Consider the following 144,179-nt stretch of genomic DNA (forward strand, 5'->3'; position numbering starts at 1 on the left):
AAAAAAAAAGAAATTAGGTCCAGAGAAAGCAAACTATTATTTTGTAGCATCTCTGCTTTCAAAATTTTGGAACACGATTCCAAACTCAAAATACTTCTTTTTTTTAAGGGTAATTCCTATTATTTGATCTCAACACCCCTGAGGTAAGTACAGGTATTTCCCCATTTTGATGCAGAAAAAGAGACAGGGGGCAGTGAAATGGCCTGTCACAGTTACACAGCTAATTTATGGTAGAGCTGAATCTAATACCCAGTAGCTTTTTCATCACTCACATTAGTTCACACTTCTCCATTTCCTGAAACTATTTCTTTGTGGCTCCATTTCAACCAGTATGAAATGCCAAATCGATCTCCTGGCAATCTCATAAATTTCACTGTATGATGTGCCAAGTTAAGTGTTTGTTTTGGCCTTGGCAGCAGATGTCCTGATTATGTCCACTAATGCAAACAGCTCACCAGTCTATCACTCTTCCTAATTGATTCAGCTCCTTTACACCGTTGGCTATCATTCTCTTTCATATGGCTCACTTTCGCTAGGTAAGAACTTTTGCAAGATCTAAGCTGCTTGATCGACCAAACAATATTGTAAACCTACCTTTGATTTCAGCAGACTTCATAATCAGTCTTGAGGCTTTCAGATTCCCAAAAGGCAAATGTATATACTTTTTAAGAAAGGCTATGCAAATAGTTTTCATGTTTTATTTAAAATTTTACTTAATTCATAGAAGATGGCCCTTGAAAAGTCGTATTTGTTTATAGATTGGATAGTCTTCAAAATTTATTAGTCTTGCATAGTCATGTTATTCTACGGTAATTGAAATACAATTAACTCACGTATTCTTAACATTCTATTCACTGTTTTGTATTGTTTTGTTCTTAAACTGGAGGGAAAATTCAGATCCATCACAGCACCCACCACTTAAGAGTCGTATTGGCTTCAGATATTCTGGAACCTCTGTGTTCTTGATCAAACTAGGAAGCACACATTCCTCTAAGCTTAAAACTTTTTCGTTATTGTTCCTCAACAGAATCATTTTATTCCTGGCTTTAATTAGCCTTACATTGGTTGCAAACATCTCTGGTATTGGGTCAAATAGAAAAAATCAGTTTAAAGCAGTGAAGACACTTTGGGCCATCTTTTTTTTTTGAGACGGAGTCTCGCTCTGTCGCCCAGGCTGGAGTACAGTGGCACCATCTCAGCTCACTGCAAGCTCCCCCTCCCGGGTTCACGCCATTCTCCTGCCTCAGCCTCCTGAGTAGCTGGGACTACAGGCGCCCACCACCACGCCCAGCTAATTTTTTGTATTTTTAGTAGAGATGGGGTTTCACCGTGTTAGCCAGGATGGTCTCGATCTCCTGACCTCATGAACCGCCCGCCTTGGCCTCCCAAAGTGCTGGGATTACAGGTGTGGGCCACCACCCTGGCCCACTTTGGGCTATCTTTGGATAGTTCTGTATAAACAGAAAAATAACCATGACTCTTAAAACATAATGGATCAACACCATAGGAAAGGTTAAAAAAAAAGTAATGGAAAACCATGTAGACTGGAATTGAAATAGTGCTCTGCAAGCTGTAGATAATAAATGTTGAAAGTAACATTTTATTCATGCATTACCCAAGAAGTTAGAGGGAGGGAAAAAAGTAAAAGCTAGTAGCAGCAGCTGCAATTACAATCAGACTTTGGATATCAAGGCTATTTAAACTTGGTCTTCTAATAGGATTACTCCTAGTCAGTCATGCTCATGTGGATTTTGAAGCACAGGGTGCCCTCAAAGGCACTCTCTTCTGAACAGTTAGGCTGCTATGGCGTTTTACACATCTGTTACCATGTTCAATGAATTTTCAGTTGTGAATGAATTTGGAAAGTTAAAGCTTTTCAGAACGTTTTTAAAAAAGGCACAGGTTTCCAAATGTACAGATAGAAGTGACACAATTTTTGAAAATATTATTGATCTCAACTTTTCCTCCATTTTATCCCTTAGCCCAATGATTCACTTCCATTCAGGAAGCCTTTCCCAACTTCTAACTCAAGTTAGGATAGATACCCTTTGCAGATGCTTCCTTGGCATACATTCCGCTTCTGTTAGAATGTAAAAGGGGATCCCTTTACTCTTCTCTGTATTGAGATTGCCTAGCACAGAACTCAAATGGATTCTGAAATGAAAAAAATGCCTGATTCTCTTCATGAGGCTTCTGAAAAACATGTTGTGGGGTCCCTCTTGTGAAGGTCACCAAATGAGAAGTGGAGACAAACTCTATATCCATTTTGCCATCTGTGGAAGACAGAGGCAAGTTTCCATTATCTACCTCAAAGATGTCAGAAAAAATTGAAAAATCTTTTCACATTTATCATAATCTAAATCAAGTAGTACTGAAAAAGTAGTGAGGAAGGTTATGTGAATGATGGTGGAAGATGGGAATGAGGACAGGACGGAACAGCACGTAGAAAGATGGAACACCTGTAGAAAGGGAGCATTCTGGTGGCATATGGAATAAACCCCTCTATCCCCCAAAAAGATGAAAGAAAGAAAAAGCTCTTTTTCAGCTTGACTCTAACACCTGCATTAAGAAGCATCACAGCTTGGAAAGATACAGTCCTAATTTTGAACAAAAAAGAAACAATATTAGAAATGTTCATCAGAAGCTTGCCTTTCTTGACCAGCTCTTGTTCAAAATGTTCTGTATAATAATTACTGCTAATATGCACTAAACGGCAATGATACACCTGCAGGCATAATCCTCAAACCTGAAAGGTCACTAAAATTGTATTTCCCCATTCTTCCCTCACATTAATGTTAACATAGACATGAAAGCAGACTTGAGGAAATTAGGACTTATCTGTGAACACATGACAGCTTTAACCAAGAATATTGGCCCTGCTTTGTATTCTAGCCACATGTTCCTACTTTTTCAACAACCTTGAAAAATAAATATTTGAACTACAATCTTCAATAAAGTCCCTCTACATTTGTTGTCAGTCTTAATCACTTTTTTCTTGTCTGCTTAGTGCCTTTAGCTCTTAGATGTTGCACCTGGAGATTCTTGCTTACTTTATGATGTAGGTTTATACACCCTTTAATTGAAAGCAAACCGCCTTAGATAATCGAGTGAAAAACAATGTTACAAGGTCCACTTTCCGTTAAAAGGCAAATAGAAATATTAGGCTGTTCTCTAAAATGAACAAAAACACATAAAAATACATCATCATCTACCACTCCATTTCCTTTATCAGAGATAAAATCTCACAGCCTAAAAAGGCCTCTTTTGTGTTCATGTTTTGTCCCCCAGCAGGGGTGGCGGATACAAGGGACTGCAGTTCTCAATGACTAGTCTTTTCTCTGTCCAAAAGAAAGACTTTAGTCACACAGTATGTGAAATCTTTTTATATTCATGTTTCTACAATAACCATAAAAACTTTAACCCAAATTTGTTTAATACTTTAATTATCATGTACTGAAAGCACTTCATTAAAAAAAAAAAGTAAAACTGATAATGGAAGGATGACAGGAACATATACCTCACCCTTAAGCAGTGTGTGTGATTTTTTTTTAACGTGAAGGTTAAAGTTGAGTTTATAAACTGACAGGAAAAGATATGAGAATTTATCTTTAAGGCAATATCATTTGTATAAGATACCTTTAAATAGCAATATGACAACGGATCAAAGAGGAAACAGGGCCTATTCCTACATGACTGTGCGGAACATGTGAATGGCCATCCCTAGAGTTGTTAGTGTACAGCCTCCATGGATGGACCCTGTGACTGCATGCACTGAGTGGAGTTCTACATACACCAATGCAAAGAACTCATTAAAAAAGAGACAGAGACAAAATAGTTACTGCTGATGAAAATGTTAATGCAACAAAAGTTCAAGCTTAGCACTGTCTCCTAAAAACTACTGAGACATTTCAGTTAACATAAAAACTGTTACACTATGTATGGAGGCACACACTGGAAATATTTTACTAAGTACCTAACAACTGTTTTCAAAAAATCAGAGGAGGAAAAGCTTTCAAAGTTATATAAAGTTAAATGCATACAGTGAGTAGATATCTATTCCTCTAGGGTTACTATTTTCCACCCACATTTTTCTGGTTTTAGGGAAAAACCAGTAAGCCTCCAGCTTTCTTTTTGATTAAATGAAAGACACTAGACAAATGGATTCCATTCTTGACCCCATCAAACAGCACTTACTAGCCAAATCACCCTGTCTGGTAGGCACAGAATAGGGACTCAAAATATGGTTCTATTTTTAGTGAGCATTATACAAATGTAAACACGTACAAGTTTCCTAGTATTTCATGGGGTTGCTGCTCTGCCTCTAACAGTTCAAGCACATGTAGCTGTAAGATCAGATTTGTGGCCGTGTGTGTGTGTCATTAACATTTTTCCTGCCAAGGTTAAAACCACCAAATATAAACTGAAAACAAAATAAAAAGCAAGGTCTCCTTTGCATTCAATCACACTGATATTCGACATAAGATGGCATGTCACTAGGCAAATCATTCAAACTACAGTTGGGAGGCACTTTCTAAACACTGAGAATTTGAGAACAAGGAATTTAATGGTAGTGCAAACCTCTCTGTTCCCTGTCCTCACAACAGTATCCATCTTCTCATGAATTAAAAAGTCATTAAATTTTTTTTTTAATGGGAAAGCAGTTTCAAGATAAAAAAGTATTGCTATAAGTTATGGTGAATATCCGTATCTCTGACTTCAACCCTTTCCCACCAGTGTGAAAAGTGAATAAAGACAGCAAGAGTTTTTAGAAAGTTAACTTATATTAAAAAAGTATATAAACAATTTTAATACTACAAAGTAGTATTTCAATACAAAGCAGTTCAAATATTAACTGTTCTTTAAACTGTTAAACTTTATTATAAATTAAAATTTCTTTACAAAAAAATTGCACATAATATTTGACCACTCTTAGGTTCTGATGCACTGGCATTTGCAATAGTTTCTTTAATCTTCAAGTTAAACAGTCTCGGCAAGGAGTCCAGAACGTAGAAAGGGTAATAAACAACCCTGATAGAGCATTCAAGTGCAACTAGCAGACTTGTGGCCATGGCAGTTACACTTTCCTTAAGATGGACTGCTATAGTTTTAAATCCTGAAATGAAGAATCTCAAAAAAATTTAAAAAGGAAAAACTAAAAGGGACTGCCTGCTTTTTTACTGTAAACACAGCCCTGGATATTAAATCCCAAACAGGAATCTCTCAGGCATCAGAGAGTGTCAAGTGAATCAGGAATAACACAAAATAAAGGAATGGGGGAGAAAATAAAAAAAAACAAAAAACAAAATTAAAATAAATGTCAGTCACTTTGAGGAACTATACTTACGTATATGATGTTATGAGAATCTGGCAGGGCCTAGAAGCAGGCCAAACAGGAAGTTCATTTATCCAACCGAAGAGGATCATGTTCATTGCTTCCGGTTTTGAGGACAGGATATTGTAGGGAACTTGATATGATCAATAACGCTTGTCTGCCTTACACAGACCTTAGCCAGGGATCAGCCTAATCTTGAAGAATCATTCAAATAATTTTGGCAATTATTATAAGGACTTAGAACTGACTGCACCCAGTGTTCAGTGATTCTTGCTTTCTGTTTTGTTACTGTTTAAATTTAAGAGCTCATTTAGGCTGACTCCAATCTCTTGGCACTTGGAAACTAGTTTTCTCAGGTTATCAGTTTTACCTCCTTCTGATGCTTCAAACAAGAGTTGCTGTAAAAGACAGGGAAGCATAGAAGTAAGACTTAGCTAGAGTTTGAGCATTACCACATCAATGGATATGGCACATGCAGAAAATTTACAGGAAAACATCGAGATAAAATAAAAGATAAAAAGCATTACATCTTTCCACAGTGATGCACAAAGAGGTAACTTCTGTAAGGCTCTCTGATATAAACGGTGGACCTGTAAGATAGATATAGACACAATTCCATCAGAAAATATAATGAAAAACACCTTCATAATTCCATCTGTTTAAAGAATGGTAATTCACAGTAACATCTGAGACAAAATGGTTATGCTGAGTTTTGGAGTTTCTGAATATTTGGTGCTCTTAAAATGTTAACTACTTTTGTTTCCCCACCTGGTTCTTAGTGTGCATGAAATGTTAACTTCTGCGCTTTAATTCTTTTAAATTGAGAAGTCAACAAAAGGGGCAGAAAAACTTTTTAAAAGTGACCCATCTGAGATTCAACCATGGCTTACCTCTCTTTGTCCCTTTAGAACAATCTCAGCAGCAATGGCTCTAAGAGAAAAAAAAAAGAAAAAAAGAAATATAGAAAAAGGAAAAGAAAAATTTATATATCTTTGAACAAAATGAAAGACCACCACTGGCAGAATACTGACTGTGGGAATCTGAGTACAAAACTTCCTGAAAGTTAACAGGCTAAACTTCCAAGGAGGAAAACCTATAGTGAAAAGAAAAATTCAACAATTTTTATCAACTTTACAAGAAAAAAGCAGACCAGTGTTTTGAACATAAATAACGTTCACGGGAGGAAAAAAAAATAACAACAACAACAAAAAAAAACACCTCATAATTACTAGTCAAAAATACCTAACACTAACACCTTTAAAAGAAAGAAGAAATCAGACTACAACAGGGTAGACACACCACCATTTCAAAAGAGGTGGTCTTAAAATGTCTGTGGCAGATTTGTTTGATAACAGTACTGTTACCTAAATGTTCTCCTTCAAAGAAATTTAAAAATCTATGCTTTTTGCTTTTAGAGGCAATTCTTAATGAGTACTCACTCTCATTAAACCTCAGTAAATGCTAAAAACAAATCTAAATTAAGAGTAGCAATCTGTCCGGGAAAAAAATAAAAATATATATATATATATATATATAGACGTCATTTCAGATTTACCTGTCTGGAGCAAACCTTATAAATAAAAGCAATAGCTATAAAAACATGTACATGATTGTTGCATTACATTTTCCAGGTGGCCAGGCATGTTGGGATATTATATGTAAACATCTTGGCTTGAAGTTTCAGAATCTGAACATTGCTTTCTTCCCATTCATGTTGAAGTAACCTGTAAAGTACATTCAAGGAAAATGAACAAAGCATTGCAAGTATAGCGAACCCCAAATGTGCTCTATGAGCACAATGACGAAGTATAAATTTTTGATTAGTTAAATTCCATCAAGACTACCCAGCAAATATTTTAGAATGCCTCTTACAAAAATTACCCTGGGACAGGAATATGCAAACTACGAAGAGGTCAAGTCAAGATCTATGCTCATCTTACCAAACTACACTAAGGTCCATGTATTTCTATAGGACATGAAAGCATTCCCTCCAAATAAGTCCCTGTTTCCCACCCCAATTTTTTTTTAAAGTAATGGCTTTTTAGTAACGCAATTTCCTGGTATTTTTCTTTCTTAGAGTATGATCAATCTTGAATGTTTCTTGAACTAAAATGCATGTATAGTAACTATTAAAGTTCTTTATTCTCCTGGAAAAAAAGAACAGGGATGACCAGAGGAAATAAGTATCAAAACACAGAGGTAGGGATTTACCAACAAAATAAACAAGTAAACTACCTATATTCTAAAATGCCTATCACAATAGAAAATAATCTCAAAATATGACCACATTTTCTATTTCACGTTTTATCAAAGGTGTTTCATAATTAACATTTCTGTAATGAGCTTCTACAGATTGGCAGGCTTGCTAAGAAAACTGTAAAATACTACCATTATGTTTGTCTCAACTTCAGTTTTTAAACTTTTATACGATTTTCCCCACAAACATGCTAAATGAAATGTAAATCCTTTAAAACATAAGGGAACATTTCATAAATATTTTAGGCATCTTATGATCCATAAAACGTTAAGATACAACTGATGCAGTGGGAATGACTGCACAAGTGGAAGCCAATGCATTAGCATGCAGGGTACCTTTTTGAATTAAAAAGCATAATTCTTGTGGATGAAAGTGGGTTTGCTGTATCAGAGCAGAGAAACTACAAAGAAAGGCTGAGAAATCTCGTTCTGATTGAATATATGAAATCCCTAATCAGTGCTTCAAAAATGTGGTGTGAGGGCTCAAGGTCAGGAATCTACATTTTAAATGAGCATCCCAGGAGATTCTAATGTTTGCCAATATTTGAGAGCAACTGACCTAGGTGAAAATATGAAAACCTCTTAAATAATATTCCCTTGCCATGGAAAACAAGCTTACTGCTTATAATGCACATGCTGAGGACAGATGGTGTGTGTTTAGGGAACACAGATGAACTTTACTTGAATGGAATTATTTGCCCCTTTGTAACCTAAAGTTTTCTGAAGCGACCAGAATTTTTACACTGACTTTTGAATGAATAGCTAAATATTAGCTTAACAACTCTGAAATTAAGTAGTATATATTCATGAGGACATAGTGGAACAACAGACTATTTTTATCAAGTTTTCAAGAATAATCTTATATAAAGAGCCTATTCCATTAGGCAGAGGACCAAAAGAATGTTACTTTTTCTTACCTCAATGCAAGTCCAGAATTAGCTGGCATAACTGAACAAAACCGTTCCAAGGTTTTGGAATGCTGGGTCTTTGGAACACAGCTCAAATAAAAGAAAATAACCTGTAAAGGTTGAGGGGGGCGAAAAATGAATGCAACCAAAATGTGAAATCCAATTACCTATGTGTTTTAACACGAAAACCAAAATGGTCTTTAAGATATGAATTATAAATTATAATAATGTATGATGTTGTGAGTTACAGTTCCTACCATTAATTTTATTAGTGACTTTCCAAATATGAATTAGGAAATATGGTCTAGCGATGAGAGCCATGGGCAGAACACTGACAAGAAGCCAGGAGCCTGGGTTTTCATTCCTGAGTCTACCTTTACTTGCTGTATAGCTCGGCAAGTCATAGGGCTAATAATACCTGCCACATCTTGCTCATGGAATGCCCGTGTGTAAATGACTTAATGTCCATAAAGTGGTTTGAGATCCTGGGATAAAGAATGGCATAGAAGTACAAAGCATAATAATTGGTTATCCTGATTAGCAACAAAACCACCCCACCAAAAATAAATAAATAAAACATACATATGTTTTAGTCTACAATGAGCTTTAGCAAGGAGCTTTTTAGCCTATAATGCACTGAATAAAAGTGGTGTCTGAAAAAAAATTTTTTAAAAAGATAATCACAAAACTATATCATTAATTAGATTCTACTTTTAGAATTATAAGCAGCACCTAATTTTAAACTTTCTTATGCCTTGTGTATAGCTATATTTGCTTGACAAAATACTAACAAAAAGAGCAGCTACAATGTATAAGTCCATTCTTATTTATTTTGAAGTTACTAAATTTTTCATTCAGTAGAATTTTCAACTACTCAAGCAAAACATTACAGGTATTACAATAGAATCTTTTATTTGACATGTTTTTTCATTAATATGTATTACACCTTAATATCCCTTCAATTTTGCTTCAAATGTTAAATTTTCATAACCATAACATAATAATTGATGCACATTTTAATTGAGCCTTAAAGGGCTCTATTGCTAGACTCTGAATAGATAAATAAGAAACACAGTCAAGAATAATAGTGAATGTTAAGAAAGTAGTCCTAGGAAAAGCTCTCTTGATATAAAACAGGAGTTTTGCTATCATTTTTAAAGTCTCTTTGTTTTACACAAACATCTAAAGAAAAAAGTTTTGAGTTCTTACCCTATTATGAAATTCATAGTTGGACCAGTAATCAGCACTGCTAAAAGGAATGGGGTATCGGGCAGGGACTGTAACCAAACATCTATTCACTAAATCAGTAAAAAATTTGAATTCTTGAACTTTGTTTCTGGATCCAGCAGCTCTATTATTCGCAAAGACAAGATAACTGCCAAAAGAAAAATATTATAATTTAGAATAACTAAGACAGTAGTTCTCTCACCAAGAAAGCTGATCACCCCTTTCCCAATCATACCCCTTTATCCCCAAATCCCATTCTTATCAAGAAAAACTAAACTTACTCCATCCATATCTTCTGTACTATATCACATCTCATAGCCACCCCTAATGCTGCCTCATATGCCTCCACTGTCTCTTTAATACTTGATTGAAGAGGATGACAAAGGCTGTTTAATAAATGAAGGAAAAACATATGTCTATCATTCATTTCCATCAGGTGAAGGAATGACAAAGTATTTTAAACATTACAGATGTTATTAAAATAGAATCCTCTTTTGACCTTTCTTCTCTAGTATATATTAAACCTCAGCATCTCTTCAATTGTGCTTCAATGACTTTAACATCAAGTTAATTATAACAAACACAGTGTAATTCAGTAATAAATAGCAAATGCAGGCCTAGTATGCAATATCTCTCCACAGTGGATGTCTCACCAGTAAATCAGCCACAAATAAGGAACTTGGTGGTTAAACATATCATCATCAAAATTCCCTTTACATAAACGAGATGGAATGTCAATTGGTCCTGGAATATTTAAGAGATACCTGAAAAAAAAAATCCAAATATTGTTTTAAATTACACCTACACACACATGAATTACACACATATTTTTTAAAATCATTAGTTTCACTTAAATTTCATTGAAATATTTTTTAGAAAGCAATGAGACTTTCTTTTCATATGCATACCATACTTCTTTGGTCACATCTCTAGGATTACACATTACTCAAAATGCTTTTGTTTGTTTGTTTGTTTTTGAGACAGAGTCTTGCTCTGTCACCGAGGCTGGAGTGCAGTGGCGTGATTCTCATGTCTCAGCTTCCCAAGTAGCTGGGACTACAGGCATGCACCACCACACCCAGCTAATTTTTGTATTTGTAATAGAGATGGGTGTTTCACCATGTTGGCTAGGTTGGTCTTGAACTCCTGGACTCAAGTAATTCTCCTGCCTCAACCTCCCAAAGTGCTGGGATTACAGGCATGAGCCGCTGCGCCTGGCCACAGTTTTATTATTTTATACCTATATGAAAAACTCTCCTCCTAAAATGAATTTTTTATTCTATCCCCAAGATTAAACAAAACACCATAATCCTCTAATTAAACTTAGTTTAAAAAGAACAAATGAGTCTACCAAGTATCTGAAATTTTCCAATGAAATCTGTACTTTCTTGTTAAAAAAAAGATTTACAAGGCCTGGGGCTGTGGCTCACACCTGTAATCCCAGCATTTTGGGAGGCTGAGGCGGGTGGTTCACTTAAGGTCAGGAGTTCAAGATCAGCCTGGCTAACAACTTGGGTGAAACCCCAAGATCTCTACAAAAAAATACAAAAATTAGTCAGGTGTGGTGATGCACACCTGTAGTCCCAGCTACTCCCGGGCTGAGGTGGGAGAATAGCTTGAACTCAGGAGGCAGAGGTTGCAGTGAGCTGAGATCACACCACTGTGCTCCAGCCCATGTTATAAAGTGAGACCCTTTCTTAAAAAAAAGATTTACTAAACCTTATATCTGAAAGTAATCTCTCTCACATATAGCCATACACACATACAACCCATTTAAGTTTAATTTTAGACATGATATCAAAGTGTATTCTATAACACATTAGCCTGTAAGGTACCTGTCAAAAGATCTATGATCAAATAAGGTTGGGAAATAATTACAAATTATAGCCCCTTCTTGAAAAGCCACAATACTTACTGGGATTCTAAGTCAATCCCAGTGACTCTTAAGAAGTCAATCAGTATAGAATTCTACTTGACTAAGTCCATTTTCCTTCCAATGTATTTTAATCTGTGTGTATGATACTTACCACCATCTTTAAGAACAATGTTTTTAAAGGAAATACATTGATCGCAAAAATGACAATCTAGTATAACTATTGGTCTTAAATTTTTAAATAATTGCAAGGGAACAAGTCTTAATGAATTAGATGGGCTGTATGGGGGGCAAACACAAGAAAGAGAAGAAACAGAACATCTAGAAGTTAGGTTATCATCCTGACTTTGCCAAGACAAGCTACATTACCGTGAGTTAATCCCTTAACTTCCTCACTGAAAACTGAGATGGTCAGAAGAGATGACTTCAAATCTAATCTACTTAAGACTATAATTCCTAGTTTAACTTTACTAAAGTAAATGAAATCCCCAAATTAATTTTTCTGCCTATCTACTTAATCTTCAAATTGACTTGAAACACATGCAAATTACCCTATCTAGTTCTTTCTGCCTGCCATCTTTATACTAAATGTCACATAGAGAGTTGACAGAATTCAACTCCAGGTAAAAATTATAGTGCTAAGTATTTTGTTTAACAATTTCTACTCACGAAATTTTAAAAGTATTTTGAACCAATTAAGAGCAGATGTCTCCTATTAATAAACATTGACAATTTATGAATTAAAAAAACTTGTATCAATATACAACAAGTATGGCAATGCCAAAAATTGTCTCATCTATTGTCATTCTCTTAATATCTGATGAAAAAGACTTTCTAAATTAACAGAAATGCACAATCTCTGTATAACCAACAGTTTCACTATTGTCTAAATAAGCTATAAACAGGATACCTTTTTCTCTTAAGTCTCAGTGAATTATGACTATTTCCACAAAAGAATTTAATAAAGATGACTTAGTAATGAGAATATATTTGGAGACAACTCATTTTCAAATTTTTATTGATGCTTATTTATTCTGCCTAATTAAGCTGGCATCAAGAAGATCTGAAGATCTTTGATTAGTTACCAAGGCAGAAATTGGTGGCATTTTCTTTTAAACTAAACCAATTATCTCTGTGCCCAAGACCAGAACCAGCAAGTCTCTAAACAGTTTGGTTCAGCCTTGAATTAGTCCTTTGCCTGAGCTTGAGATGTTAAAGCAAACTAATTTAAACGAGGAAGAAACTGAGTATGGAGAAGCTGAAAAATCTCTAAATCTCTTATGGAAGTTTAATTATTTTATATTAATTTGCATTTAAAATTATTTCATTTCTAATTATTTGTAAATATTAATCTGGATGTAACAGAGCAGAAAGAAGGGCCCTTTGGGAAGGGCACTAAAATCGCTATGGCAATAAACTGGCTACCATAAGAGGACATATATAAAGACTCAAGTCTGGGAGGGAATAGTGTCCCCAAATCTTAAATAAAACTGCCATGTTCACAACAAGTTCTAGGGTGGGCCGGGCGCAGTGGCTCACACCTGTATCCTAGCACTTTGGGAGGCCAAGGCAGGCGGATTGCCTGAGCTCAGGAGTTCGAGACCATCCTGGGTAACACGGTGAAACCTGTCTCTACTAAAATTAAAAAAAATGAGCTGGGCGTGGGGTGTGCACCTGTAATCCCAGCTACTCGGGAAGCTGAGGCAGAATTGCTTGAACCTGGGAGACGGAGCTTGCAATGAGGCAAGATCGCACCACTGCACTCCAGCCTGGGAGACAGAGCGAGATTCCGTCTCTTAAAATAAAATTAAAACAAAACAAAACAAAACACAAGTTCTAGGTTGGATAGATCACTTACTTAACAAAATTTGGGCTTTAAGATTCTATTTTCACTCATCTGTATTTTCTACAAGAAATTTTTTGGGGAGATATTCAGCTTAGGTCTTTCTTCTCTTGTTCTTCCTAATACAAAATAATAGAGTATGTCATGATAAAATATTTTCCTTTTGATGCTGCTTTACTTAGGATCGGCAAACCATGCCTATTTTTGTAAACAGTTGTACTGGAACACAGTCATAACCATTCATTTACATTTCATCTATGGCTGGTTTCTCAATAAAGCAACATAGTAGAGTAGTGGTAATAGACCACATGGCCTGCTAACCTAAAATATTTACTTTCTGGCTCTTAAGAAAAAAGTTTGCTAACCCCATAAAGAGATGAGGAGGACAAAGGAAAGATAATTTTAAGAGCCTCCCCCCAAAAAATCATTATTCAAAATCTGCCATGACCTCTTATTGTTGGAATAGGAACTCTCAGGAAAGACAGTAAGCACAGCTCTATATGAGCTATTAAGAAATTAATGGTTGAGAAAAGAATCCTCTGAAGCTTCTTACTCCGTAACATTTCAGAGGCTACAGCAGTTCTCTTCAGAATTAAAAAAAGAAAAAGGCATATTATTTATATTCACTTTGATGACCTATCAAATAAATGAAAATATATTTTGTAAAAAATCACTGAGATTGCCTTGGGATAATTAAGTGCTATAATATTAAGTACTAAAATTAACAACAATAACGATAAAGTAAAAGAATGAGTTACTATGGTGTTAATATATGCCTTACTTTGTACAGTGTGTTTAATCCAAAGAATGTTAAAGAATTTTCCATCTTGCCTCCATTTTTATTGTTCTATTTATTCTGTTTCGAGTATTCTGTTAAGTGGGTACTCAAGTACTAAAAAGTCAGTCTAAAATGTCATCATATAAGAAAAAAACTGTAATCTTTCCACTGAACTGTGCTATTGCTCATTCCTCTACAAACTAAGAATTCTACAACTTACCGAAACAGATCCAAGTTATTATACTTCTCAAACCCCGGTTTAAAGAAGGATGCAATAAATTTCCGCAAAAATGGAAGAAGATTATCGCCTCGATTCTATTTTAAAAAGAGGGAGGGGGATATATATCAGGCTTACAATGTTTAATTAAAATGTCACAAGGGAGAAAAAAGGCCTTAAAAAAGTACTAATTAGATTAAGTTTCTTGGGTGGGTAAGGGGCACAGGGGATAAGTTTGAGACATACTCAGAAAACTTTTATTATATTTTACTCTCTGAATTAAGTTCAACTAACAATTAAACAGCTTAACCTCTAGTATTACCACAAGCTCACATTTCATCCACCAATTATGTATTAGCCATCCAGCACTGTGGTAGGCGTTGGGCTGCAAATATGAGTAAACATGTTCCTTGCCTTCAAGAAGTTTAGTAAAGTATATATTAAAGCAGCTAGGAATAAAATTACAAAGCACTGTAGTAAGTGCTATGGCAGAGAGAGAAGGAACACCTAACACAGCTTGCAAAGGGTAAAAGGACCAGGAAACACTTTCTGGTGAGGCCAATAGCAAAATCTGAAACATAAAAGCATCATATTTAAGAATTATGCATCATTTTTTACCTGTAAGATGAAGAATTTGCACATATGATAAAAAACCTCTGCATTCTGAGGATTTTTTTCAAATGCAGTAAGCCACACTGCTCTGGCTTTGTCATGCTGATTTGTTTGCAAATATAATGCAACAAGGGCTTCCAGCAACTGGCAGTTAATGGGACATGATTCCAATAAAGATTTACAAAGCTCCATTGCAGCCTCATACCTTAACAAAAGAGAAAAAAAAAAGGCTAAAGACATGAAAAGATCACTTTTTAATATACGGTTAGCTGCTTGGCAATTAAGTTGTACCTCTCCAGGAGTTGGTGCAGAGCAATCATGTTTGTGTAAAGTGGAAGGCAGGCCTCTATTCTTTCCTCAACAGTAAGGCTCTCATCTGTGCAAGCTTTCACTGCATCTACCCAAAAACATCACAACAACATGAATCATGTCAATCATAAAAATGAAATATTTGACTGTGTTACTTCAACTCTGAGAGACCAATGAGAAAAGATGACCCCTCCCTTTGATTACCCATCCATCATCTTATTCACCTTTACTGAGCTTCTGGCTTTTACTCAAAGGAAGTAATTCAAGTAACCTCCAAAATCCTAAAATTCAATTCCTTACCCTCAACTTTCCTGGTAAGAATAAAGCCATCCCATATGAGCTTTTGCATCTATCAGTGTTTTCATTTAAACAAGTATCTCTGCAATTATCCTAAATTCTTTAAAACCCATCTCAAAAAAAAAATTACAGAATAAATTATCTTTTCATCTTTCCCTGACCACTGCAAAGGAGGTCGTGCTCTGCCGCCCCACAGCCATTTGAATGTCTCTCCAAACTAGATCCTTTCCTTACTCCATCAAAACACACTTTTCCCCTTGTAAAGAGTTCTTTCTTGATCTTGTTGCTACTTACTAAACGGTACAATGTTTTACTTTGCCCAGCTGTGACCATTTCCTCCTTACCCAATGGTACCACAACTTCCCAGATCTGTGGAGTTTAAAAGTGAATGCAATCACTTTGAAACTGTGCTCTTGAAGTGCATTCATAAGGACTCATATCTAACCAAACATAAAAGCTCACCTCTACCTTCATTTTATTTAACATTTGACAGTGTTCTTTCCCTTCTTTTTAATTTCTTCTTGCCTCTGCTTCCAATAGATTGTTTAAATTTCCTCTTAGTCCCATTTTAATGACTCTACTCTCCCTTTTACTCCTTACTGTTATGCTTTTAAATCTCATTTCCTTAGAAAAAATATCTCATAGCCTCAACTACTGCATAATTTACTTCAAAAGCACATTATAAAAACTGTAAAGCACCCTGTAACACAGTAACTTCTATGTGAATAACACTCAAATCCACTTATGTATTGATAATTGTCCAATTAAGGTCCACTTCCCTTTTTTTTTTTTTTGAAACGGAGTCTTGCTCTGTTGCCCAGGCTGGAGTGCAGTGGCACGATCTCGGCTCACTGCAACCCCTGCCTCCCGGGTTCAGGCAATTATCCTGCCTCAGTCTCCCGAGTAGTTGGGATTACAGGCACACACCACCATGCCCAACTAGTTTTTGTATTTTTAGTAGAGACAGGGTTTCACCATGTTGACCAAGCTGGTCTCAAACTCCTGACCTTAAGTGATCCACCTGTCTCAGCAGATTATCAAGTGCTGGGATTACAGATGTGAGGCACGACGCACGGCCAAGGTCCACTTCCTTATTTCCTACCACCAACAATCATTTCCACTTGAATGACCAATTACAATCACAAATACTACTCCTACCATCAAAATCAGTCTTCCCAACTTACCAGTTTTCTATTAATGACACTTTCCTTTTCCCAGTCTCAAAACCCTGAAATCTTTGTTTACTCCTTCTCCTCTTCCCTGACATTTAATCTGCAACGCCCCCGCCTCACTCCCACGTATTTCCATGTGATAACTTAAAATATCTCTAATATCCTCCTTCCCAGAATACTTTTCTTGTACTTCAGTTACTGCCATCAGCTTCTGGTTGGTTTTCCTACCATTGGTATAATTTCTCTTCAAGCACATTCTCTTTCTTAAAGAACCTCTACTGCCGTCAAGTCTATCACATTTTCAAGATTCTTGAAAATCAAGTATCATTCTACTTATCAAGCTTAATCACTACTATTGTCCAGCACAGAATTCTCAGTCTGATAAGACCTATCCCTTTTCCCAATCACACTTCAAATCCATTGCATAAATTCCCTTCTACCTGTTGCTTTTTGTTTATTTAACTCCCCTAACAATAATGTCCTTTCTTTTATTTCCTTCCTTCACTGGGTATTTAATAAGCACTTAATAATTTGCCAGACATCCTTACAGGCCCTTAGGAGTAAAATGATAAATAAGACAAGGGTCCACCCCCATCTCTGACGAGACCCACTTTGTCATATTGATAGCCATGCTTCAACATCTAGTTCCAGGTCCCCATTCTTCTATGAAGACTTCCTTGATGATGCCAATCTATAATAATCTCTTCCCTTTGGGTTCATGGCCTGTATCAAATAATTCTATAAATCACAGATCCTAGTCTCTTTTTTTTTTTTTTTGAGACTGAGTCTCACTTTTTTTTTTTTTTGAGACTGAGTCTCACTCTGTTATCCAGGCTGGAGTACAATGGCGTGATCTCAGCTCACTGCAACCTTCGCCTCCCGGGTTCAAGCGATTCTCATGCCTCAGCCTCCCGAGTAGCTGGGAATACAGGCGTGAATCACCACACCCGGCTATATTTTGTATTTTTAGTAGAGAAGGGGAGTCATCATGTTGGCCAGACTGGTCTCGAACTCCTGACCTCAGGTGATCCGCGCACCTCGGCCTCCTTGGCTGGGATTACAGGCGTGAGCCACTGTGCCTGGCCCTAGTCTCTTTTACGTAGCATACAATTTAGACTATATACTAACACACAGTTATATGGCCTTGTATGTTTAATAATTATGACAAATGTATAGATTTTATCTTCTGACTAGGCTATATACTTCTTTTAGGAAGAGGCTTTATATCTTCTAATGTGTTCCACAATAGTCGTATCATTTAATATAGAGAAGCAACCAAACTCACTGACTGATGAAGAAAATATTAATTGGCTGAAAAGATATAAATCTTTAAACTTCCACCTTAATGGACTGCTAAAAAAAAAAAAAGTACCTAGTTCTCTGATTTAATCAATTCATCAAACTTTCATAATTTATTTTCTCTATGCATTTAACAGATATCCTTTGCCACAATCAGAAAGATAAACAATGTAATATCACGCAGTTACTGGTTTTCAAAGATGCCAGTGTCCATCTTCTCTGATTCAATACTTAATCTGCCTAATAAATTGTGAAACTAAAACTTGCAATATAGAGATATAAATTTGTTCCACTTAATTACGGAGAATCACAATAATGGGTAGTTAATGTTCTAAACACTGATGTTATAACAGTTGATATTACAATTTATAAACTTTATACTTACCTTCAAAAACTGCTAACAACATGTCAGGATTGGTCTTTACATCTTGAACTGCTTGCCATGGCATTACAAATGATTCAGTGTTAACAATTCTTGAAGGATTATCATTAGATGGATCATAAAATTTTGAAGGGAGAATGTCGAATTCAATAAGATGTATGTAGGCCAACCATGCCAAACATCGATCACTGGTTTTAAGGTATTCAGCTACTATTCCATCATTAGCAGATTTCAATGCATTCTAGGTAAAATTTAAAATTTTTTGATAAAAAAATTATCTAGAGATGTCAATATCAGATTAACATAATTTTTACTATGCTAAAGTTTATGAAATAATAAAAAGGTCACATTTATTTGTACATTTTAAGTGTCCTGATACTTAAAATCTAATAAGACAAAGACAAAACAGTAAAAACAAAAAAAAATTTTTAAACCACACCCATATAGATTATTTTCATCAGACTGATTTTTTTCCCTTATGGCTTGAATCTTGAAGTTTATCTGTGGATACTTAACATAAAATATTTTCATTGAAAACTTACAAAAACTCTAAAGATATTATACCCATCAGGCAAATGAGGAAATAAAGTCATAAACTTACCCAATGTCACATGACTTACTAGTAAGTGGAAAAACAAGGATTCAAATCCAAATCTTGTGCTTTCAACCATTAAATAATGCTATGGATAACGGTGTAGACCTTTTAAAGTTTTTCTACAAAATGCAATTAAATGCTGTAGCAAGTGCTTACCTGTAAAATTGCCAGTGCACTTTGGCATCTTCCAGTAAATATGTGCAGCTGAACTCTAAACAAAAGAGCCTCTAAAAGCTGAAAGGACAAAATATTGGATGTTTCCTGCTTGGCTGCTCCCATCAGAAACTCCAACATTCTCTCACATACGTAATCCTTTTCTTCAAAGGTGCTTTCTAGGTGTAGAAACTGCCCAAAGGGCCTTTATATTATTAATCTTGCCTTTCGGGAATAAACCAAAACTATAGACTTTTCACATTTCGTTAAGAAACCATCTCATAGTAAATCTTCAACTTCTGCAAAAAGGATAATTGTAAAAATGTATAAATCCATCTTCTAGTACTACAACCTAGACTCCCTCTTCTATCACATATCGAAAAGTGGAATCAGATGAAAACTAAAACAATACAGATATACTCTTAGAGACATCACTGAAGCAATTTCATTTCTCTTTTCCCCGATTTAAAAGGTAAATCGCAGCAAGATCATGATGAATATCCAAAAGTACACATTTATTATCACGTACAATTTGTGTTGCTTAGGTGTGTGACTGTATAAAAGTTTTGAGAATAGATTTATGTTAGAAATGTGCTGGATGTGGTGGCTCATGCCTGTAATCCCAGCACTTAGGGAGGCCAAGGTGGGTGGATCACATGAGTTTGAGACCAGCCTGGCCAATATGGTGAAACCCCATCTGTACTAAAAATACAAAACTTAGCCAGTCATGGTGGTGCATGCCTGTAGTCCCAGCTACTTGGGAGGCTGAGGCAGGAGGACTGCTTCAACCCGGGAGACGGAGGCTGCAGTGAGCCAACATCACACCATTGCACTCCAGCCTGGGTGACAGAGCGAGACTCCGTCTCAAAAAAGATTAAAAAAAAAAAGAAAGGAAATGCATTACAAAACACATTAAAGACCAAACAACTTCAAAGAAAAATATTACATCTTTTGAATATTCCACACCCTATAAAATCCTGTAGTGATAACAGCATTCACTTTGGTACAATGCTCTAGGTTAAAAAAAAAAAAATCAAGCATCCTTTACTATCCAAATCTGTTCACTACCTGAGTCCAAAGAGTAAGAAATAGAGTAGCAAGTTTATTAAGGGGTATCATGTTATCCAAATCTATCTGGTTCACAACTTCAGTTGGTAAGTAAGTGACAGATCTGACAGCAATAGATTTATTTAAAAATTTATCTGAAACTAATGGCTCCCAAGTTCAGGTGATAAAAGTTCAGGTGAATATTTATTTTATTTCTCAAGTGGATCAATTATAATTTTAAGTCTGGGTAAAAAACATCCCATTCTTGGCTGGGCATGGTGGCTCACATCTAAAGTCCCAGCACTTCTGGAGGCCCAGGCAGGAGGACTGCATGAGCCCAAGAGTTCAAGACCAGCCTGGGCAACAGAGCAAAAACCCATCTCTACAAAAAATCTAAAAACTATCCAGGCATGGTAGCACGCATGTGTGGCCCCAGCTATTCAAGAGGCTGAGTCCAGGAGGACTTGGGTCCAGGAGGTAGAGGCTGCAGTGAGTCACGATTGCACTACTGCACTCCAGCCTGGGTGACATTGTGAGACCCTGTCTCAAAAACTGACAGCCAAAAAAACCATCTCATTCTCTTGGAGAAAGAGGAAGAGGCCATTTTTTCTCAATCAAATGTTTTTAGCTTGGCAAGTTTAGATATTAGTGTGAATTACAGATTGGGATTATTTCTATAAGCAATGGAAACAAATAATAAAAAGACAAAAATGTTTCCTGGCAGTCATTATAATTTCATAGAGGCAATTTAAGATAAATTTAAAAGAAACAATTTTTTCAGGTGTTTTGCAAAAGCTACACTTAACTTTGCCCAAACTAAAACTGTGTAAAAATAGGTAAGTGTGAAATTTTTAATAATTTTACATTTTTTCTTTACCAATAAAGTTAACAACAACAAAAAAAAAATCACCTCTTCACTAAATATTGTCTTCTTGCTTAGTCTAAATTCTGATCCAGAAGTGACTTTGCGGTTACTAGAAACTGAAAGTAAGGTTATTATGTCTATATTCAGATAAGGCATATGCTCTGTTAAGCTACTTATCAATATTTAAGATGATCCAAATGATTATACACACACACACACATACACGTACGTTATCTTTTCTACTCACAGTCCAAAAGCTTTGATAATCTGGAGCATATTCAACAGCTGTTTCACACATTTCCTGCACCTCATCCTTGGTTCCTCTTTTTGAGAACAATCTGAGGTAATGGCACCAAATTTCTGGATTGTCTTTGTTATTTTCCAATGCTCGCGCCAGAACATTTAAAGCAGAATCCAAGGATTCTGAGCACTCCCTGTATATATAAAAGAAAAGGCAGAAGTGCTTTTTAGAACCTGCTTGAAAATTTAAATAGGGCTAATCCAATGAGTCAATTTTAAAATTCCATTTTCTACTAGAATTTACCAAGAAGTCAGGATCACTTATGAAAAGGGGTACTAGATTAAGATTAAATCACATGCCTAAAAGTTTCTGATTTTCCACAGACCCAACAATTTTTTTAAGCGACTGTTCAGTAAGCATTTACCACAGATAAAAGTACAATGTTATAAAACCACTAAGATTATCAACTTCAAATGTGCTTTATGTCCATATTCAGCAATACCTTTTATGATTTACACTGTTCGGGAATGCGAAAAGTTAAACAACTCTCTCTCAAGGCCAGCTACTGAAAGTACAAAATATCAAAGCTTTCAGTATAATAGTTCTTTTCAACGGTCAAGGGCTTGCTATCTCTTGGAGAAGATAATTCTTTCTCATGATCCTATTCATAAAATAATGTACGGTTCTTTTGGCCTTCACTCAGTAAATGAGTCAGAAAAGAAAACACTGTAACTTATCCCATTAACATGGAAATGACACACAGGAAAGTTAAATAAGCAACACATCCAGGCATGTGTGGGTTTATTAGCACTCTGCAGCACTGCCTTATTTAAAAGCTTTTAAGATAGTCAAATATTTCAAAGAAATGTGTAAAAAAAAAAACAACCCTTGAATTATTGTAACTATAAAGTTATAATTACGAAAAGATTATTCTTGGCTTATTTCTACTACCAAGAAGTTAGAAGATGCCATTTGCAATATAAACTATTGGTTGTATAAGTTAATTACTATTTACCTTATTTAAATACATATAATTTAATATGACACAGAGACAAAAAGAAAATTCGCCATAATTTGGAGGTTCTCAGATAAGCTTTAAATATCCATTACAAATTAACAAAATTTAACCTGCTCCACCATTATTTTATCATAATTTTATTAACAAACTATGACTACTATGATTTTTTAACAAAACAATAATCAATCATTCCACTAGTCAGAATTTACTGTTTTAACTAATCCTACTTTGAAATAAGAGCCTACTGGAGTAAAAAACTTTAGTATAATTTATTACCCATACACTGAGCCATGCACACAAACTCAAGATCTAATCTTAAACTTGTCTAATAGCTTTTAAACAATAAAATGCTTTTGGCTTTGTCAAAAAACAAAGACTCCATTGATACTAGGAAAGAAACCTGACTGATTACCATAGGTAAAAAAACCTCAAACATAAAAATATAAATGTGCAACTATTTACACAAAGATTTGAAGCTGACCTACCCCTCATTCTGATTCAAGTACTTGTACGCAAGCTTGAGCCAAAGTTGTACATGAGAAGGATTTTCAAGCACACTTGCTTCTAAATTAGTGATGTCATCAGTCTCATTTGTAAAGTATCTGACATCATCTGGAGTGACAACTGTATCCAGAGCTGGAACATTTATTTGGTTCTCTGGCTGGAAAGCTATTTAAAAAAAAAAGTATTATTAGCTTCACATTTTCTTTAGTCCACAGATGCAAGAAAAAGAAAACAATTGGTCTCATCTTTAAAATAACTTAAAAACCTAAAGATTCTAATGATATGTACTAGCTCATAGCTTTAAGGTAGAGCTATGACATAATTTATCACCCAAACCAGGACCCTTCTGAGTGGAAAGAGGTGCTACTAAAAATTACACCAGAATAAAAGGAGTAATTAGGACTCTGCTATTTTAAGGCTACCTTTTCAGTCCACTTATCAGTAACTATGATTCAACTGCTTTTTCATTATTATCAAATGAATTCACATTTGTTAAACTGCAAATTATAATTAAGAAATTAAAAGTCATAATTTATAAAGATTATTCTACTATATCTAAACTAGAAAAACAGTGTTACATTAGTGTAAATAAGTACATAATAGCATACATCTCTTGGATACTTGCTAATTCACAAATAATGCAAACTTGAAATTAGAAAGTAAAATGTGCCTAACATATAGGCACTCATTCATACATTATTTTGTTCATTAGTTCATTCATCATTTGTTCATTCTCATTTTTTGAGCCTTCTGCATGTCAGAAAACATATTCAAAGATGAAGTAAAATAGAACACCTGCCCTTAAGGAGGACACAGGCTAGGCAGTGGTTCTCAAACGGGAGCTACCTTCCCCACCAACTAGTGTATGTTTGGAAATATCTGAAGCAGTCATAATTATTAACTAAGCAGTGCTCCTTGCATTTACTGGAGAGGAGCCATGAACACAAATATCCCGCAATTTCAGAGGCAATCCTGCACAGTGAATTAACTGTATTGTCTAAAAACCCAATGGCATCGTTTAAAAAAAATTTTTTTTAACCAGGCAGGCTGATACACCAAAGGATTAGCAAAGTGTTAAATAAAGATGGAATACCACAATTTAATAATGCTGGATCTTAAATTACATAACTTCTTACCATACTTAATTGGTCCTGTAGACTGTTCCTCATCACTACTGAAGCTATTATCTGAAACAGGTTTTCTCCAAAACTTTGGCTTCCACTTTCTTTTATCTTTGTAGGTTGTAAATGGAGGAGCTAAAGTAGATAGGAGAAGATTGTTAATTGATATAACTAGTTCTTTTTTTGTTTTAACATTTTGAAGGATACTCAAATAATATTTGAAAAGAACTACATTCACTCCATCTTAGAAATGATATGTATTTTTTTTTTTTTTTTTGAGATGGAAGTCTCACTCTGTCACCCAGGCTGGAGTGCAGTGAAGTGCAGTGGCGCGATCTCAGCTCACTGCAACCTCCGCCCCTCGGGTTCAAGTGATTCTCCTGCCTCAGCCTCCCGAGTAGCTGAGGCTGCAGGCACACGCCACCACCACCTGGCTAATTTTTCTATTTTTAGTAGAGACGGGGTTTCGCCATGTTGGCCAGGCTGGTCTCGAACTCCTAACCTCAAGTGATCAACCCACTTCAGCCTCCCAAAGTGCTGGGATTACAGGCGTGAGCCACCGCACCCAGCCTGAAATGATATGTATTTTATATTAAGAACATAATACCAACAAAATTTCTGTCATACAGAAACTAAAAAGTCCTTTTCAGAAAGAAATACAGTACACACACACACACACATACACACTTATATATGTACTTACTATGACCTTTACTTTCATTGATATTGCTAACAAGGAGAACAGCCATCTGGTCCATTGACATTCGATCTTTGTTTACTCCAAAAAGTTTCTCAACATATTTTTCTGAAATAAGAGCAATGCAATCTTCATGATAAATATCAATTACAGAGACTAGGATAATTAAAATGTATGACGTGAATTAGTTTAAGAATTAAAGGCGATTATATGGTACTAGTCAATAACTCCTATGGCATTTGAAAGGGCAAAGCCTGTATTATCTTAACTACTATGGCAAATCCTACCACATCATATACCCCATTTGGGATTAAAAAAAAAAAAAAAGTAGTTCCTAAAATGAACTAAGTAATTAAGTTAAAGTCCCAAATTGGGAGCGATAAAATATTCAGTGACATTACAATCACTCTGGGCTGTGATAACACCAAATTTAGTAATTATTATTTCCTTTACTTCCAAAAGATTTGTAGCTTGAGGTTTATTACTTGGCACCAAATCTGAGAAAAAGCTTAATAATATTTGCTCACAAGTGTATGAAGTCTTATTTCATTATAGAATTGGAAACAACAGCCATCGTAATTTCCAGCCTTCCTCTATTTTTTGAAAACAATAAGTAAAAATAGGGTCCTATGTTAAAATCAATAGTAAAGTTTCTATACAAATAGCTTAATATTTTCTTTTAAATAAATGGAACTAAATATTTAAATGAGCTCTGTCCAAAGAACTTTCTGAAATGTTGGAAATGTCTTAAATCTGTGCTGTCCTACTGGCATGCATTTGCCACATGTGGCCATTGGGTACTTGAAATGTGGCTAGTATAACAGAGGAAGTAAATTTTTACCTTAATTATACCGGATACAGCAAATCTAGATAAAGTATTATGGGTAAATATACTGAATTATAGTAAGTATTTTACAATGTCAACAACTAATATAGAATTTTTAAGTTGCCTAAATTCAATTTTCATTTGGGAGAGAATAAGAAGTCTTTAAAAACCTGCTGAAGCAGTAATTTCTTCATTAGTACTTGTCTCTGCACAACCAATCAAAGACAGATTATATGACAGAATGTCCTGGAATAACTGTTTTCGGCTAAGTGTATAGTCTTGTATATGCTGCCTAAGATAAAAAAAACACAGAAAAGATAATCATGTACATATCAAAGTTAAGCAAACAAGACCATTTTTCAAATTACAAAATGTTCACAAAAACTACTCACCATTGACAATCATCATCATTACATGTTCCTGTTAAATCAAAACGGCAGAAACACTGATCCGGTTCAATCATATTACTGTATGATACTGAGCTCAGGGGAAGTTTTTCCTTGGTTCGATAGTATGGACTAAATCTACGGCGAAGAGAGTGAACAGGTATATTATGCCCAACAAACATTCCTCAGAAAACTAAGAAAACTTTAGTTTTTCTTTCTCAAGTTAAAATTTCCATACTTACTATTTATGAGCTATTTATCTAATTAAATTAATGCCAAAGTTAATTCAAGAAAACACCCAGAATATCAAGTAATAGAAACAAGCCACTTTTATACCAAGAACATAAAATAGTTGAAATAGAAAAAAAACCTTGTATTCTAAAAGTAGTTTCTCACCACATGATAAAATACTATATAATACTGGTATTTCTTACACACATTACCAGCCAAGACAGGAAAATCTGGAAAAAGTCTATACTACCTGGAAGGTGCTTTACAATTTTAAGATAAAAACATGCAACCCTTTAACATTCTCACAACTTTTAAAAGTCTAAAAACTTTGGGGGACCCACAAAGTTAATCATATGAAAATGTCTAAATAAATTTTATGAAGGCTGGCCAATGCACTTCTTAGACTGAATAATAGTAAAATTAAAAATCAAAAATTAAAAAAAACCTCTGAGATTCCAATTATTTTTCTTAAAATCCCTAACAAACAGAAATCCAAAATTCTCCACATTTCTACCAATAGCCAGAAACTGGAATTTGATATGAACTGATAAATCCAAGAGTGTGGTTTGAGCCCAACGGCAGGACACTTAATTTTTACGTTCCTTAAAAGGGTAAGTCTGGTTATCGATAGCAATGATTCAATTGCTTTTTCATTATCATCAAATATTCAAGATAAAATATTAAAAACCAAACAGAAATCCTGAAATTCAAGCTTATTGAATCTTTCTTTTATACCTGTAGGACTTAAAAACTAGAAGAGGACTATGGTAGGGTCTAAAAGGACATGGCTTCATTTCCATTGTTTTACTTTGTGCTGTGACAAAATCCATATCTACAGAAATCTCCTGCAAAAGAAAATAATAATTCTGTAAGGCAAATAAGGCTGGGGTGAATTCCAGATTTTAGAGAAAATATGAAATGTTCAATTACCTGACCATGCAAAACCTTCTCTGTAATGCCTGTGGTGGTTTTTAAAATCAGCTGTTTTAGGCTGTCAGCTTTTGAATATAATTTTTGCAATTCACCAATTTTTAACCCTAGAAAAAGTTCTGGTTTTTCTACAGTATTTTTATTAAGTTTGTTTATGCATTCTTTGTTAGCGGTATCAGTGTGCTTAAGGTTAGGTTTAGTAAAATAATTGGATTCTAAAAAAGATCTTCTTCGCTCTCTACTTGAACCAGACAAAATTTCATCATCAATATCATTTTCTTCAGTGTCCAGGGTTAATTTATCTTGTGTCAGATCATGAAGTGAGGGTTGAGGTAAAGAAAATTCGGGTTCCTCTTCCACAACTGGAGAGATATTTTGTTGTTCCTTTGCTTTAAGGGCACGGGCTTCTTTTAATTTTTGAATTTTCAGGGCATATTCATATTCCAGCTTTTGTAACCGTCTTTTCTCCATAGCAATTAGTTCTGCTGAATGCTTTCTTGGACTTGATACTGGAGAACTGTCCAGTCTCATCATTTTGTTTGGCTAAGGGAGAAAAATGATACACATATTTTACATCACTGTGATTTTATAAACAATTTTTGGTAAGATAATTGTGCTATCCCCACCATACAATGCCAACATTATAAAACTAAATCAATATGGAGAATAAAACAGAGTTTAACGTAAGTAGCCAAAAGTTTTGCTAGTTAATCTATGACTTACGAAAAAAACAAAGTCAAGACAAAATAATAAAGTAGACATCCAAAAATGTGGATGTCATTTAAAAACAAAGCTTTAATCTTAATCTCTTGGAATTTACAGCAAAGAGTTACTTTATATATACATCTTACCCTTAAAACTATCATAAAAACTTTCTGCTTTCCAAAAGTAAAATATTTCTATAAAAAGCTCACCCCAAAGCGATCTTGTTCCAGTTTACGTTTTCCTATTTCTTTACTAGCCACTGCCTTTGCCCGAGCAAGCTCTTCTCCATATTTTAGAGTCAAAGCTTTCTTAATTGTAACACGCTGTTGAACTCTGTGAATCTGAAAAATATAGAATAATCCTGAAAATGTAAATGAAAACCTTAAAACAGGAAATTTCTTCTCAAACACCGCAGCTTTACAGCATTCAACTGAAAATAAAAATATTCCAATATTATTTCTCAACGAGAAACTATAGGTTACACATATTTTGCTGGCTTTAGTATACGGTGGTTTGTCTTACAGAAAATTTGGCCTATAAAAATGTGTAGTAAACAGGAGACTACAGTATTTTAAAATAATTACTTGTTCCTGAAGCTTCTTCAAAAACATTCTGTTAACATTAAGAATTTTTTCAGTTGCTTGAAGCTGTTCTGTAAGTTTTGTAATCTTTGCTTCAGCATTTCTAACAGATTCTTTCTTCTTAGCTTCTTGCTGCACTAAATTCTTTAAAACAGATTCATCCTTCATCAAGAGAATCCTAAATGAGAAATAACAAAATTCTTGTTAATGTCTCCCTACGAGAGCAGACTGTCAGAATAAAACAATTTTCAAAGTATTAACACAATTTTTAAAAATGCATCTACGAGACACAGATAAAAACTTAAAGGGATGAATATTTTTATATTCATCACACAGGTATTTAAATTAACATTGCTACACTGATAATAGTAACTATGAGACTGATCTTTTAAAAAAAAAAATATTAAGCCTGAGGTATACGTGAATTACTGTTGAAAACTTACAGTAAATATTCAATGTTGGGCCAGGCGCAGTGGGAATGCATTTCCCCAGTTCAAGAGATTCTCCCGCCTCAGCCTCCCAAGTAGCTGGGATTACAGGCATGCACCACCATGCCCAGCTGATTTTTTTGTATTTTTAGTAGAGACAGGGTTTCACCATGTTGGCCAGGCTGGTTTCAAACTCCTGATCTCAAGTGATCCACCCACCTCGGCCTCCCAAAGTGCTATGATTATAGGTCACTGCGCCTGGCCGGTATTTTTATTTAAACATTAATTTCATTACTTTATGTAAATGTAGTATCATTCAACAAAATGATAGACTTCTACATTCTACAAAGTTTAAGTGAGAAAATGTATAATCTTATAGTATGCTTATTAATAACATACACCACAAAAATGTATTTCTCTACCACAGGAACAATTAGATATGTGAAGATAACGAGGCTCACCTATGTTTCTTCAGTTTTGATTCTGCATCTGTAACCTGCTTAGTAACCATTGCTATCCTGCCAATACCATCAATTTCCACATCAGAGTTTGCTGGGGATGATGAACTTGTCTTCAGCTGATCTGATTTAATCAAACGCTGTTTCTCACGGCTAAAATTATCAAAAAGGATATATGCATTACACCCAAGAATAAACTTAAACAATTTTTAAAATGTATTCTATTTCATGCAGTAACAATATTAATCACACCGACTAATAATAAAGATGATGACCAATATGCATGACCCAAGTTAGCATTCAAAGTTGATAGTGGAGTCGTCCTCTTTGAGTGTTTTCGTCTTTTTTCTAAGCTGGTTATGTCTTAGCACATCACTCTATTCAAGTGTATGTATGACCATCCAGCACCCTCTTCTGTGTGAGTTATAAAACATTAACTCTGTATCTTAGACAAAAGCATCATCACTCATTTCCCAGTGCCAATAAACTCTATAAGAGAAGTTTTGAAAACATCACATACTTTTAATGTTAATTACATAAAATTACACTTACTTGGCAATCTCTTCCTTTAACAATCTATATTCAATCTTCTTTTCTTCAGGCAAAGCCTCCGGTGTTCGCAAAGGATCATTTTCTTTTTCAGATTTTGGAGGTACTTTCGGTTTTGAAGCTTGCTAAAAAAAAAAAACATTTGAAGTCAACTAGATCATCAGCTTTCCAAAATTCCATACTAAGATTTGTATTTTACATTGCAATCCAGTGTACACTGAATTTATTTAGAAATACCTGAATGTCTTCATCATTTTCTATTCTTTTTTCTAAAACAATGTTGGTTGATAACTACTAAATTGTATACGCCACCAAGTAGTGAAGATCTACAGTCTGAAAATCATTGAATTAAATCATAGCTAAACAACTACTGAAATAGGGAAAAAATGATAAAAGTTGTACTTAGAGAATATATTTTAATAAAAACTGTTTTCCAGTAACACAACACAACTCTAAAACAACAACAGTCTCCTTACCACACAGAGCAATTATCCAACCAATTTTACTATTTTGAAAAAGGAAATACTTAATAGGAAACACAAATAATGGAAACTTTTAATAGTAAAATCAATCTACATTGATACATGCTTCATTATATAAAGTCCTAATACCACAAATACTTAAAATATTTCCACAAATCAATGTTATTAAAAATCTATAACTTTATGGTTTAATTTTCAGGAAAAAATAAACTTTACTGATTGTCAAAAGGTCATCTTTCTTTCCACCTTTAATTATTGCACTTACCTCAGCAGTTCGTCTTGCTTCTTTAATCATGGACTCTAATCCACCAAAAACACTATTTGTTGACTTGGAAGCCTCTCCATCAGATTCACTATCATCTGAATCATTTAGTGTTACAACCACTGATTTATGCTTTGGAAGCTGCAAAGACAATATATTTATTATTCGTGATAACAAAAGGATGTCATTTAACCTCGTTCAATTTCAATCCACAAAAATAATGGGCTCCAGGTAGATCGTCTATGGCTTCTTCTAGGGTTGTATTACATAATCCACTGTGTCGACCAATACTGGTTATATGACTGAGACATAAAATGCTGTATATTCTTTAAGTCTTTCTATACTATAATTACTCTCATTAAAATTTTATTTTTGCTAACTTTCTATTATAAAGAACCATAATGCAATTTAAATTAACTCTTTTAAAACCAAAGAAAAATTTTGTTAATTTTACATAATAATTATCAAAATTCTGTACTTTGTGGTTACATATAGAAGGTAAATTGCCAAAACTGGCTTACCTAACAGAGGTAAGATTTCAACTTGTCTTTGTTCTATTTATTTTATTTTGAAGCCATTAGAAAACAAGGTAGAAACAAACTATCATTTCAACCTCCTTAATAAACATGATAAATAATTTCTTCCATCATAGTGTAGTCATTGGTTGGAAAACATACACAAAGTATACAAAGAGATGGGAGAAATAAAAAACATGCAATTTGTTAAAATTTTGACTCCAAAAAGATAGAAAATCCGAATGAGCCAATTTCTATAGAAAAAAAGCTGAAGAAACGACAGAGGAAAGTACACCACTCTGATGAAAACAATACCTCCCCCAACACACTATCACCAAACTCTACCAGTTTTCAAGTGAAGCTGTTGCTCTCATTTTATCATTAATAAATTAAAAATAAATTTTAAAAATTTGTATTTATACATGAATATATGTGTGTATATAAATAAAGCAAGGGGTAGAAAACAGGACAGCTAAACTTCATAGAAATTTCTCACAACTGTTTGAATAAAAGTAGCATTAAATTTTTGTTTTTACCGAGATCACAGTTCGTGGAAGACGGGGTCCTCTGTGAAACTTTGGATTCTGTATCCTAGGCTGCGACACTGTGTTAATACTGACTATTGATAGATTGCTTCTTGGCACAGGATGTGAATTGTTCAGAACTGGAGGTGAAGGTGGGTCACTATTGCTGGATGTTTCCTATATAAGGAAGAGAAAGATATGAAACATTCCTAAATAAAAATAAATTTCTGCCACCTTTAAAAATCTTGAGCATGTTAGAATTATCCCCACTTTGCTGAAAAGCCCAATGAAGCCCAAGTAACCAGAAAAAAGTAGGACTACCGTAAAGCTAAGCTCAAGAGCACCACCTAGAGGTTCAGGTACCTAAATTACCTCTGGCTTAAAAGCTCTTTTATTTGCTAGAGATTTAAGTAGTTCTTCTCGAAGCAGCATTTCTTCCTCCTCTTCCTCATCTGCAAAAGGTGGTTTTGGAGGCTGTTCTGGATCTTCAGGTGGGAGAGGTGGTAATGGTGGTAGAGGAGGTAGAGGTTCAAGAGAAACACACAAGCCTTCCACATAAGGCTGGCTCAAAGGTGGCAGAGACTATTTTTTAAAAAAGAATTACAATGCAAATTTTATCAACTCAAATCCTTATCTCTGCAGCAATATTAAACTAGAAAAAAATAAACTTTATACTATTATTTTATCTGTAAATATAGTAAGCTAAGTATATGTTAACCTCAAAACAAACCCAGAAATCAATAGCCAACCACGAAAAAGTGTTATTTTTACAATTTTTTAAAAAATCAACAATATTTGAAACATTGATTAACTTCAAGGAAAATTACAGAAACTTCTCTGTTCCCATTCTTATATCCATTTAGCATTCTAGAAGATATAGATATCAAACTGTACAGGGTCCTTTCTTCTAGATGACTACCTGAAAGCAAGTAGATACTGAAACCCAAGACATAATATTTCAGTAAAAAATAAAAATTAGAAACCAAGGGATTCTGTGAATAATAGTCCAGAGTACTTTAATCATTAATTAAGTATCAAGAAGAATCACTACTACTCTCTTAAAAGGGCTTCTTAGAGAATATCTGTAAAGGAAACTAATTTTACACAAATACCTAAATTTGGGTATGTATTTGCATCAAAGATCTTCCAGTATTTCTCTTGGCATTTAGTTTATTTATTCATTCCCAAAAAGAAAAACATTACAACAAAGAAAGTGCTGTTTTCTCTCTCACTATCAGCTCTAATATTCCCCTCACCATACATGTTCTAGAAAGACACTAGATGTCTTTCCTGAAATGGAAAGGTTCCCTCTTACACCTACTGAGAGATACTCAATTTGATCTCTAGGCCCTCTCAATCTAAAAACAATGTCAAAACTTTTAATGTGTGATTCCTCTACTTCCTTTTTTTCCTTTTCCTTTTATTGTTTTTGTTTTTTTGTTTTATTTTTAGTGGGAGGACTGGAGACAGGAGGAAAAGAAATTAACTTCATAGAAAATGCTTTTCTTTTGCTGGATTTTCAAGTTAAAAATAACCATTTTTATGAAAAGAGGAGAAAGGAGAGTATTAATTTTTAGAAGCATCCTAATGCACGTAAATTCCAATTCCCTAAAAAAGAGACAGTCCAAAACAGTAGATAACTTATGTTTTTGAATAAATTTTCTGAGTAGCTACTATCTGAGAGTAAAGAGAAGAAGGAAACATGATAGGTACCGAAAAGTCAACATGAAATTAAAAATTAGCTATGAAAAAAATCTACCAAATGGATAGCTTGCTGGTATAATCAACTGTTTATTCTATGTATTTCATTGCTATTAATTCTGGTAAGCAATTCTGATTTTTAAGCCCTCTTCAAACTTAACCATTCGTTTTTAAAAACAAATTAGAAAAGATAAGACAAAATAATTTTCTTAGAAATCAATTCTGACTTACAGAAACCTGAGGTGGTGGAGGCAAAGAAAGAGATGGTGCTGGAGAAAAATACCCCAATGAACATTCAGAGAAAAATGGCGGTTGCACTGGTGAAGGAGCTGTAAAAAAATTTTTTGTTAAGAGTTTAATAACAGAAATACTTCATTAGGAATATATTGTTTATGTTATGTTTGAAGAAATACATCTAGGTGGAGTGCAAATTAGATTTTATCAACCTCTGATAAAATCTTTAACCCCCTCATGAGTCCATCTCCAGCCATTTAAAATTGTCATATCATCATAAAGTCAGCCATTCACTTTAAACTAATAATTAGTCCCTCAAAACTCTCACTTTGTTCCACTTTTAACCTAATGATGAGAGCAGAGAATAGAGCAGGAAAAGATAGAAACATACTTTAAAAAAACAAACAAACAAACAAAAAACACAAGCATACTTTTTAAGAAATAAGGAAACAAAAAATTCCCTTGAATTCTGCCAAAGTGCCCTAGCCAAAGGAAAACAATGATGTGGTGACTTCATTATTCCCTTCTTGTGGAGCAAAAGAAAGTTGAGGACATGGACCATATAAGCTGTGCTGAAAGCAAATAAAACTAGGAATGAGAAGAATTACTTAAGTGTATTTAGTCAATAAGGTGCACATTTTTTCACATTTTAATTTTGAAATAATTACAATTGATGCATCTCAGCATTTTTCTTCCTTGGTAGCAGATAAAAATAATTGTGTATTTTATCTTCAATGACTTGTTAGGCTCACTGAAATACAGCAGTTTCAAAGACTACTCTTACTACCCTACCCACTAACTATATAATCAGAGAAAATCTAACATTTCTTCTTTATCCCAGTTGTCTCACAAGTCAATACATTATTATCCACATGCCTTATATGTGGTTGACTTGATTCCCAAATGAGATAATCTGAATATACACTAATCTTTGGAACATTTTACACAGCGCTGCAGATGTGGCTGCTGTGTCACATTTGTGTTATTAGGTGGCAGAGAGAAGAGAGGCTATGTCTATGCTCAGTGTTCTGCCCCATGAACATTTGAATGTTTAATAGTCAGACACTTGATGGTGCTATTGTTTTATGGACTTGGCATGTTTTCCCTTTCTAATATCTGGGAGACAGGGTGGACCTAGTGAGTGCAGTGATCTCCGAGGAAAGCCCTCCAGGCTCCACTGTCCTCATCCAGATTTAACCAGCCCTGACTCACTGCCAGGCGCCAGGAGAGGCTTCTGAGGACTTTCTGACCTTTGTGTTGGGCCGGCCACTAGGGGTTCTGAAAGGACAGTGGGAAGGTAGAGGGTGCCCTCAGCAAGAGTAGCCTTCATTCATGAATTTTAGAAACTAGTGGTAGGAAAGACAAAGTCCATTATGTGCTGGTTCATGCTACCCACCATGTCAGGATCATCCAGGAAGACAAAGAACTAGGAAAGTGTTTGCTGGTGTTTGATTCAGTAAATAGTATTAACAGTAGCCCCTTTTACTATGCTCTTCATTCTGTGTCAAGCTTTCTTGTTATTTATTTTTGAGACAGAGTCTCACTCAGTGCCCAGGCTAGAGTGCAGTTTTATTGTGCTCTTGATTCTGTGTCAAGCTTTCTTGTTATTTATGTATTTATTTTTGAGACAGAGTGTCGCTCAGTGCCCAGGCTAGAGTGCAGTGGCACGATCTCAGCTCACTACAACCTCCACCTCCCAGGTTCAAGTGATTCTCCTGCCTCAGGCTCCTGAGTAGCTGGGACTACAGGGGTGAGCCACCACTACCAGCTAATTTTTGTATTTTTAGTAGAGGCGAGGTTTCACCATGTTGGCCAGGCTGGTTTCGAACTGTTGACCTCAGGTGATCCTCCCGCCTCGGCCTCCCAAAAGTTCTGGGATTACAGATGTGAGTCACCGTGCCCAGCCATTCTTGTTTTTTAACACAGGAAAGAAGTTGACATAACTTGTGATTGGCTTACAGTGTTGAGCACTGGCCAGAAAGACCAGGTGGTGGACTGGCCCCAGCCCAGATCAAGATGCAGAGGCCAGGATGTGGGCCTTGCCCTGTGCCAGGGGGCTGTTTGGAACAGAGGTGTAGATACAGGCTCCACCTGCTCTGGGACCACCAGTGGTGCTCAAGGTATTTGCAGCCTCAGAGCTTGGCTTTCCACAAGTCCACCCACCCCCAAGGCCATGCAGCTGCAGTTCCTGCTCTGCTTTCATTACAGGGAATGGGCAGGCTGGCATTGGGATGCCCACTGCCTCTGGCCCTAGCCTCTCTACCTTGGTGGCACTGTGTGCTCCAGCTGGCCAGGGGCAGCTGCCGGGACCACCCCATCATTTTAGTATTCTGATTTTTAAGTTGTTCTGCCATTGTGGTATCGTAGCGAAAAAAAAAAAATAACCTTCTGGCAATTTTTGAACTGCCTGAAACCTCAGATCCTAAACTAGTTTTTTACTGTATTTGAATTCTCTTGGTTTTTTTTCCCCCGCCAAGGGAAAAACTCTACATGGAAAACATTCTTTTTTAATACAAGATAAAGTGAATTAAAAGATGTTTTTAATGCACATTTCTTCAAATATAATATGTCTGTGTCGGCAAAATTTGAGAAAAAAATTGATCTTGAATGGAAAAAAATACATATATATAAATATCTGCAGTTAACGTGGCAAAAAATTAAAATTTGACAAAGCTGCGTAGAGAGTATGTTCTCTATATGCTTCACAAAATCATTTAAAAAGCATAGATCATAAAGTTATTTTATAGAAATAAAGTATTAATAATATTGTCAATACTTCGGAATTATAATGAATCATCTCCAAGAATCTGAAAATAAGAAAATTAAAGATTGACCAAAGCAAGTTAAATTATGTTATCAAAACATAATATAATGTAAGACTATCAAACACCAGCTTAAAATAACAACCTGAAAAATGAGCATTTTAGTAAACACTAGCCAAATAATACATATTTTGTTTTGTCTCTAGTCTAGATACACCGAAGTAGGATTCCAGTTTTGATTTGGTCTCACCATGTGACTACAGGGAGAAATACACTGATCATGTGTTCTTTCAAATTCTCCAGTTCCTGAAATGCCAACTGTGTTCTGTTATCTGCCTCAGTCTTATGTGTTTTAAATTATTTGTGAAGGAACAGGTAGGTCTCTCACAGCCAATCACCCCTGAACATCAACAAAATCAAGTCTCTGGCCCTCAAAGATAAGTCAGATTCTAGACTATGCAACCTAAAGGAAAGTTACAGCCCTGACCAGTTCTAACCAGCGTTTCCTGAGATGCCACTAGTATCACTTTCTGTCTCAAAATTTCTACAAATTATCATACTGGAATGAGACAGGAAGCCAAATAGCAAAAAAGGAATTTTGTTCTTTGACTAAAGCAGAAAGAATCTTGGATATAAAGATCAAGAGTTTGTTTTTTTAAAGAGTAGTGTTCTCATCTTTCCCATTTTTCACTTTTTATTTTTTGAGACAGAATCTTGCTCTGTCATTCAGGCGGGAGTGCAGTGGTACAATGTCAGCTCACTGCAACCTCCACCTTCCAGGTTCAAGCAATTCTCATGCCTTAGCCTCCCAAGAAGCGGGATTAAAGGCACATGCCACCACACCCAGCAAATTTTTGTATTTTTAGTAGAGACAGGGTTTCGCCATGTCAGCCAGGCTAGTCTCCAACTCCTGGCCTCAAGTAATCTGCCTGCCTCAGCATCCCAAAGTACTGGGATTACAGGCGTGAGCCACTGCACCCAGCCCAGTCTTCACTTTCTGGAGCAAACAGTTAACAGAGTTTAAACAATGCCTTATTTATTTATTTTTTAATTTAAAGGCTATCTAGAAACACTCAGAAATAAAGGTTAATATTACTTATTTGGGGTTTGCTCTCTAAGTATTTACAACAACAAATAATGTCTATCGTCATACAGTTCATCAGCAAATCTCACTTTCATTACACATTTCTTTCAAGGTTTTGAGTACCATAATGACTATTCTCTATTTAATACATGTAAATACACAAAGGTTTCAAGTTTTGGCTCATACCTGGAGAACTGGTTTCACTATCTGTATCCATAGCAACTTCTTCATAGTTATCATACTGATAAATGCCTCCTCCACTATCAGTAGGTTGCTTATCTAACGATCGCCTCAGGTCAGGATCTGAAGACTAAGTATACAACACTTTTTTTAGTTTCAAAGCATTTTCTGTCTTGGGTTACAAATCACAAAAGAACTGATAGTTATATTCTAGGGAAGAGTATCAAAAATCATGGTGATACAGTTAGATCTGCCTATCACATCTTTGGGAAATTCAATTTAAATGATAGCTACACTGGTTGACATTTTATAACTGTATAATCAGATAGAAAATGGAATTTCCAAAATACTAGCTATACAGACGAAATCCCCCATTGTTAGCTGAGCTACTAAATAATTAGCTCTTCCTGTATAAAATGACACCAAACTCTTGTACACTTATGACTTCTGTATGATTAAGAAACTAGAGGAATACAAGCAAGTTTTATGTCATCACGACTGCATAGAGACTATTTCCCCAAAAATTCAAAAACATTTTAATTATGAATAAATTAATGATACCTGAAAGCTATAAATTCTGGGTAAATGTGTTTATCTATTGTATGTTGTCTTCTTGTCTACTTCTTACTATGTTTCACTCAGAGACAGTTTATAATAAACTAAAAACTCACAAAACCTCTCGAGAAGGAGGTAAAGAATAATGTGCAAATAATACCATATTTATCTCTAGGAAAAGATTCTACTGGCCTGGCGCGGTGGCTCATGTGGTCGGGAGTTCAAGACCAGCCTGGCCAACATGGTGAAACACCATCTCTACTAAAAATACAAAAAAAATTGGCCAGGCATGGTGGCGGGCGCCTGTAATCCCAGCTACTCGGGAGGCTGGGGCAGGAGAATTGCTTGAACCTGGGAGGCGGAGGTTGCAGTGAGCCGAAACATGCCATTGCACTCCAGCCTGGGCAACAAGAGTAAGACTCCATCTCAAAAAAAAAAAAAAAAAAAAAATTTCAAAGTATAAATATTTACAATATTCCTTGCTTAAGCAAACCTAACTCCAATTAACGAATTTACTCTTTAATATCCCTCTACTCTTCATTAATACATTCTCAAGTATACTCTTTTTGGGCTTTTTTCTTCTTTTCGGGTGGAGAGGGTAAAAGAAGGGAGGGAAAGAGAAAAAGAGAAGACGACAAGTATATTCATATACATAGTAAATGTTCAACAAATGTTTGACCACTAAATACAAAATAGCCACATGCACTAAGGTTATTACTATATCATGATTTAACATTTATTAAAATAGTCCATACTAGTCATGACACACTTCTCAATCTACATTACTAAACAATGAAAAACTAATGAAATTCTACCCCTGTACTTAAGAAACAGCCATTTTCAGAATAAGTTTTCACCACAATTTAGTAATCCTACTTTCTTCTAAACAGAAAGCAGTCTCTGCTAATAATAATCTTAGCCTTCATTTCTTCTTCCAATACCTACAACTATAAAAGATGCTTTCCCAATTATAACCTACCTTCCTTTTTTCCAAGAGTTATTTATAAAATAAACTTTGACAGAATCTATGAAATATGACTTTAAGGAAACAGAGTAACGTTTTGATTTTATATTTTTGCATTTCTTACTTTACTTCTCGATCTCCTCTTGCCACCAACCAATTTCATGAATCGATTGTACTGTTCTTCCTGATTTGAGAGATCTCGAATTTTTCTGATTTCTTCCTCTCTTTTCCTTCTCTCTTCTTCTTCAGCTTGTTTCCGCTGATCCTCTTCTTTCTGTCTTTCCTGTTCTTTTTGTTGTTGTAGTTTCTTCCATGCCTTTGTTTGCTGCTTCCTCAATGCTTGTTTAGCTTTAAATAAAAAAATACATAAACATTAGCATCTGTTAGGAGATAGAAGAAAAATAAGAGTCTTAAAAAATATCTTCATTATCTATTAATCAATGATGATGCTCCTCTTAAGTTGTTTACATAAGATTGTCTTCCATTTTAGGGCCCTCTAATTCCCCAAACTCAAAACTCTGAATTAAAATCTCAAAACTATACTTCTACATGAATTCAACTAAAATAATTTAACAGGCAGTGGCTCATGCCTGTAATCCCAGCACTGTGGGAGGCTGAGGCGAGTGGATCACCTGACGTCAGGAGTTTGAGACCAGCTTGCCCAACATGGCGAAACCCCGTCTCTACTAAAAATACAAAAAATTAGCCGGGCGTGGTGGTGTGCGCCTGTAATCCCAGCTACTTGGGAGGCTGAGGCAGGAGAATCGCCTGAACCTGGGAAGTGGAGGTTGCAGTGAGCAGAGATCATACCACTGTACTCCAGCCTGGGCGACAAGAGCAAAACTCCGTCTCAAAAAACAAAAAAGAAAACAAAACAAAAACACAAGAATTTAATAAAAATGATCACCTGTAGTGCTAACTTTTTTGGCCGAATGTGTTTTTGTACTTGTTTTAACTTTTTGCTGTACAGTTTTCGTCTTAGTCAACTTTTCTTTGCTTTCTTTCATCACCTGCTGTTCTTTTTGTTGCCATTTTTTACTGGCTGACTGAAGAGCCAAAAGGCGAAGCTGTAATTCAGATAGTTCCTCTTCATCTTCACCAAGTTTCTTTAAAGCAAAAAGAAAGAGCTAAAAATTTTTAATTCTGTTATTTAGCTTGTACATTTCATCAAGTCAAATCCTTTACAAGATAAAAATTTAAAGTTTGAAGGCAAATATGACAAGGCAAATACAGATAAAATAAGTAAACTAATTTACTTCCCACAGCCCGAGACTCTAATGTAATTCCTAAAATACGAATAGAAGATGAGTCTGCAGAAGGTATGTGTATATATGTAATGTAGGGCTGGTGAGGCGGTACAACTGATAGAACAGGATAATGCAAAAAAGAAAAGAGTTAGCAGCTAACATTTAAAAGGGCTTCCCAAACTGGAAAGAGTAAAAGTCTGATGGCAGCAAATGCAATGAAGAAATCAAGACCCAGGAGAGGTAAGGAAAGAAGAAGGAAGTGGTTCCTGATCACGTGATTTGCTGGCCTCACCAGTAATAGAGAACAACAGACACACTGAATGTCAAGATTCAAAATTACAAATTTTCTTTTATGTGTACATTTTTAAATTCTTTAAATTACTATTGAAGGGAAAAATATATAGAGATTTGCTTACAGCTGACTGTTATGTGTTCTAAGACTACAGATATTTATCTGAATATTTTATATATTTTGAACACCCAAGACTTTCCTTCAGGAAAGCTAAAACAGGACAATAATGTTAAAAGCAGATGTCTGAGAACTTTTTTCCAATTGAAGTAACTTAACTTTTGCATTTCACTTTCGAAATAGTTTAAAAAATTAATCTATTCTGCCCATTATAGCAAAAATAGAACTGAAAAATGTCAGGCTCCCTAGACGTTTTTAATGAGAGTCCATGGATTTTAATAAGGGGTGGGAGGATAGCTTTGGCTTCCCCACCCCTGAAGTTAAACACAAACTGTTTTTTCTTTATGTATTTGCATGGAAGGGAAAGGAAGAGTCAAAAAAGATTCCAAAAGATTAAGGCCCACTTATCTAATAACTTTTTCTTATAGGTACATTGTAATTATATTTTCTCCTAAAATCCAATCAAATTCTTTCTATTGTTAAACATAAAGAAAATAGTGGATACTAACTAACGATTTCACCTGAATATGAACTACTATAAGCCCTAAACTACTGTCATACACTTCAGTACTTCAGTTTAACCAAACCAGGACAGTCACCCTTTCCACTGTTGGTAAGTACATGTAAGCAATAATTTTAAAATTATTATGGTTCTTTTTTAAATTGTACGTCACTTAAATGTATCAAATTCTATTGCCTGGTACTGAAATTCCAGAGCTGTGCTGTTCAATATGGTAGCAATGAGCCACATGTGGCTATGTGAATTTAAATCAACCAAAACTGAATTTAAAAATCTGTACCTAAGCCACACTAATCACTTTTCAAGTTCTTCATAGCCACATGTAGTTAACAGCTACCATATTGGAGAATTCAGCTATAAAACATTTCCATTATTGTAGAAAATTCTATTAAACAGTACTCATGTAGAGAGTTTAACTAAAATAAAGCTATCCTCACTGTTTCATTGAGACAAAGTCTTTTTGTTTTCTTCTGTTTTAAATTATTTAATTTTTTTCAAGTTGGGATCTCTCTATGTTGCCCAGGCTGGTCTCAAACTCCTGAGCTAAAGTGATCAATCCACCTCAGCCTTCCAGAGTGCTGGGATTACAGGCATAAGCCACCACGCCCAGTGAGACTTTTGATTACTTTTTGCAACCACTCTCTTTGGAATGAAAGAAACCACTGATTCTGTCACCCACCTATATGCTACGTGAGGTAGCTACTTGAACAGCAAGAGCACAGAACTAAGGTCGTTAGTTCCCATTAGTCAGACAAGCTCATTAAATTACTTGCTCTGACACTCAATTCCTATGTAACTTTAGGCAAGTCACGTAATCTACTCAAATGACTCTTACTTCATCTACGAAATGTATATAATGTCAACTTGATTCATAGGGTTATTGTGAGGGTATTAAAAAATGTGTATGTGTACGTTATATTATCATTTCTAAATTCAGGGCCATCTTTCTCCTAAAGCTCCTAGACTATTTAAATAATTTCAATTTATGCAAAAAAACAAACTGAAATCTCAAAATAAAAAAACTAGAGATATTTCAGATCTCTAATTCAACAAATTGAAAAGGCTTGGGTTACTGAGTCCCTGTCATATGTCAAACACAGTGCTTGAGGCTTCTGTATTTCATTCTACTGAAGCCTCACAACAACCCAGATAACAGAAGACATTAAGTTCAGTTTGTAGAAAAGAATATAGAAGCAAGCAAAGGCTAAATAGTTTATACAAAGTCATTCAGTTAACAAGAAGTGGAGGTAGAATTTAATACCAGGTGAGTCTACCTTACTCCAAAAGCTTACCCACACAGGATAAACCACAAAAAATGGAGAAAATATCTGGATCAAAATTAAAGGTTTCAAAAAACAAATGATTAAAAAAAGATCCCGTATGAATATATATAACACTTTAAATAAACATAACTTGCAGAACCCAGGGAAAAGAGACTACAAGATGCCGATCCAGAATTTCTTTAAGGCTTATGTCCAAATGGAGTTATAGGAATGATGAAAGAAAATGAGTGAAAGACAGAATTTCCCTTACAAAAGAACAAAATAAAGCAATGCAAAAATGGGTCTTACAGAGATGATACAGTCTCACAAAGCAGTATCTTACCTTTTCAGACAGAATATCTGAGGTACTAATTCTTCTTGTTAAATTTTGTTCTTTATCTTGTAATCCTTTAAAATAAAATAATATCTTTTGAATAATCCAATAGCCACAATCTAAAATAAAATAATCCTATATAATATCTGGTAATTATTTTAAAAGATATCATTAAAGGGTCTCATTTTTCTCAATCTCTCAACCAAAAGGAAATATCATTAAAGAGAATGAAAATCTGAACAAACTCTTATCAGCCTCATTCCTGAAAGTTATAAGGCAAAATGATTCAAAATATTAAAATAAAACCACACTTTTAATAAAATGACTTCTGAACTAGAAATAGTCATTTCAAATGGGAACAGAATTTATAAAGCATAGAAACAAGCAGCAACACTTAATTATCAAGTGGATTATCCACACTGATAGAATATAATGACGACTAAATTAATCCAGTCCCCTAAATTGGAATGAATGCAATGTTTACAGACTGTATTGGATTTGTGCATTAGAGAATTGGTCTTTTATTTACTTAGAAAAGCATCAGTAGAGGCAGCTTAAGTATCAATAACATTAAGTCCATCTATACATTTTTTCCAAATATCTAGCCTTGGGCCCAAATGACTGATGAAACAATGTACAAAATCTTACATTTATATATTACCTAATCTACAACAGCTTTAAACATCACATAATAAAGTTACAGAATATCTACAATCCTGTTGAGATACTTTTGTAGCTAAAACAGATTATGTTAAAAAATCAGAAATCTTTCCTTAAGATGACAAAACTGAAATTGTAAAGCTAGGATTTAAACTACATCTTAATTTTAAGCCTAGTGTTTTTACCGTAACACCACACCTGTCAATGTTCCAAACATCCTAATTTGACTGCTCAAGTGAACCAAAGAATATCCAACTTATTCAATAAATAAAGAACCAAAGAATATCCGACTTATTCAATAAATAAAGAAATGACTAATCTAGCACCTCAATCAATGTAAACAGAAGGCAATGACCAAATTTCAAGACAAATGAGTTCTGTTGAAAGGCTTAGTCTATAAATGTGAATTTGTTGCAACATGACTGATACATTAGAAAATAATTTGAGCAGCCAGGCACAGTGGCTTATGCCTGTAATCCCAGTGCTTTGGGAGGCCAAGGCGGGTGGATCACCTGAGGTCAGGAGTTCAAGACCAGCCTGGGCAACATGGCAAAACTCCGTCTCTACTGAAAATACAAAAAATTAGCCAGGCATGGTGGTGCATGCCCATAGTCCCAGCTACTCGAAAGGCTGAGGCAGGAGACTCACTTGGACCCGGGAGGTGGAGGTTGCAGTGAGCTAAGATAGTACCACTGTACTCCATCCCGGGCAACACAGCAAGACTCTTGTCTCAAAAAAAAAAAAAAAGAAAAAGAAAAGAAAAGAATTTGAGCATAACACAAATTTATATTTACTTATGTGTGATTTGTCTCAGAGAAACACTAAGAATGCAGAAAACTGCACCCAAGTGATCTGAGCCATGTAGGAATACACAAACATATACTTCAAACATCTATCAAATACCCACGTTCATTGCGTGTGTTATAAGTCACATCCATCCACATCTGGTATTACAATTTACTGCCTGATTTCAGGTAACACTGCTTGTTTTACTTCATAATAACTCATAAGTAACAAATATTCCACTTCCACAGGTGTACTTCAGGTCTATTTTATGAAATGCTGACATGTTTACTTTAATATTTCACACTTTTTTCTCCATTTCACATGCAAAGCTGTGCTATCATTTTTCATTTATTTCTATCTTTTTTTTATATGCCACGGACAAAGTTTTTGAGTGTTGTTCCTCTAACCCCATTTTCTCCACATACCCTATTGTTTTTATTGCATAATTTTGCAGTGTGGTAATGTGTATGTCCCATTGTAGCAAAAACGATCATGCTTTTAAAAACAACAGAATAGTAATAACTATTACACAAAAATAAACAGGGAAACATTAAACACTAAATTATTCTCCTACATGAGAAACTTATGAGTTTCATTAGGTCATGAGAAATCTACTGGTTGATTAGGATGTCACTTTTCTATACAAAATGGCAGCACCTCCCTTTAATGTAGCATAGAGGCAAGTATCTATTAACATAGCAGTTACCTTATGACTACATTGCTACCTTAAAAATAAATACAATAGGCTGGGTGTGGTGGCTCATGCCTGTAATCCCAGCACTTTGGGAGGCTGAGGCGGGCGGATCACGAGGTCAGGAGATCGAGACCATCCTGGCTAACATGGTGAAACCCCGTCTCTACTAAAAATACAAAAAATTAGCCGGGCGTGGTGGCAGGCACCTGTAGTCCCAGCTACTCGGGAGGCCGAGGCAGGAGAATGGTGTGAACCTGGGAGGTGGAGCCTGCCGTGAGCCAAGATCACGCCACTGCACTCCAGCCTGGGCAACAGAGTGAGAGTCAGGAGAATGGTGTGAACCCGGGAGGTGGAGCTTGCAGTGAGCTGAGATCACACCACTGCACTCCAGCCTGGGCAACAGAGCGAGTCCGTCTCAAAAGAAAAAATTAATAAATACAATAAATTCAATAAATACAAATTTCAGACAATAAATATAACTTTACACAAAGATTATAAATACAGGTTTAAACTGATCAAATGGGTAGCCAGACACTGTTCTACCACTGTCATAGGTCTGTATAATAAAATTATCTCAAGTTTTACTCAAAACCTCCAAAATGAACACTGTTCTTGTCACACAGTATTTAAATTACCAACTGAAAGTCTAATGTGAGCTAAAGTCACCAGCACATAGGTAGTAGTTAAAACCATAATAATGAGAATATCCCTAGAAAATGGGACACTGAGGACATGACAAATTAAGAAATTACACAGGAAAAGTAATTATTTAAAACAAACAAAAGACAGAAAATGAAAATCAGAAAGTTATTTTTAAAATCCATTGCAGAAATCCCAAAATTTCAAGGGAAGAAAAATATCACTGAATATAGTAGAGATGTCTACCCCCAATAGAATATTCTCAGCAATGCAGCCAGAGTGATGCCTTAAAAATATAAAACAGATTATGTCAGTCCTTTGCTCAAAACCCTGTAAGAGCTCCCCATTTCATTAGGAATAAAAAAACAAAGTTCTTACAAGGCTCTGTCTATAAGATCTGCCCCCTCCTGCCATCTCTAATCCCTTCTCTCCCATTATTCATTCCCCTCACTCTCTCTTCTGTATTAGCACAGGACTCTTTGTTCTTCCCCAAACAGGTCAGGCATCCTTCTGTATTATGGTCATTTCTCTAGTTCAGCGATGCCCAAACTTCACCACATAGCAGAATCAACAGAAGGGCTGGTTAAATACAGATTGCTAGGCCCCATTTGCAGAGCTCCCAGTTCAAAAAATCTAAGGTAGAGACTGAGAATTTGTGTTCTATCAAGTTCCCAGATAATGCAGTCCCCAGGAACCACACTTTGAAAATCACTGCTCTAGTTATTCCTTTTGCATAGAAGCCTCTTCCACCAGATATCCATTTGGCTATTCCTTTACTGTCTTCAAAGTCTTTCTTTAAATCTCACCTTCAAATAGACACCATGCTGACCACCCTATTAGTGCTGCAACCTGTATCCTCAATATCCCTTTCCTACTTACCCTGCTATACTTTTTCTTTCATAAGTTAATTTACTTACCATGTTTACTGTTTTACCTTCTAAAATGCAAGCCCATGAAAACATAAGTGACTATTTTGTTCATCAATTTATTTCCAAGAGCCTGGAATAAAGTGCTCAACTAATTTTTGAATGAATGGAAGAATGGAATAAAAAACATCCACTAAAATTTGCAATTAGGTCACAGAAAACTACCATGAGTAGTTTCAGTATTGTGATAGGGGTAGAAAAGCAAACCGTATTGGGCTAATAAGGAAATGAGAAGTAAAGTGAAAAGCTGGTACAGACTAGACGTCTCAGAAGTCTTATTGAAAAGAGGAAGAATACTTGACATAATTTAAGAGAGAATGTAGGAAGAGGTGGAAGAGGATTTCCGTTTTTGGATGGAAAAGTCAAATATATTAAGAACACCCTAAGGAGACAATGGTTCAAGATAAAGCAGAATAAATAAAGCAAGGTCCCAGAGAAGGCAGAAGAAGTTAGAGCCAGGAGAACAAGTTAAAACAAAATGGCCATGAACAAGACAGTCATTACCCTCAGGGTGAAAGAACTGAAGTGAAAATTGATATAGATTACAAACAAGTTTATGGTTAGGAAGTGAAAAGCTGGAATTGAGTGTGATCACCTCCATTAAGAGGCAAGCTTGTATACTGACAATAATAAAGGTTGAGTAAAAGGCCTGAAAAAATTATGAAGGTATAGAAGAGTTGTCAAGAGATATGGAAAAAAGGCTCACCAATAACGTAAGTTTGATAGTAGAGTCTTGCTGAGGATTGGTGGGGAAATATACATGTAGAAACACTTATATATATAATTTACTGATTCAGATGACATTTTAGCTTCTTTGATTTTCCTCCAATCACTCTTCCATACTGATGCCAGTTATTTTTCTAAAACACACGTCTGATCACATCATTTTCTTGCTTAAAAATATTTAACAGCCCACCCAACGTTTAAAAGGCAAAATTCAAATTCTTTAGCAAAATATTAAAGGCCTTCCCAATCCAACACTAACCTGTCCTTTTATAATTTTCTGTCCAACCACTCACCAAAAAAATACCGTTATCTCTCACACTGCATACATATTTGATTAATCTCAATGCCCTTAAAAAGCCCTCTGTGCCTGTCTACTCATTTGGTTCCTTCTGACTTCCCCAGTGGAAAAGATTCATTTTTCCAGATGTGTATCAAACATTTACATCTCTATGAAACCTTTCTAAAACCAGGTGAAGATATTTAATCCTTCCTGTGTTACTCCAGGCTTTCACACATAACTCATATTATACTCCATGATAGAAATTTGTGTCTTTTCTATCCCTCTGTGTTATACTTTTCAAAACTGCTTGTGTAGAATCATAGTACTAAATTGAAGAGGGGAAAGAAAGGCATCTCCCTGAGAATGTGCAACCCAAAATAATCATCACTTAGGTTTGCAACCAAATTCACACCATATGGACAGCCAGTGAGGGTTGAACTGATTCCAAGGCTGAAGTCTTTAGCAAATTCTCTCTGGGGAATGCATCTTTGTCCCAGGTCTCAAAAACTTCCCACCACTAAAATTCAAAAAGAAAAATGACTACCTCATATTAAAACAAAACAAAACAAAACAAAATCACTAAATGTTCAAGAAAAGACAGTACCAGAAATGAGTAATAACAAAACAAACATCAGAAATCAAACCCCCAAAGACCTGAGATACTGAAAATTAGCAGGTAAGGAGATAAAACAAAACAGACCTATGGTTAATTTGTTTAAAGAAACAAAGATAAAGCTGAAAATATAAGCAGGAAGAAGAAAAGTGGAAAGAATGATCAAAGTGATTTGAAAACAAAACAAAAATGAAATAGTAAAATAAAAACTGTAATTGAAATTTAAAACTCAGTAAGTGGGCTTAAGGCAAATCAAATACAGCTGAAGAGAGAATCAGTAAAGATGTATCAGAGGAAATTTTCCAGAATTTGTTAATTACAAAGTGACAGAAACTTAGAGAAATTAAGAGACATGAAAGATAAAGTATGATGACTTAACATAACATACATCTATACCGAGTTCCAAAAAAGAGAGAGAATGGGATAATATTCTAAGTGATAATGATCATTTTTTCAGAACCAATGCAAGATCCAATCCAGATTCAAGAAACAACAAATTCCAAGCTGGATACATAAAAAGAAATCTACAATCAGCACATCACGCAGTTCAACTACAGAATATCAAAGACAAAAAGGATCTTTAAAACAACCAAAGAAAAAAGATTATTTTCAAATTGGAAACCATTAAGACTGATAGATGAGTTTTGAAAATCAACAACGGAAGCCAGAAAATATTGTCAGTAAGAATATAATTAGGGGCTGGGTGTGGTGGCTCATGCCTGTAATCCCAGCACTTTGGGAGGCCAAGGCGGGCGTATCACTTCAGGCCAGGAGTTTGAGACCAGACTGGCCAATATGGCGAAACCCCATCTCTACTAAATACAAAAATTAGCCAGGCGCAATGGCATGTACCATAGTCCCAGCTACTCAGGAAGCTGAGGCATGAGAATCACTTGAACCCAGGAGGCGGAGGTTGCAGTGAGCCAAGATAGTGCCACTGCACTCCAGCCTGGATGATAGGGCAAGACTTTGTCTCAAAAACAAACAAACAAACAAAAAGCATATAATTAAACAACCTAGAATTCTAAACCCAGGGAAAATATCTTTCAAAAAGAGTAAACAGAAATCGTTTTCCACCCAGCAAAAACACATTAAAAAAAAAAAAAGTCTAAAGAATGTATTTAAGCACAGAGCACGGTGGCTCACACCTGTAATCCCAGCATTTTAGGAGGCTAAGGCAAGAGGATCACTTGAGCCCAGGAGTTTGAGACCAGCCTAGACAACATACTGAGACCTCGTCTCTACAGAAATTTTTAAAACATAGCCGGGCATGGTAGTACATGCCTGTGGTCCCAGCAACTCAGGAGGCTGAGGTGGGAGGATCACCTGAGCCCAGGAGGTCAAGGCTGCACTGAGTATTGATCACACTCCTGCACTCCAGCCTGGGCAACACAGTGAGATCTTATCTAAAACACACACACATAGAGAATATATTTATACATATATAATTCCAGACATGATACAAAGAGTGAGCCAAGAAAGTGCTAAATATATAGGCAAAGGAAGCAAACATCATTCTTTGTATTTCGGGGAAAGAGTAAGGTTCTTGATTAACTTTAAATACTGGTAGGAATATAAGACCAGAAATTTAGTATGCAACTTCCAAACTAGCAAATGAAAAAAAATTGTGTGAAGAAAAATAAGAGCCTAAAAAGAAAAAAAAAGAAGAAATTAAAAAACCACATGTCAATAATCATAAAAAATGTGAGTAGACTATATGTTCAAGCTAAAGGACAAAGACTGTCATACTGAATTATAAATTAAAACCAGTTCTACACTATGTACAAGTAATATCTGAGACATGAGGATACAGAAAGACTGAAAGAGTGGGAAATTATATAAAGAGAAAGATGATGTGGCTATTAATATAAGACAGAATAGTCTTTTAGGCAAAAACATCAGAGATAAAGTCGCTACATAATGACTCAATTACCCAGCTTCAAAGCATTTAAAGCAAAAAGTAAAAATCACAAACCCATCATCATACTGGCAAATTTTAACAAACTCCTCTTAGTAACTGATCAAGCATATCAAAAAATAAAAAAAGTGAACAACACAAAAAGCTCAAGTAATCTATAAATTCATTTCAAACATACATAGAACTCTTACAAAAAACTGATTACATACTAGACAAAGGAAGTTTCCAAGTATTTCAAAAGATTGGTTATCATAGCAATCTTATTTTCTGACAGTATGATTGACTTAGATATCAATAAAACATACTGCTAGACAACCTACATGTTTAGAAGAAACATACTTCCAAGCAGCCTACAAGTCAATGAAAAACAAAAATTAGAAAACATTCAGAATGAATGAAAAAAGTTAAATAACCCAACCTGAGACAGAACTAAAGTCAAACTTTATGGCCTAAAATGATCTTAATAGGAGACAGGCTGAAAACTGAGTTTAAAAACCTATGTACTTATTTCAGGGGAAATTAAAGAAGAGAGCAGGGGAAAAAAAAAAGGTACAACTTATAAATACTACAGATAAAAAAGTAAAGGATTCTTAAGAACAATTTTTATAACTTCTGTAACTTATAGGAAATAGACACATTACAAAAAATATAGAGTTTACATAAACTGCCTTAACAGAAATAGAAAACACGAAGTCAGATTAAAACTTTCTCAGAAAAAAACTCCACCCATGCCCAGACACTTTTATCAGCAAGATCTACCAAGTATCTCAGAATGTTTCCAATCTTAAACTACTACAGAGAATAAAGATGAAAACAGCCCCAACTAATTTGAGTATCACAACCTTACACTAAAAACTGCCAAGGAAAAAGAGGGGGGGGAAATTACGGGCTCTGAACACATAAAAAATTCTAAACAAGACACTAGCAAACCTTCATTTGTAATTGCTGAAAGTTGGAAAAACCCAAACATAATTGGGAAATGGATAAACTACAGTATGATGGGATACAAAGAACTACTGACATATACAATTACATGAATGAATTTCAAACACATTATGCTCAATGAAAGAAGCTATAATCAAAGGCAATATACTATATGATTCCATTAGTGTGACATTCTGGAAAAGGCAAAACTATAGGGACAGATCAGTGGTTACCAGGTGAACTAAGGGCTGAGGGAGGGGATAACTACAAAGACACTTGGAGAAACTGTTTGAGGTTGATCAAAGAATTCTGCATCTTAATGGTGGCTGGTGATGGTTACCCACTGTCTACATTTGTCAAAACCTGAAGAACTACACACTTATACGTTTATAATGTTAAAAGGTAAATTTTACTGTATATAAATTATATCTTAATAATAAAGAAGAAAAGAAAAAACAAGCCAAATCCATGATTTAAAAATGGTATATCATAAACTGTATTAAATGCAAGCATACAAGAATGGTTTAATACTAGAAATAAATTATATAATTCATTACACTAACAAATTAAAATAAATTAGATGCTCATCCCAATAATGAAGAAAAAAGATTTGGTAAACTTCAACATCCATTCACGCTGAAAATTTCAAACCAGGAATAGGAGTAAAACCCTCCTTTACCCAATAAGGGATACCTACAAAAAAATTAACATCATATTTAATGGTAAATGTCAAAACCATTTTCTTTAAATTAGGAAACAAAGGTGTCCACTATTATCACTTATGTATAACATTCTATTATAGAGGCCAGCATGTCAGACAAAAAAAAAAAAAAGAAAGACTAAAAGTAAACAAAATTAGTAATTATTCAATGATATGAATGTCTACATAGAAAGTACAAAAGAATTTACAGATAATTACAATCATTTCAACGAAGTACACCGCCAAAACAAATAGTTACTACTTTAGAGGCAGAAGAGTCATTACTAACTGAAATATTTAATTCCATTACCTTGACTAGAATCAGTAGTGTCGGATTTCAGGGAAAGTGGTTTTGCTCCATCTTTAACTTTTTTCAAACGGTTCTTATCTCCTGGTAAAGTCAATTTTTGCCTGAGTGGTTTTAATTCAAATGCCTGAAAAGTTTTGACTTGTGTTTTCTCCTCAGGAGCTACTTCTTTACTTGAATCCTTTGTAATACTGACATTATCAGTGCTAGTTTGGTCCTCAAAGTTCAATGTTTTAGGATCTTCCTGCACATTCTCTTCTTTGCTACTCAATGCTAGTTTTTCATCCTTATTGATGCATTCTAGTTCCAACTGTATTTGCTTATATTTTAAAAGCAAATCTTCAAAAGTTTCTTCCACAGAGTTTTCATTTTTTGATGAATAATTTTGTTTTCTTGATGGAGACCTTCCAAAACTTTTGGCTGAACAGCATATTAAGGAAACTAGTTTCCAAAACTTTTCCACAGTTAAATTTAACAAAAAAACATAGATTATAGATGAATTTTCTCCCTTTTTAATTTTTCAAGAAAAATGAATCGATATTTTTAAATTACTAAATTCCATTTAATGTATGTGCAGCTAATGCCCACTTTCATTATGTGCCCATATTTGAATTGAATAAGTACCATATAAATAGTCCACTTACAAAATCACTAGTGTCATAATTACCCGTAGTATCCACAGACAGTCCACCTAGTTAGGTTATAGCATCCTTCCTTCTGTGCCAGGAAAGTCCATAATTAGCTCTATGTTAGAGATTATTTTCTGAAGGAAGAGGGGAGAAACTCAATGCTTTGTCACACATGTGGACAGTTTACACTTCAGGGGGCCAGGTGAGGTGGCTCATGCCTGTAATCCCAGCACTTTGGGAGGCCGAGGCAGGAGGATCACTTGAGGTCAGGAGTTCGAGACCAGCCTGGCCAACACGGTGAAACCCCATCTCTACTAAAAATAAAAAAGTCAGCCAGGCATGGTTGTGCAGGCCTGTAGTCCCAGGTACTTGAGACGCTGAGGCAAGAGAATTGCTTGAACTCAGGAGGCGGAGGTTGCAGGGAGCCGAGATCACACCACTGCACTCCAGCCTGGGCAACAGAGGGAGACTTCATCTCAAAAAAAAAGAAAAAAAAAACGAAACACTTTGAAATAGTACTCAAAATATATCTATTTTTCTCCTACAGACAAGGCAAAATGTTATGAAAATAATCTGAAGCAACTGTTCTTACTTTCTTCTCTAACATAGTGATACACGAAAGGTAATTTCTTCCTTAGAAACAGCTACAAAATTTCAAACTACAATTTTTATTCTAAACAATTCATACATGAGAATTGTTATACCTCATTTTTCCAGACCAGATATTAGCAAGAGAAAAGACAGTACCTCTTGTGGTTTTAATATATCATTTATAGATTTTTTTTTTTGAGACAGAGTCTCGCTCTGTCAGCCAGGCTGGAGTGCAGTGGTGTGATCTTGGCTCACTGCAACCTCCGTCTCCCAGGCTCAAGCAATTCTCCTGTCTCAGCCTCCTGAGTAGCTTGGATTACAGGTGCGTGCCACCATGCCCGGCTAATTTTTGTATTTTTAGTAGAGATGGAGTTTCACCACGTTGGCAAGGCTGGTCTTGAACTCCTGACCTCAGGTGATCCACCCGCCTTGGCCTCCCAAAGTGCTGGGATTACAGGTGTGAGCCACTGCACCCAGCCTATAGATTATTTTCAGTTGGCTAGGATGTAAAATACAGTACCCCAAATATGGTTCTTCTGTTTAAACTCCTCACAGGACAAGCAGCAGAAAAGGTTTTTAAACTCTCCTGATGACCAGTTCTAAAAATGAGAATTACCATCATCTGAGAAACAAAAATAAGCAGTAAGTACATCTGAAAATCTTAACAGTTCTACAGCAAAACTGTTCTAGTAAATCTTTGGTTCTCTGATCTCTTCAAAGCCAAGTATCCTGAAAGAAAACTAGTTTCTCTGTACCCTTCTTACCAAATGGAATCTGGTTTCTGTCCCATTAATCTAGAGCCTGCTGTGGCTAAGTTTCCCTATCAATGTTTTCAAACTTTATTTTTTTTTTACCTGACCCCTCTGAGAATCTGACACCATAAACCACTTCTCTCTTGGCTTCCATAACTCCATGTCTCCCTTTGTTTCCCTACTGGTGTTTTGTCTTTTAAGTTTCCATTGAGCCTTTTCTCTCCAAATTGTGAAATAATGGTGCTCTTCAGGGAGCACTACTTAGCCTTTCTCTTTTTATTTTGAGCATTCTAATGCACCTCCACAGTTTTACCTACCACAGGAGAGTTTACCCTGGTGATAAGATATTTCTCTATCTCCTACAAGCCATCCTTCATACTGCTGCTGCCAGAGTAATCTTTCTAAAATACAAATATAACATCATTCCCCTTGTTTAAATTTCCCTAATAAAAAAGTCCAAAATCCTGAGAATAATCTGACCTGTGCTTTCCTTTCCAAACTTACCTTTTCCTTGTTCATCACAATTTTTGCATAGCTTTGTGTCTAAGTTTGTCTGTTCTTCAACTTAACCCCAATTCAAGTGTCAGCTCTGTGAAGCCTGAGTTTCTCACTCCCCCTTCCCCTCTTATGCATTCTTTGTATGTAAGTTCTGCAATTATCTGCATTTACATCTTACTTTTCACTGGAGCCATTTAAAGGAACAACTGCAATTAAAAAAAAAAAAGAAAAGAAAGGGAAATGATTAAATATACTAACAAAAATGCTAAATAGAAAAATAAGGAAAAGCAATTGAGTTACAACTGTAACTGACTAATCTCCTTTAAGGCTAAAGAAAATCTATCCCTATCTATACAGAATAGCTAAGATCAAACCAGCACTTACCAGATTTAATTTTAAGCTTGTCAAGATACAATTTCTAACTGAACCTTGGTTTAAACAAAAAGAAGTGCTATTCAACCTTTTCAGCTGCAGCTGAAAATGGAATGACTTTTTACTGATGAGAGACACTGGCCTAATTATGTTAGCTCTCCTCAGATTTGGAAGTTTAAAAGAGTAGTCATTCAAGGGAGACATGCTAAGATGTACTGACAAAGTGTCTATCATTAAGAAAAATTAAGGGTGAAAATAAGAACTGCAATTGAATCTAGTTTATTCTATTTCTTTAAAGTTGCAACTAGCATATCTTAGTTATTACAGTGAAAGGAGTTATGGCAAAAATAGAAATAAACCCTATACTCAGGCTACTTTACTTCTAAATTACAGAAATATGCCACAGAGTAACCTGCATTATTTCTTTATACTGTATTTGTAAAACAAAAAAGGTATTATAATCACATAGTGGAAATATGAATTAAACTGAGTACAACCTTGATATTAAATAAATTTGAATGAAGTGTTGTAACAAATATTTTGTTTGCTCACATTACATAAAAGTAGCTGGGAACTACATTTTCCTTCTCAAATTCTTAAAAAGAACACCACCTCTAGGATGGATTACTGATATTTCATGAGGAAAACAATGAGCAGAAGATCAAAACAAGCATCCTTTTAAGTGCAGCATCTGTGAAAAGAAAAACAGCAAGATATCTTATTTATGACAAGTTACTATGGAAATCAAAGTCACACAAGCAGACTGGATATTTTCCAGTACTTTTTTTTTTTTTGCAACATCATATGCCAGTTTACTAATAAAAACATGCAAGCTTACCAATTAATAAAGGTCTATGGTAGAGGCCCAAAATAGTATTGAATAAACACGCAGAAAGAGGACAAAAGCAGAAAGCCCACTCACCTCCCACTTTTCTAATACAGAAAAAAAATTTTAAGAAAAACCTTTGCGCTCCCATAGTACTTTTTTATATACATACTTCAGTTTCAACTTTTTATACTAAACTGCAACTACTTATTTTCATTTGTTTCCCTAATACAAATTACAGGTTTTATCTTTGTACCTTTAAAAAACACATATAATCTGGTGGCTCTCGCCTATAAATCTCAGCACTTTGGGAGTCTTAGGAAGGAGGATCTCTTGAAGCTACAAGTTCAAGATCAGCCTGGGCAACATAGCAAGACCTCGTCTCTCCAAAAAAAAAATTTTAAAATAAACTTAATAAAAAATTTTTTTAATTAAAAAAATTTAAAAACCATCCACATTGGCCGGGCACGGTGGCTCATGCCTGTAATCCCAGCACTTTGGGAGGCCGAGGTGGGCGGATCATGGAGTCAGAAGATCAAGACCATCCTGGCTAACATGATGAAACCCTGTCTCTACTAAAAATACAAAAAATTAGACGGGCGTGGTGGCGGGCGCCTGTAGTCCCAGCTACTCGGGAGGCTGAGGCAGGAGAATGGCGTGAACCCGGGAGGCGGAGCTTGCAGTGAGCCGAGATCACACCACTGCACTCCAGCCTGGGCGTCAGAGCGAGACTCTGTCTCAAAAATAAATAAATAAATTAAAACCATACACATATATATGCTTAAATAGCTTTTCTGGCTTTTGGATTCAAAATAGACCACAAATCCATGGATTAAGAAACATCGTGGACAGAGGTTTTCTAACCTTCTTGGAAGAACCATTTGCTGGCTTTTAAAAAAGTTAAATATCTATATAATTTTTCTTTTTTTTTTTTTTGAAACGGAGTCTCGCTTTACCGCCCAGGATGGAGTACAGTGGTGCAATCTCTGCTCACTACAACTCTGCCCCCCGGGTTCAAGTGATTCTCCTGCCTCAGCCTTCCGGGTAGCTGGAAATACAGGCACCCAACACCATGCCTGGCTTTTTTATTTTTAGTAGAGACAAGGTTTCACCATGTTGGCCAGGCTGGTCTGGAACTCCTGATCTCAAGTGATGCACCGCCTCGGCCTCTCAAAGTGTTGGGATCACAGGCGTGAGCCACCACGCCCGGCGCCTACATGATTTTCTCTGAAACAATCCTGAAATGCTCCTAACCCAACTTTTGGTAGCAGAAGTAAGTTTTTTCAGGGGACTAGCATCAGAAGCTGCTGTTTCTCACCTAAATGTACATTCCTTGCCCCTTTTACATCATGACATTTGAGAAAGACCTATTCTGGACCTAAGTGTTCTATAAAAGTAATTCTGATTGTCTTCCAAATAACTGTCATTACTTTTAAGTTTCACATATAATAATGAAATTAAAAATCATCACACTATGGGAATTTCAACCAGTAATGAAAGTCTTTAAACAATTTTTGCAATGATCACAGAATAAGTCAAGATAGTGTTTTACAAACCCATTATAAAACAGGAAACCTTCGGATGATTGATTCCTCTGTATAAATGCTGAGTAAACTCAGTAACGTTTAAAACTGAGAATAAGGTTAGAAGTAGCAAAAATCTGGAATGTTACTATTTCCTTTCTCAACTTATCCGTAATCTCCACCCTCGCATACACATTCCTCCACTCTAACGTATTAAAATAAAAATGCTGATAAGTTTATCTTTCTCTCTCTGGCCCTCATTTAGTCAGCACGAAGTTGTTACACAATGTGCAAAAGTGAACACAGATAGAAACGTAAAGGAGGTAAAGTATTCCAAAAAGATCAAATGAATCAAAAAGCTCTGAAACAAACTTGGTAAAGACACCAGAGTTTTTTTTTTGTTGTTTTGTTTTTTACCCACCCCCATCCCCCCACTTTAAAAGGCAGCAACCAGAATAAATCAAGATAAAAACAGAATCACAAAAATAGTGCAGGACTGTGCAGACTGAAACTTTACAATTTTCATTGTCAAACTGCAATATGATAAAGCAACAGTATTACCTAAACTGTTTATATTTTTTCTCTATCTAACGATCTAAGTCAACTTCACATAAAATATAAAGTTTCTGTACCAGCAAAAATACAAATGCTAATGAAACTTGGGCTTCTAAGGTATTATTACAAATCAGACTTAACTGTCTTAGATTTCATAAGCTTAACCCAATCCATAGCACGTTAATATACCCAGTGAAGCCGTCTTAAGAATAACGCTATAGTGTGACACATGGGGAATTACCAAAGAACAACTTACTTTAACTATACTGACACAGGAAGAAATAAGTGGTTCTGATGATTCAAAGTTACACTTGTCTCACAGACCCAGAATGACGCTAAAGGGAACTTTAGTAAGTGACACACCCAGCGCCGACCGCCACGTTAAGGATACAGCTCTTCCGAGGTGGAGAGGGCTCTCGCCAGCTCTGACTGCTGCTGAACCCGGATCCTGCTCCTCCTCCCAGAGGAGGTCTGCACCCCGGCTTGCCTCCTCGCTCACCCACTCCTCGTCCCCGACTCCAGCGACTCCCACCCCGGTAAGGCCTGCCTCGAAAGCGGAAACGGTCCAAGGCGAGGTGGCTCCGCTCCCAGAAAGACGGCCGGGGACTGCTTTCGGACAGTGAGCTCGAAGGCATCCGTACAGAGGGCGGATGAGACCGGAACGGTTCTTTGGGTCGGTAGCTGCTGGGTCCCCTGAGGTGGCCCCGTTCAGACGCGTGCCGCGAGCGTGAGAAATTCCTCAGCTGCTGCTGAGAAGAGGACGATGACGAGGAAGAGCCACCGCCTCCGCCAGATCCACCGCCCCGGGCCGAGTGAGGAGGCCTTCGCCGCGGATAGGGTAACAGCCCGCCGCCGCTGCTGCTGCTGCTGCTCCGGCTCCGTATCTGGCTGTTATTATCGTCGTCACTGATTTCCCCATCTTCAAGCTCCCCTTCTTCCTTCGGCGAGAGGCCACTGGAAGCCGGGGCCGGAGTATCTGCGGTCGCCATCCGGGGAGCAGCGCCTTCCACGCAACCTTAGCCCTCCGTCCACGGATCCGCCCGACAATTGCCTCGTTTCCCTTCTTTCCTAACGGACCGGGTCGGTGCGGTCTTATCCTACTCGGACACCTAGCGGCCTCTGCTCCCCAACTTCCCCGCACCCCAGCTCTCTCTCGCCGGACCGTCGCAACCCACTTCCCTTTCCTAGCGCCCCCTTGCTCCTCAGCGATCGGGGTTCTTCCGCCTCGCGAGAAAGGGACTCTGGTAGCGGCTGTACCCGAAACGTCACTTCCTGCGACACGCAGGAAACAAAGGCTCCCAGTTCACGCGATAATAAGACCAACTCGATACTCACTAGGATTTGTAGTCTTTCGTCTTTCTTCGGGTTTACTCTTCCGGTCTAAGGTCGCACCCACCGCAGGATCTGGCTTGGTACAGCTGGGTGCATGCAGAAGTAGGCGGAGCTGCTGTTAGTTGCCGCCTTGAGAGAGTTTTATTGTAAAACTCTTATAATTTATAGTAATCGGAGGGGAAAACATCTCTTCCTTTTAATTGCTCTGAGGACCGCTGCCAAAGAAACGCAGTAGATCCGCTCCCTCTTGGGGGCGGGGAGAAAGAACGGGTTGTGTCCGCCATGTTGGTGAAGTCAAGCGAAGGCGACTAGAGCTCCAGGAGGGCCAGTTCTGTGGGCTCTAGTCGGCCATATTAATAAAGAGAAAGGGAAGGCTGACCGTCCCTCGCCTCCGCCCCCACATACACACCCCTTCTTCCCACTCCGCTCTCACGACTAAGCTCTCACGATTAAGGCACGCCTGCCTCGATTGTTCAGCCTCTGCCAGAAGAAAGCTTAGCAGCCAGCGCCTCAGTAGAGACCTAAGGGCGCTGAATGAGTGGGAAAGGGAAATGCCGACCAATTGCGCCGCGGCGGGCTGTGCCACTACCTACAACAAGCACATTAACATCAGCTTCCACAGGTAACCTGGGCAGGGAGTGGGGGTGACGGAAACTGGAGTTCCTATTCTGGCTATCGCTTGTGTGGAAGGAACAGGAGGATTCTGCTAATTCTAATAACTTTCCCAGCTGGTAGCAGGGAAGCATCATATGTCCTTTGTGTTTCTCAAATCTGCCCAATTATTCCCTGCTTTTGGGGAAGCTTTACTCGTTTTTTAAAAGAAATCCAAGTACTGTTTGGTCATTACCCCTTAGTAAAAAAAGTAACAGGAGGATATCGTAATTTTCTACTGTTTTATTCCTCTGTTAGACCGGGTCTTGACATGAATGACGCCGTAAGGGAGAAAGAGATCTTCCCATTCAATCAGCAATCACCGTAAAAGCCTGCTGTGTTCCCGTTAAAATTAGGAAATTCTCACTAGATGAATTGACATGGGAGGCATTTAGATTTCTAATAGTCACATAGTAATTCTGCGGAGGAATTGAATCATCTTTGATAGCCATGGAATTAAGCGATGTTAATTAAAGTGCAAAAGATAACCTTTCTGTTCTTACAATAGAGTAATAAAAAGAACCTAGGTTTTCTTTTGTTTGCTGGAAGAAAAATCAAAATTCTTTAGTTCTGTCAAACCAGAACTCTTGAAAGCACTTTGAACAATGCCTGGAAAATAACAGGTACTCTGTAAACGTTTACCTTCTTTGCAAGTGCCTGCCACGTGCCCGAAGAAAAGACACATTAAAAAGTTAAGTGACACCAGTCCTGATTTTATATATTTTATATACCTAACAACGTATATGATGTTAGTATGTAGAAATTATATCCTTGACCTTTTTCCCTACCTCACTATTACGAACTGTACTTTTATTAAAAGCTGCCACTTAAAAAAAATCTTGTGATGTTTCTGTTTTTAAACTAGTTCATGCATATGTAGTGCTTTGTTCATTCATCCATCAAATATGTACGGAGTTCCTAATTACCTGACATTGTGCTAAGGATCCAGAAAGTTCTAACCCTCCTGGAGTTTAGAATTTAATGGTGGAGAAAGACATAAATAATTAAGTGCCACAGAAGAAACATTCAGAGAGCTAACTTAGTCTTGGAAAGTCAAAGAACACTTTTCAAAGGATGAGACATTTCAAATGAGACCAAAGGATGACAGATTGGGTCCTGTATGCTACTTAAGTATTTTTTGTTTTATCCTAAGAGTACTTGAGAAGCCATGGAGGGTTTAAAAAAGAATGGCACGATTAGATTTGCATATTAAAAAGTCCTCTGGCTGCAGTGTAGAGAATCGTAGTGTTACTGAAAGTGCTGGTCAAGCATCATCGGGAATGAACTTGATGAGAAAGGAACTTATTACAGAATATTAATTTACCTATTTTTTTCCTTCACAGGGAAATCTTGCTACAATGTCAACTAAACTAAACCCTTTACTCAGTTGCTGGCACAATCAGCATTGGATTAGGGAATGTGTGAGCTGACAGAGAAAAACTAGTTAGGAAGCTGTAGTAAATAAAACAAGGAAAGTCCACCCAATTTTCTAGACTAGGGTGATATTAGAGTAGAAATGGAGGGGAGGGGACAGATTTGAGAAATGTTCAAGGAGAAACTACTGAATTTAGTAATTTGATTGGATAGATGAGAGAGGGGAGTCCGGACACCAATAACAATGTTTAACCCAGTGTGGTGGCTCACACCTGTAATCCCAGCACTTCGAGAGGCCAGGGCGGGCTGATCACTTGAGCCCAGGAATTTGAGACCAGCCTAGGCAACATGGTGAAACCTCGTCTCTACAAAAAAATACAAAAAATTAGCTGGCCGTGGTGACGCATGCCTGTAGTCCCAGCTACTCCGGAGGCTGAGGTGGGAGGACTACCTGAACTGGGAAAGTTAAGGCTGCACTGAGCCATGATCATGCCACTGTACTCCAGCCTGGGCAATACAGTGAGACCCTGTCTCAAGAAAAAACAAGAAACAAAACAAAACAAAAGAGATGGATGGTGGTACAATAACATGCATAAAATTTGCCTACTATGAATTTAACATTTTTTGTGTAACCTCAGAAATTTAGGTCTTAAAATAGTATTCATTATAATAAAAATACATTCCTATTTTGTAAATACAGACCAGGTTTAATTGATTCACTCCTTTTCTACTGGGACATTAGTAGACTTTTTTTTTCTTTTTCTTTTTTTTTTTTGAGACAGAGTGTCAATCTGTCACGCAGGCTGGAGTGCAATGGTGCGATCTTGGCTCACTGCAACCTCCACCTGGCGGGTTCCAGCAATTCTCCTGCCTCAGCCTCCCGAATAGCTGGGACTACAGGCATGCCCACACACCTGGCTAATTTTTATATTTTTTAGAAGAGATGGGGTTTCACCATATTGGCCAGGCTGGTCTCGAACTCCTGACCTTGTGATCCACCTGCGTCTGCCTCACAAAGTGCTGGGAGGCCAGGCGTAAGCCACCGTGCCTGGCCATTAGTAGACTTCTGTATCTCTATGTGCAAGTTATTTTGCCTAAACTTACTGTCTCTCTTACCTCTTAGCCAACTCTAGTCATAAGTCTCCCCAGTAATCTTCTGAAATTGCTCTTGCTAACATGACCTTTATGTCTCTCTACATTCATTTTTCATGATGTGTGATCATTTCCTCCTTGAAATACTCTCTACTTTTGAATTAATTGACACTAATTTTATGATTATCTTCTGACTTTTTTGGCCTGTCTTCAATCTCTTTTGCTACTCTTCTCTCTACTCCTTAAACCAGGTCTTCACATTCATATCAGAATAATTTCAGCTGTTCTGTGGTCTCAGCATCTACTTGTTGATGCCTCCCAAATCAGTATCTCCAGTCCATCTCTGTTTAATGAGTTCCAGACCTATAGGCCAAGTATCCACTCAGTATTTCTCTGGTCTCCTTTTAGTGACCCAGATTCATTATCTATGTTGACAAACTGCCCTTCCCCAAACTTACCCCCACTTCCTGTACTCTGCTTCTCAGTAAATGAAGATACTACCCATCTGGAAACTTGGAAGTCTTCCTCCCTTGACTTCTCACCATTACCCCTTGATTAGATTATTACAGTAGGCTCTTAACTGGCTCACTGCTTCCATCCATGCACTCGTAGGCACTCTTCTATAATCAATAGTATGTTGCTAAATATTTAATAAATGTTCTCGGGGGGGGGGGGGGAAAGCCCTGATTTGTAGTGTTTCCCCACCTTCTATGATGTAAATACTACTACCAAGTCTAGTTTCAAGCTATCAATATGACATCACTGATTATGGAGTTGGAAAGAGATGTGCAGTCTCACACTATTCTATAGTATTTCCACCATACAGATACAACAGACAACCTTAAGAGTAAAGGTAACAGTAAAATCACTAGGAAATTTGGGGGTTTTGGTATTGATTACGTTTCATTTTAATTTATTTAATTGCAACTTTATATTAGTTTAATTTTAATAATGACTGTGTTTAACAACTGGCTCACAGATTTTCTGTTAACAATCAGCTCTCACAATTCAGCCTTTTAATGGCTTACCACTGCCATTTTGGATAAGGTGGATAAGGTTCAAAATTACTCTTTGACTTAGAAGGCCCTCCAGCATTGTTTCATAACACTATTCTCTGTCCCCAAGATACTCTTAACACTCTACTGTCCCACCCTAACTTCTCTAGCTGATTCCTATAATTTTTAAGGCCTCCTGACTAGACTAGCTCTTCCTGTTTTATGGTTCCACACAACCCTGTACTTACCCTTTTATAAGACTCATTGACACTTGTAGTTACTTTTATTATAATAATAAATAGCATTTATTTAGTATTTAGCATGTACTGTGCACTGGGCTAAGCATTTACTGACATTTTTTCATTTAATCCTTATGACCACACTAAGTGCCATTCTTATCCCCAATTTATATATGATAAAAAGGAGACCTAAAAAGGTTAACTTGCCTGAAGTCACCCAGATATTATGCAAAGGAGCCAGGATTGGTGCCCTGATTTGAGTCCAGAGACAGTGGCCACTCTATTCTATTGCATCCAGCTATTTGATTGCCTACCTTCCCCATTACAGTATACACTCATGGAAGAGAAGTCCTATGTCTATTTTGTTTCCTACTGTGTCTTCAGTGCCTAGGACAGTGCTTGGAATGTACGAGGCATTCAACTAATTATTGAAGATGCACACAGAATAGCACTGTTTAAACTACTGAGTGATTTTCCAAAACATCAAATATTTATAAGAGCCTGGTTCTATTACTGCTAGATAGGAATATATCCTGTTACTATCATATTAATTTTATTGTATTTATGTGAAGATTTATTATTAAATTAAGGTGAACTTAAATTTAGCTTCTGGGCTATATCTCCCACCCTTTGAATGTGCTGAGAAAAATCCAAACAACACATCCAAAACATGATCAAGGTTAGTGCTGTACAAAAACATTACACCAAAATTAAATATAAAATCATTGATTATTCATATTCAGCACAGAAAATCTAAAGACTAGTAGTGCCAAGTTAACCCCATTAGTTCATTCATTCATTGATTCAGAAAAGTTCATTGAGTGCTTAACAGGTACTATGCTAGATACTATGCTAGACCCAGGGACAAAGCAGTGAAAAACACAGCTCCTTCCCTAGAAAAACTTACAGTCCAGTGGGAAAGATAGAAAAGTAAACAAAAAACTGTGATATCAGTGCTATAGCAACATCTAACCCAGTCCTCTGATCATGGAAAACTTCCTTAATAAGATAGGATTCCTAAACAGTCTTAAGTAGAATTTGGTCAACTTAAGATTTGATTCAAGGCATTGATTTCCTAATTAAGGATCTAGTTTTAAAAAGAGCTTTAAAAGAGAATTAAGGACCTGAAAAATAATATCTGAAAGACAGTCTTATAGTGGAAGAGTCTTATACAAATAATAATACAATGATAGTACTTATTTATTCTGAGTCTCTATCGAGGCCCTGACAAGAAGAAATGTGTCTAAAGCCTGATTTTTAGCTTAGCCTTTAGGAATTATTTCCAAACCGTCAAATACTGGGACAGAGATCTTTGAAATGAGACTAGATTGTCATTAAGAGGTGGGGCTAGGCAGAGTAAATACGTTATCAGAAAATTATTCAGCCAGGTGCGGTGGCTCATGCCTGTAATCCTAGCACTTTGGGAGGCCGAGGCAGGTGGATTACCTGAGGTCAAGAGTTTGAGACCAGCCTGGCCAACATAGGAAACACCATCTCTACTAAAAATACAGAAAAAAAATTAGCCAGGTGTGGCGGGCGCCTGTAATCCTAGCTACTGGGGAGGCTGAGGCAGGAGAATCACTTGAACCTGGGAGGCAGAGGTTGCAGTGAGCTGAGATCCTGCCACTGCACTCCAGCCTCGGCAACAAGAGCGAAACTCCGTCTCAAAAAAAAAAAACAACTCTATTTTCTTGTAAAATAGAAAAAATGCATATGTGAATTGTGGAGTGATATACAGATGTTAGTATCTTCAGATCAGCGTACGTATAGGGTTGAGGGGGATGGGGACAGACAGAAGATGGGAGAGTGTTGACTAAATCCAGACATTCATTTCTTTGTGCCCCTCATTGCTGGTAGTGTTAGCAAACCTAGTATATGCGATATACCCAAAGCTGTTACCTAATGAGGCTGCATTTGGGGCTTCTGAACCACATGATCTTCTAACTTGGATTTTGTGGTTCTTTTTAAACACTAGTCATTTCATAATTAATATTTAAAGGATAATGTAGTCAAACTAAAGAGTTTTACACAAACTTACTACATGTGAATGTTGATTCTTATATTTCCAAGTTACCAGTAGAATTTTTAGAGACAGCCCCTTATATTTGTCTCTTCCTTAATAGGTACACACTGGATGCATATCAGTATACAGTTGACCCTTGAACAATGCAGGGTTTAGGGGTGCAGAAGCTCCTTCACCACACAGTTGAAAATCGGAGGATGACTTTTGATTCTCCAAAAATTCAACTAATAGCCTTAACCAATAACGTAAACAATCAACACATATTTTTTATGTTATATGTGTTCTATACAGTATTCTTACAATAAAGTAAGCCAGAGAAAAGAAAATGTTATAAAGAAAATCCTGCCGGGCATGGTGGCTCACCCCTGTAATCCCAACATTTTGGGAGGCCGAAGCAGGTGGGTCACCTGAGGTCAGGAGTTCAAGACCAGCCTGGCCAACATGGTGAAACCCCGTCTCTATTAAAAATACAAAAATTAAGCAGGCGTGGTGGCAGGCGGCTGTAATCCCAGCTACTCAGGAGGCCGAGGCAGGAGAATCACTTGAACCTGGGAGGTGGAGGTTGCAGGGAGCTGAGATGGCACCATTCACTCCAGCGTGGGCAACAAGATCAAAACTGTCTCAAAAAAAAAAAAAATTAAGAAAAAATATATTTACTATTGATTAAGTGGAAGTGGATCACTATAAAGGTCTTCATCCTTGTCATCTTCACATTGAGTAGGCTGAGGAGGAGGAGGAAGAAGGGGGTTGGTTTTGCTGCCTCAGGCATGGCAAAGGTGAAAGAGGTGGAAGGGGAGGCAGGAAAGGCAGGCACGCTCGGTCTAACTTTATGGTAATACATCATAATTTCTGTCTTACTCTTTTTCATTTCTCTAAAAATGGTTCTATATTGTACCAATCCTTCTTCCCTGTTTGCTTTAGTTTCAGTGACTCTATTATAGAAGGGTCCATGTCATAAAAGAAGTCAAAAGCAGTCTTGAATAATCAGAACCCTTCTGCCAGATTTTCTAATGTCAATTTTTCTGGCATTGCTGCTTCTACAACTTCTTCCTCATCATCTGGCAGTGGTTCAGAGGCACTCAACTCCATCAAGCTGTCTTCTGTTAATTCCTCTGGTGTGGTGTCTTAAATCAGCTCTTGAATTTCTTTAAGATCCATATCTTGAAACCTGTCACTGCCCACCTTTTCTGCCATATCAACAATCTCTTTCATGATTTCCCTTATCAGCTCTGTCAGAAAGACTGTGAGGTCATGCACAACATACACACACACTTTTCTTTAGCAGGAATTTATTGTTTTGGGCTAGGTGTCTTTCACCACTTTTTCTGTAACAATTTTCAATGGTGCAGTCCTTGCATACTTTCATGATGTTTTCTATCTTTGTTGGGGTTTTCTTCCATAGCGTTGGCAATCCTTTCCATAGAGTACCATGTGTAATGATCCTTAAAACTTGTGACCCTTTCATCTAGAAGTTGAATTAAAGACATTGAGTTTGAGGACAAATAGACCACTTTGACACCTTCTGTGTCGGACTGGATCTTGGTGGCCAGGGGCATTGTCCAAAATGGAAAGAACTTTGAAAGGCAGTACCTTACTGGCAGCGTACTTCCTAAATTCAATGGAACCAATCCAGAAAAAGGGTTCTCATTGTCCCAGCCTTCTCATTTTACAACAAAAAGACTGGCAGCTGGTGTTTATCTTTCCTTTTCAAGGCTCAGGGTTTAGCAGGTTTGTAGATAAGGGCAGAACTGATATAAACCCAACTGCATTTGTACAAAACAGTGTTAGCCTATCCCTTCTTGCCTTAAGTCCTGATGTTTGCTTCTCTTCCTTACTAATACATATCCTTTGTGGCATTTTTTCCAAGAAAGGGCACTTTTGCCTGCATCATAAACCTGTTCAGACAGATAGCCTTTCTCTTGAATGATCTTAATGGAATCTGGGAACATCTGCAGCCTCTTGGTCAGCAGAAGCTGTTTCTCTGTTATCTTGACATTTTTTAAGCCAAACCTCTTTCTAAAATTATCAAACATCCTCTGATGGCATTAAATTTGCAGCTTCAGATCATTCACCTTCCTTTTGTTTTATCATATAACAATGTCACTTTTTCTCCAGAGTTCTATATAAACTCTAATATGATTTTTCTAAAAAAATTTTCTTTCTTAAAAAAAACTACCTCTAGTCCTGGAATATAGGTATGGCTTTCTTACAGCAATTGTGTACTCACATAAAAGCTGTATTTCCAATACAGAATAGAAAGATATTTCACAAAAAGTGCAAGGTTTTTGTACCTGCTGGCACAGCTGTAGCAACAGCTTGATGATTTTTTTTTTTTTTTACAATGGTCCTGGATTTATTTATTTTGAAATGGCAGGCAACAACAGCTGCAGACCTAAATCTACGGGGCATATATATATATCTCTCTCTCAAGCAATTCAACTTTTTCTTGTATTGTCATGACTCTGCTTCTTAGAGCACATCCATCATCACTAATGGCACTTCATATGGGTATCATGGTATTATTTAAGGTTTATGGTATTGCACTAAATACAATGAAAAATATGCAAGAACTGCGAGAGATCACTTTCTGCCATGATACACAACTTACTGGAGAGACAAATTGCTTAGACAGAGATAATTAGCATCACATGGCACTTTAAGTGGGTACTCACAACACTTATTGAGCTCACTGCAATAGAAGATGGCTATGAAATTATTACAGTGGTACAGTATGTACTACAGTTGGTTTTATGCAGTTATTATTATACTGCATCTTTGCATTTGTTTACATTCTTCTGGACTGAATGATGCCATGTGTGGGCTCTGTAAATTTTGATAATTTTAACTTTCAAAAATCTGTGTACATTTCACGGTAGTAAATGACAAAATAGACTAGTATGTGTATATTTCATGGTAGTAAATGATAAAATAGACTGGTATCTACATATATTTTATGTATTAATGACATACCTTTTTCTTAATTTTTTTGATGTTTCCAGGCTACATGGTTTGTCTGCAAGTTTTTTCCAATTGTTTCAAATTCAAATATATTTATTGAAAAAAATACACATATAATTGGACCTGTGTAGTTCAAACCTATGTTGTTAAAGGGTCAACTGTATTTTATATTTGAAATATGAAAGGAAAAACATTGCTACAAAGCATTTTACCTTTTTGTAAGTTTACTTTCTGCTGCACTACATAATTAAAGAGTTGACTTTTTAAAAATATTTGCTGTTAACTACATACAGTATATTATTACTCTGTATTTGTATTAATTTAGCAAATTTTGTTGAATCCCTACTGTTTGCAAACCATTGTGCTAAGTGTCAAAGATAAATACATGACAAGATATAATGATCCCTGTTCTCAAGAAATTTATAATCTTTATGTCACTGGAAATTAAAATGGAAAAATTACAAAACAATGTGGTAAGTGTCATAATGATGGGACATAGACGAAGGAGTACCAGAATCTGCCTAGGCTTTCCTTGACAAAATTTAATCTTTAGATATCTGATTTTTCTTGACTACATATATCAGCAGCAGATTAAAGCGTGGTGAAATTACTCCCGCTTATAATGGTTCTACTTAAACTTGATTTAAATCAGTTTAGTCATGTTTTATTTACTGCCCAGATTAAGGGCTAATTGGGAAGAAATGTCTCTTTTTAAAAGCCCTGAAAAATAAACGACTCAAGTCAGTTTTTAACTAAGTTTTTCAAACTTATAAAACATTACCATGAATTGGTTTCTGTTCCAGTGTCTGGATATTGTGAGTTTAAAATTCTTTATGTAAATGGGACACACTTTTAATCATCTTCGAAATTTCTTTTAATCATTTAGGTGCAGCCAGAATTATGATAGTTGGAATTTGAGTTGCATTTTTTTTTTTTAAGGTTTCCTTTGGATCCTAAAAGAAGAAAAGAATGGGTTCGCCTGGTTAGGCGCAAAAATTTTGTGCCAGGAAAACACACTTTTCTTTGTTCAAAGCACTTTGAAGCCTCCTGTTTTGACCTAACAGGACAAACTCGACGACTTAAAATGGATGCTGTTCCAACCATTTTTGATTTTTGTACCCATATAAAGTCTATGGTAGGTAATGTTACTCTCCTTTTGTTAAAACCATTTTTAGAACCCATTCCTTTTTGTTTATGCAGTTATTAACTGAAATTCATTTATAGTGATATGCCTCAAAAAAGTTGCAGACCTTCCTCTTGTACAGTAAAGGTACAGGCTAGAATCAGAGTTTGGGTCTCCTGACTCCAATATTCTTTCCCCAATCCAAATTGTTTTACTATATTGGAATTTGACATTATTACCAATTATTATTAATAATTGCACCATTGGTAAAACTGAAAAATCATATGAGTAATGAAACCTCCAGCATCACTGTGCTTTGATTTTAAAATGACGTACAAATAACATGTGCAAAGTACTTTAAGAGCACACAGCCAGAATTACACCAAAGAATGTAAGTTCAGAGGGAGGCAGGCATGACAGAAATCTTCAGAGAGCTTGAGCATTCAGGGTGGGCTTTTGAAGCCTTGGGAATTTAAAATAGAGGAAAGGGACCTTGGCTTTGCACAGAATAATTACAGTTGCATAATGAGAACAAAAAGGAGTGGGTTGAGGGGTGAGTAGGAAATGTTAGCAAGTGATATTTAAAAGGAAAGAATGAAGAAAAAATGAAGCAAAAAAAGTAAAATAAAAAAAAGAAAGAATAAAGGTATAAGATGAATGACTTAAAACAATGTTTTATCTAGTTAGGGAAGATCTGACCAGAGAGGAAAACCTAGCTGGGAAAGACAGGGTCACCAAGAGTAAGAAAGGGTAAAATGAACACAAATAGTTTAGCTTTGAAAGGGAGGACAAACATGTTTTCCTCTGAGGGAAAAACTACTGTTTCTCTTGTTTGTAACAGTTAAACTTTTAAATGTATATGAGTTATTATCTGAATGGGAGACGAGGTTGTGGTAAGCTAATTACCACTGATGTTAGAAAAGCTCCTCAGCACCTCAAACAGTGCCTGGGACATAGTATATACTCAAATACTTACTGAATTTGAAATGTACCTTATTTTTGACATTTTGATAATTTATTTAGTTAATAAATACAACTAAACTTTCCATTATGCCAGAATCTAAGCTCAGTGCTAGAGATACAAAGATCAAAAAAGAGTCCCTGTCAATTCCCTAGGCAGAGGGACTAACTGTAGGTTTCATGAGGATAGGAACCATATCGTCTTATTTGTTCAGTGTTGTGTCCCCAGGAATGCACAGTATGTGTTTCAATAAATGTTTAATGAATTAAAGACACAGACTTATGAGGATATGATATAATCTGGAAACTCTCAGTGGCTTAGTATTGCTGGAGTATAAATCCAGATGGTAAATTGCAGAATGGGGTGAGATGCTAAATTGTATAGTATGCCATGTAAATATTTATTTTTCCTTTAGATAATAGATAGGCAAAGAATAATTTGGCCAGAATAGAAAAGCCAAATATTCTAGAAAAATTATTCTCATGGCAGAATGTGGATTAATGAGGATCAAAATGAAGTGGAGAGATCAATAAAGAATAATATAGTCAGAACAGATATGATACGGGCCCAGTGTAAGTAGTGACATTAAGAATGACAGTGTTCAGCCTTATTGTGGAACAGAGAAAGGAAAAAAAAAGAATGACGGAGAGGAGAGGATTCATGGTAGGAATATTTAGTGGGTAGAATTAATAGGACTTGATGACCATTTGAATGAAAGAGATAAAAGCAAAAAAAGTCTCCTGATTTTGGCAAATGTTCCTAGCCAGATTTTAAATCCTTGAAGATGTAACCATCAAAAATTAATAGGTAAATCTGTTTAGAAGCTTGGTACTTAAGAATATATTTCTACAGATCCTTCAGTTTTCATTAAGTAGGACCCTGAGTCTAAAATATTCATCAAATTGAGAAAAGGGTATTTAATTAAAAGGGGATCAAATTAATATCATAAATAATACCTACATATATTCTAAATTGACCTTAGTAAATTACAAAGGATCTTTAAAGTCTCTATAGAATCAGAGTCAATAATTTGGAAGAAACCTTGGATGCCCATTGTCTATTTCCAAATCAGTGTTTGAATCTCTCTGGATATGGGACAAAAAGAAATAGGTGACTAGAGTTAATTCAACCAGTTAAAAAACTTAATCTTGGATTACATGAGATGGCTGCTGCTGTTTCCTATTAAAGTTTTAAAATTGACTTTTAAAAGAGCAGTTTAAATACTCTGTTATCCAAAACTGGACACTATGTGCTTATTTGTGATATTTCATAATTTATGTTCAACCCTCTAATTTTATTCGGCTCAGAAACTCAAGTCAAGGAATCTTTTGAAGAAAAACAACAGTTGTTCCCCAGCTGGACCATCTAATTTAAAATCAAACATTAGTAGTCAGCAAGTACTACTTGAACACAGCTATGCCTTTAGGAATCCTATGGAGGCAAAAAAGAGGATCGTTAAACTGGAAAAAGAAATAGCAAGCTTAAGAAGAAAAATGAAAACTTGCCTACAAAAGGAACGCAGAGCAACTCGAAGATGGATCAAAGCCACGTGTTTGGTAAAGAATTTAGAAGCAAATAGTGTATTACCTAAAGGTACATCAGAACACATGTTACCAACTGCCTTAAGCAGTCTTCCTTTGGAAGATTTTAAGATCCTTGAACAAAATCAACAAGATAAAACACTGCCAAGTCTAAATCTAAAACAGACCAAGAGTACCTTCATTTAAATTTAGCTTGCACAGAGCTTGATGGCTATCCTTCATTCTTTTCAGAAGTAAAGATAATTATGGCACTTATGCCAAAATTCATTATTTAATAAAGTTTTACTTGAAGTAACATTACTGCATAATTTGTGAAGACTTGATTACAAAAGAATAAAAAACTTTGTATGGAAATTTTATTTGAAAATGAGTGGAAGTGCCTTACATTAGAATTACGGACTTAAAAATTTTGCTAATAAATTGTATGTTTGAAAGGTGTTTTTTGTTTTTGTCTTTTTAAACTACTGTTAAAAGAACAGCTTATGATAATATGTTTAACTTACATTAGAGAAGAATTTTTTCCTGTACCAAAGTTGGCATATTGCATTCTAAATAAGATGCTAAATAAGAGTTAACCAACATTTAACATGACCTTAAAACTGCTGGGTTTTGTATTAATTAAATTATAATTGGCACTGTGATTTGAAAAATTTATAGAAAAGGTACAGGGCAAGTTTTTAAATTAAAACTTTCTATATTTTGTTTTACCAGTAAAAGTGAGCTTATCATGGCCTCTCTCATGAGAATATTAGATTTTAAAATAGGTTGTAAAATATTTTGAAAATATTTGAATGTGAAGTACCATTGAGTCATCCAAACTAGGTAAGGCCTCAAGTACTTTAAACTAGTAAAATCTAGTAGCTGATAATATTCACCTAAGTAAGTGTTGTAAAATAATTCAGAGTTCAGGACCTAGCTTAGATAAATGTATACTACTCTTTTTCTCATAATAAAAATCTTACATTTCCAACTTCAAAATTGGTGCTTCCATATTTGTTGATAACCAGAACTCCTAAGGTTTTTTGTTTTCTTTTTAACTACTTTCCAAATGTATGCTATACCTCAGAAATAGCATATCAATATAGTGGGCTTTTTTTTTTCCTCTTCATAAACCCACAGTAAAATTTAATCACAGGAAACTACTTATATCTTCACACTTTGTATTGATAACTTAAAATGGCATCAGTTTATCTTAGACATCAGCTTGCTTTTTAGCTCCTTTTTTAGTGAGTGAAATAGAGCAACCAGCATGCCTGTGTTCCCAGCTACTTGGGAAGCTAAGGTGGGAAGATCAATTGAACCTAGGAGGTTGAGGCTATAGTGAGCTATGATTGCACCACTGCACTCCAGCCTGGGCGATGGAGTGAGACTCCTGTCTCTAAAACAGCAACAACAAAAACAAATAAAGCAACCATAGTGCATAAGGGAAATTAAATGTTCCCTATAGAAATATGTGTATGTCTGTGATAGTGGTATGCAAATGCTAATTATTTTACAAAATAAAAGTTCAGAACTATTCTTATCATTGCCACTTGAACAATTAAAGGGTTTGCTTTATTTCACTAATATTTAATAGGAACCCTTTGCTTCAAACAGCTTTGTTGAAATCATGTAAAAATTTGTTAATAGAGAATCAAGTTATTTAACTCAACTTATTTAATTCAAGCTTGTGATACTAACATACAAAGGTAGCATAAACCAAGTCATAAATTGCTGTAAATCTTTCCTGTAAAGTAATAGCTACTTTATGATTTTTTTTAAAATTCCATTTTTTTGCTATTTAGGATTGCATTTGCTTGGCTCCTAGTAACAATTCTTTTATAGTATTAGCACTCTTTTTACTAAGGAATGCCTCCCAAGGAAATGCAAAGGTAGGAAAAGTCTCTTAGAATGCCCATGGGGTATTTAAAACAGATATTTATGAAAATCTTTTTGTGAATGTTATAAATCTTGCTAGTTATTTTATCTTTATCTTAAGTATTCGATGTAGTTCCTTGGAATTGTCATTACATATTTATTTTTTTCTAGTATGGTTTCAAATAACTTTTTGCCAACATATAATCATCATCAAACATTCACTGACCATATCTATTTTATAACTCAAAATAAGCTGGACAAATAATCATTTTAATAAAAACTATTTTTTCCAAGTATAACCACTCTGATGTGGTTCACCCTTCACCCCAGATACAAAACACTTATTTATGTAGTCCAGTTCCCATCTACAATAATACCTTGAAACCTTAATAAATTTTAAAAATCATAAAAATAAAATATTGTAAAATACAACAACTTTTTGACAAGGTTACTTCATCTTCATTCATTATTACCTGACAGTATTAAACTACTACTCAATAATTTTAGAGTAAACTTTTCTGTGTTTTCTCCATCATTTTCATTTTACTGTCCTGACAACATGGTCCAAACTCTTTGCATCAAATTGTTTTATTAACATACATTTGTCTACCTTAAAACTAGCTTGATTCACAGAGAAAAACCTAAAAGGAGTCTATTAAAATGCTGCTTTCAGTTTGATAGGTTTTTTTTTAATCACTCTGACCATAAAACTAACTGAAATTATAATAGTTTTTTTTTCCTCTCCCGGTCAAAACACAGATCTTCTATTCATTTGTTCTCTGTCTACTGGGTACCAACCTCTACAAAGAACCAGCCAAAGGCTAGGTACTTGATATAAAAAGGAATATGACATTATTTTCTGCCCTCAAGTTGCTCTATCTCCCGAGAGAAACAAGTAATATTTATAATACAATATGATAAATGCTACAAAAGAAATAGCTGTAAAGTCCTTTGGTAAATGCTGTTGAATTGGAATTCAGTAAGAACTATAAACTGTAGACCTTTTTATAATCAAGTGCTTTTGTTTTGAAACAAAACAGATTCCTCCTTATATTGACTTAGCAAAGGAGGTACAAGGACATTGGCATTTGACCTGAATTACGGTGTTTTATTGAATGACCTATAAGACAACATTTTTACCCTTTAAAATGAACACTGAAAAAATGTGTTGTTAATGGTATCTTTGTTAAAAGGAAAACATAGCTATAAATAAAACACTACATCGAAATCCAGTACTGGAGTTCATTTGAAATTTGATATTTCGTGCAAAATAACAAACCTATTAACACAGATTTTTAAAATAACTCAGAATCGTATAAAGCACTTTGGTACTTATTTGTTCTCTTTTCCCTTACATTCTGTGTGGTAGGTGGTATTATCTCTGATTTACACATGAAGACATCTTTGTTAATGCAATTTATTTATTCATTCTGGCATTTACTATGTGCCAACTTGCACAAGGAATAGAAATGTCTGTGATCTAGATAGTTCTAGATTGAACATAGATCATCTGCCAACAAATCCTCTCTGCTGTTCACATTATCCTTTGTTTAACATATGAACCAGGTTACTAAAATAGGATAAATCATGTGTCTTAAAATATGAAAATAGTAAAGTCTTTGAGGTCACTTGATCTTTTCTAAGTAGACTTTATAATATTGTGTTTTATCTCATTTCTCAATATTAGAATACGGGTAGATTTTAATTTTGCTATAATATAGGAAATGGTTCATCTTTGTACCAAAATATTGGATTCTTCTGATATTTAGACAGTTGGAAACTTTCTAAAATTGAGGATTTTGTAATTTATACTAAATAATTGCATATTCAAAAAAATGTATTCTGAGTATGGTGATATTAAACATTTTTCCCCAAGGAAATTACTGTCATGCCTGTTATTTCTTAAAAATGTACATAAATATTTCTGTGAAAGTTCTTTTACATTGACCCCCTGAAAGACTTCCGTGAAGTCCTTCTCCCTAAACTGAAGCAAATGGTAGAACAAAGATAATGTAAAGCCTTGAAGAGAAATTATTTTCATTTTTGTTGCTCACGTTATATCTAAATGTACATTATAGTTTATTTGCACTGTTTCAGATAATAGGCAATCTAGACGATATATGAAGGGCTATGAAAATGGTAACAGTCTATCTCTATCCTGACCATAATTTGAGGCTCACACAAAAATTTATTTGCAGGCTAGGTACAGGGGTTCATGCCTGTAATCCCAGCATGTTGTGGGGCTAAGGTGGGTGGATCAGTTAAGGCCAGGAGTTTAAGACCAGCCTGGGCAACTTAGCAAGACACCCATCTCTACAAAAATAATGAAATAAAAATTAGCCAGGCACAGAGGCATGTGACTGTAGTCCCCTAGTCACTCAGGAGGCTGAGGCAGAAGGACTGCTTGAGCCCAGGAGTTCAAGGTTGCAGCGAACTATGATCGCACCACTGCACTTCATCCTGGGCAACAGAGTGCAACCCTGTCTCTTTAAGCAAAACAAACAAACAAACAAACAAAAAACAGACATTATCAAAGCACTATCTTACTAACAAAAGGGAAAGATTGTGATATTTTATTAATTTCTTCTGATTAAAATATTGTTTTGGGCCGGGCACAGTGGCTCATACCTGTAATCCCAGCACTTTGGGAGGCCGAGGTGGGCGGATCACAAGGTCAGGAGTTCCAGACCAGCCTGGCCAACATACTGAAACTCCGTCTCTGCTAAAAAACAAATACAAAAAATGAGCCAGGCGTGGTGGTGGGTGCCTGTAATCCCAGCTACTCAGGAGGCTGAGGCAGGAGAATCGCTTGAACTAGGGAGGCAGAGGTTGCAGTGAGCCGAGATTGTGCCATTGCACTCCAGCCTGGGCAATAGTGTGAGACTGTCTTAAAAAAAAAAAAAAAAAAAATTGTTTCGAATACTGTAATTCAAAAAATCCTCTTTTTTTTTTTTTGAGATAGATTTTCGCTCTGGTTGCCCAGGCTGGAGTGCAATGGCGCAATCTCGGCTCACTACAACCTCCACCTCCCGGGTTCAAGTGATTCTCCTGCCTCAGCCTCCTGAGTAGCTGGGATCACAGGCATGTGCCACCATGCCCAGCTAATTTTGTGTTTTTAGTAGAGACATGGTTTCTCCATGTTGATCAGGCTGGTCTGGAACTCCCAACCTCAGGTGATCTGCCCGCCTTGGCCTCCCAAAGTGCTGGGATTACAGGTGTGAGCCACCGTACGCGGCCCAAAAAATACTATCTTAACACTCACTAAGAGACACTGATCAAACTAGGACGTGCCAGACAGACATGGTGTCCGTCCTCAAGGTTACTGGAAAACAGTATTCCATTTCTTTATTCCTGCCCTCATTGCTCCCCACCCTCTCCCTAAGGCCCTTTTAGAATGAGCTCAATCTAATACAACAAATCCATCTTCAAATTGCTCCCTAGTCTTTTAAAATCTATACTACAAACATTTAAAAAACAAAATATTTGGGTTTAATGTCAAGAAGGCACATATGGGTTGGATGCAGTGGCTCACACCTGTAATCCCAACACTTTGGGAGGCCAAGGCAAGAGGATCACTTATAGCCAGGAGTCTGGGACCAGTCTGGACAACACAGTGAGACCTCACCTTTATTTTTATATTAAAAAATTTTTAAAAGAGGTGTCTATTTCTCAGATGAATTTTCAGTTTAATAAATTATTTAGCAAACACTCCAAAATGTGTTATTTCTAACTCTTCTCCATTCTCTTGAACTTCCTATTTTCATGTTCTTTTTAGCCACCAAACAAACCTTTACAAATTGCCCTTGTTTAGCTTAGTCACTGAACAAGTCATTGAACTCATCTTTCAATTCTTACTTTGGATGCTCCCCTCTATTGTGTGACACCATCCCTAAACATACCAAAGTGACATAAGTGCTTTTCTCCTTGAGTCCTGTTTATATATGACTTGGATAAAGTCATCATCTTTTTATAATGTAATTGTCTACATGTCCATTTTCATCTGCTATGCTCCTTCACCACACATACATATGTGGTGTATGTGTGTTGGCACTCAAATCACTCAAATATTCGCACATTTCAGAAAATCTAAACCAATCCCTTTGAATTAGATTCAAAGGGATTGTAAATAAAATCTGATAATTTCCTATCACACAGTAAGTGCTTTTTGACATTAGGATAATTTTTGTGATTGGTATTGAATATAAATGTCTATCATAGAAAAATCCAAACTTTATATCAAAGAGCACTTAACCATAAATGGATATTTATATTGTGAAATTTAAAGATCAGCGCAACAATGAACTTTCAGTTTATTCTATGATCGCTATAGTAAGTCTCAAACTGCATGTTTTCTACAGGAAATAAATCTGATGAAGACAATTGACTGTTGGAACCATTTAAACAAATGTGTTTGTTTCTTAACTTGTTAGAGTCATTAATAATACACTCTAACTATCCCATGTAGAGACAATATTTCTCAACCTTAAATTTGATCACAGGTATCTTTTGAGTGGTGGAGATGCCTACTAATAACAAAGAATAACTACTATTAAGTTAAAAAATATAGTTTAGGAAATGCCTAACCAGAAATTTTCCACTGCCAGAAAATGGCTTCTAAAGTAAATAGAAAAACAAAGACTTTGTTGAAATTTTTAAGATTGATAGTCTATAAAAATTGTAACAGTAAAATCGTGATTTTTTAAAAGTATACAAGAGCCCCCCACTCCCTTTATCCTTGGAGATACATTCCAAAACCCTCAGTGGATGCTTGAAACCCTGGAAAATACCAAAACCTATATATACTATTTTTTTCCAATTCCTATATACCTATGACAAAGCTTAATTTATAAATTAGGCACAGTAGGAGATTAGGAGGAATACCTAATAATAAAATAGAACAATTATAACAATATATTGTAATAGAAGTAAAATAAGGGCACTGTGATAGTGCAACAGTCCATCTGATAACTGTGATGGCTCCTAAGTGACTAACAAAAGAGTAATGTCTATTGCATGGATATGCTAGATAAACAGAGGATTCATGTCCCAGGTGGGAGGGAGGATTCACATCCCAGGTGGATGGCATGAGATTTCATCATGCTACTTTGGCATGCAATTTAAAACTTATGAATATTTCTGGAATTTTCTTTTTAATATTTTCAGATTGTTACCGGTGGAAGGTGTCCAGGTTCTTGGTGTTTTGAACAAAGAACTGGACAAAGCACACAAGCAAAGCAAGGAAAGAATGAAGCAACAAAAGCAGAGATTTACTGAAAACAAAAGTACAGGCCACAGCGTGGGAACCACCTGAGCATAGGGGCTCAAGAGCCACCTTACAGAATTTTCTAGGGTTTAAATACCCTCTGGAGGTTTCCCATTGGTTACTTGGTGTACACCTTATGTAAATGAAGTACTAGCACACAATCAGTCTGATTGGTTGTGAAAAACAACCAATTGGAGGCTGAATCGAAGTTACAAAGTTACACTCCTACGCAAACGTCTGATTGGTTGCAGAAAGCTACCAAGCAGAGATACTTTCAATTTTCTATCTGCCACGCAGAAAAAAAGAGGGGTTTGCAAAGGGAGTAGCTTTGGGTCCTTTTGTTACTTAGATGTGGGAAGTTGGGGTTTTCCTTTTGATTTAGCTCTAGGAAGTCATCATGAATCAGCCTTAGGTTCCCTGCCTCCAGACCCTGTTCTCCTGCCTCAAGATCATGTTTAACCCTTGGTAACTGAAACTACCTATGGCATATAAGGAAGAACTGCTGTATTTTAATTATATTAACTCCTCTAAATTATTTTGGTCTTAAGCTAGAATAACTTTTATGGAGAAAAACATCAATAATTGGTCACTGAAAAAAAAGAAGGGAAAATATTCATCTAAAGGGTCAGTTCACTGACACTACTATTTAATATGCATTTTTAGCCAGATCTAATAGTCATGAGAAAATCATCCCTGACATCCAGGGACTGATCTGACACAGCTACACCCCAGTGTTGGGAGACAGCTTGACATTCACAACTAGGCTATGATTTTCCTATCGAACACCAACTAATCAGAGAGGGTCACTCTGTGACTGTGGTGAAACAAGGCAAAAAAAAAAAAAAGAAAAAGACCAGTTTATAATTTTGTCTAAGTGGAGACAAAAACAATGCGACTATGCAAACCACAAAACATTAGCTTTCATTATTAATAATTCTACCCAGTAGTCTGGTAACATTGATATCGGCCAGTCAGCTTGGTAAAATAATCCAAACATTTACCTATGCAGAACAGACTAAGACAAAAATAAAGTAGGCACATAATAAATTTCAGCATAAAGACCATATATGTATATCATCTAGTACAGGAAGCCCACTACTATTTAGTCCTACTTCACAGATTTGATTCTTAGTTAACTACTCAATTAGATGCCTTACCAAAGAAAATGACAAGCTGTCTTGGCATGTATTTTGAAATTTAAAATAATGTGAGCTTTTTTTAAGTAACTACACTTGGGGCTTAAAACACAATTGCATACTGTGTCTGAAATGGATTTGGCTCCTCTTCTTACACTGTCAGCAATTAACTGAAAAAATTGATAAATATTATATAATTATCAGTTACTGTTAACCCAGGCAAACAAGTTAATTTCACATAAAACATGAAATCAGGCCGGGCGCTGTAGCTCACGCCATTAAATCCAGCACTTTGGGAGGCCGAGGTGGGTGGATCCTCTGAGGTCAGGAGTTCGAGACCAGCCGGGCCAACATGACAAAACCCCGTCTCTACTAAAAATATAAAAATTAGCCGGGCGTGGTTGTGGCGCCTGTAATCCCAGCTACTCCGGAGGCTGGAGCAGGAGAATCGCTTAGAACCTGGGAGGCGGTGGTTGCAGTGAGCAGAGATCGTGCCACTGCACTCCAGCCTGGGCAACAGAGAGAGACACTGTCTCGAAAAAAAAAGAAAAGAAATCAGCCACGATTCAGATTTTTAATGTTAACAAGACGTTTTGCTTTCTAAATGCACACACTTTAAATATAAGGGGTGTGAGGACAGATATTTCCACAATCTAAGTGGTGTTATGACAATAATTACGAGAGCTCAGTAATAGAAACTATGTTTAACTTTACCTCGCTAGCAGCCAGGAGTCTAGCACATTACAGGTACTAAACATGTTGTTTAGTACCAACATGTACCTACAGGTACATGTTGTTTAGTACCTATAATGTGGTTTCGGAGAAGCAGTGCAAACGCTGCCGGCCAGGATGCCAGCAGTGCCTGCCCACGTGAGCTAGGCGACATCCCCCTAAGCGGCTGCGGCGCATGCCCACATTGGGCGAGGCGCTAGAGGCGGAGGCGCAGGGAGGCGCCAGGTTTGCTCGTGGGGTCTCAGCCTTGGCCGGCTGGACCTGACCCTACGGCGGCTTGCGCAGCTGTCGGGACGTGAGTGCGTTCAGCCGCGTTGGGCGTGCTTCCCAGACTTGCCCAGGTTCGGGTGCCCTAGCTGCCCCTTTGCAGCGGCTGGCCTATCCCGCCCGCGGGTGAGAAGGTTGCGACGGGAGGTGGGTGGAACTCGCCAGCACCGGGACCGCGGATTGGCTGCCTCGGCCTTCTCTTTTCCCCGTGGGCTCCGGCGTGAGGCGCTGAAGCGGCAAGCGGCCGGCCGCCGGCCCTCACCGTCGGCCGGGTTGCGCTTTGCTTTTGTGGTGAGGCGTTGACCACGCCCATATGAATTGGAGCTCTCCGCCAGCAGGAACTTCCGGAAGGAGTTTGAATTTTTGTGATTTTTTTGCTTGTTTGGTCGGTGGAATATGTTGGGATTTATGTTTGCCTCTGAACAAGTGTCTTGCTCACATCGTAAATGACTTTCTCTCCGAAACGCTAAATATTCTCTCCCGCAGGAGCTCATATCCTTATTTTCCATGACAGATCTTAACGACAATATATGCAAAAGATATATAAAGATGATAACTAATATAGTTATATTGAGCCTGATCATTTGCATTTCGTTAGCTTTCTGGATTATGTCAATGACTGCAAGCACCTATTATGGTAAGTCTGAGTGTTCTAAGTTGTTTCTCTGTAATCTAGTCAGAGGAAATTAAAACCATACCATTGTGAAATCCAAAACTCATATCCTCTGGTTATGAATGGTTGTGTTTACTTAACTTCCATAGCCTGATTTAACTTACTAACATGATAGTATAAACAATGCCTTTAATAAATGCTTGTTGTGATAATTCGAGTTATACCTATTTCTTTTTTTTTTAATTTTTATTTTTTATAAGATAGGGGTCCCTCTGTTGCTAGGCTGGTCTCAAACCCCTAGGCTCAAGTGATCCTCCCACCTGTGTCTCCCAAAGTGCTGGCAATACAGGCCACCACTTCTGGCCTAGTTATACCTATTTCAAAATGTCTTTAAATTTTATGTAACTATTCCATCTGTCTTGGTGAAAGATAAGTGAGGTGAATATAGCTTTGTAAACCAATTACAGTGTTGCTTTTATTTTGAATAAGAATATTAGTAATGGGCCAGGCGCGGTGACTCACGCCTGTTATCCCAGCACTTTGGGAGGCCGAGGCGGGCAAATCACCTGAGGTCGGGAGTTCAAGACCAGCCTGGCCAACGTGGTGAAATCCCAGCTCTACTAAAACTAGAAAAAAGCTGTAATCCCAGCTACTCGGGAGATTGAGGCAGGAGAATCACTTGAACCCTGGAGGCGGAGGTTGCAGTGAACCAAGATCGAGCCACTGCACTCCAGCCTGGGCCACAGAGCGAGAATCCGTCTCAAAAAAAAAAAAAAAAAAGTAATGTAGTTTATCAGTTTCACATGTTCTGTAAAAATAATAAGAATTAAAGACGGTATACTATTTACATTTGGAGAGCTGAAGGACTTATCTGCCATTTGGTTGCTTCAAAAGAATAGACTCCTTTTAAAGCCTAAAGCTGCATTGCTTAAATATAAGGTGCTCTTGACTCAGATCTTTAAAGTTTTAAAGGTGCTTTAGAGCATAAGCCTCCATTTACACAAACTTCCTTCTATGAAAACAAAATACTGGTCAGTTTACAACAAGGGAAAAATGAAAAGGAGAAAGAGAATGCTTATATCGTAAGGGATTGCCATTTCAGACTGTAGGCTTTTTGCAAAGAGACGTGAATAGTTGGAAAGGGTTCTCCAGGGTACAGAAGCTCTCAGTGCTGTTCGTTCATAATGATTCACAGTGGGGCATCAGAGTTTTCGGGGAGGGGTATAAGAGAAGATTCTTGTTAGTAACAGTATTTACTATGACTTGAACTAAATAGAATAAATCAGGATTTGTAAACTGAAATATCCCTCTGGGGCCAGTCACTGAATGCAAATGAATCTGTGTACTTTTTTTGTATTAGACCTGTGGTAATAGTTTTCACTTCCAGAAATAGGATATTTCTCATCTTTTGTTGAATGTTTGAGCCCTCTTTGTCTTTCATTTCCCCTTTATTTTTCTGAGATGGAGTTTCACTCTTTTTGCCCAGGCTGGAGTAGAGTGGCACGATCTCAGCTCACTGCAACCTCTGCCTTCTGGTTTCTCCTGCCTCAGCCTCCCAAGTAGCTGGGATTACAGGTGCCTGCCACCATGCCTGGCTAATTTTTGTATTTGTGGTAGAGACAGGGTTTCATCATGTTGGCCAGGCTGGGTCTCGAACTCCTGACCTCGGGATCCTCCGGCCTTGGCCTCCCAAAGTGCTGGGATTACAGGCATGAGCCACCGCGCCCGGCCCATTTTCTCATTTTTGATAGAAACATAGATACAAGCAGTGGTTCACAGTTTTCCTTACCATAAGGAAATCACTTCACCTTGGCGTTTAGGAGCCTATCAGGAGTGGTGGAAACTTTAAATGGGAAAGCCATGGCCTGTTTAAAGGAGGGCACCTCTCTTTACCTTCAGTCAATTCTGCCATGTTGGCCAGAACTTCCGAATTTTAAAACAGAAGCCAAGAATCTGGATTTTTATATGATATCTCCTAATCTTTAAATATTGACTAAAATTATTTGAAAACACTCTGCTAGCCAAACATCTGTGAGCTGGATGCAGCCTCTGGAATAATCAGTTTCTAACCATTGAATGAGATGTCCTCTGAAAGGCAGAGAGGAGTAAGATCCTGTTACAAAAAGAGTTTGTTCTAGGTAATCCTTGAAATTTAATATGTGCCCACTTTAAAAAAAATGAACCAGAGATTCATTTTAAATATCTAGATATCCATTATTATCATAAATAGCAGTAAAAGGTTTTCAAAACTTGGACATAACCTATTTGGCCATTCTCCAGTAAGACTGTTTCTCTGAAAATATGCGTGCATGTCTCAACATAAATACAGTCATGCTCCGCCTAACAATGTTTTGGTCAATGACAGACCACACATACAACATGTTCCCATAAGATTATAATACCATATTTTTACTCTACTTTTTCTATGTTTAGATACACAAATACATTGTTATAATTGCCTGTAGTATTCAGTACAGTAACATACTCTACAGGTTTGTAGCCTAGGACCAATAGGCTATAGCATATAGCTTAAGTATGTGGTAGGCTCTACCATCTAGGTGTGTGTAAGTACAGTCTGATGTTTGCATAACCGTGAAATCACCTAAGGATGCATTTCTCAGAACATATCCCTATCTTTAAGTGATGCATGACTATATATTTCTTTGGTGACTTCATCTTGGTGTTTGTACTTATGACAGTATTTTAGTCCAAAAGCAGTAATGGAAGTTTACTGCCAAAACTAACCTGTGCAGACTTCACACAATTTGTGCTCCACCTTTATAATTTTTCAGGTAACTTACGACCTATTTCTCCGTGGCGTTGGCTGTTTTCTGTTGTTGTTCCTGTTCTGATCATCTCTAATGGCCTTAAAAAGAAAAGTCTAGATCACAGTGGGGCTCTAGGAGGTATGTTTTTATTTTGAATGTTTACAGTAACTACTAAGTGCTTGCTTATATAATTTAAATTTATGTTTTCTAAATTCTGAATATATGAGACTGACTACAAATCATAGTTATATATTTTAGACAATGATAAAGTTACATCTTGCTCAGCATTCCTATTGTCAAAATTTCAGAAACTAACTTACACTTTTAGTGTAACATACAAATTAAACTCTGTGATTGATACAAAGTAGATTAATAGGATAGATGAACCTTCACTATTCTGCTCCTTTAGTTTGATTAGTCTTCTACCAGCAGAAACACTGGAGCACTCCCCCTAGATGTAAAATAGAGCATTTGGAGAGAATAACTTTTGGAAATTGCTGTTGGTAATCTCAAACAGAGCAGTCCAAACTTAGTGTTCTGGATTAATTTTCCAAAACTGAGTTGAGAACAGGCTATGTATTCATTCTTTTAGCATTTTTTTTTTTCCCGAGACAGTCTTGCTCTGTTGCCCAGGCTGGAGTGCAGTGGTGTGATCGGCTCACTGCAACCTCCTCCTCCTGGATTCAAGTGATTCTTGTGCCTCAGCCTCTGAGTAGTTGAGACTACAGGCGTGTGCCACCATGCCCAGCTAATTTTTTCTGGTATTTTTATTAGAGACAGGGTTTCGCCATGTTGACCAGGCCGGTCTCGAGCTCCTGGCCTCAAGTGATCACCTGCCTGGGCCTCCCAAAGTGCTGGGATTACAGGAATGAGCCACCATGCCTGACCCCTCTTTTAGCAAATTTTTATTGAACACTTACTAGTATGTACTACTGTTCTAAAAACTTGGGATAGATCTGTAAACAAAAAGAACATGGTGTCAGTTCTCATGGAACTTACATTCTTTAGGGCAGATATATAATAAATAAAATGTATAAAACTGTTCAGGTAATGATGAAGTTTATGAGAAAAATGAAAAGATAATTAAGTGTTAAGTGTGTATGTTGGAAGATGTGGTGCATTCTTCTGTAAATGGTATCAGTTGCTTTTCTCTAAGGAGGTCATTTTGCACTGGTGTCCAAAGAAGCTAGCAATGAGATCTGACAGAATCATGTTCCAGGCTGACAGAATAACAACTGCAAAAGTCCAGATATTTTAGAGGCTTATTTGAGAGTAAGAATAATAAAGCTCATTTGACTAGAAAATGGTGACAATAGGAAAAGAAGTGAGAGATAAAATTGAATAAACTCTAGCAATGTACTCTCATGGTCCTATGGTTTTGTCAGTTTTGCAAAGGTCAAAACTTTTGTACTCTTTTTCTTAAAGAGGGAACCCCAAATTATATAAGCTTTGGGCTTCACAAGGCCTGGATCTCCCCCTTATTTCATTTTTAGGGCATAGAGAGAATTAAATGCGATAATTTAAAGTCCTTACCTCATTGCCTGGACACATAGCCAACATTTATTCAGTGCTTGTAACTATTATTATTAGGCAGAGTTCTTCAAAATCATGCCAATTCTCTTCATAATTAAGAAATATTGTTTAAGTTATATTGTGAGATTTCTTTTCCTTTTGTGGGGTGATTGAGAATTAAAGTTAACTAGACATACTGATATTTTTATATGAATTTTATTTTACCATATAATCAATAAGTATTAGGAATGGTTATGTTTTATCTATTTAACAAATGCTTATGTCACACTTTCTATGTACCAGGCACTGCTGTTAGCACTTTGTTAGTATTAACTAATTTATAACATAATTTGAACAATCTCTGCTTAAATATAATAACATGGAGTTATGCTTTGCTAAAAAAAAGTTCTTTCTGGGCTGGTCGTGGTGGCTCACACCTGTAATCCCAGCACTTTGGGAAGCCAAGGCAGAAGGATCACTTGAGTCCAGGAGTTTGAGACCAGCCTGGACAATATAATGAGACTTCACCTCTACAAAAAAAAAAAAAAAAATTAGCCTGGCGTGGTGGTGCACACCTGTAGTCCCAACTACACAGGAGGCTGATCGTGACACTTCAGTCAGCTTGGGCAACGGAGTGAGACCCTGTGTCAAAAAGAAAAAAAAAAAGCTCTCAGATATCCTTGCCTTGGAATTTATTATTCTTACAGAAAAAAAGGTCAAGTCCTTCTTGAAATTCTGTCTTCCTCGGGCTTCTGTGCTGTATATTGTCCTGGTTCTCTGACTTTTATCATCTCTACTGTTGTTTCTTTCCTGCTGCTAGAAGGGCTGCCTTGTAGCCCTTGGGCATCTACTCCTCTATGTTGATTAGAATTAAAAGATATGAAACCTAACACTGCCATCTGTTATCAGTGCAAACTTGGGCATGCTGCATAACTCCTAGGAGACTCACTTTCTTAATCTCTTATGAAATACCTCCAATAGTAATATCTTACGGGCTTATTGGTAAAACTCAGACAAGATATTATGTGAGGCAACACATCTTTGTAAACTATACAAAAATTTTCATTGTTAGTGATTATGTACTTTCAACCATATTTTTATACATGAATGACTATTAAATTGGCATTGCCACAAACATTTCTTTCTTTCTCCATACCTCTGCTCACGTTACTTCTCCCCCTCCGACCTCTCTCCTACCTCATTATATATGCTGATTATTATTATCATCTGCATTAATAGAGAAGTATATAGAGAGGTTTGAAGGATGAAGAGACAGTTCTGGGCAGAAAACAATGAAAACTGCAGAAAATTGAAACTAATGCTTGCAGAGTAAAATTAAACGAAGTATTCCCACTTAGAAAGTTTCTGGTTCTAGGCTTCTTAGTGCTTAATGAAGTATTCTTATTGAATAGGATTCAAATTTCATGAAGTCATTTATTTGCTGCCAGCCCTTAGAGTTGGAAATAATCAAATGTAGTAGTAGATGGAAGCATGTCCTTAACTTACTTTCAGTAGTAACTGATAGTTCTAAAGTCAGGTAGCAAAAATACAATATGCATGTTTCTAAAAATTATCCTGGTGCTATAACATGCCACTTGATCTGCTTGAGCATAAAGGAAATCTGCTAGATTATAAACTCCTTGAGGACAAAGAGTATCTTATGCTTCTGTGTCCCATGTTTCTTTGAATAGTGCTAGATACATAATAGATGATTAGGAATAGATGTAGTCTGATTTTTAAAAACCTTTGCTTTTTTCCTAATTATTTCATTCTATGAACTGTTTGTCTTTTCTTCTTTTTTGTAAAAAAAAAAAAATATGGCCAGGTATGGTGGCTCACACCTGTAATCCCAGCACTTAGGGAGGCCAAAGCAGGCAGATCAGTTGAGCCCAGGAGTTTGAAACCAGCCTAGGCAACATGGTGAAACCTCGTCTCTACTAAAAATACAAAAATTAGCCAGGCATGGTGACAGGTGCCTTTAATCCCAGGTACTTGAGGGCTGAGGCAGGAGAATCGCTTGAACCCAGGAGGCAGAGGCTGCAGTGAGCCGAGATCATGCTGCTGCACTCAAGCCTGGGTGACAGAGCGAGACCCTGTCCCAAAAATATTTTTTTTTAGAGGCAGGGTCTCTCTCTATCACCCAGGCTGTAGTGCAGAGATGCAGCCATAACTTAGTGCAGCCTTGAATTCCTGGGCTCGAGCAGTCCACCTGCCTCAGCCTCCTGGGTAGTAGCGACTACAGGCACACACCGCCACACCCAGCTTTTCTTACTGTTTGGAACTTTTTGTTTCCTTAAGGATAAAAAAAAATCTAATGCTGATTTAAAGTATATCATAGTAGTTGGGAATATTATCCTAGAGTATGACTGCAAGTCACTTAAACTCTCAGTGTTGTACTTGTCCTGTCTATAAAATGTGAAGGAATAATGGTATCCATAGCAATGAATTATCATGAAGTGTTATCCATGTAAAATGCTTAGCACAGTACTTGGCATACAAATATTTTATAGATGTTAGTTATTATTACTGTTTTCCTTCCACTACTGCTATTCACAGTGATATAGTTTGACCATGTCTCCACCCAAATCTCAGCTTGAATTGTAGCTCCCATAATTCCCACATGTCAAGGGAGGGACCTGGTAGGAGGTAATTGAATCATGGGACAGGTCTTTCCCATGCTGTTCTCATGATAGTGAATAAGTCTCACGAGAGCTGATGGTTTTGTAAAGGGGTGTTCCCCTACACAAGCCCCCTTGCCTGCCGCTATGTAAGATGTGACTTTGCTCCTCATTTGCCTTCGGCCATGATTGTGAGGCCTCCCCAGCCATGTGGAACTGTGAGTCAGTTGAACCTCTTTTCTTTATAAATTACCCAGTTTCAGGTTTGTCTTTATTAGCAGCGTGACAACAGACTAATACACACAGTTATAAGAAATTTTACTTTGCTACATCATGACTTTAGTGTGTCTAGGATTTAGAAGTAAGAGTTACAGAACTTCCTCAGGATCTGCATATTTAGAACCATTCATGACAGAAACATATACCTCAGTGTTGAGAGGATTAGGCAGGGGTTCAGTCACAGTCAGTCTCTAAGCTGCACACTGAAGTGGAGGGCTCTGGTCTCTTGGAGAGAGAGCAAGCATTGCCAGAATAAGGAGAGGGTCACATGAGGGGGATTTGTGGCAAAGTGTTTGTGGAAGAGCACAGCAAGAGGGGGTGTTGTCAGGAAAGGCCACTGGTGGTGCTCTGTGTGGTTTCACAAAGGGTGGCCTGACCTCTTTTTGGTCACTATACTTTGGGTCTGGTTTCAGTTTTTCTGAAGTAGAAGCCTCACTCTGTCATGTACCCAGAGTTGATTAGAGCCTAGAAAACTGGTTGAATGTTGCTCATTGTCATAAAGGATTGCTATATGAGCCAGAATGCCACTTTATTAATCAGATAGAAGAACTACCAGGCAGAAGAACACAAACATCACTGTTCAGGCATGCCCTATTCTTGTAGTCAGGCCACTTGAGAAGTCAGATTATAATTAGAAGGCTGCTTTGGTGAGTACGAAGTCCAAGAAACAGTTATGCAAATCCACAAATCAAAGGTTCCCCTCCCTTGGACATGGTTCAAGAAGTCTGCCAACCTCTGGTTCTTTTGGCCTTCACTTTCTACATTTTGGGCTAGCCAAGTAAATTATTATAGAATATGTATGAAGCAATAGGTGAGCTTTGAGTTTATTAAATTACTATGAAATTCCAGTCCTGCCTTTCTCTTTTATGCCTCCTGGAGATTACCCAGGTCACCCTGATTGGAATTTGGGGTATAACTCTACTCCCATTGTCAGAAATTTGTAGACAGTGTCATGTTACTCCCCCAATGCTATCTGTTAGGTACAGAATTTACCTGTTTTAGGCTCAGAAGGCAACCATAGTCCTCAAGTCTTCAAATTATTTGGGAGTACCCTATTGTCATATATATGAACTCCTTATCAATGATATTTAGAGATCTGCAGGATGGAGAGGTGGAAAAGATATGAACAGGAGATAGCAGTTACTAATCTAAAATGTAGACATAGGTGGGAGTTGCCAAAAGCTCCAAGCTATCTTTAGACTACATGAAAGAAACCATTCCCTCAAAGCTTGTCTTGTTCATTTCCTCAATCTGAAGCTGTCACCAACATGAACATTGATCGCTTCATGTGGTATTTTAAGGTGGTTGAAGTGAAAAGGATATAGATGCCATTTGTAACATCTCAGTGTAGGTTGTGTAGGGCTCTTCTACTTTGGGTTTGTTTGGAGATGGTGGAACAAATTGTTAACAGTGAATATTCATGAAGAGGAGGAGGGGAGACACTATGGCTTTCAGTTTGTATACTTCCATGTGTTTTGACTTTCCCCTTCAGTAGTTGCATACAACTTTTGTAATGTTTTAAAAATCAGTTGAAAAAACTTAAAGGTTGGATAACAATATTATAATATTTATCATTATTACTGTTGAGCTTTTGCCACTGGAACTGTTGCTGTTATTAGTATCCATGACATTAGGTAACACTTATTAAGGACCTCTTACATCCTGGATAATGCAATAAGCATATTACAAAAATTATCCCTGACTTTTTACAGCAAGCCGATAAAGTCAGAATTCTGATTATTCTCATTTCACCAATGCAAAATTGAGACTTAAGGAGGTTAGGTAACTTATCCTAATCTTGAAGAGGTAAGTGAAGGAGCCAAAGTTTGAACTCTAGACTGTTCACCTCCAGAGCCGAAGCACTTTGTTATTATTAATACTTTATATCAAGTTACCCTGTTTCTTGTACTCTCGATTAAAAGGTACCAAAGTTAAATACCAGTAATTGAGTATCTCTGGAAGGGTCAATGAGTAACTATCACATTGGTTATGATATCTGAACTTTGAGCTAAGCAATGGAAAGAGTTATTATAGAAAAAGAAGGCCAGGTGCTGTGGCTCACTCCTGCAATCCCAGCACTTTAGGAGGCCAATGCTGGGCAGATTGCTTGAGCCCAGGAGTTTGAGACCAGCCTGGGCAACATAGTGAGACCCCATCTGTATTTCTAATTTTTTAAAATTAAGATAATTTTTAAAATATTATCTAAAATATTATCTTACGTTCATATGGCATTGTTTGAAAGGAGATTAAAATATGGTAAAAAATGTGTACTCAAAATGGCATTCAGTTTACTGCTTGCTAAGAACTTAATTGGTAAAATGCAAATTGTTAGAAATGTACATTTCAGGTTATAATATAAAAATAATGGAAAAAATCCATTCTTTTTTCACAGCATTGATGTATGCATTGAATATAATTCTGTGTTTATATATGTTTCTTTCAGGGCTAGTGGTTGGATTTATCCTAACCATTGCAAATTTCAGCTTTTTTACCTCTTTGCTGATGTTTTTCTTGTCTTCTTCAAAACTCACTAAATGGAAGGGAGAAATGAAGAAGCGTCTAGATTCAGAATATAAGGAAGGTAAAATTATGTTTGATATTATTCAAAATAGTAAACTTCATTTAATCCTAACATAAGCTTTTTTTTTTTTTTTTTTTTTTTTTTTTGAGATGGAGTCTTGCTCTGTCGTCCAGGCTGGAGTGCAGTGGCGCAATCTCGTCTCACTGCAAGCTCCGCCTCCCGGGTTCACGCCATTCTCCTGGCTCAGCCTCCCAAGTAGCTGGGACTACAGGTGCCTGCAACCATGCCTGGCTAATTTTTTTGTATTTTTAGTAGAGACGGGGTTTACCGTATTAGCAAGGATGGTCTCGATCTCCTGACCTCGTGATCCGCCCGCCTCAGCCTCCCAAAGTGCTGGGATTATAAGCGTGAGCCACTGCACCCGGCCAACATAAGCTTTTAATCAGAATGTTGTTTAGACTGTCAAAACACATCAATTTTATATGAGAATTCCTTTAGTAGCCAAATTGAGTTTATAATTTATTTCACACCAATAGGAAATAACAGCGGAATTTTAGAAGCACTGGAGTCTGTCATAATTTTTCCAGATTTGTTAATAATAGTATAGAATCTGGGCAAATATACCATAACACTTTTACTGTTTTTAAATATTTTTTCGTTGTTTTTCTTTTCTTAAACTTTAAAACATAAACACCTATAACTGCATGGTTTTTCTTCTAAGAAGGAAGCATTTGTTTGTCCTTTTCATCTGTTTGCTTCCAGGTGGGCAAAGGAATTGGATTCAGGTGTTCTGTAATGGAGCTGTACCCACAGAACTGGCCCTGCTATACATGATAGAAAATGGCCCCGGGGAAATCCCAGTTGATTTTTCCAAGCAGTACTCTGCTTCCTGGATGTGTTTGTCTCTCTTGGCTGCACTGGCCTGCTCTGCTGGAGACACATGGGCTTCAGAAGTTGGCCCAGTTCTGAGTAAAAGTCCTCCAAGACTGATAACAACCTGGGAGAAAGTTCCAGTTGGTGAGTTTTTTCTTCTTTTTGACCCATTGGTAGACACAGTTGGTGAGTCTTGATTTGAGATTCTTTAAAAAAACCAAAAAACCTCTTGATTTAATGTATTTTAGAGCCTTTTAAGAACTTTATTTAGTCTCTTTAAATAATAATTGGAAAATTTCTATCAACTATTAAATTGGTAATAATAAATAATATTTGCAGGAAATGTTAGCAAGACCTAGATAAGCAATACAGGAACATAGAGATTGATTTGCAAACATATCAGTAGGGAAGGAAAAGAAAGGGAACAATAGAATATTTATTGAGGGCCTGTTATGATATCAGTGCTTTAACATATATCTCAATTCTCCGGTATCAACATTATCAACAACTACATAGGTTGAGCATCTCAAATCTGAAAATCCAAAATCCAAAATGCTCCAGAATCTTAAACTTTTTGAACACTGACATGTTGCTTACAGGAAATATTCATTGGAACATTTCAGATTTACGATTTTCAGATTTGGGATGTTCAACTGTTAAGTCTATATAATGCAAATATTCCAAACTCTGAAAAAATTTGAAATTCAAAACACTTCTGGTCCCAAGCAATTCAGGTAAAGAGAATACTCAACCTATACTGCTTCTTCTTTTTGTCCTCTGATGCTTCTCTTCCTCTTCGTCCCCTTCTTTTCTTTCTGCCCCATCCTATCCCCCATCATCACCTTCTCCTCCTTTTTTTGCTCCTCTTCCTCACCATCATTATAACAGCTAGCATATTTTAGATGCCTACTACAGAGCGCTATTCTAACTGCTTTACACGGATTGCCACTTAGTACTCCTAATAATCATATAAATTGGTTCTTTTATTATTTATATCTTATAAAGAAACTAAAGCACAAAGAAGTTAGATAAATTAACTACAGTCACACAGCTTAAGAGTAGCAGAATTGGGCCCGGCAAGGTGGCTCACACCTGTCATCCCAGCTACTAGAGAGGCTGAGGTGGAAGGATCACTTGAGCCTGGAGTTGGAGGCTGCGGTAGGGTATGATCACACCGTTGTACTCTAGCCTGGTTGATAGAGCAAAACCTTGTCTCTGAAGAGAGAGAGAGAGAGAAAGAGAGAGAGGCAGGCAGAACCAAGATTGAAACCAGGCAGTCTGGCTTCATTGAACCATTCTGCTTCATTGCTTAAAATGTCAAGAGTTACTGAGGAGGAAATACTATTTTCTAAATAGCTACAGTCTTTAGATTGCATTAAAGAGAATGCTTTCTTTAAATTAGTCTTGATTAGATAGGTACCTTGCTGTCCTTGCCTTTATGTGTTTGCTGATTATTAACCGGATGATTTTCTGCATGTTTCTTCTTCAGGTACCAATGGAGGAGTTACAGTGGTGGGCCTTGTCTCCAGTCTCCTTGGTGGTACTTTTGTGGGCATTGCATACTTCCTCACACAGCTGATTTTTGTGAATGATTTAGACATTTCTGCCCCGCAGTGGCCAATTATTGCATTTGGTGGTTTAGCTGGATTACTAGGATCAATTGTGGACTCATACTTAGGGGCTACAATGCAGTATACTGGTAAGAACATTCCTTCATTCTTGCAACTTATTGGTGTGTTAAAGAAATAGGGAAAAGAAAGAAAAAATGTCAACAATGAAAACAAATCCAAAGACACAGGGTGTTGAGGGACTAGAAATGATAGGGCAAAGTCTCTTTCACAATTTTGGTTTTCTTATTCTTTTGTATTAAATTAATTGAAAGAGAATTAGTCCTGCACAGCAATGAGTAGAAGCTGTGTGGGGAAGATACAATAGTGCAGAGAACAGACGTTTTTGTGTGAGCCATTACCTAATCCCAGAAAAGCAAGACATTTGGGATCAGATCATTTTAATACAATTCCTTCCATTCATTTTCCTATTCCATTTGAGGAGTAATTGTACTAATCTGACTATACACACGACCTACTTTCTTACTGTGGTATCATGCTTACTATTCTTGCCTCTGAGTTTTTTGCTTCACTCAAGATATATGGTAGATGTCTGGGCGCGGTGGCTCACATCTATAATCCCAGCACTTTGGGAGGCCAAGCGGGGTGGATCACTTGAGTCCAGGAGTTCGAGACTAGCCTGGCCAACATTGTGAAACCCCATCTCTACTAAAAATACAAAAATTGTCTGGTGTAGTGGCACCTGCCTGTTATCCCAGCTACTTGGGAGGCTGAGGCAGGAGAATTGCATGAACCTGGGAGGCGGAGATTGCAGTGAGCCGAGATCATGCCACTGCTCTATAGCCTGGGCAACAGAGCAAGACTCCATCTCAAAAAAAAAAAAAAAAAGATATATGGTAGAGTGGTAGAGTATATTTTTCTCAAAATTTTCTGTGCTTTGTTTCTAAGGCTCTCCCATCCTATCAGTGTACTCACATATTCTGTTAGGTGTGTATTTGCTCCACACTCTCATCAACCATGTTTCTCCTTTGATTGACATCAGGAAGAGGTTGGAAGGCTAGAGAAGGGTTCTCTCAGTACAGTCCTCGCAGCACTCTTCATGCCTCAGAAAATCTATGTGCCCTTCCTCCCCTCTCCCCATTCAGTCAGAATATTTGTTCTCCATTTTGTTAGTCTCATTTGGATTTTAAGGATGAAGCAATCTGATCTTAATTCTCACTAAACAGTCAATAACTCTACACGCACACACAGACAGTAAACATGTTTTTTAAAGAGTGTAGGTTTTATTCTAAATTGGGTTCTAACTGGAGAAGTTTCTGATTGCATTGAGTGGATTGAAAAGAAATGCGTGCAGTAGGGGAGATTTTGTAAATCTTCATGTGCCTCCTTTGTGCCAGCCCCATGCTCAACCCTGTGTTTACAGTACTGTGGCCACAGACATGATCCCTACTCCCAAGGACCTCATAGATCAGTCTTGAAGGGGAACCACTGGGAAGGCAGGCCCAACCTGCCAGTTTCATGCCCTCTCTGCTTTTCATGTTCTCTCTTCCACTTCTGAAGCAATTCCAGAGGTATTGACAGAAAATTACTGAGAACCCATTTATTCAAAGAGGCCATTTGTAATCAAGGGTCCCATATCTCTCATCATACAAATGATCCATTAAAGTCATTTAGCAAGTCACTTAGAACCTTTCAAAGATTGTCTCCTTTGGAGGAAAAAGCCTATTTTGTTATTTTTTTAAAATCAAGTACATGTACCCTAGAACTTAAAGTATAATAAAAAAGAAAAAGAAAAAAAGAAAAGAAAAAAAAGTCAAGTCATTTGGGTTTTCTATCTCACTTGCTTCTTTTTCCATTCCAGGGTTGGATGAAAGCACTGGCATGGTGGTCAACAGCCCAACAAATGAGGCAAAGCACATAGCAGGGAAACCCATTCTTGATAACAATGCAGTGAATCTGTTTTCTTCTGTTCTTATTGCCGTCTTGCTCCCAACTGCTGCTTGGGGTTTTTGGCCCAGGGGGTGAACTTTATTTCATTTCCACAGGTTGAAACTGGTGAGTCCAGCTAAATTTGCAATTCCAACTTTCATCCTAAGAATAATAACTGTAATGGCAAAGCAGAAACGCCAGTTCCTCCTATATTCCATTGTGATGGGATTTCACATTTTCCTCTCATCAACTCCCCTGTAACAGCTAGCATCTTTCTAGTGAAAGAGAAGAATAACTAGAACTTATGCATTTTTTTTTCTGCTGAATGGAAGTCTTGAGCAATGAAACTATATTGTCCCTACATATTACTATATATTGAACTGAAAGTTCTTACATAATCAATGTCAAGTTTTGTCTTACTTTGTTTTGTTTGTTTAAACCAGTGTAGGAAATAAAAGTGATATTTAAAATAGTTCTCAGTAGAAGCAGAGAAATGCCACTGTGCTAGTTGCCCAAATGTTGTGTTTATTTTAAATAGTTTAAGCTGATGTGTATGGGAGCCTAAATAAGTGTGGTATCCTGAACTTCTCCCATTAATTGCTATTCACAATTGGGAAAAGTGTGGAGATTGGTTCCTAGTGAGTTTTGTGGCCTACTCCACATTTGTTCTTCCTTCCTCAGGGTTAGTGATGAAAAAAAGTAAATATCTTTTTCATATGTCCATTAGAATGTATGAAAAAAATCATTTTAACTAGAAGCAAAATAACTTTATCTTATATCTTAAAAATGTATACCTTACTATAGGTTTCAGTTGCTCTCTGAACAAAAATTATCTTCAACTTAATAAGTGGAATGTCTTTTCTAGCTTTCTTTGAATTATGTATGGCAACCTGGTTTAGCATTGGCATCCTGAACAGTTAAGAGTCACTGGGAAATTATTGTATTTCTTTATAAATTTCCTAACATATCAATTGCTGGAAAATGCTATGATTTTCTATTATTACCTTCTAAGTTGTATTCTCTCTTACACTGTAGCCTCAACTAAGGCAAATTCTGCTATGTTTGTTCTTCACTATGATTTACTGTGTGCCAAAGGAGTTTTGACATGGTACGGAGTGTTTTACTAAAACTATTTTTAAATGTTTCTCATGTGATTTCTGTACCTTCTTCCTCCTGCCTCTTTTGCTTTTTTAAAGAAATTGGGGAAGGATTTATGAATACACCACCACCAGAGTAGATAATGCTTAGAATTCTTTATTGGTGGCCCTACTATCGTGATGATCTAGAACTGACTTACTTCAGGACAGAAGAAAAAACAATCACACCCTTAATCTTTAAGCCAGTCAGATCAGGGGGTTGCAACAATTGGGTTAAACTTTGAGTATACATTGGAAGCACCGGGGCATGTTTGCTTTTTTTGTTTATGTGTTTGTTTTTTGAGACAGAGTCTCACACTGTGGCCCAGGCTGGACTCCAGCACAGTGGCATGATCTCGGCTCCGCCTCCCGGGTTCATGTGATTCTCATGCCTCAGCCTCCCAAGTAACTGGGATCACAGGCGTGCACCATCACACCCGGCTAATTTTTGTATTTTTAGTAGAGACATGGTTTCGCCCCGTTGGCCAGGCTGGTCTCGAACTCCTGACCTCAAGTGATCTGCCCACCTCAGCCTCCCAAAGAGCTGTTACAGATGTGAGCCACTGTGCCCAGCCACCAGGGCATGTTTTTAAAAAGTACTGATGTCTGGGTTTCACACTGCAAAATTCTGATTTATCTAATCTAAGGTACAGCCTGGATATTGAGACTTTTTAAAGCTCTGACTGTACATTGAATCATCATGTAAGGAGTTTTTAAAACATTGTTGCCAGGGCCCCTTTCTAGACCAAGTCAGTCAGAATGTTGGACAATGAGGCCCATGCATGGGTATTTTTACAAAGCTCTCTGGGAGATTCTAATGCTTAACCAAGTTGAGAAGCACTGAATAAGAATATCCTGGGCCGGGCGCAGTGGCTCATGCCTGTAATCCCAGCACTTTGGAAGGCTGAGGCGGGCGGATCACTTGAGGTCAGGAGTTCGAGACCAGCCTGGCCAACATGGTGAAACACCGTCTCTACTAAAAATACAAAAAATTAGGCGTGGTGGTGCGTGCCTGTATTCCCAGCCACTCAGGAGGCTGAGGCGGGAGAATTGCTGGAACCTGGGAGGTGGAGGTTGCAGTGAGCCAAGATTGCACCACTGTACTCCAGCCTGGGCAACAGAGCGAGACTCCATCTCAAAAAAAAAAAGAATATTCTAAGCACTAGAACTACATAATAAGAATGTCCTAAAGCACTGTATCTAAGCACTTGAAAAGAATGGGACTTTTCAGTTTTAGGGAGATAACTATTAGCAACCACACAATATGTTATCTTTATGGATGAATAACTTCTGGTAATGACACAGTGTCTTACAGCTACATCGCTTATAAAATCATGTGTCAGTTTTCACACAGCCTGCACATCGTTCTGACATGCCCTTTTTTTCCCCTGGAGATTTATCCTCATGACATACGAGGGGACAAAAATATTTATTGGGACTATCTTTGAATTTAGTAGAATCACTGTATCATTAACAGTTTGGGGAAATACTGCTTTGCAATCCTTTATTTGAAAACTTAGGCCTAGTTGTGTTTTGCAATCAAAATTTTTGAGATATTCAAAAACTAATAGGATCTGTATAAAATATTTCACTTGAAACTACTAAAAAAAAGTCTGGGATGGCAGCTCATTATCAAATATATTCCTATTTTTGTGGTGATTTATGAACATCCCCACTAAGTATAACTAAAGATCATAAAGAGCCTCAGATCAAGTTTGGTCAGGTTTTGTCACCAAGCTTTGTTAATAAACTGGTTTTCATAGCTTTTTGGAGATGAGAATTGAGGATAAGAAATTGTGTCTCTGTCCTTTTTTTTTTTGTTAAGTCTTACATGTATTTTACTGTAACATCTTTTGAATTGGATATTTAACTAATTCAACATATTTTTCCTCTTTGCAGAATGGGCAGTTCATGTTAAAATCACTTTTCATGGAAAGAGCTCTATGTAACAGTATAATAAAACTGCCTACCTAGCAGCATAAAGGTGTACTATTTCTTATCATACTGTTCCATGATAGAAGAGAGCAGATATATGTGGCTTGGGGCAGCTCCTGAAGAAGACTTCCAGGAGTAGCATGTTGAAAACTCGTTAAATGGAGCCACCAGGAGACCAAAGAATTGATACAGCAGGTCATTCTATTATTAGCTTTTCTCATTACTTGAGTTATCTGTTTCTCATATATATCTTTCCTGTTTCTAGCTGCTGTACACATAGGATGCTGCCTGCAGAAATACCAGCCCCGCCCCAATTAGGTAAAGGACTAGTATAGAGAAAAAGCATGTGAAATGATGTTTTAAACTTTGCCGCATACCTGTGATGTGAACAGCTGCTGCCTGTTAGGCACAGTGGGTATACTAGGCCCCAATCATCTGATCTTCCTGATGTTTTATCTAATGTTCCCAGTGCTATCACAATGAGAATGATCTATACTAGCCACCAGATCTCAGGTGAATTGTGGTGTGCTTTAAAAATGAAAACACAGCCGGACAAGGTGGCTCATGCCTGTAATCCTAACACTTTGGGAGGCCGAGGCGGGCAGATCACGAGGTCAGGAGTTCAACACCAGCCTGGCCAACACAGTGAAACCCCGTCTCTTAGCCGGGCATGGTGGCACATGCCTGTAGTCCCAGCTATTCAGGAGGCTGAGGCATGAGAATCACTTGAACCCAGGAGGCAGAGGTTGCAGTGAGCAGAGAGCGTGCCACCGCACTCCAGCCTGGGTGACAGAGTGAGACTCCATCTCGAAAAAAAAAGGAAAACACAATTATGTGGCTTAATTATTTAATCTCCTTTATGGAGTATCTGTTTTTATAACTCCAAGTGGTTCTTGATATTTTTAAAATACTTCAGCATTCAATATGTATTCATTGAATTAAGTTGTTTGACTCTAACCATTGTTTCTTTTAAGAATGACTGGAAGGTGGTAATCAGCACCATATTCCCAGAGAAAAATACAAAATGAAAAACCAGTTTGGCTACCTGAATTTCTGAGAACTGGAATGTTTCCAGCATTTTTCAATCATGCAAAACAATATTAATGGTTTTGAAACTAATGAGTCAGGAAATTATTGAAGAAGTGAAGGAGTGGCAGGGCAAGGCTTGAAATTATTTTCCCTGACAAGACTTAACTCTCCATTTATCATAACTACCCTCTTCAAAAAAAAAAATTTTTTTTTTGTAGATGTAATCATGAATCCAGACAAGATTTATTTTTATTTATTTTTTATTTTTTTGAGACAGGGTCTTACCCTATTGCCCAGGCTGGAGTGCAGTGGCACAATCATAGCTCACTGCAGCTTCAACTTCCTCAGCTCAAGTCATCCTCCCGCCTCAGCCCCCAAGTAGCTGGGACTACAGACTTGCACTACTACACCTGGCTACTTTTTTCTTTTTTTTTTTTAATTTTTTGCAGAGATGAATCCAGACTATGTCCTATGTTGTCCATAATGGGCTTGAACTCCTGAGCTCAAGTGATCTTCTCACCTCAGCCTCCCAAAGTGTGAGATTACAGGTGCAAGCCACCACACCCAGCCAAAAATTTATTTTATAAATATGGCAACTCTTCTTTTAAGTTTGGATTTTTTAATTTTTATTAATATTAAATAATACACTGACTATTCCTTTTTTAAAATTACAACATTAGGCCAGTTGTGGTAGCTCATGCTTATGATCCCAGCACTTTGGGAAGCCAAGGTGGGAGAATCACCTAAGGCCAGGAGTTTGAGACCAGCCTGGGCAACACAGCAAGACCCCGTCTCCACAAAAAATAAAAAATTAGCCAAATGTGGTAGTGTACACCTGTAGTCCCAGCCACTCAGGAAGCTGAGGTCGGAGGATTGTTTGAGCATGGGAGTTGGAGGCTACAGGGAGCCATAATTGTGCCACTGCACTCCAACCTGGGTGACAGAAACTCTGTCTTAATTTAAAAAGTAATAATAAAAATAAATAAAAATTACAACATTAGACATAAAGCTAAAATTTTTTTATTTTTTTTAGAAGGAATCTCGCTCTGTGGCCAGGCTGGAGTGCAGTGGTGCAACTTCAGCTCACTGCAACCTCCACCTCCTGGGTTCAAGTGATTCCCCTGCCTCAGCTTCCTGAGTAGCTGGGACTACAGGCACGCACCACCACACCCAGTATTCTTTTGCCCCCACTATCTCCTCAGCAACTCTAAGCTCCTCCTATCTTCCCCAAGCTAATTACTGATATAAATTTGGGATATGGGCCAGGCACAGTGGCTCATGCCTATAATCCCAGCACTTTAGGTGGTTGAAGCAGGAGGATTGCATGAGGCCAGTAGTTTGAGACCAGCCTGGTCGACATAGTAAGACCCCCATCGCTACAAAAAAATTTAAAAATTAGCCAGGTGTAGTGGTGTATGCCTGTAGTCCCAGCTACCTGGGAGGCTAAGGCAAGAGGATTGCTTAAGCCCAGGAGTTCAAGGCAGCAGTGAGCTATGATTGTACCCCTGTACTCCAATCTGGGCAGCAGAGTGAGACCCTATCTTTAAAAAATAAAAATAAATAAATTTGCAATATTTTGTACATAATTTGTTTAAGTGTGTTTTAACACATTTTAAACTCAATGAAATTGTTATAATTAGTATTGTCTTTTTGCTGCTTCAAGTCAGGTGCTTACATCCTAGAAAAATCTAGGAAGAAGGCCGGGCACGGTGGCTCATGCCTGTAATCACTTTGGAAGGCCGGGGTGGGCAGATCACTTGAGGTCAAGAATTCGAGACCAGCCTGGCCAACATGGTGAAACCCCTTCTCTACTAAAAAATACAAAAATTAGCCAGGTGTAATGGTACATGCCTGTAGTCCCAGCTACTCAGGTGGCTGGCTGAGGCACGAGAATCACTTGAACCCAGGAGGCAAAGGTTGCAGTGAGTTGAGACTGCACCACTGTACTCCAGTCTGGACAACAGAGTAAGACTCCATCTCAGAAATAAAATAAAATAAAAATCTAGGAAGAAAGATTAGAAGGATGTATACCAAAATATTCTTGTTATCTGAGATAATTACAGATGTATTTAATGCTATTAAAAATACACATACAAAACTAATTTTAAGTACTTTTTTATACAGTCTATAACCAAATTTGTTTTTTCTATGAATCAAAAACATGCTCAAAGTAAACAAAATAATCTCTGGGAATCACCCTTCTTTCTCTTCCACCCCCTCCTCATTATTTCAAATCGTATTTCTTCTCTTTATAAACTACTTTATTAACAATGAACTGAAAGAGTAAAATGGAATTTTAGTATAACATAAAAGTAACAGTGGATACTCAAGGGAATTTTTTGATACCTTTAAGACGGGATATTTCCCTTGACCTCTTCACAGGACTTGTGAAGGGGTAGCTCGTTTACTCAGCCCAAAGCTCTGAACCCCTCAAGAAGCGGGAGCACACAGGTGAGCAGGTGCAGGAGCCGGGGAGAACAAATGCTGGAACCATCTGGTCACTCCTCTCTGGTAGGATCAAGCTTTGAGCAGGCCTCGCAGCAGCGTCCAAACATGTTACAATGCTCTTTTAGCTCTGCCTTCCAGGAGGGGGTGTCTGTGACCCCCAGAGCCCCAGAGGGCATGTGTTACCATCAGTGCTCTTTTAGCGTTTGCTGTCCGCAGATGGCTAAGTGTTCATCACCTCAGTGGAGAGTGAGGGTCACAGCCTTTTATACTCTTCCCCTCTTGGTACTCAAGTTCTTGTCTGGCATCCAGGAAGAATCAGGTCACAAGAACCAGTTGAAGGGTGGTGTATGCGGATAATTTTATTGAGCGATGAAAGTGGCTCTCAGTGGGAAGGGGAGCTGGAGAGGGATGGAGTGAGCAGATAATCTTCCCCTGGAGTTTGGCCATGCCTGGCCAAACTCTTCTCTGAAGTCCTGCCATCAAGCCATCCCTCTGAAGTCAAGCTGCTTTTCTCCAACTGCTTCTCTTCTCTCCTCCTCTGCCGCTCCGCTCTGCTCTCCTGCCAGTGGAGCTTGGGGGTTTCATGGGTACAGGGTAGGGGGTGGGGCGGGCCATGGTGGTTTTGGAAAAGGCAACATTTGGGTGGGAAAACGGGGATGTGAAGTTCTCATTTAGGGCCTCCGGTCCAGGCTTGAGGGTGGAGTCCTCACCAGGGACCACACCCTTTTCTACGTAGTATTTCCCTGCTTCGTGTTTGTATGACCTTCACTTTCAGATTCTTGTAGAAATTAATGTAAGTATCACATATCTTCTTGCCCATGTAGCGAATCTGGTATGAGACTGGGGTTTTGGCAGATTTTTCAAATTCTTCTGATCTTGCTTAGCTATTTGCATTTGGAATAATACGTGGCAAACACCTTATTGCATGACAAGATTCTCAACACATTGTCATAGCATTCTAGAATACAGAACCTTGAGGAACCTTTTTACCTCATTGCCCAGACTTGAAGCTAAAAAATACATATACTATCTCATATGGGTGAGTATAATCTTATCCAACTCTTGAATGCTTCGTTTCCTCTATATACCCCTCCATTATGGCTGGAGTTCTTTTCTACTCCCTTACTGATCCTTCAAAAATCAGCTCAATAACACTTCCTCTGAGAAGCTTTTCCAGAGTGTAAGAATTTTCTCTTTCTATTAAAAATTATTTGAACATATTTCTAATGGCTGGGCAATCCAGCTTAGAGATCACCATACTTTCATTTGTTATTTGAGGGCATTTAGTTTTTTATTCTATATATGTTATAATAAATAGCATAGTGATGACTGGTTGATGGAAAAGCTTTGGACTACCTTGTGGAATTGTTGCATCAAAGCCTATTGTTAAGCATTACTTAATTGCTCTTTGGAAAGATTTCAGCAGTTTCTAATGACTCAGTGTATGAGTGTACCGGTCTCACTGCAGCTTCAGCAGCACTGAATATTATTGCTTCCTTAATCTTTGCCATTTAGACTAAAAAATGGTGTCCTGTTTTTAATTTATAAGAAATGAATTTTGAAGGAGGACATAGAAAACTGCATAGTCTATGTAGTCTTCCAAAGGAAAAGCATTTTGGAATAATAATAGTAGTAGTTTACTCTGTGCCGGGTACTGTTTTAAACACTTTTCGTACATTAACTTACTTAATTCTCACAACAACCATATGAGGTAGGTACATTATTCATTTTTGTACCAATAACAAAACTGAGCTCAAAAAGGTTAAGTAAGAAAACATGGGTGATAGACACTCAGATTAACTAAAGATAGAAGAAAGTACTGAGCAGTTAGGGAATTATTATTTGTGTTGTAATAGCAAAGCTATAGCTTGTTCAACCAGCACTGAGATTTTCCAAAAGAAGAAAAAAAATCCAGTGGGTAATTGTGCTAATGCGACAGGAGAATTGAGAGAATTGAACTATTCCCATTCAGCAGCCCCTCTAATTGCCCTCTGACTGAAGTTTTTGTTTTTTCTAAAGCAAGGCTCTATTAAGAGTGAAAAAGTTACTTCCAGTAGTAGAAGATATCTGCAGCATGTAGGTCCAACAAGGGATTCATATGCAGAGTATAAAACAAACACCTGCAAATTAATAAGAAAAGACCCATCAACTCAATAGAAAAATGAGCAAAACACTTAAACAGTCACTTCATAAAAGAGGATATCCAAATGGCCAATAAACATCTGAAAAGGTGCTTAACATCTTTAGTCATCAGGGAAATGCAAATTAAAACCACACTGAATACCCCACCTACCAGAATAGCTAAAGTGAAAAACAGTAGAAAATACTAAACTGTTGGAGGAGATGCAGTTCAAATAGAACTCTTGTTACTGCTACAGGGAATATGTTTAGTACAACCACTTTGTAAAAGTGTTTAGCAGTATCTGCTAAAGTTGAACACATACACTTTGACCCATTGATCTCATGCCGAGGGCATATTCTCAAAAGAAATACCCATACCAGTTCTCTTCCTCAGTTTTCACAACGTCATTTTTGCTGCAGTTATTGATCATAAAAGTCACAAGGCCAGTAACACTCAAGGTGTAAGAAAATATATTCCACCTCTTGATGGAAGCAGTAGCAAAGTTAGATGCAGAGGGGAAAGGTGGCAGAGAGGTATGATGCATTGGGGGTTGTTATTCTAACACTATACCACGTTGTTGCTTTCTCAGCCCCTAGGTATCTACCCTCTTTCTGCTAGGCAGTCTCACCTCTCCGGCAGTGATCTTGGCCAAGATTTAAGACAACCTCATGATAGGGTTTCACCAGATCATCCACATGCTCCATGGGAAAAATCCCTTGCTTTGACAGTCCCTGAGAGTGCTAGTAGATCTCAGTGTAGCAGCACCTTTCTGGTTCACCATCAGAGAGGCAGGCATTTTTGTGTTTTCTGGAATCCCTGGCCATGAGTCAGCCCCCAGGGTAACAGTCCATTTAATTTTCTCAGGCATGAGTCAGGCACCAGTCATCTCTCTCTCCAACTAAACGAAACACTCTTCAAAGATGCACTTAATGCCCCCTCACTAGGCCTGATGTTGGAAGGCGGCAATCTCCCACTCCTCCCCAGGTTGGAGATTTACAGCCTGACTACCACTGCCTCTAAATAAACTCTTCCCTAGTCTTACAAAAGCTTTTTCCTCTCAGATTCCATTTTATGATCCTTACCTGGCTAAGGAGTCTAGAGGTTGTGCAACACCTTGTAGACTTGTGTCTAAACCATTCTTTTTATAAGTTCTACATAGAGAGATGTATGTCTCACCCTCAGTTCAGTTTCTTGTTGTCTATTATACCACTTCTCAAGCAAAACTAGGCAATTAGAGTCATTTCTATCCTAAAACCCCATTTGTTAGCAGTGTACACATGATGTGTGGCTAATGTGTAGCAAAACACTATACACTAGTGTATATGTATGATAATAGAGGATATGACAAAGTTCAGTGAGACCTCTCTACCTAACTGCTTGGTGGCTGAATTGTGAAGGGGCATGACATGTGTGAGGGGTGACTGTGACTAGAAATTAGGTGGAGGGAGTTGTGTGAAATGAAGCTAGAGAGGTATGATGAGATCCATTTGTAAAAGCCCTAATACTAGTATAACCCTGGGGCAAAAAACAAATCTATTAGTCTTCCTGTATGGAAAAGTACTGTAATTTCTATTCCACCACACTGTTGATATTAAATGAGTTAATATATGTGAAAATCCTTTGGAGAAACCATGTATAGTAGACAGTAAGGGTCCCCCAAAAATGTCCATGTTCCAATCCTCAAAAATGGTAAATATTTGCCTTCTGTGGCAAAGAGGACTTGCAGACATGATTAAGGTTAAGAACTTTTAAATGGGGAAATTAACCTGGATTGTCCAAGTGGACCCAACCTAATCATGAGTCCTTCAAAGCAGAGGACCAGTCAGCAAGATAGTGGACTAAGAAGCTACAGGCCCTCCTTCTCCCACAGAGTCACCAAGTTGATAGCAGTATACCGACCAGAATACCTCTGTGGGGATGCTAAAGGTCAGTTGAGAAGCTACAGCACCAAAGTTATTGTAAAACTAAGAAGGGAGCTGGGTGTGGTGGCTTACGCCTATAACCCCAGCCATTGGGAGGACAAGGCAGGCGGATCACCTGAAGTCAGGAGTTCGAGACCAGCCTGGCCAACATGGCAAAAACCCATCTTTACTAAAAATACAAAAAAATTAGCCAGGCATGGTGGCAGACACCTGTAGTCCCAGCTACTTTGGAGGCTGAGGCATGAGAATTGCTTGAACCCGGGAGGCAGAGGTTGCAGTGAGCCAAGATCATGCCACTGCACCCCAGCCTAGGCAACAGAGCGAGACTCCATCTCAAAACAAAACAAAACCAAAACCAAAAAGGGAGTACCAGCAAAAGGGATAGGAAAAGAAGGACATTATATAGTGATGGAAAAGTCAATGCTCTAAGAAAACATAACAATTATTAATATTTATGCACCAAACCTCAGAGCACTTAAATATATGAAGTAAACTTTGACAGAATTGGAGATAGAATTAGATAGCCACATAATAGTAGGAGACTTCAATACCCCACTTTAAAAAAAAATGGAGAGAACAACCAGCAGAAGATCAATAAGGAAATAAAGAAATTAAACAACACGGTAGATCAGTTGGACCTAAAAGATATATACAAAGCACCCCACCCTAACAACAGTAGAATATACATTTTTTTCTAGGGCGCATAAAACATTCTCCAGATAAACCACATGTTAAACCACAAAACAGGTCTTAACAAATTCAAGAAAATGGACATCACAATGGATTAAACTGGAAAGCAATAGCACAAAGAATATGGAAAAAATCTACAAATATGTAGAAATTAAACAACATACTACTTTTGACCAATAGGTCAAAGAAGAAGTCACAAAGAAAATTGGAAAATACCTTGAGACAAATTAGAATGGAAACAATATTTCAAAACTTATGAGATGCAACAAAAGCAGCACTAAGAGAAGTTTATAGCTATAAATGTGTACATTAAAAAAGAAGATCTCAAATCAACAAGCTAACTTTACACCTTAGGAAACTAGAAAAAGATGAACAAACTAAATCCAAAGCTAGCAGAAGATAATAAAGATTAGAGCAGAGAGAAACTAAATAGAGAACAGAAAAACAGAAGGAGAAAATCAACAAAACTAAGAGTAGCTTTTTGAAAGGATCAATAAAATTGACAACCCTTAGCTAGATTGACTTAAAAAAAGACAGAAGACTGAAATAACTAAATATAAATGAAAGAAGAGACAGTATAATTAATGCCAAAGAGATAGAATAGTATAAGTGAATACTATGTACAGCAACAAATTGGATAATCTAGAAGGAATGGATGAATTCGTAGAAATATACAACCCACCAAAACTGAATCATGAAGAAATAGAAAATCTGAGCAGACCAATAGCAAATAAGAATATTGAGTCAATAATCAAAAACCTCCCAACAAAGAAAAGTCCAGGACCAGATGACTTCACTGGAGAATTCTACCAAACATGTAAAGACTAATTAACGTTTGTTTTCCTCAAAGTCTTCCAAAAAATTGAAGAGGAGGAAACACTTCTAAGCTTAATCTATGAGGCTATCATGACCCTGATACCACAGTGAAAGACACTACAAGAAAAGAAAACTATACACCAATATCCCTGATGAATAGTGATGCAAAAATCTTCCACAAAATACTAGCAAACAGAATGCAATAGCACATGAAGCAGATTATACGGCACAAGCAAATAAGATTTATTCCTGGACTGCAAGGATGGTTCAGCTGGTGAAAATCAGTCAGTGTAATACACCACATTTACAAAATGAAGAGCAAAAGCCACAGGATCATTTCAATGGATGTAGAAAACACATTTGACAAGATTCAACACCCTTTTATAATAAAACACTCAACAAACCAGGGATAGAAGTAAACTACTTCAACATATTAAAGGCGATTTATGCAAAGTCTACAGCTAACATACTCAATGGTGAAAGACTGAAAGCTTTTCCTCTAAAATCAGGAAGAAGGCCAAGATGCCCACTCTGGCCGCTTCTATTCAACATAGTGTTAGAATTTCTAGCCAGAGCCATTAGACAAGAAAAAGAAATAAAAGTATCCAGATTGGAAAGAAAGAAGTAAGACTACCTCTGTTGGCAGTTAACATGATCTTATATGTAGAAAACCATAAAGATTTCACAAAAAAAACTATTAGAATTAATAAATGAAGTCACCAAGTTGCAAGATACAAAATCAACACAAAAATTAGTTGCATTTCTGTACACTATCAATAAACAATCTGAAAAGGAAACTAAGAAAAATGCAATTTACAATAGCATCAAAAAGAATAAAATACTTAGGAATAAACCTAACCAAGGAGGTAAAACACTTGTATGCTGAAAATTGTAGAACATTGCTGAAAGAAATGAGAGAAGACACAAATAAATTAAAAGACATCTTGTGTTCATGGATTGGAAGACAATATTGTTAAGATGTTCAAACTACCCAAAGCAATCTGCAGATTCAATACAATCCCTATCAGAATTCCAGTGGGGGCCAGAAGCAGTGCCTCATGCCTGTAACCCCAGCTCTTTGGGAGGCCAAAGCGGGTGGATCTCTTGAGCCCAGGAGTTTGAGACCAACATGGGCGACATGGCGAAACTCATTTCTACAAAAAAATACAAAAATTAGCTGGGTATGGTGGCATGCTCCTGTAGCCCCAGCTACTCAGGAGACTAAGCTGGGAGGATCTTTGAGCCTGGGAGGTTGAGGCTGCAGTGAGCCATGATTCCACCACTACACTCAAGCCGGGGCAACACATCAAGACCCTGTCTCAAAAAAAGGAAGAAAATTCCAATGACATTTGTTGCAAAATAGAAAAATTCATCCTAAAATTCATATGGAATCTCAAGGCACCCTAAATGGCTAAAACAATTTTGAAAAAGAGTAACAAAATTGAATGACTCACATTTTCTTATTTCAAAAATTATTACAATGAGACAGTAATCAAACTGATGTGTTCTGTCATAAAGACAGACAAATAGACCAATGGAATAGAATACAGAGCCCAGAAATAAATTATCTTATATATGGGCAAATGACATTCAACAAAGGTACCAATAATAGACAATGCCAAAGGATAGTTTCTTCAACAAATGATATTGGAATACTGGGTATCTGCATGTAAAAGAATGAAATTGGATCCTTACCTTATGCTGTATACAAAAATTAACTCAAAGTGGGTTAAAGACATTAACATAAGATCTTGGTTGGGTGCAGTGGCTCACTCCTGTAATCCCAGCACTTTGGGAGGCCAAGAAGGGTGGATCGCTTGAGTCCAGGAGTTTGAGACCAGCTTGGGAAACATTACAAAACCCTGTCTCTACAAAAACTACAAAAAATTAGCTGGACATGATGGCATGCACCTGTGGTCCCAGCTCCTCAGGAGACTGAGATGGAAGGATCTCTTGAGTCTGGGAACAGAGGTTGCAGTGAGCCAAGATTGTGCCACTGGCTGCACTCCAGCCTGGGTGATAGAGCAAGACCCCATCTGAAAAAAAAAGAAAAAAGCCCATTAACATAAGATCTAAAACTTTAAAACTCCTAGAAGAAAACACAGGAGAAAGCTTCATGACATTTGACTTTGCAATGATGTTTTGGATATGACAACAAAAGCACAGGCAAGAAAAGCAAAAATAGACAAATGAGACTACATTAAATTTAAAAATTGTTGTGCATCAAAGAATACAATCAGAGTGAAAGACACCCTATAGAATGGCGAAAATAATTGCAAATCATATCTCTGATAAGGAGCTAATATTTAGAATATAAAGAACTACAACTCAACAACTGAAAAATTAAAAAATCCAATTAAAATATAGGCACAGAACTTGACTAGATGTTTCTCCAAAGATGATATACAAATAAATAAGCATATGAAAAGACACTCAGCATCACTAATTATTAGAGAAATGCAAATCAAAACCACAAAAAGTCATCACCCACACCCATTAGGATGACAACTCAAAAAAAAAAAAAAAAAAAAAACCAAAATAACAAGTGTGGTCAAGTATGTGGAGAAATGAAACCTGTGCACTGTGTTGGGATGTGAAACAGTGTGACCACTATAGAAAACAGTTTAGAGGTTCCTCAAAAAATTAAAAATAAAACTACCATATGATCTAGTGATTCCACTTCTGGATGTATATCCAAAAGAATTGAAAGCAGGGTCCCAAAGAGATAGGAGGGTCTCAATCCCATGCTCATGGCATTGCCATTCACTACCCTCAAGAGATGGAAGCAACCCAAATGTCCCTCATGGATGAATGAATAAATAAAATGTGTTATATACATACACTGAAATATTATTCAGCCTTAAAAAGGAAGGAAATTCTGTCACATTCTACAACATGGATGAAGCTTCATTGAGGACATTATGCTTAATGAAATAAGCCAGTCACAAAAAGATAAATGCTATATTATTCTGCTTATATGAGGTATCTAAAATTCATAGAAACGGAAAGTAGAATGGTGGTTACCAGGAGATAAGGGGAAGGGGGAAAACAGATGTTTAATGGGTACAAAGTTTCAGACTGAGGGGTGAAAAAGTTCTAGAGATCCGTTTCACAGGAATGTGAGTATACTTAACACTATTGAACTGTGCAATTAAAAATGGTTCAGATTGTAAATTTTATGTTTTTTACCACAATTCAAATAAAATAGGTAAATACAAAAGAGAACTCTTCCTAACTATGGTCAAAGAAAGTGATGCGACAACAGAGGAGTCAGAGAGATGCTGGTTTTGAAGATGGAGGCAGGAGATTATGAACCAAGGAACATGGGTGGGCTCTAGAAGCTGGAAAAGGCCAAGAAATGTGTTCTTCCTTATAGCTTCCAGAAAGGATTACAGTGCTGCTAACAGCTTGGTTTTAGGAATTCTGACTTACAACACTAAGGTAATAAATTTGTGTTGTTTTCAGCCACTAAATTTGTGATAATTTGTTACAGTAGCCACAGAAAACTAATACACCATGTCAGCTTTGAGTGGCAGAGTAATGAAGCACAGGCTCTGGAGCTCAACTGCTTAGGTTCAAATGCTAGCTCTGCCACTCTCTAGCTTTGTGAACCTGTTTACTTAATCTCTCTGTGTCTCAGGTTCCTCATCCATAAATTGTTTTTTTTTTTTTTCCCTTGGGATGGGGGGCGGGGCGGTTTTGGAGTCTCACTCTGTCGCCGGGCTGGAGTGCAGTGGCACCATCTTGGCTCACTGCAATCTCCACCTCATGGATTCAAGCCATTCTCCTGCCTCAGGCTCCTGAGTAGCTGGGATTACAGGTGCATGCCACCACACCCAGCTAATTTTTGTATTTTTAGAAGAGATGGGGTTTCACCATGTTGGCCAGGATGCTCTTGATCTCCTGACCTCGTGATCCACCCACCTTGGCCTCCCAAAGTGCTGGGATTACAGGCATGAGCCACCGCGTCCGGCCTGTTTTTGTTGTTGTTGTTGTTTTATGAGATAAAGTCTCACTCTGTCGTCCAGGCTGGAGTACAATGGCGCAATCTTGGCTCACTGCAACCTCTGCCTCCCGAGTTCAAGCAATTCTCCTGCCTCAGCCTCCCGAGTAGCTGGGATTATAGGTGCCCACCACCATGCCCAGCTAATTTTTGTATTTTTAGCAGAGACAGGGTTTCACCATGTTGGTCAGGCTGGTCTTGAACTCCTGACCTCAGGTGATCCACCCACCTCGGCCTCTGAAAGTGCTGGGATTACAGGCGTGAGACCACATCCGGCCCATAAATTGGGGTTATTAATAGTACTTCATGAAGTAATGGGGAGGATCAAGGCAGTTAAGTCACCTGAGATACCTAGTACAGTTTCTAGTAGACAGTAAGTAGCCAATATGTTTTACCATTACTATACTATTCAACAAGACTAAAGTGTCATACAACTGCAAGGTACTTCTGTTCCTTTTATATTTATTGTTGTTACTATTCTAAGAAAAAAGATGAGTCCCAGTCTGATATGCATAAAGTGTTTGTGTAATTCATTTCGCAAAAAGTAAGAAGGATAATTTTTTTACACCAAGCTATATTAACCAAACCTCATTCTTAAACTTTTGGAGTCATTTTTCTTCTAATGAGATAAGGCATACTAATAGGCACAAGGCTCACTATGCTTCTTTAGCCTTTTCAATATTTATTCTCCTAACGTGCCTCATGTATTCAGGCCATCTAGACTATTACCAATTCCAGGATATACTCTGTGCTTTCTAATATCACCACATTGTTCTGCACATTCTTTTTAGAGGGCTCTTGGTTCTGTACTGGCAGAAAGTTCACTGGCATCTGTGAGAATGTATATGTATGTACTTCTTTATTTAGAATTAGATCCTGGAGTGATTCAGGAATGGTGAACTAACCTGTGTGCCAATTTACAAATTCCTTTCCTCTCATTTAATTTTCACCTCCACCCCGACCTCCAAATGCCCCTAGAGCCCTTAAGGGAAGAAACAGGAGGTATTACAAAAAAGTAAGAGATCCTCTCTGAATGTCTAAATCACTGGGTTGCCTGCTCAGCTTCCCTCTGGTAGAAAGGGGGAAAAGTCAACTGACTTGAGAGGACACATGGTCTCTGAGCCATCTTTGTGCCATGATTGCTGTCTCATTTTCCCTAAGAGCTGAATGGATTTCACCAGTTTTTACATAAGTAATATGACATTTTGGAGGGTTGGGCTGTTGGAGGGTTTTTTCACTACCCACCTATCAGAAGTGGGTTAAGAAGCCACTGTTGGCTTCTCAATTATAATTAAGATTGTTAAGGTGACTTGACCCTGTTGGTGTGTAATTAATAATGCAGCCTTCAAAAGATATAAATGCTCTTTTAATTAGCATGGTAAGACAAAAGGGAAGATACACTCTTACACAAAGGAATAAGAAGCTTATTACACAAAACGGTTTGGATTTTGTTTTGGGGTTTTTTTACTTTTCATTTGGAATGTTTAAACGTATACAAACAGATTAATATAATATACCTTGATATATTCCATGACCCAACTTCAACCATTATGGACATGCTGCCATTCTTGTTTATCTAGACCACCACTCATTCCCAGTCCCAGCTAGATTTTTTTTTTATGGTCCTATTTTTCTGAGGTGAATGTTTCTACATTGAAATACACACATATTTTTAACTGTGCAACTTTGACAAACGATATGCCTATGTGAAGCACTCCCCTGTCAAGATATAGAACATTTCCATTATCCCAGAAATTCCCTTGTGTCATTTCCTGTCAATCCCTCCTCTTTTCAGAGGCAAGACCATAGTTTTGCCTGTTCTAGAACAACATACAAATGGAATTATGTAGGATATACTCTGTTGTGTCTGGCTTTTATCACTATAATATCAGAGCTTTCTGTGCATGGTGGCATGTATAAGTAATTTGTGGCTTCCCATTGCTGAAACGTATTCTATTGTATGATGTCATCCACAACCTCCAGGATGGCTCCTTTTTAGTCCCCTCCCATATTGAATAGGGGACAAAATATTGGTCTGTGTTACCAGTAGGACATAGATGAAATGACGGTGTGTGACCTCTGAGGCTAGGCCATAAAAGACATTGCTGCTTCCACCTGCTTTCCCTGGGATCACTCATATTGGGGAAGGCCAGTCACCATGTCATGGGGACACTAAAGCAATCAGCAGAGAGGCCCATAGGGGGAGAAACTGAGGTCTCTTGCCAACAACCAGCACTGTGTAAAATAGATCTCCAGTCATTGTCAAGCTTCCAGCCTGGCCAAAATGTTAACTGCATCCTCATGAGGGACTTCAAGCCAGAACCACCCAACAAAGCTGCTCCTGAATTCATGACCTACAGAAACTATGTTCATGAGAGATATGGGTCTGCAGTTTTTCTTTCTTATAATTAGGCATTAGGGAAATGCTGACCTTATAAAGTAGTGAGTTAGAAAGTGTTCCCTCTGCTTCTGTTTTCTGTAACAGTTTGTAAAGAACTGGTATCTTCTGTTCCTTAAATCTTTGGTAGACTTCACCAATGAAACCATCTAGGCTTGGTAATTTCTGTTTGGAAGGTTATTAATTATTGATTCAATTTTTAAAATAGGAAGCCCTGTTCCGATTATCTCTTTTTCCTTGTGTGAGTTTTAGTAGATTGTGTCTATGCAATAATGGCCAATGGCCAGGTCAAGGGTGGAACAGGACACAACCAGCAGAAAAGCCCTGAGGCAGGAAAGAGCTTGACATGTTAAAGTAAGGGAAAAGTGGCTCTTTTGTCTGGACCCTAGTGAGACAAGGAGGTGGGAGAATCAGGCAGAAAGAGACTAGACCGATGAGCTTTGCCTTGTCAGAATTTAGGACTCTATCTTACGGCAATGGGAAATCACTGACAGCTTTTACAAATCTCCTTGAATCTGAGATGTAGCCACATTCTGAAGTCCTCATTCTCTTTAAGATCTGCATTCTGCAAAGCCAAAAAATCTGTCTGGGGAAGTTCAGCAATGACTAATACGCGAGTAGATCAACAGGCAAACATTGATTTCTTTTTTTTTTTGGCACAGGTATTAAAGCAGTTGTTCTCAACGTTGGCCTCAAAGTGGAATCACCTGGGGAGTTTTGAAAATTCCTACTTCCTTGAAACCCCAATTTTAGAGACTTGATCTAACTTGTCTGAGATAAGGTAGGAGCATTTCTAAATGCTTCTCAGTAATTCATATGTGGAGCCAAGGTTGAGAACCATTGGCAGGGAAGCTAGAATGCTCACAGTTTTAATAATTTGTATTCTACCATGTATGCATTCATTTTCAGAAACAAGTTTTAACAATAGCCAATATGTTTGCCAGGAGCTATACTTAGTGCTTCAAAAAGGTAGACTTTTTAAATTGTCATGACAGCTCCTCAAGAATTTTCTTACATACAATTAAATTTTTTTAATCCTATTTTCCCCCATTGGATAGATAAGGAAACTGAGATATAGAATTTGAATAATTTGCCCGAGGCTTCATCACTAATAAACACAAGAGCTGGCATTTGAACTCAGGAAGTATGGCTCCTAAGTCCTCTTTTGCATCTACTGTTCTCAAACCTCTATTTATGGAGTCAAAATGAAGATGACAACCTGCTTGCTTTCTACATTGCCAGCACAAAGAAAGAGAACTGCTTCTTGTAATTCAGGTCCTCCAAAAACCAGACCCAAGCCCAACGGGAAAAAGTCATAAAATAATAATCTCCACCAAAAGGGAAGAAATTTTATATTTATATATTTTTAAACCACATAATGAAATTCGAGTGTTATAAAGAAAAATTACTAGAAATATAAAAAATATGAATCCCCAATTAAATATATTGGTAGGTAACTTGAAAAAGAAGTAGGTCACTGTAGTGGCCTAGAAGGTAAAGTAGAAGAACTCTCTTAAGGCATACAGCAAAAAAAAGTGATATGGAAATTAGGAGAGAAAAGATAAGCAGCTGGAGGAAAAAGTCGAGAGGTCTAGTATATAAAATATAGGCATTCTAGATACACAAAAGAAACATTGCAGGAGGGCTAAATACCTAATTTTATAAATTAAAAGAGCTCCCAGAAATCCAAGGTAGACTAAATTGATGAAAAATGATATATGTAAAATCAGGTAAAATTCCTGAACTTTGAAAAGCAAATATTACTTGCTACCATTTAGAAAGAAAAAGTTGTCAAAAAAGAAAAAGAATCAGACTTGCATTGTACTTTGTTGGAAACTTGAAAGCAGTGGAATATCATCTTTAGAGAAAAGGCAAGATTCTCTACCTAGCTATGCTATGTGAAGTATATCCTAAGCCCCCTGACTGACTGAATGGACCCCTCTTGGCCAAGGAGAACCCAGAAAAACTAAAAATTAAATTTCTAGGCCATGACAAGACAGGAAGTCAGTCACACCTCAGTATACCCCTTTGTTCATTAACTGTTACCAGATCTTTTCTTTCTTTCTTTTTTTTTGAGACGGTGTCTCGCTTTGTTGCCATGCTGGAGTACAATGGCACGATCTCAGCTCACTGCAACCTCCGCCTCCCGAGTTCAAGTGATTCTCCTGCCTCAGCCTCCCAAGTAGCTAGGTAGCTGGGACTACAGGCGTGTGCCACCATGCCCAGCTAATTTTTTTTTTTTTTTTTAGTAAAGATGGGGTTTCACCATGTTGGCCAGGATGGTCTTGATCTCTTGACCTCATGATCCATCCATCTTGGCCTCCCAAAGTGCTGGGATTACAGGCATAAGCCACCACGCCCGGCCCTGGATCTTTTCTTAAGAGTTAAACAGAAAGCAGCCTTGGCAAACAAAGAATGGAAAACCCTTCCACTGACTTCAGCTTCAACCACCACCTGACACTATGGCCAGACTCCCCTCCCTTTTGCAGTTGAGACATGGCAGCTTACCAGTTTCACAAAGTGTTCCTTCCTGATAAATAACCACTGACCATGGGCTGTTTCCGGCCGGTTTACAGAGGCTATCCACACAGCACCTCTGTGTCCTAAGTTTCACATTTCGATGTATAGGGCCTAATTTTACTGCATTTTAACATTAGGTCTCCACCCCAAAGTGAACATGAAACATATGTAACATGTATGTTTGCTTACCATGCATGACGCAACCCCCACTTCATGAATATTTATAGTTTCTCCTTTAGCCTGTTAAATATGTGTTTAGCCAACCCATTTAGCATAAAACTCCTGTCCCACCCTACCTCCCTCAAAGTGTGCTTTTGGTCTTAGCTGGAGGCTCTGCTTCCCAGCCTACAGGTTGCAGCCTTACTCAAGAAATAAAGTTCTCCTTTCCAGATTTATAGATCTCATGGTTTTTAGGTTGACAGATATAATTTCTCAAAGGGAAAAAAGGTCTTTGAGAATGTGCAATAATTCAGAGGGTCACTCACATGACACATCTGAGAAAGATATTAAAGAAAAGACAATTTATTTTGAGGTGTACAAGCACCTCAAAATAGTGAGAAGAGAGAAAAAACAGAATGAGCAAAAATACACCCTGCCATGTACGTGCATAGTTATATGTAAATGAATAAGAATATACTGGGTGTATTAGTCTATTCTCACACTGCTGTAAAGAACTACCTGAGGCCGGACGCGGTGGCTCACACCTGTAATCCCAGCACTTTGGGAGGCCAAGGCAGGCAGATCACCTGAGGTCAGGAGTTCAAGACCAGCCTGGCCAACATACCGAAACCCTGTCTCTACTAAAAAATACAAAAAAAATTAGCCAGGCATGGTGACGGGCACCTATAATCCCAGCTACTTGGGAGGCAGGAGAATCGCTTGAATCCAGGAGGCGGAGGTTGCAGTGAGCCGAGATGGTGCCATTGCACTCCGGTCTGGGCGACAAGGCGAGATTCTGTCTCAAAAAAAAAAAAAAAAAAAAAAAAGTAAATATAAAAGCTGTTCAAAAGATTAAAATGATAAAGTTAACAAGATAATAGGCAAAATATCTCAAGCAAATGCAAACAAGAAAGCAGAAATGACACCAATAATATAAGAGTAAGTGGAATTTAAGATCAAAAGCACTAAACAGGATAAAGATTGACATTATGTACTTTTTAAAAGGCACAATATGGCCAGGCGCGGTGGCTCATGCCTGTAATCCCAGCACTTTGGGAGGCCAACGCAGGCAGATCATTTGAGGTTGAGAGTTCGAGACCAGCCTGGCCAACATGGTGAAATCCCGTCTCTGCTAAAAATCCAAAAATTAGCCAGGCACTGTGGCATGTGCTTTTAATCCCAGCTACTCAGGATCTTGAGGCAGGAGAATTGCTTGAACCCAGGAGGTGGAGGTTACAGTGAGCCGAGATTGCACCACTGCACTCCAGCCTGGGTGACAGAGGGAGACTCTGTCTCAAAAATAAATAAATAAAATAAAAAATAAAAGGTACAATTTATGAAAAAGGTATAATTTTATTGTACTTATTTTATTTATTTTTTTAGAGACTGGGTCTCACTCTGTCACCCATGCTGGTGTGCACTGGCATCATCATAGCTCATTGCAATCTTGAACTCTTAAACTCGTGATCCTCCTGCCCCAGCCTCCCAAGTAGCTAAGACTACAGGCGTGTGACACCATGCCCAACTAATTTTTAATTTTTTTTTTTTTTTTGTAGAGACAGGAGCTTGCTATGTTGACCAGGTTGGTCTTGAATTCCTGGCCTCAATCAATCCTCCTGCCTTGGCCTCCTGAAGTGTTGGCATTACAGGCATAAGCCGCCATACCCGGCCTGAAAAAGGTAGAATTTTAAAATTCTATACACCAAACATCAGGCTGGTAAATTATGTAAAGCAAAAACACTAGAAATGCATAATATAGAGAAGTATTTAGTGGAAGACATAAGTATATTTCTCTTAGAATTGATCAATTCTAGGGGAACTACACAATAAATTACCTTGCTTTAATAGCTACATTTAGAATCTTATATTACTCTAACAGACAATATTCTCTCTTTTTTTGTATGTCCTTAGAACATTTACATATACCATGTATTTTCTCATGAAGAATATTTAAAAAAAAAAATAACAAATTTTAAAAAGTAGAGATACTAGTGACTACCTTCTCAGATAATAACACAATAAAAATTAGGAGAAAACCAAAGGTAAGTTATAAGCTATTTTGGAAGCAGTGAAAAGAAGACTGCATACCAAAACTTATAGGACATTTGAAAGCTGAATCCAGAATGAAATGTTTGCCATTAAATAAATTTATTATTAAATAAGAAAAACAAACAGGAACTAATTTTTTATCTTAAAAATTAAAAATTAACAAAGTATACTGAGACACGAGGATTTTAAAAAATAATCTAGTGGCCAAAATCAGTGAAACAGAGAACAAACAAAAAAAATAGAAAGTGTGCATAATTAAATAAACTGGTTCTTTGAAAACAAAATAAACTCATGAGTCTGATAAAGTAAAATGGATACAGCAAAATAGACACAATTAGGCATGAAAAAGAAGACATACTATATATTCAGCAAAGAGGAAAATAATTATGAGGCTACAAGGGGACTTCAAAAAGTTCATGGAAAAAAATGGATTAAAAGATAAAAATAAGCAGGAGGCTCACTTGAGGCCAAGGAGTTTGAGATCAGCTTGGGCAACAAAGAGAAACCTTGTCTCTACAAAAAGAAGAAAGATAAAAATAAAAATTACAAACTTTATTTCTCAACATGAGTTCCATCAAGTGCAAGACAGTTTTGTAAGCAATCATACCAGCCATTTAGTCCATCCCTAAAGAACTGAGGGTCCTGGGAATTTAACCATGTTGATGCAGTCTTTTTTACATTATTTACTTAAGGAAAATGAGTGTCCTTTACAGACTTTTTAAGATAAAGATACAAAAATAAGTAAGAAGGAGCCACATCAGGACTGTAAGGTGGATGCCTAATGATTTCCCATCAATACTTTCACAAAATTGCCCTTATTTGATGAAAGGAATGAGCAGGAGCATTATTGTGGTGGAGAAGGACTTTGGTAAAGCTTTTCCAGATGTTTTTTCTGCCAAAACTTTAGGTAACTTTCTCAAAACACTATCATTATAAACAGATGTTATTGTTCTTTGGCACTCCAGAAAGCCAACAAGCAAAATTCCATGAGTATTTCAAAAAACTGATGCCATGACCTCTGCTCTTGACTAGTCCACTTTTGCTTTGACTGGACCACTTCCACCTCTTGGTAGCCATTGCTTTGATTGTGCTTTGTCTTCAGGAGTGTACTGGCAGAGCCATGTTTCATCTCTAGTTACAATTCCTTGAAGAAGTACGTCAGAATCTTGATCCCACTTGTTTAAAATTTTCATGGAAAGCTCTGCTCTTTTTTGCACCTCTGCTCTTGTTTGCAACTGATCTGGTGCAACAGTTTTGGCACACATGAAATGGAAAGTTTGCTCAACTTTTCAGTCAGAATTGCGTAAATGGAACCAATTGAGATGTCTATGGTATTGGCTATTGTTTGTGCTGTTATTCATCACTACTGTTCAGTTAGGGCACAAACATGATTAATATTTTCCTCAAAAATTGGATGATCTTCCACCACAGACTTCATCTTCAATATCATTTCTTCCCATCTTAAAAGAAGCTATCCATTTGTAAACTGCTGATTTCTTTGGGGCATTGTCCTCATATACTTTTTGGAAAGCATCAATGATTTCACCATTCTTCCACTCAAGCTTCCCCATAAATTTGATGTTTGTTCTTGCTTCAATTTTAGCAGAATTCATGTTGCTTTGATTGGGGCTCTTTTCAACCTGATGTCGTATCTTTCTTAGTGCCTCAAATTAGATCCTGTTCAGACATGTTATAACAAGTTAGTACAAGTTTGCTTTGGTGCAAACAAATTTTGGAATTTGTGCATAGTTTTTTTGTAATATGCATTTTTTATGAATCTTTTGAAGTCTTACTACCAGCAATTTTACAGCAACAAATTTGAAAGCCTTAAGCAAATGAATAATTTTTTAGTCAACTATGTGACCAAAAATTGGTACTCTGTAAAAAATTGCAGTCTTTACAAAAGAGGTAGTGCTATGGACTAAATTGTGTCCCCTAAAAATTCATATATTGAAGCCCTAATCCCCAATATTTGGAAACAGGGCCTATAACAAGGGAATTAAGAGTGGGACCCTAATATGATAGGGTTGATGCCTTATAAGAAAAGGGGGCTTGGCTCGGTGGCTCATGCCTGTAATCCCAACACTTTGGGAGGCCGAGGCAGGCGGATTACAAGGTCAAGAGATCAAGACCATCCTGCCTAATATGGTGAAACTCTATCTCTACTAAAACTACAAAAATTAGCTGGGCGTGGTGGTGCATCCCTGTAATCCCAGCTACTCAGGAGGCTGAGGCAGAAGAATCACTTGAATCCGGGAGGCAGAGTTTGCAGTGAGCCGAGATCGCACCACTGCACTCCAGCCTGGCAACAGAGTGAGACTCCATCTCCAAAAAAAAAAAAAAAAAGAACACAGGTAAAAAAGATAAGGAGGAGTCATCAGAGCTCTCTCTCTTGCTTTCTGCCATGTGAGGACACAGTGAGAAGACAGTCATCTACCAGAGAGTCCTCACCAGGAATTGAACCAACTGGCACTTTGATCTAGGACTTTCCAGTCTCCAGAACTCTGAGAAATACATTTTTGTTGTTCAAGCCACCCAGTCTGCAGTATTTTGTTATGATAGCCCAATCAGACTAAGAGAGATTTTGGTTGCAGAAGTGGGGTGCTGATGTACAAATATCTAAAAATGTGGAAGTGGCTTTGAAACTGGGTAATGGATAGAAGCTAGAGAAACTTTGAGGTGCATGATAGAAAAGGCCTGTATTGCCATGAAGAGACTGTTGGTAGATGCTCAATGGTTCCTAGGTAGCCATGGCCAACCCAGTTTCTCCCCTTTTTTCTTCTTACCTGGAGTTCTCAGAATGATAGAATGTGATGGGAATGCAGTATCCTAAAATAGGGAGGACCTTCCCCAAACAGCCCAAGCCTTGTTTCTATCCCTCTGAGGAAATGTAACATCTTGAATTAGGGAGAGACTGAACAGGACAGCCTGAGCTTTGTTCCCTTCTCCTCTAGAATCAGGGTGTCCTTTAAAGCTTTGCCCAGTGATATATTTTTCTCTGAAAGTATATGACCCAGTGTTGGCCACCTTTCTGTGTCCCTCAGCTGTGGTGCAAATGAGGCACATGTCGTTGAGACTCCATCCATTCCAGGCAGATTTTTTTGAGCCTTGGGGGGAAGCTCATGATGGATCCTAGGCTTCTTTTGCCCCTTGCTGCCTATCTGTAAGTAATAAATCTGTTTCATATAACCTGTTGCATGTTAGTGTGTTTTGTCTTATGGACTCAGGTAATCCTGGAGCCCAGCATGCAGTGGGTGGAAGTATTCAGACTCCTATTCCTGTTGGTTGGTATAATGGAGGATCTTTGCTGTCCTCCACATAGCGGGAGTCCTCCCTTGAGATTGGTTATTAGTAAGACTGCTTGACAAAATTGGTGCAGTGAGCAGGGTCCAGTCTGACAGAACGATGACTTTATTGGAGAAACAGGGGGAGTGATAAGCCTTAGTACTCAGCCCTGGATAGAGATGTCAGCCGAGGGATATAGGGTCTAAACATGCAACTGGATGATTTATGAGGAAGAAAGAATAACAAGTGGAATGTAGATTACATAACTCCTGCCCCTTGCCTCACAGATGTGAGGGAGCTGGCTATATGGACTGAAGCAACAGGAAGAAATGTGGAAACAGGGAAGCATGTGCTCAGTCCCCTGGCTGTTGGGCATTTATGTAATCACTCATTTCTGGAGCTGGAGAGTTCAGGAATTGGGTACTCAGATGGACCCTGAGACACAGGGAACAAGAATGAAGTCCTCAGATGGTCCCTGAGGCATCTAAGAGGGAACCAACAAGTGCAACGTGTGCCTTCACAGGAAGGGAAACTTATGATCTAAGGGACAGATATGGGGAAAAAAAACAAGAAAGGACATATTATCTTGGCTATCTTAGATGGTTGTTCAGGGGGAACAGAACATTTTGCTCTCCTGAAAAAAAATGGCACAAGTAGGGATGGGAGCCAGGTCTCCACATTCCCATTGGAGGCCAATGGCCCTATACTTCTGTCAAGATAAAAGGAGAAAAAATAAACCATTATATCAAGAAGTTTTGGGAGAATGTGGTAATCCATGGTGCTTATCTGCTGGTAGAGTTTATCTCCTTACAGGTGGGGCACTTTGGGCCATTTCCAGTGCTAGTGACCATGGTTACAACCTCTGAGTACATTATAGGCATTGACATTTCAGCTGCTTGTGACACACAATATCACCACCACCTAAGGGGTTATGCCTCCTGACAGCTAAGAATTCAAGCCTTAGCAGTGGGGCATATCCACTCTTGCCTGCCACTCAAGTGTCTGAAGCTCCAATGGGTTATTCAACAAAAGTAGTGCTGCATACTAAGTAGAGAACAGGATATTATTGAGTTAATTCAAAATTTACTATAGAGAAAAATGTTACAACCCATCCTGTTACAATGTAACAGCCCAATTTTGCTGGTCAAAAATACCTTACAGGTATGAAGATTAACAATGGACTGTCACGTGCTGAATGTCAAGTCCACTTGGACAGGAAGACAAAAAAAAAAAAAAAAAAGAGTATCCCAGATATGGTCATGGAAAATGTTTAACCTTGGCAGTACCCACTCATAAAAAGGAGGCCCAATGGCTGGTAGGCCACTTTGACTACTAGACACAGCATGTACCCTACTTGGGTGTTTTTTGTGTTCCTTTAGTCAAAGTGACTAGCAAACTTAACTTTGAATGGGGCCCTTTGCAGCAGAAGACCTTGGAAGTCATTTAACAAGCCATGGCTCAGGCACTACCTTGAAAACCTTTAGAGACTGCTAACCTGATGAAATTACAAATGTTTGCAACCTCCGTGCATGTTGATTAGAGTTTGTGGCAACAGAAAACTGCCACTGAGATATACCAGCCTGTGAGATTTTGGATATGTAGGTTACCTGAGACAGCCACCAGATATACATCTTTTGAAAGGCAATGTCTTGCTTGTTATTGGACACTGGTGGAGACTGAGCAACTTATGGCAGGGGTGCCACATGTGACAATGCAACCTGAACTTCCCATTCTTACTAGGGTGCTCACAAAACCCCAAAATAAAATTGGATCAGCTCAACAAAGCTCCATTATCAAATGGAAATGGTACAGTCAAGATTGGGACCAACTGGAACCCCAAGGGACCAGTAGGCTCTATGAACAAATGGCTAGCTTACTAGAAAGGACCAAGGAATGTTTAAGGTGTGCTTTGACTCTTCCTGTGGCCACTTGAAGCCCAAGACTCAGAGGATGCCTACTGACAGTATGACATGGTTTACTGATGACTGCAAAACAACAAGCAGATTGGGTCCACTGGACCGGGGCTACCATCTGGCCAATGTATGGCCATCTTTTGACTGAGACTAAACATGAACATTCTGCCAATGGTCTGCACTAGGTGCAGTGGTGATGGCCATGCAAGCCACCCCTACAATCATATCTTGCTACATTTTCACTGATTCATGGGCTGTTGCTAACAGCCTAGCCATCTGGTCAGGAGAATGGCAATTGAATGACTGAATATTAAAGAACCCACTGTCAGGGGACAAGAACTATGGCAACAGCCTTCTACCTGGAAGGGACAAATATACAGATGCTTCTCCACTTACAATGTGGTTATGGCCCAATAAACCCATTGTAAGTTGAAAAGATCATAAGTTGAAAATGCATTTAACACACCCTAACATACGGAATATCATAGTTTAGCCTGGCCCGCCTTAAATGTGCTCAGAGCACTTACATTAGCCTGCAGTTGGGCAAAATCATCTAACATAAAGCTTATTTTATTTTATTTTTAATTTAATTTAATTTCTTTTTTTGAGATGGAGTCTCGCTCTGTTGCCCAGGCTGGAGTGCAGTGGCGCGATCTCGGCTCACTGCAAGCTCTGCCTCCCGGGTTCACACCATTCTCCTGCTTCAGACTCCCGAGTAGCTGGGACTGCAGACGCCTGCCACCATGCCCAGCTAATTTTTTGCATTTTTAGTAGAGATGGGGTTTCACCATGTTATAATAAGATGTTGAATATTTTGTGAAATTTATTGAATACTGTACTGAAAGTGAAAAACAAAATGGTTATATGAGTACTCAAAGTATAGTTTCTACTGAATATGTATTCTTTGCACCATTGTAAAGTTGAAAAATCATGATTCAAAGCATCATTAGTTAGGTATGTCACTTGAGTAGATACTGAGACTACCATAGCTGTCCTTGAAAAGAACCTATGTCATGTTTTTGGATACCTATGGGACTTCTTTCTGGTTAAAGAACATCCTTCACTCCCCCAGCAACATGACAATGAATATACTCTAGTGGAATATGATGGACTTTACATGCACCCCATCATCTGCAGATGAATGGAGCTATTCAACAATGAAACAGCTGACTCACAAAGCAACTGAAGAAAGAGCATTAAGGAGCTCTTGTAGTGGGTTGGTACTTCCATTTGACTAGGGCAGTACGGACACTAAACACTGCACTCCATCACAAGACAAACACAGCAATGCAGCATATGTTGGCAAACACTGAATTTGTTTGGGGTGGAGGTGGACCAGGTAGCAGCCCACTTAGGCTGCACCTATGAAATTCCAATCTTGGTGTTCCTGATCATTCATTTTCCTTTAAAGTGCACATCTTGGGGGTGGTTTATGGTTCACACAATAGTACTCCAGACAGAATTTTCTAACTCTTATCGGGAAGTAATGCTTTCCCTGGCATCCTTCCTTCTATGGGATCCCACAGAGGTGGGTGGTATCAGAATGTCACCCTTTCCTGGACTAGATGGCTGAGGCCAAAAGATCTGGGTCAAACAACAAGGGCAATCAATGGATGCCTGCAGAGGTAGTGGGCTCAGGACAGGGACAGACAGACTGAGTCATTACACCAACTCAGTGCAATCCCTGTCTGATAGGCAGAGAACATCTGAGGCTGAGGAAAGGAGGAAGGGGAACTATCTTGTCAATTTGTTCTTTCTATAGGATCATGGAAGCAGAGGCCTGGAATCATGGGACCTTTGTGAGGTTTTCCCAAGCTGGGGACACTATGACATAGTGTTGGATTTGCCATCCTGGACCTTACTCTGTCACTGACCAGAGTGACTCCCTTGTCCTGCCAGTGGTCAACTATGCTGGCAATCCTAACACAATGTATTCTAGGCTTCTTTTGTCTTCCTCTGCTTATCCGTAAGTAATAAATCTGCTTCATGTAACTTGTTGCATGTTAGTGTGTTCTGTCTCATTGGCCTCAGGCAATTGTTAACACTGCAGCCTGTGATGCAGTGGGTTGAAGTGTTTAGAATCCTATTCTTAGTGGCTGGCATAGTGATGATCTTTGTTGTCCTTTCTGCAGTGGGCATCTCCTTTTGGGATTGGTTATTAGTGAACCTGCTTCACAATAGAAATATGAACATCGAAGGAGATTCTCTTCCAGAGAAGAAAAGAGGAGAGCTGGAGAGAAGGCCTCCATCTTCTCAGATAAAATATAAATAATCATGAGCAGAATATTCGCAGAAATATGGTGTTAAAGGCCATCCTGGTGAGATCTCAGATGAAAATGAGGAACATGTTATTGGAAACTGGGGAAAGGTGATTTTTGTTATGAAGTGGCAAAGAACTTGGCCAAAGTATGTTCTGTTTTGCGGAAGAAAAACTTGCCAGCAATGAAACTGGAATCTTTAGCCGAGGTACTTTCTAAGTAAAGTGTTGGAGGTGTGGCTTGTTTCCTCCTGAGTACTATAGCAAAATGCGAGAGGAAAGAGATGAATTACAAAGGGAATTTTTAAACAAAAGAAACAAAAAGATTTGAAAAATTCTCAACCATCCATATTGCAAAAAAAAAAAAAATCAAACTTTGTTCTAAAGGGAACATCAAAGATGTGGCTAGATTATCACTTGATAAAGAGTTTATGGGATTCTATTAGCAGAAACACTGCCAGTTTGAACTGAAGGGAATGGAAATGGGATAAAATAAAGGCTGCCAAATTTTTGGAATTCTACAGGACAAGATCATAGAGCTATTTGGCTGCAAATGCTTGCTCTTCTTCAAGAAAATGGGAGAATAACCCAAAGGTGATTTCAGTGATCACCAGGGCTGCCACTCCCACCACAGGTCCAGGAGGGAAGGATGTTTCCTATTGGGTTTCAGAAACTGGGGTACTTACAGAGAGCCACATGGAAGGGGCCCTGGCAGAAAGCCATAGGGGCAGGGCCCTGGGAGAGCCCAAGGGATATGACCACCACACAGAGCCATGGGGGTGACACTGTCACCCCATGGGTCCAGAAGATGGGACCACCACTTCAGTGGATCTGGAAGATGGAGCATCAAACAAAAGAGGATTATTTTCCTTTTTTATTATTTCAACTTTTATTTTAGATTTGGGGGGTGCATGTGCAGGTTACATGGGTTTATTGTGTGATGCTTAGTTTGGGGATATGATTAATTCCATCACTGAGGTAGTAAGCATAGTAACCAATAGTTAGTTTTTCAACCCTTGTCCCCTTCTACCCTCCTTTGTCTAGTTTTCTGTGTGTATTGTTGCAATCTTTATGTCCATGAGTACTCAATATTTAGTTTCCATTTATAAGTGATAGCATGCAACATTTGTTTTTCTGTTTCTGCATTAATTAGCTCAGAAAAATGTCCTCTAGCTGTATCCATGTTGCTACAAAGGACATAATTTCGTTCTTTTTTATGGTTGCATGGTTCCACAGTTTTCCATGGTGTATATGTAGCACATTTTATTTAGAGTATAATTCTTTAGCCTTAAGGTCTAATGGAATTTGCCTTGCTAGGTTTTAGACTTGTTTGAGACCTATCACCATTCTTACTTTCCAATTTATCTCTTTTGGAATGGGAATGTCTATCCTATGCCTGGCCTATCATTGCATTTTGGAAACTTGTCTGGTTTCACAAGTTTACAGTGGGAGAGGAATTTTGCCTCAGAATGAATCATACCTCAAATCTCACCTATATCTGATTTAAATGATGTTTAGATGAGACTGAACTTTAGACTTTAGAAATCATGCTGGAGTGAGTTAAGACCTTTGCAGCTGTTGGAATGGACTGAACATATTCTGCATGTAATAAGAGAATGAATGTTGGGGGTTAGGGGTGGAATGCTATGAGCTGATTTGTTTCCCCAAAAGCCGTATGTTGAAGCCCTAATCCCTAACATGACTATATTTGGAGACAGGGCCTAAACGGAGGTAATTAAGGTTAAATGAGGTAATAAGGGCAGAGACCTAATCCAATAGGGCTGGTGACTTATTAAAAGAAGAGACACCAGAGCTGTCTGTCTCTAATATGTGAGGACACAGTGAAAAGGTGGCCATCTATAAGCCAGGGCTCAGGTGATCCTGCCACCTCAGTCTGCCAGGTAGCTGGGACTACAGGTACATGCCACCATGCCTGGCTAAATTATTATTTTGGAGACATAGTCTCACTGTCACCCAGGCTGGAGTGCAGTGACGTGGTCACAGCTTACTGCAGCCTTGACCTCCCAGGCTCAAGCCATCCTCCCACCTCAGCCTCCTGAGTAGCTGGGACTACAGGTGCACACCACCACCCCTAGCTAACTTTTAATTTTTTTGTAGAGACATGGTCTCCCTATGTTGCACATAATGGTCTTGAACTCGTGGGCTCAAGCAGTCATCCCACCTTGGCCTCCCAAAGTACTGGGATTATAGGCATGGGCCACCATGCCCAGTGTGAAGGTGATAAAAAAAAAATCTACCACTTGAAAAAGGCTCTGGTACCAGAGCCTTTGATAACTTTTAAAGAACAGATAATTGCTTTTTTTTAAGGTATTACTTAGATTGTAACACTTCCCAATTTATTTTAGGATGTCAGAATAAACTGAAAATCCATTTTCTAAATAAAAGTAAAAACTAGTCTGGTATTAAAAAAAAAAATTCAAGCAAGATTTGTTTCAGGAATGCAATAATGTTTGAACATCAGGAAATCTACCAACATAATCCGTTACTATAACAATTAAAAGAGAGAAAAATATATGGTGAGATCAACAAATGCCAAAATATTTATTTGACTAAATTACTAGCCATCTGTATTAAGCCATTCTTGCATTGCTATAAAGAAATACCTGAGACTGGGAAATTTATAAGAAAACAGGTTTAATTGGTTCACAGTTCTGCAGACTGTACAGGACACAGAGTACAGGCATCTGCTTCTGGGGAGGCTTCAGGAAGCTTTGACTCATGGCGGAAGGCAAAGCAGGAGCTTGCATGTCACATGGTGAAAACAGGAGCAAGAGAGGGAGTGGGTGGGGAGGTGTCACACACTCAAACAACCAGATCTCCCAAGAACTCACGATCCCCGAGGATAGCACCAAGCCATGAGGGATCTGCCCCCATGACCCAAACATTTCCCCCCAGGCCCCACCCCCAACATGGGGGATTATAATTCAGCATGAGATTTGGTGGGGACATATATTCAAACTAGATCACCATTCTAACAAAAATTCTAAGTGAATAAAAATAGGAAGAAACTACCTAAATATAACAAAGACCATTTAGCAAACTACAGTGGCAAATAGTTTTTTAAATGGCAGGCCAAGTAAACAATTTACGTTCAAATCAGAAACTAGGCATAGAATCATGTTTTCACCATCTTTATTTAACACCGTCTTAGAAGTTTTCATGAATACAATAAGATGAGAAAATGAAAGAACTGGCATAAAAATTTTAAAAGAACAGTTTAAATGATCTCTTTCTGCTGATGACATTATATACCTAGAAAACCTAAGAAAGCCAGTAAAATACTTGTAGAGTTAACAAGATAAATTGGTAAGATGGCTATATATCAAAGCAATATACTAAATTCAATAGGTTTTTCCATTTTCTGGCAATAAGCACCTAGAAATAAAAAATGAGAAAAAATATTCCATTCATAATAATGGAAAAACTATATAAAGTGCTTCAGAATAAATTGAAAAAAAAAACTATGGAAAGAAAAAGAAAATTTTATTGACAGCCACAATTTCAGAACATTAAACCTGAGAAAGGGGAAGATAAATTATGTTTGGATGAGAAAACGTAACAGAATAAAAATGGCAGTCTTTTCAAAAGTAATATATTAATAGTTGTCATCCAGTTATGTTTATTTTAGAAAAGGATAAAAATAACTGTAACATTTATATGAAAGGTGAAATGCTACAGAATAGCCAAAAAATATGAGAAATAAGAACAATGAGGGCCGGGCACAGTGGCTCATGCCTGTAATCCCAGCACTTTGGGAGGCCGAGGTGGGCGGATCATGAGGTCAGGAGACTGAGACCATCCTGGCTAACACGGTGAAATCCCGTCTCTACTAAAAATACAAAAAAATTAGCCAGGCGTGGTGGCGGGTGCCTGCAGTCCCAGCTACTCAGGAGGCTGAGGCAGGAAAATTGCTTGAACCTGGGAGGTGGAGGTTGCAGTGAGCCAAGATCATGCCACTGCACTCCAGCCTGGGCGAGAGAGCGAGACTCCATCTCAAAAAAAAAAAAAAAATTAAGTGGTATTTGCTTTATTATATTTTAAACATTTGATACAAATACTATATCAAATCAATATGATATTACAGCAGGAAAACACAAAAAAAGTCAATAACCTATACAGAGAATGTCCCCCTCTCTATATATGAATTTAATACATAAAAAAGGCTGGGCACAGTGGCTCACGCCTGTAATCCCAGCACTTTGGGAGCCTGAGGTGGGCAGATCACTTGAGGTCAGGAGTTCGAGACGAGCCTGGCCAACATGGCAAAACGCTGTCTACTAAAAATACAAAAATTAGCCAGGTGTGGTTGTATGCGCCTGTAATCCCGGCTACTCAGGAGGCTGAGGCTGAAGAATCACTTGAACCTGGGAGGCAGAGGTTGCAGTGAGCTGAGATGGCACCACTGAACTCCAGTGTGGGTGACAGAGCAAAACGCTGTCTCAAAAAAATAATAAATAATAAAAATATATAAAAAAGATAATAGTTTAACTGGAGAGAGGGTGGATTATTTTTTAAATGGCATGGCACAACTGGTTGCCCATCTGGAATAAAATAAATTTAAACCAGTTATTTAACATATTCAAATATAAATTGTAGATAGAATATGATTGAACTTTTTTTTCTAGATATTTCAAGAAAATAAAATACCATATTTACAATTTTGGAGGGGAAAGACTTTCTTAACTACAAATGAAAACTCTGAAACCGTACAATAAATGGTAAACATATTTGAATTTAAAGAAACAAAAATAGGCCGGGGTGGTGGCTCACACATGTAATTCTAGCACCTTGGGAGGCCAGCCTGGGCAACAGACACAGTCTCTAAAATATATATATAAGAAATTATCCGGGAATGCTGGCACACAGCCTGTAGTCCCACCTACTAGGGAGGCTGACATGGGAAGATTGCTTTTGCTCAGGAGGTTGAGACTGGTGAGCTGCGATCACATCAATGCACTCCAGCCTGGATGACAGAGTGACACTCTGTCTCAGATAGATAGATAGATAGATAGATAGATAGATAGATTATAGATAGATAGATAGATGATAGATGACAAAAATAAAAATAAAAAACAAAAAATCCCCTCAATGGTCAAAATTCCAAATCAGCCAGTCAATTTCTACAATATGCTACATACAGTTGGCAAAATCTACTGGAATTTTGACTGAGATTGTGTTTTATCTATGTAGCAATTTTCAAATAATTGACATCTTAACAATATTTCGTCTTTTAATCCATAAACATTGTATGTCTCACTGTTTAAGTTTTTGTTGTCTCTCAGAAATACCTAGTAGTTTTCAGTGAACAGGTTGTTCCAAGGTGAACAGGTCTATGCAAACCTATCCCCAAAGTCAGAGAGTTATAAATAAAGTTTCAGTGCTGCAAAAGAAATCTCACTCGAATGTAAAATTTTCTTTTTAATTCACAGCAAGGCAAGGTACTTCTATAGCAGGGTGCGCCCTTACAGATGGAGGAATGGTGAGCACACACTTGGACAAGGGAGGGGAAGGGTTTCTTATCCCTGACGCACATGGCCCCTGCTGCTATGTTGTTCCCCTATTGGCTAGGGTTAGACTGCACAGGCTAAACTAATTCCGATTGGCTAATTTAAAGAGAGTGAGGGGGTGAGTGGTTTAGTGGGAAAAATGGTTATGACAGGATGAGTCAGGGTGGAGTAGGTAATTGAAAAAGGTTGCTTTACCAGGAAGTTAAGTTTAAAAGCAGAAGGCAAAGAATTGAACATACTGACATATTGATTCTTCGAAAAGAAATTTAGAACTTATATCTAACAAGAGGAAGCTGAGAGGCCAAAGAAAGAGGCTGATGTATCCAGTTTTTCAGAAAGAAACATTTCAAAGAGACTTATGAACAGAAGCCATGTCCGTGTCTTGGGCGGTAGGGAGACAAGATAGTGTCTGGCACCATTGCTCCCACGACCCAGGACTTACATACCATAGGAAAAGCGTGACTCAGAAGGGTGTGTGGGACAACTGAAGTATGATAACATTGTTACGGAATTTCTGGGAAGGGAAGAGCATAGTCCTTTAAATGATGAAGGGAGGAAGGGAGGAAGGAAAGTTCTGGGTAGAGTAGGGCAAGGTCTCTGACTAGGGCTCCACCCCCATGGACCTAGCTAAGGACAGGCACTCTTGCCTTGGAGCCCAAATGTTGCATTTCCCAAGTCCATCTTGGCCCACCATGCCCCCAATCCTGTGGCTATAAAAACCCGAGACCCTAGCAGGCACACCCACAAGCTGCTGGACGTGGAGAGGAGCAGATCTGTGGAAGAAGACACAAGCGGCTGGATGAGGGCTGGCATGCCAGCAGGCCATCGACCAACGAGACGAGGTGGAGTTTGGCCCAGGCAGTCGGAAAAGAGCCAGAGCGCTTAGAGCTACTTCCACTCAATAAAACTTTGCACTCATTCTCCAAGCTCACGTGTGATCCTATTATTCCACCGCACCAAGGCAAGAACCCAGGATACAGAAAGCCCTCTGTCTTTGCGACAAAGTAGAGGGTATAACTGAGCTGGTTAACACAAGCCGCCTGTAGATGGCAAACTAAAAGAGCACCCTGTAAAACGTGCCCAAAGGGGCTCCGGCTGCAAACATTCACCCGTAGACACTGCCGTGGGGTTGGACCCCCATAGCCTGCCCGTCTGTTTGCTCCCCTAGAGTTCTGAGCAGTGGGGCACTGAAGAAGTGAGCCAAACCCGCATCGCACACCCTGTGAGGGGGACAAAGGAACCTTTCCGTTCCAACATCAAGGTTGTTTTGACCCAAGGGCAAGATTTACAGTAAGTACATGCTGTTACACAAGGAACAATAGATAAACTCGAAATCGTAGCGGTCTTCCCAGAATAGGAGTTAATCAGAAGTCAACATGGTGGATTAGCATCCAAGATGGAGTTGCTTTGGCCTCCACAAAGATCTTGCTCATATTTTGTTAAATGTGTCTTACGTATTTTATTTTTTTGGATGCTATTATAAATGAGATTGTGGGCAGACACACTAGCTCACACAAGTAATCCCAGCACTTTGGGAGGATGAGGCAGGAGGATCTCTTGAGGCCAGGAATTTGAAACCAGCCTGGGCAAAAAGACAGACCCCATCTCTCCAAAAAAAAAAAAAAAAGGAGAGAGAGAGAGAGGCCGGTGCCAGCGGCTCATACCTGTAATTTCACAACTTTGGGAGGCCAAAGTGGGAGAATCAGTTGAGCCCAGAACAACATAGACCAGCCTGGACAACATATGGAAACTCCATCGCTACAAAAAATAAAAATAAATTAGCTGGGCATGGTGGGATGCACTTGTGATCCCAACTACTTGGGAGGCTGAGGTGGGAAGGTAACTTGAGTTTGGGAGGTTGAGGCTGCAGTGAGTATGATTGTGCCACTGCATTCCAGCCTGGGCAACACAGTGAGATCCTATCTCAAAAAAAAAAAAGAAAAGAAAGAAAATAAAAAACAAAAAAGAGCCTGGATGCAGTGGTTCTTGTCTGTAATCTCAGCACTTTGGGAGGCCGAGGTGTGAGAATCACTTGAGCCCAGGAGTTCAAGAGCAGCCTGGACAACATGGCAAAACCCTGTCTCTACTAAAAGCGCAAACATTAGTCTGCCATGTTGGCGAGCACCTGTAGCCCTAGCTACTCAGGGGTGAGGCAGGAGGATCACTTCAGCCTGGGAGGCAGAGATTACAGTGAGCCGAGATTGTGCCACTGCACTCCAGCCTGGGTGACAGAGTGAGACCCTGTTTCCAAAAAGAAAAAAGAGACAGAAACTGTTTTCTAATCTTGATTTCCAAATGTTGCTATTATAAAGAAATACAACTGATTTTGTTTTGTTTAGTTTTGTTTTTTGGAGACGGAATCTCGCTCTGTCGCCCAGGCTGGAATGCAGTGGCGCGATCTCGGCTCACCACAACCTCCGCCTCCCAGGTTCAAGCGATTCTCCTGCCTCGGCCTCCCGAGTAACTGGGACTACAGGTGTAAGTTGCCACGCCCGGCTAATTTTTTAAAAAAATATTTTTAGTAGAGTTGGGGTTTCACCGTGTTGCCCAGGCTGGTTTCAAACTCCCGAGCTCAGGGAATCCGCCCGCCTCGGCCTCCCAAAGTGCTAGGATTACAGGCGTGGGCAACCACGCCCGGCCTACGACTGATTTTTTAACATTAAAAATCTTATAGTTAGTCCCAGCTACTTGGGAGGCTGAGGCAGAAGAATGGCGTGAACCCGGGAGGTGGAGCTTGCAGTGAGCCGAGATCGCGCCACTGCACTCCAGCCTGGGCGACAGAACCAGACTCTGTCTCAAAAACCAAACCAAAACAAAACAAAACTTATATTTTGTGACTTGCTAACTTCAGCTTGTGGTTCTAGTAGCTTCTTTATAGATTCCTTAGGATTTCCTACATCAACTTTCGTATCTTCTATGAGTAAAGAGAATTTTACTTCTTTCCAATCTTTTTGCCTTTTATTTCTTCTTATTGGTGTATTAAAATGTCTAGGACCTTCAGTATAATGTTGAATAGAAGCTGTGAGAGCAGACAGCCATGCTTTGTTCCTGATCTTAAAGGGAAAACGTTCATTCTTTGACCATTATCATATTAGCTGTAGTTTTTCACAGATGTTCTTTAACAGATTGAAAAAGTCCCTTCTATTCATAGCTTGCTGAGAGTTTTAATCATGAGTGTGTGTTGAATTTTGTTTTTTTCTGAATCTATTGAAATAATCATATTGTTTTCCTCCTTTGTTCTGTTAGTATAGTGAGTTGCATTCTTTGATTTTTGTTATTGTTGTTGTTAAATATATTCTGGATTACTGGGATAAACTCCACTTAATCACAGCGTATCATCCTTTTATATATTACTGGATTTAATTTGCCAATTTAAAAAATCATTCTTGTGTCTAGAGTTATGAGGGATATTGACCAGCAGGGTTTTTTTTTTTTTCTTGTAATTTCTGCCTAATTTTGGTTTTAGGGTAATGCTGGCATCATAAAATCAGTTGCAGCCAGGCATGGTGGCTCACACCTGTAATCCCAGCACTTTGGGAGGCCAGGGTTGGAGGAACCCTGGAGCCCAGGTGTTTGAGACCAGTCTGAGCAACATAGGGAGATCCCATCTCAACAAAAAAACAGAGAAAATTTGCTGGGTGTGGTGGCGAATGCCTGTAGTCTCAGCTACTTGGGAGGCTGAAGTGAGAGGAAAACGAGCCCAGGAGGTCAAGGCTACAGTGAGATGCGATCATGCTACTGCACTGCAGGCTGGGTGACAGAGTGAGACTCTGACTCAAAAACATAAAAAATAAAAATACATAACATAAAATGAATTGAAAATGTTCCCTTGTCCTTAATCCTCTGAAAAACTTTGTGTAGGATTGGTATTATTTCTTCCATTAAATATTTGGTAAAATTCACCAGTGAAGTCATCAGGCTCTGAAACTTTCTTTGCTTAAAATTTATAAATCATAAATTCATTTTATTTAATAGCTATAGTGCTATTCAAATTTTCTATTTTTTTGAGTCAGTTAAAGGAATTTTAAAATTCCTGTCTTCACAGGATTTTTTCCATTTCATGTAGGCATTAATTCACATGAGATTTTCTTTCATGGATTTTATATCCGTAAGATCTGTCATGATATCCCCTCTTTTATTTCTCATATTAATAATTTGAGTTTTCTTTCTTTTTATTCTTGCCAGGTTTATCAGTTGTTTTAATATTTTCAAAGAGGCAACTTTTAGCATTGTGAGTTTTCTCTACTTGTCTGCTTTGCTACAAATAATTATCTTTTAAATAGATTAAAATATGAGGAATAAATTTAATGTTTCTTTCTCAAAGATTTCCCATTCCGGGTACTCTTCATTCCTTTGCACAGATCCACATTTTCATAATTTTTCTTCTGCCTAGAGAGCTTTCTTATAGTGCACATTTACTTGCAATGAATTTTGTCAGCTTTCATTGATCTGAAAAGTTACTTTAACTTCATTTTTACATTTTTAAATTTATTTTTTAATAAACCTACATCACTCAACACTACTCTCATCCAAGTACTAACTAGGCCCAACCATGCTTAGCTTCCAGGATTGGACATGACTTCATTTTTGAAAGACATTTTCACTGGCAGATAATTACTGGTTGAATATTTTTTCTTTTAGCACTTTAAAGCTACCATTTGATTGTTTTCTGGTCTGCATGACTTCTCATGAGAAAATTTTTACTTTTTAAAAAATCTTTGTTCCTTTGGCTGCTTTTCTCTTCCACTGGTTTTCAGCAATTTGAAACTGATTTCCTTTCATGGAGCTTTCTGTATACTGCTTCTACTTTGGGTCTGTTGACTTTTTTGGATCTCTGGATTGACAGTTTTTATCAAATTTAGAAAGTACTTGACCATCTTTCAAATATTTTTGCTCACCTATCTTTTGCTAGGATTTCATTTACATATACATTAGACCACTTGATATTGCCCCTTGGCTCAATTCACTTACATTTGGTCTTTTTTCTGTGTACTTCATTTTGTATACTTTCTATTGTTCTTACCCAAGTTCACTGATTGTTTCCTCTGCAATGTTTAATGGGCTCTTAATCCCATCTGGTGTATTTTTCATTTAATAAATTATATTTTTATCTCTAAAAATTTTATTAACATTTTTTATGTCTTCCATTTCTCTCCTCCTTATGTTCACATTTTCCTTTAATTCATTAGTGTATTTTTAAAATTTACAGTAGCTGTTTTAATGTTTTTGCTCGCCAATTCCATCACTTCTGTCATTTCTTGTCCCATTTCTATTGACTAATTTTTATCCTAGTTATGGATCATATTTTCTGCTTCTTTGCAGGCTGAGCCATTTTTTGTTAGATGCTGGACATTGTGAACTTTACATTGTGAAGTACTGAATTTTTGTATCCTTTTAAAGAGTTTTGATTTTTGTTCTGATGTTCACTTTAATACACCTGAGGATCAGTTTGAACCATTTGATGCTTCATATTAAGCTTGTTATGGTGGATCCAGAGAAGGCTTTACTTGGCTGTTTGTCCACACTCCTAAGGCCTGACTCTTCTGAGGGCTGTACCTGGTGCCCTGTCTATGATGAGGACTCTCCAATCCAACTGGTGGGAACACAAATTATTCTCTGTATGAATGCTTGTAATTATTTTGCTCATTCCTTTCCAGTGTCTATTTCCAAAATTCCTTTCAGTCACGTGCAAATCAGTACTTAGTCAAATATTTTATGAAACCCCTCTACAGTTCTCCAGAAGTCTGTCTCTACTCAATGCCCTACCCTCTAGTTCTCTGTCTCACAATTCTAGCAGCCTCATCTCCCTGAACTGTGATTTCTGTCTTCACGAGTTTTTTGTAATATTCCTTTAAAGTTATTGTAGTATTCCTATGGAGTATGGAACTTTATTCTGGAAGGTAATTAAGTGACTTTTGGATCAACTTCATCTTTTCAAGGTTTGATTTTACATGTTTTAAGGTAAGTAGAGGTAGCCTTTACTATAGAACTAGTTTAGCTCTACTATTAAGCTGAAACCCTCTGGGATCTCTACTCAATGGCCCATTTATTCAATGAGGTCTCTCTACTTTCTCTGATGGGCACTAAAATGATCCCCAGGCTTTTGGGAGTTCTAGAAATTTTCTACATTACAGCACCTCTGTAAATGTTCATTCCACAGCATTTGTTCTTTGCCCAGCCTCATGGAGTTTCACCCTTCAGGCACACAGATTTGAATTTAGTCTCAAAGACTCAAGGGAGGAAACCCTATGCAAATTTCTGGAGTTCTTTTTCTAGCTCCTTTCTCTCCTGTTTACTATCCCACAAATTTTAGCTGCTTCAGAACCCCCGAACTTCAATTACTATCATTCCATCTTAATGAGACCTTCCTACACTGTGGTTAGAAATTGTCCCCAGACAGAAAGCCAGTGCAGTTAACATGCTCATCTAGATTATTTCCCTTCACTCAAAGATCACAGTCCTGTGCTGCCTGTTGTCCATTTGTTTAATTCCACCCTCTCCACCCTGTTTCTTGTTGTCTACAGTAGGAGGGAGGGGAGTTCCAGAGTAGTTACTTCTTTAAGCACGAAAGCAAAAGTCTAGCTTTGACTTAATAATCAAACTGATTCTTTGTAGCAGTCCCTGAAATTCTTGAACTTACAGAGTCAGTGATTGAAAATGGTTGATGAAAGTTCCTTTGCTTTTGAACATGAAAGAAAGCTCATGAGGATGGAGGCAGTAAGATGCTATATTAATGCTGTCAAGCCCATAGTTCATGGCAATAGTCTTTCTAATGAAAATCATGCTAGGGGGTATTATTATAAGGCCATAATATCAATTTATTTATTTATTTGTTAATTGACAAATTGACATATTTAATTTCCCTTTTTCCACAGAGCATCATAAGGGGTCCTATTGGGGAAGAGAAGAATCATTGAGTTTCAGCCAAGCTTTATCTCCTTATTGAATCATAAAAAATAATACAGCTGGCCTGGCGCAATGGCTTATGCCTATAATCCCAGCACTTTGGGAGGCCGAAGCAGGTGGATCATTTGAGGTCAGGAGTTTGAGACCAGCCTGACCCACATGGTGAAACACTGTTTCTACTAAAAATACAAAAATTACCCAGGTGTGATGGCGGGGGCCTGTAATCCCAGCTACTTGAGAGGCTGAAGCAGGAGAATTGCTTGAACCCAGGAGATGGAGGTTGCAGTTAGCCGAGATCGTGCCACTGCACTCCAGCCAGAGCAACAGAACGAGACTCCATCTCAAAAAATAATAATAATAATATAGCTCATAAAATCTATGCCTGGAGAGATTTTCTTGTTTGCTGCAGTAAAAGTGACAACAAATAATATACCCATTATTAATAAATGGTTTTCAATTATTTATTGATTTAACAAACTATTTTTTAATGCCTACAATGTGCCAGGCACTATAGTAGGCACTGGACATACAAATATAAAGAAGAAACAGCATCTGATATCAGGGAGCTTATGACACAGTGAACAGTCCAGCTCCTTGTCTTAGTCCACCTGTGCTGCTATCACAATATAACACAGACTGGGTAATTTATAAAGAGCTGAACTTATTTCCCACAGTTCTGGTGGCTGGGAAGTCCAAGATCAAGGTTCTGTGTCTGGTGAGGGCATTTTCCTCATAGATGGCACCATCTAGGTGTCATCACATGTCAGAAAGGATGGAAGGGCAAAAGGGGGATGAACACTATGTCCTTTCACATGGTGGAAAAAGTGAGAAGAGTGAATCCATTTTCTCAAGTTTTCTTCTAAAGGCCCTATCCCATCCATTAGGGTTCTGCCCTCATGACTTAATCACTTCTTACAGGACTCCATCTTTAATATCACATTGCTGATTAAGTTTCAACATAAGAATTTTAAGGGGCCCATTTAGACCATAATACTTCTGAACATTTCATTATGATACACTATATCACTGCAAAAATAAGAATGTATATAGGGCATTATGGGAACACAGAGAAGAAATATCTAATGCAGTTTAGAGGAGAGAAATTTGTAAAGTCAAATACAACAGAAAATGCCAGAGGAATAACTAAGAAATGTCTATTGGATTTGACAATATGAAGATTATTGTTAATTATATCAGAATAGTACTATGGGAGCAGATGGCATGGTTAAGAAGTGAAAAAAGTAGAGACAATGCATGAAGACATCCTTCTTGAAATGTGGATTAGAAATGGAAGAACAGGCTGGGCGTGGTGGCTCAAGCCTGTAATCCTAGCACTTTGGGAGGCCGAGGCGGGCTGATCACTTGAGGTCAGGAGTTTGAGACCAGCCTGGCCAACATGGTGAATCTCGTCTCTACTATAAATATAAAAATTAGCCAGGCATGGTGATGCGTGCCTGTTATCCCAGCTACTCAGAGGCTGAGGCAGGAGAATCGCTTGAACTTAGGAGGCGGAGGTTGCAGTGAGCCGACATTGTGCCACTGCACTGCACTCCAGCCTGGGCGACAGAGATGCCATCTAAAAAAAAAGAAGAAGAAGAAGAAATGGAAGAAACCCCGTTAAAGGTGGTGAAGAAATATAGTGTGGGATTAATATCTGAAGCCCCAGTGCTTGCATTTGGAAACTGCTCTAATGTTCCTTAGTGTAATCTTGATCCAGTTACTTAAACCTCTTTGTCACTTGGTTTTCTTTTCTTTTTCTTTTTAGATGGAGTCTCGGTCTGTTGCCAGGCTGGAGTGCAGTGGCTTGATCTCAGCTCACTGCAACCTCCACATGCCAGGTTCAAGCGATTCTCCTGCCTCAGCCTCCCTCCGAGTAGCTGGGACTAAGGTGCGCACCACCACGCCCAGCTAATTTTTGTATTTTTAGTAGAGACGGGGTTTCACTATGTTGGCCAGGATGGTCTCGATCTCTTGACCTCATGATCCACCTGCCTCTGCCTCCCAAAGTGCTGGGATTACAGGCGTGAGCCACCGTGCCCGGCTGTCACTTGGTTTTCTTAATCTGTAAATTGGAATGATACTAATAATGCTCATAAAATTGTTATTAGGATTAAATTAGTTAATACATGTAAAAAGAAGTCTAGTACATAGAAAATTCTGAATAACTGCAACCATTGCCATTATTATTAAGTAGGAGAATTGAAAGTTGAGGGAGAACGTATCTATCAATCTAGTTTTTAGTAATCAAGAAGGCAAAGTCATCTACTGACAGTACCTGTTAATGGGCTTAATTTGGACTGGGAATACCAATTAAAAGACAGAGATTGTCAGACCAGATTAAAAAGCAGGGTTCAACTATATGCTTTCTATAAGAAACCCATAGACATAGATTAAAAGTAGAAGGATAGCTAGGCACGGTGGGTCACGCCTGTAATACCAGCACTTTGGGAGGCCGAGGCGGGCAGATCACGAGGTCAAGAGATTGAGACCATCCTGGCCAACATGGTGAAACCCCGTCTATACCAAAAATGCAATAATTAGCTGGGTGTGGTGGCGCATGCTGTAGTCCCAGCTACTCGGGTGGCTGAGGCAAGAGAATCCCTTGAACCCAGGAGGTGGAGGTTGCAGTGAGCCAAGATTATGCAATTGCACTCCAGCCCGGCGACAGAGCGAGGCTCTATCTCAAACAAACAAACAAAAAAAAGTAGAAGGATAGAAGAAAATATACCCTGCAAACAACAATGAAAAGAATGCTATAATATCTGTATTAATATCAAACACAGTAGACTTCAAAACAAGGAATAATATCAAGAATAAATAGGTACATTACATAATAATAGAGGGATTAATTTTCCAAGAAGACAGAAATCCAAAATGTGGATGCACCTAAAAATAGTTTCAAATATGTGAAACAAAAACTAATAGAACTGTTGGCCAGGCATGGTGGCTCACACCTGAAATACCAGCACTTTGGGAAGCCAAGGCAGGCAGATCACTTGAGCTCAGGAGTTCAAGACCAGTCTGGGCAACAAAGTGAGACCCCCATCTCTATAAAAAATACAAAAATTAGCTGGGCATGGTGGTGCATACCTACAATCCCATCTACTTGGGAGGCTGAAGTGGGAGGATAGCTTGAGCTTGGGAGGCAGAGGTTGTTGCAGTGAGCTGAGATCCTACCACTGCACGCTAGTCTGGGTGACAGAGCCAGATCCTGTCTTCAAAGAAACAAACAAACAGGTGAACAAAACAAACAAAAACAAACCTAACAGAACTGGAAGGAGAAATAGACAAACCCACAACTGAAGTTGGAGACTTGAGGAGACAGAAAATCAATAAAAATAGAAAAGATCTGAACAACTTTATTAATCAACTTGACCTAGTTGACATTTATAAAAAACTTCACTCAACAACAGCATAATGCACATTCCTTTCAAATACACATAAAACGTTCACGAAGATAGATCAAAATCTTGTCAATGAGACACTTAAACTACAATCATCTCTCAGTATCCAAAGGAGATTGGTTCCAGGAACCTGAGAGGAAACCAAAATCTGAGTAGTGTTTGTGTCTAACCTATGCCCATCCTCCTATATACTTCAAATGAGAGTTCATAATACCTGCTACAATGTGAATGCTATGTAAACAGTTGTTATACTGTATTGGTTGTTATTTGTATTACTTTTTATTGTTGTATTGTAATTTGTAATTTTAATTTTTTTGAGACGACATATGTCTCTGTTGCCCAGGCTAGACTACAGGGGCACAATCTCGGCTCATTGCAGCCTCAACCTCCCAGGCTCAAGCAATCCTCCCACCCCAGCCTCCTGAGTAGCTGGGATTACAGGTGCATGCCACCATCCTTGGCTAGTTGTTTTTCTGGTTGTTGTTGTTATTGTTGTTTTCTTTTTTTAAAGATGAGGTCTCACTACATTGCCCAGGCTGGTCTTGAATTCCTGGGCTCAAGTAATCCTCCTGTCTTGGCCTGCTAAAGTCCTGGGATAACAGGCATGAGCCACCATACGTGCCCTTTTCATTTCTTAAAATATTTTTTGTCTGTGGTTGGTTGAATCCTTAAATATGGAACCAGTGGATACAGAGGTCAGACTGCAAATCAAAGAATAAATATCATATGAAGTGTGTTCTCAAGCCATAACAATCAAATTATAAATCAATAACAGAAAGAGATGTTATGGCAAATCTCCAAATATTTGGAAATTAAATGACACTTTTTAACATCACTGTATCGCTTTCTATTGCTGCTGTAATGGAATTATCATGATTTTAGTGGCTTAAAAAAACACAAATTTATTATCTTACAGTTCTGTAGGTAAGAAGTCTAACATGGGTGTCACTAGGTTAAAATGAAGGTACAGGGGCTGGGCATGGTGGCTCACCCCTGTAATCCTAGCACTTTGGGAGGCCGAGGTGGGCAAATCACTTAAGATTAGGAGTTTGAGACCAGCCTGGCCAACATGGAAAAACCCTGTCTCTACTAAAAATATAAAAATTAGTGGAGCATGTTGGCACACACCTGTAATCCCAGCTACTCGGGAAGCTGAGGCATGAGAATTGCTTGAATCCCAGAGATGGAGGTTGCAGTGAGCCGAGATCGCGCCACTGCACTCCAGCCTGGGCGACAGAGTGAGATACTGTATCAAAATAAATAAATTAAATTAAATTAAAGTATAGGAAGGGCTGCATTCCTGTCTGGAGGATATAGGGGAGAGTCATTTTGTTTGCCTTTTTCAGCTCCCAGAGGCCACCCACATTCCTTAGTTCATAGGTTCTTTTCCTCCATCTTCAAAGCTCACAATGGTGGATCCCACCACTCTGATTTTGCTTTTGTAATCACATCTCTAACTCTCACTTCCACTTTAAAGAATCGTGTAATTACTGGAAACACCTGGGTAATCCAAGGTACTCTTACTATTTTAGGGTCAGATGATGAGCAACTTTAATTCTATCTGCAACTTTAATTCCCTACTTTGCCACATAACTTAACATATTCACAGGTTCCAGGAATTGGGATGTAGACATCTTGTG

At 37.8% G+C, this 144,179-nt stretch overlaps 3 protein-coding genes, 2 long non-coding RNA genes and 1 other non-coding gene across 13 annotated transcripts; 4 read left to right on the forward strand and 2 right to left on the reverse strand.

Annotated features, from left to right (window-relative positions):
* Positions 1–4,853: 4,853 nt before the first annotated feature.
* On the reverse strand, positions 4,854–59,292 carry ZFC3H1 (zinc finger C3H1-type containing). Its single transcript, XM_002823519.6, has 35 exons — positions 58,186–59,292; positions 52,052–52,468; positions 42,885–42,949; positions 40,011–40,209; positions 39,228–39,451; positions 37,591–37,714; positions 33,556–33,653; positions 31,996–32,205; positions 31,636–31,800; positions 30,588–30,725; positions 29,844–29,965; positions 29,295–29,444; positions 28,409–28,583; positions 28,034–28,165; positions 27,120–27,662; positions 26,925–27,034; positions 25,965–26,096; positions 25,743–25,864; positions 24,753–24,854; positions 24,065–24,184; positions 22,910–23,093; positions 21,413–21,599; positions 19,257–19,445; positions 18,509–18,746; positions 15,338–15,443; positions 15,053–15,251; positions 14,438–14,532; positions 10,377–10,487; positions 10,005–10,109; positions 9,706–9,871; positions 8,506–8,606; positions 6,955–7,056; positions 6,223–6,262; positions 5,860–5,922; positions 4,854–5,730 (listed from the first exon to the last, which is right to left on the reverse strand). Exons 1-35 carry the CDS (start codon positions 58,781–58,783, stop codon positions 5,593–5,595), a joined length of 5,970 nt encoding a protein of 1,989 aa, XP_002823565.1. The 5' UTR covers positions 58,784–59,292; the 3' UTR covers positions 4,854–5,592.
* Positions 34,499–34,625, forward strand: LOC112135983 (small nucleolar RNA SNORA17). Its single transcript, XR_002917198.1, has one exon. It is a non-coding gene; the product is annotated as a small nucleolar RNA SNORA17 (small nucleolar RNA).
* On the reverse strand, positions 52,478–58,179 carry LOC129047178 (uncharacterized). The gene is made up of 3 exons (XR_008511998.1): positions 55,388–58,179; positions 53,789–54,724; positions 52,478–52,811 (listed from the first exon to the last, which is right to left on the reverse strand). It is a non-coding gene; the product is annotated as an uncharacterized LOC129047178 (long non-coding RNA).
* A 176-nt stretch (positions 59,293–59,468) lies between the features above and the next one.
* THAP2 (THAP domain containing 2) lies at positions 59,469–75,815 on the forward strand. The gene is given in 3 exon segments (NM_001159752.1): positions 59,469–59,748; positions 69,398–69,593; positions 71,850–75,815. Coding segments are annotated over 3 exon segments (687 nt in total). The 5' UTR covers positions 59,469–59,677; the 3' UTR covers positions 72,270–75,815.
* Positions 75,816–81,219: 5,404 nt separating this feature from the next.
* Positions 81,220–97,163, forward strand: TMEM19 (transmembrane protein 19). 8 transcript variants are annotated; one of them, XM_063711507.1, is made up of 7 exons: positions 81,220–81,366; positions 81,825–81,975; positions 84,744–84,857; positions 91,572–91,709; positions 92,412–92,666; positions 94,012–94,221; positions 95,952–97,163. In XM_063711507.1, exons 2-7 carry the CDS (start codon positions 81,846–81,848, stop codon positions 96,113–96,115), a joined length of 1,011 nt encoding a protein of 336 aa, XP_063567577.1. In that variant the 5' UTR covers positions 81,220–81,366; positions 81,825–81,845; the 3' UTR covers positions 96,116–97,163.
* A 6,445-nt stretch (positions 97,164–103,608) lies between these two features.
* On the forward strand, positions 103,609–126,436 carry LOC134759518 (uncharacterized). Its single transcript, XR_010135799.1, has 3 exons — positions 103,609–103,747; positions 115,181–115,299; positions 126,207–126,436. It is a non-coding gene; the product is annotated as an uncharacterized LOC134759518 (long non-coding RNA).
* The last annotated feature ends 17,743 nt before the right edge of the window (positions 126,437–144,179 follow it).

The sequence above is a fragment of the Pongo abelii genome, chromosome 10 (assembly GCF_028885655.2).
Source record: "Pongo abelii isolate AG06213 chromosome 10, NHGRI_mPonAbe1-v2.0_pri, whole genome shotgun sequence".
NCBI lineage: Eukaryota > Metazoa > Chordata > Mammalia > Primates > Hominidae > Pongo > Pongo abelii.

Excerpts from the sequence above, each read along its gene's own strand:
- ZFC3H1 (XM_002823519.6), bottom strand. The coding sequence starts at position 58,783 with ATGGCGACCGCAGATACTCCGGCCCCGGCTTCCAGTGGCCTCTCGCCG. Across the intron at positions 30,726-31,635 it reads TTCCACGAACTGTGATCTCG|CTTCCAAAGCATAAATCAGT; the intron begins GTAAAAACAAAA and ends TTGTCTTTGCAG. Across the intron at positions 25,865-25,964 it reads AATGATGATGATTGTCAATG|GCAGCATATACAAGACTATA; the intron begins GTGAGTAGTTTT and ends TTTTTATCTTAG.
- TMEM19 (XM_063711507.1), top strand. The coding sequence starts at position 81,846 with ATGACAGATCTTAACGACAATATATGCAAAAGATATATAAAGATGATA. Across the intron at positions 81,976-84,743 it reads GACTGCAAGCACCTATTATG|GTAACTTACGACCTATTTCT; the intron begins GTAAGTCTGAGT and ends ATAATTTTTCAG. Across the intron at positions 91,710-92,411 it reads AGATTCAGAATATAAGGAAG|GTGGGCAAAGGAATTGGATT; the intron begins GTAAAATTATGT and ends GTTTGCTTCCAG.